The following is a 142443-nucleotide window of genomic DNA, read 5'->3' as shown; positions in this document are numbered from 1 at the left end:
AATACATATTTTGATTACACAATGTACATCTCTCTATTCACACCCATCTATTTCTAGAGAGAGAGAGAGAGATTTTTAGAGAGAGAAAGGGTGAAACCACACAGTATTCCCCCTCTCTAGATCTCGATTTATTTTAGAGATATGAGTCGTGGTAAGAAAATCTAGGTTTGAAGTTTGGAAGAACTTGACGAGGAAGAACATCTAGATATGAGTATCGATGGAGTAAATTAATGAGATTCAGGAAGAAGAAAGAGAGTGTCCAAATAAAAAAACTGTTTGTCCATCTATTGCCCACCTAAGATTTAAGTAAATTGTCAAAAATAGCAACTATTGATATTTTCTCAATTCCCTAAGGAGATGACGTCCAAACCTAGCCAAAATTGGCATATTTAATGTTCATAACATAAGGAAACGCCCCTTTAAAGATCAGCCCAATCCGAGCCCTAAAAGTGCCCGAATCGGCCTTGGCCCAAAAACCCTGTTTTTGGCTCTTTTGTACTATCTTTGCCTAATTCCTTTTTAGGCCTATGAGATATGTTTATGGGACATTCCCGTTGTTATATCTCACTCCCACTATTCATATCCTAGATAAATTTAACACTCTTATGTGTAACCCGTTGTAGGATCCGATCGAAGTTAGCCGCGAATTACTTCGTAAATCGATGATCGTAGTTGGTCTCTAGCTACAACTCTACGATCCCTAAATCAATCGGACTTGATAATCTTCCACATCAATTTTCCTATCCGATAAATTTTTCGAATTGTCACCTTGGTCGAAGGACATCTCCTTCAACTCCTTCAGACTCCCACTTGGACTTAGAACAAGTACAATGCTCGACTCCCATGTCACTTAGTATCTCATCTGATACGTCACGTCATTCAGACTTTCTTGATCTCGAGTACAACTGTCAAAACAAATGATTAACTTTTAATCCATTTGAGCACGACCATGCATTTTCAGTTGTTGCTCGTCAAGTGGCCCGAGGACACTGTATCCTAACATAGTTAGGAGGACATAATCCATTATTGCGCTCCCACTCAACTTCATGTCTATCCCGTCCTTCCTAGTATCCGTTTTTAAAACCTCCTTTTATGGCGCGGCGTTTAACGGAACTAAAGTCGGACATTCCTTACATTAGATGAGCTGAGCACTCATGTTTTAAGGAATCTCTCCAATCTTGTGTTTTGAGAAGTATTTGACGTTCATCAAGAGTGATGTAACTCTCATTAGAGGGTTATCCAGTGTGTAAACCTTTTACACACCCACGTAGTCGAATCGAATACACTATTCCTATTCACTTAATAGGGTTTCATTCATCAGATCACTTTTCTGACAAACCTATTCGGAATGTTTTATTGTCTATGGACTGTCGTTTAAATACTAAACCAAATTTAGACGATTTGCGAAATAACTCTATTATTTCTGATAACGAGAGTTATAAATCTGAGCCTCTTCCGTAAAACTCTTTTACCCACTCAGTTTTACTTGTCGAGGTTTATTCCAAATTTTCCTCATGCCTTAGACTGTGTATGAATCTCATACTATGTCTTAGGTGACAGTTTAGTTTGACTAACGTGGTAGTCGGTTTTTAAACTTTGATTATTATCAATTAATTTGAAGATTGCTATCTTCAACCTTGATAATTTCTAGTAATCTTTACTATGATGACTTGTTCAACTATTTGTACTACTTTCATCCTTCAGCCTTTTAGGATGTTTGAGTAGTGTCTCGGGTTTTCAAACCGAATTGGATGTCTAAATGCTAATCATGTTCGAAATGATTGACTTTATGTTTACTAACATAGATGTCTCTCTCACGCGTGCTTGCTCATCGATGTCTTTTAGACTCCGAGTGTTGCAACGCTCTTGGTCATGAGTTTTTGGGTCGAAATTCTTTTAGACTTTTCTGAGTCTTAGATTTTCGGTTTCGGATCTCAATCATCTCAACGTACTGAGTCTCTCTATTCCTATCATCTTTTTTATCTATGCTTATAGATCTTCAGATGCCCGAAATGACATTTTATCCTTGTGTGTGGTCCTTTTATTGAGTAAGTTTGTTACTGTTATACAACATCTTATGTCGCACTCAATGTTTTGTATGTACTCTGCATATGGACCCGGAAGGTTTGTTTCTCCCACTTACCTTCTTGAAACTCGTGATTCAAGATTTTTCTTCATTCCTCAGGAATCAAACTTCCATAATTGCCTTTATGAATCGAAGGTTCTAACTCTTGCTTGCTTTTAATCCGTCGATGGATTTCTGAAGCATGCTAATGGACACAACTGGACTAGAGGAATCTTATTCGTCTTGTCTGGTTTCGGGAAACATGAATGTTTCCATCCTTCTCAGTTTTCAATTCCGGAAAACTAATTTAGGTCTTCCGTTGACTTAAATTATCAAGCTACATCTCTTGATGAGATATGGATTCCATGATGATTTTTGGGTTCTAGCCAAAATCTAGAGTCAGTTTCCGTCTCTGCGCAGGTCTTTTATCTCTTCAGAAATAACCTTTATCTTCTGAATCTTTGAGATTTTTCTTTTGATCTTAAGGGCTTAATGAACAACAATTTGGAATGTTCTCAACAGCTTTGAGATATTCCGTTAGAGAAACTTTCAACTACTTTGACAGTTCTCCTGCGAATTATATTCGCTTTTGTGCGGTAGGTTTTTAAGATCCAATCTTTACCTTTTCCTTTTCCGAGGAACCGCGGTTTTACTGTCTTTCAACAGTTTTGTGGCTCTTGGTCGAACTTAATCGGCCTGTACATTTTTCATGATTGTTCTTCATGACCCTTCATGATTTTTCTCATGGTCGAATTAATTCGATTGTACTTTTCTCCCACTTATTCTTGTAATAATTAGTACTTTTCTCCCAGATTACTAGGTGTGCTAATTACTATAAGAATACTATCATGAGCAACAAACACTTTGTTCTCTTGATTGCTTGTGGAAAAAGCCCAAATTTCTTCTAAAGAAATTGCGTCAGACTTTTAAGCTAATTTTGTATCCCTGTAGATGTTTTTACACGAGATTTTAGCTTTCAGACGGATGTTGGTAAATGTGTGAAACAATCGTTTCTAGACTATGTCCCAAAATATTCGGAAGACTGGCTTAAACCCATCATGAATCATGCATAGCAGTGTTCGATTTCTCCCACTGAATCCACCATCCCTCAGATGTGTTCCATGGAGTGAGTTGGGAAACGGTTTCTCAACTCCTTTGATGGTTATCAAGTGTTTGACTCAAGTTTTCACCACTCTAATCTATTCGGATGGCTTAAACTCTCTTGTCAAAGTGATTGTTTACTTCGGTTTGTACTTTGTTTGAACCTTTCAAACATTCCGACTTCACACTTGATGACTTGCACGTTTCCGTACTTCATTTAAGTTTGCCAGTGTACATATTGAAGTTTCTCTCGTTAGCTTCTGCAAGTAAACTTATAGGTCTGTATAGTACCGTATGAGCCCTAATAGATTACTAGTCTCCATGCCCTTTTAAAAGGGGTGACTTTGTCAATTAGTCCTTAAGACTTAATCGACAATGTTGAAGTTAATGAGTTTGAATCTCTTGATATCAGCCATTATCAATGTTAACCTTTAGTTAATTTACCACTGGTATAAAATATCAAATGTTTCTAGAAGAACAAAATAATTACTATTAAGTTCTAAGCTAGATCAGTGTCTAAAAGAAGACTTTGATCCCTTTCAGCATCCCTAGCATTACTGTTTCTGCTCCCTCTTGGATCTTTACTTCTTTTAGTCAAGTATGTGATTTCCTTGAGCTTTACCGAGCCGCACATCCGGTTTAAAATACCTGATGAAGGAATTTTACGATACTTGTTTTTAACTTTGTTAACAAGGATACGGAACCGGAATTCATAATTCCATTCCATTTGTCTTCCAGGTGCTAAAGGTAGTTTCATTTTAAATGGTCTAGCATTGTTTGGAAACATTCACAGTAATGAGGAATACTCTTGATCATGTACTCGGCAACTGCTTTCCTTTGATCAAATGTTTGTCTCACTTGACTGATCCTTTGCCCTTTTGAATCTCAAGAACTCTTTCTTAAACTGGATATTCCCATAAATTTTCCGACGATCTTAGCCTTTGATCAAATGGTGGTCGCTATGGGGAACCCAGAAATTTGCTAAGGGGAGATCGGCTGCACTTAAACTACTCATATTTTCCGACGATCTTAGCCTCGAACCACATCGAAAAAGGGGGATTCTCTCATCATTTTCTTTCCATTTCTTATTCAATCACCATGTTTAGCTAGCTTTAGTGTATCGATTATATGAGATGAAATGTGATGAATTCGTGATTATGTTTAATATGATTTGATGTTGATTATGAATTGATGTTCATTTAATTCGATTATCGTTTTGATCGTATTTTCATGTGTCTTGTCAAGCACTTCGCATAGTTAATAGACGAAACGAAGTATTCGATATCGATCGTAGTCTAAGTCATATTTTCATGTGTCTTGTCATGCACTTCACATAGTTAGGCGACTAGACAACACTTTCGACGACTCGGGATTAACCGATTTAGGACGTTTGTTTGACTAAGTATGATCTCCGGATATACGTAGTGCTTATAGACACCACCTTAGGAGTCGAACATCGGTTATACTTTGAACATTAGATCGGACCATACATAGTTGTAGGTTTATCATCATCGGATTCTCGGTTCGACACCTCTCTCACTTATTTATCTTCCGACTCTTGTTGCCCCCCCGACTCTTGTTCCTTCGATTCTTCTCTCGAATCTCTCTCGCCCGTTTTACTTTGATTGTTTAGTAGTTTTATTTGTTTTCTTTATTTCTTATTAACCAATCTTTAAACCCCCCATTTATCTTTGTTCATTTCCTTTTTAGCCTAAGTTAGTATTTGACATCTAAACCGAGGGATAAGACCCTTCGTTATCCAAACTACCAACCTATCGTTGGATCGACTCCGGGTTTTTACCGGTTACTACTTGATACCTCCGCTTGGGTGTGCAACCTTTTCGGGTGCATCAAGTTTTTGGCGCCGCTGCCGGGGATAGGTTTAGTAGTTTAGATATCGTTTACGTGTTTTGTTCATTAGTTTAGTGTTATTTGCTTACTTGGACGTTTATTTTCTTTGTTTTTTTAGTTTCTTTTTAATTCTTGTTTTCTTTGAGGTACTCATCCAAGGAGCTTTAAAGGACGAAAGCAAACAAGTTTGGGGATAAAAAGGTAGAGACAAGAAAAGGGAAGAGGATCCAATTGTGGTAACAAACGCCACCTCTAGTATCGTTCCTTAACCTTTACCTATTTGAGCAGCGTAAGTGCATTTGCATCTTGTCTTTTATTGATAGTTGTAGTCGAATTGAACACTTGTGATTGCTTGCATTTTTTTAATTGTGCTTCAATGGATGTTAATGGGAATGATAGTTGGAATGATGGGTATGAGGTTCATCGACCGCTTAGAAGTCTTAGGGACTACCTTGAACCTAATATGGCTAGCATACCTTCATGCATCATATTTCCGAGTAATGTGTGTAATTTAGACATAGACCCTGAGATTATTCCATTACTTCCTATATTTCGAGGCTTAGAGAATGAAGATCCATATTTTCATTTGAGAGAGTTCGATGAGATTTGCTCGATACTCCCAATCAATGGAGAACTTGAGGGAATCGCTAAGCTCAAATTATTTCCGTTTTCATTAAAAGAAAAGTCGAAGATATGGTTTCATTCTTTAAGGCCTAGGACTATAAGAAGTTGGGATGAGATGACTAGGGTGTTTTTGAAAAAGTTCTTTCCCGCTCATCGAACCACCACCTTAAGAAGAGAAATTATGAACTTTGAGCAAGACAAAGAGGAGACCTTCTTTAGGTGTTGGGAGAGATTTAAAAACCTCCTTCTCGCATGTCCACATCATAACTACGAAACATGGAGGGTCATCGGATTCTTTTACGATGGCTTGACTTCCAAAATGAAATACTTCGTGGAAGTTATGTGCAACGGAGAGTTTATGAGTAAAAGTCCTAATGAGGCTTGGGAGTATCTCGACCTCTTAGCGGACGAGGCCCAAGATTGGGACACACCCGTTAAGAGTGACGAAGATATAGCCGAAGGAGACCATTACTCAAAAGGAGGCATATGCTTTTTCAAGGAAAATGGGGAAGTACATGATAAAATTTTCAACGTGCCTCGGAAAGAATTTACAGATATGCATGATGGTGATTTAGTGATTGATAGTGTTTGTAGCATTTGTGCAAGTCGAGAACACCTAACGGGTGAATGCCCTCCTATTTCTCTTTGTCGAGATGTCTCATTAGGATGCACAAATGTTGTAGACACGTATATGAAGCCCGTAGGTTCAAGGAGTGATGCCTTTACAAATGATTATGAAAATCTTCAAGAGCCCTTAGTTGGTTTCACTAATGCATCTCATCATGAGAGGACTCTTGAAGATGTTTCAAAATCATTTTATGAGGTAGAAACTCAGATTAGCCAAAACACCTTGCACGCCCTTAAAGAGATGGAAGCAAAATTGAAAGACATCGAGAAAGGGGTTTCACAACCCCAAACTCCAACAAATCCTAAGGGTACAGGTGAGGGTAATACACCTAGTGCTAATGTTAAGTCCAACTCCATTCTCGAAAGTGATGAAATGATTAACTTAGAGACTCCCATGACGGTGGACATACCTGAGGATCGTACGATTTTTGAGAATGGTGGTGGGCATAACGAGGTTTTTCAGTCGAAATCTGAGTCTAAACCAGTTGATAGACCTAAACCCTCATTCTCTCAACAATTATTGCCTACCTGTGATATATATATGCTTGCACCGGTAGTTCAAAGGGACAATACTATTAATGCTCAGGAGGACCATAACAACATGACTAGTTTGATTCCTGAGACCTTTGTAGATCATTTTGGTGAAATGCATGCCCCCTCTGTTATTTTATCAAACTTTGTTGCCTTGTCATCATCCAAGTTTGGGGATTACCTCTTATTTTTTGCCGTCTCACGTATAAACCCATACCATTACATTGTTGTGAGACGATTTTTACCAGTTAAAACTTTCGCATGGGTAGACCCCCAAATATTTCGTCTTTTGTTATATGATTGGTTGGTCTATTGAGATGGGTTTGATGTTTGTGGGTATCATCTCTGAAAACCCTCCACGAGACCTAACTCGTGCTCTTGTGAAAGCAAGAGAATCAATGACTAATTGCATGGTTCGATGCAATCGAGTGATCCTGCGTGAGTGGTCATTTTTATGTTGTCATGCTTATGCTTCATTCTTATGTTTTATATTGATGTGTTAGGAGTGTTTCTCACTTTGTATACTTTTGGGATGTGGTTCGTTCCAAGTTTGGGAATGGCGATGGGCTTATCATCAACTTGGAACTCGAATACACAAGTCTTGGTAGTATAAATTTCTATCTTCGCCGGCTATGGTAATATCCTTCCACTCTTCTCTTTAACTTATTGTACCTCTTATCTTTTAGTGAGTATATGCTTAGAACATTGAGGACAATGTTGTTTTAAGTTTGGGGATGGGGATACGACTTTTTGGTCGCATGACATCATGACCTTAGATTTCAAAAGACAAGAGCGTTTAACAAATTGACCAAATTTAAAAAAAAAATTGGGTAGATTTGGTATGATTCTAGTGGTATTCTTAAGTATGTTGATGCATGTGTGTCTTTCTCGATAAATCTTATGCATGCTCTTAGTCTTTTCATGAATGTTGAGTCCTTTGGTGTTGGTGTTTTATCATATGAGTATCATCTTAAGGAAGAAGGAACACTTCTAAGTGACCTAAAATAGTCATTAGTGGAGACTTAACCCATGTGAGATATCTGAGCCTTTTTATTGCCTTTGAGTGTACTCTTCCGCGCTAACTCCGAGTAGAATGAAGAGCTACTCCACTTCGCAACTTTCAATAGAGCTTAGACGATCTCATGAGCTCAACTTCCTTAGCCACTAGGAGTGACATCAGGATAGCGAATAAACCTTACTCTTGTAGTCCATGAAACCCGATAATGGTGTAAACTTTAGGGAAACGGATACTCCACCATCCATTCATCATACTACTCTCGAGAATGAAGGCATGAAAAGTAAAGAAGAAAGAATGCGAAAGCAAAATGTGAAAGTAAAGGTGATCTGTTGAGAATACTAGTTGTATTTTTACTTTGGTGTTTGGATATGTGTGCAAAAAAATAAAAGAAAAAGTGAAAAAGTGAAAAAGAAAGAAAAAAAAAAAAGAGAAAAGAAAGGAGAAAAAGAAAAAAAAAAAGTTTGGTTATATGTGTTATTTTGTGTTTGTGTAAGTGTTATGAAAATAAAGTATTCAAGGCAAAAAAGTCAAGTTTAAAGGTTGTTTGAGTATTCTTTTATCATTGAAGGCGTCGACATTCTCGGGATTCCATCATCTTCCATTCCATCACTTGTATCCGTTGACCTTTAGGAAACATTATTAGAGGGTAGAGTGGGTGAGAAGGGTGAGTGAGCTTCCCCATTCCGTTAGTGGTTGTTTCTATTCCTAAGAGATCATTTCGTTTTAGAACTTGATATCCTCATTCAATTTTGTATGTGTTGAGTTTACTTTATTCCATGCTCACACATGAGAGTGAACCATTACAATTCGATTTTGAGTGATTTCATGTTTAAGAGCGTATGACCGTGAGGCTAAAGTCGAGGCGAAATGTGCTATGATAGGAAACAAGGTTTTGTAACTTTAGCCTTGGATGATACTCATGACGATGGGATACTTACATTTGAGTATAAAACTATTAGTGAGGAGATTCTTAGCATGCGTTTGTATTTATTGGTTTGATTCATATGTTTGACATACTTTAGTCTCTCACTTGTTGATCATCACCTTATTTGCATCGATAGTTGAACTCTTTTGTCCCTTGGAATCTAGAACTTTGTGGGTGTATTCACTGGAAACCCTCACGAGACAAAACTCGTCCTTTAGGGGTAACCTAAGGGTTTAAAGGCTTGTTGCATACGCTAAATGCAACCGGGATGCCTCCGAAAGTGAGTTAGGCTTTTATTTTGTTTTATTTGCTCGAGGACTAGCAAAGTTTAAGTTTGGGGATCTTGATGTGACACTAAAATGTCACATTTGGAGAGCCTAACTTAGACTAATTATTCCTTTTCGAGTGTTATCAATAATATTTTATGTGTTTTCATGTTAGGTACCTATTTTGGAGATAGACATGAAAATCGGAATAAAGGGAACGAATTGTCACTATCATTTCATGTGCCGAAAATGAGAGAAAATGACTTCAAGCAAATCAAATTACAAATGGAGGCAATGATGAGTCCGACGGTGAAAACGGAAGTCAACTCCGAGTTCGGACGGAAAAGATATGAAAGAAAGAAGCCAAGGTCTTTATTTGAAGGCACTCTCCTTTGTTTCCAATTTGAAGTCAAGTCAAGCCCAAAGACAAGCCAAAAGCCCACAAAGAAAAAGAAGAAGAAAGAAAGATGTAGAGATTTTATGGGCACCCTTCTTTATGGTCCAAGTCAAAATAGCCTTATGGGTTTGACTAAGTCAAGGGACCCTAGGGTTTGAGTAGTAAACACAAGTTGGGAGTTTACTATTCATCATCTTCAACCTTGGAACCAAGAAAGGAAAGGAAAGAGGGAAAGGAGGCTAGGAACTTGAGGGTTTTTGGTTCAAGAGCTTGAAGGGTTGAGAGTGAGAAAGAGAGAAGGAAGAAGGAGGAGGGCCGGCCTAGCTTGGCCGGCCGAGCAGTAGCCCGAGCTGCAATACGAGCAGCAGCTCGGGACTGCTGCGATACGAGGGGACGGGAGCTGCAGCACAGCCAAACCAGACCGGAACAGCAGCTGCTCCGAGTACGAGCAGCAGCTCGGGCTGCAAGGAAGGGCAGCAGATCAGACGCCAAGAGGAGCAGCTCGGGCTGCAAGCTTTCTAGCTCGGGCTGCAGCTGCTAGCACAAGGGACAGCACCGGACGCGCGCCTCCATGCTCGGGAAAAGCTTCCTTTGGCTCGGATCCAAGCTTTTGGCCGGAACTTCATCTTTTTGGCCGGATCTTGAAGCTTCTTTGCCCGGAATTTTCTAGGCTTTCCGGCCACTATCTTGGTCCGAAATCTTAGGGCTTTTACTTCTCATGTCCTTGGCTAGCTTCCCATGTGATTTGATTTGATTTTGGACAAGAAATTTCTAGAGGGAGAAAGCTAGGGTTAGCTTTAATGGAGGTTGTGTTCTAAATGGAGAAGATGATGGTGGTCGCTATGGGGAACCCAGAAATTTGCTAAGGGGAGATCGGCTGCACTTAAACTACTCATATTTTCCGACGATCTTAGCCTCGAACCACATCGAAAAAGGGGGACTCTCTCATCATTTTCTTTCCATTTCTTATTCAATCACCATGTTTAGCTAGCTTTAGTGTATCGATTATATGAGATGAAATGTGATGAATTCGTGATTATGTTTAATATGATTTGATGTTGATTATGAATTGATGTTCATTTAATTCGATTATCGTTTTGATCGTATTTTCATGTGTCTTGTCAAGCACTTCGCATAGTTAATAGACGAAACGAAGTATTCGATATCGATCGTAGTCTAAGTCATATTTTCATGTGTCTTGTCATGCACTTCACATAGTTAGGCGACTAGACAACACTTTCGACGACTCGGGATTAACCGATTTAGGACGTTTGTTTGACTAAGTATGATCTCCGGATATACGTAGTGCTTATAGACACCACCTTAGGAGTCGAACATCGGTTATACTTTGAACATTAGATCGGACCATACATAGTTGTAGGTTTATCATCATCGGATTCTCGGTTCGACACCTCTCTCACTTATTTATCTTCCGACTCTTGTTGCCCCCCCGACTCTTGTTCCTTCGACTCTTCTCTCGAATCTATCTCGCCCGTTTTACTTTGATTGTTTAGTAGTTTTATTTGTTTTCTTTATTTCTTATTAACCAATCTTTAAACCCCCCATTTATCTTTGTTCATTTCCTTTTTAGCCTAAGTTAGTATTTGACATCTAAACCGAGGGATAAGACCCTTCGTTATCCAAACTACCAACCTATCCTTGGATCGACTCCGGGTTTTTACCGGTTACTACTTGATACCTCCGCTTGGGTGTGCAACCTTTTCGGGTGCATTAGTAAGCGGACGAAGGCCCTACCCTTTGACTCCGTCGTTCCGGGTGAGTGAACTACTTCACTGATCATACCTTATGACTCTTGGTTGATAGATTTCATTAATAAATGACTCAGCTATCCTTTTGCCTCGAGTATCCAAGACTCTCTTGCTATAGACCTACCCGCATTGCCCCGAGGTAGAGGAGGTACTCTGCGAAGGCGGACCCACCTTCCTCGAACAAGGGAGCAACGAATGTCTTAATCTGGATAGGCGATTACTCAAGATTACGTCTTGGGGACTTTTACGCTAGTCTGGCGTTTCTTATAGTGAACTATTTAGCCTAACTAACATCCACCACATAAAGTGTAAATAAGTAAGTAAATGCGCGCGAGAAAGTAAATCAAGCAGACATGGATCCTAATATGGCCCCTAACCTAGAAGATCTAATCTTCTTTGGTTTTCTTTTTGTTTCGCCTTTTGGTTCGTCTTAGATCGTCATCTTTGAACCTCCATTGAATTCTCCCACTCGCCTTTGGATTTCATCCTTGAGCTTTTCAATGGAGTCATAGACCCTAAACTCTAATTACAAGACTCTAACGATTAGCAGATCGTATAAACTTGAAATTAAAATTAATTACAAAGCATGCACCCATCCGTGCTTAAAACAAGAATAAAGAAATAAATCTATGGCCATACTAGTTTCCCGCATTCACATCACATGCAATCATATAATATATCAAGGCTAAGAATTATATATGCACGTTAATCCGGGAGATACTTTTGTCGACATCCCATGTCATATTACGGACCTTAAGTCTAAATTCGAAGAATTCGACTAATGGTGCATTCTCGTTTTATCTCTTATGATTTCTAAAATCAACTTTAAGAAAAACTCCGTTTTGGGCTCGAGAAAGCCCGGGTCAATATAGGAAAAAACTTGGTTCGATTCTTAATGATTTCATAAATCAATTTAAAGAGAAATCCGTTTTGGCGTTCCGGATGGCCCGGATTAACTTTGGAATTATTTGGTTGGAAATGGAAGAAAATTTTGCAAAAACTCTCACTCGAATGATGGTCCCCTTTCGTGGTCCGAAAAGCCTCGAAAAAGCCCGGGACAAGTCCTAGACAAGTCACGGCCCAAGCCCACAAAAGGGCTCCGACAAGGTCCGGACATGGCACGACCCATAGGCCCGGCATGTCCTGGCCGAGGCGTACCAAGGCCTGGTCTCGTCCTTGGTCGGAGCCAAGACGCTAGTTCATGCACCGGACGCGTCCTAGACGCATCTGGTGCTGGACCGGACCAGCACTAGGTGTCTCGGACCTAGTCTGAGACACCCAGAACCTCCCAGACGCGTCTCCAAGACGCATCTGGTCGAGTGCTGTGGACGCGTCTCAGACGCGTCCAGGAAGCTCCCTTGCAGCTGCTGGTCGCGTCGTCCAGAAGCTTCTGTTGCAGCTGCTGGTCGCGTCCAGGACACCAGGGTTTTCCAAAAACCCTAGTTTCCAATTTTTTTTTCTTTTGCAACTCTAAGTTGCTAAATTTCCAATTTTAAAACTCTTTCTAAATTTTTGAAATCTTTTTAGAACACTTCTAAAATTTTTCAAAACTTTTAGAAACTTAAAAAATTTTCCAAATTTTGTTTTTGGGAGTTTCCTAAACTCAAAAAAACTCCTTTTAGAATACTTCTAAATTTTCAAATTTTGTTTTTCAAAACTTTCCAAAAACTTAAAAACAACTCTTTTAATCAAACCAATTTGGATCAAAATTTTGTGAAACTCTTTTCAAGAACAAATTTTGAAATCTTTTGACAAATACTTGAATCCTATTCAAAATTAATCAAAATTTTGTATTCAAAACACTTTTAAACACAATAATCTATCTAGAAAAACATGAAATTGGTCCAAAACTTAGATAAGATAGATTAATTGCAAGAGGCTCTGACGCCACTGTTGGGTTTTACACCCTTCTACTAGTGTTTATAGCGGAAATAAGACATCTAATTTCTACACTAGTATTCCCAGGATCACATGCATAAGCCCATAATAATACTACGTAAAACTAGAAAGATAAATACCTTATTCGCTAGTTTTCCCTCGAACCTTTCCAATTGCTTATGAGAAGACCAAGAGCTTCAAGCGTAGCTCTTCTACTTCGGACACGAGCAATCAACTTGATCTCCCACCTTGTTGTTTAGCTAGCACACCAATGGTGGTTGGAAGAAGAACACCTTTCTTCTTGACTAGATAGATAGTTAATGGGAATTAGCTCACTTTCTCCTCTCTACTTGATATGGTAGAGTAAGAAAGCTTAGAGAGAAATTCCACACCTTATTCTCTGCCCGTGTTTATATAGAACCCTAATAAGAATCCACCTCCTTTTAGGTTTCCCAAAACACCCTTTAGAAAAAGATTTAAGGAAATTGTCGAAAATAACAACTATTGATATTTTCTTAATTCCCTAAAGAGATGACGTCCAAACCCAGTCAAAATTGGTAGATTTAATGTTCATAACATAAGAAACGTCCCTCCAAAAATCAGCCCAATCCGAGCCCTAAAAGTGCCCGGATCGGCCTAGGTCCAAAAACCCATTTTTTGGCCGTTTTGTACTATCTTTGCCTTTTTCCTTTTTAAGCCTATGAGATATGTTTATGGGACATTCCCATTGTTATATCTCACTCCCACTAGTCATATCCTAGATAAATTTGACACTCTTATGTGTAACCCGTTGTAGGATCCGATCGAAGTTAGGCGCGAATTACTTCGTAATTCGACGATCGTAGTTGGTCTCTAGCTACAACTCTACGATCCCTAAATCAATCGGACTTGATGATCTTCCACATCAATTGTCCTATCCGACAAATTGTTTGCATTGTCACCTTGGTCGAAGGACATCTCCTTCAACTCCTTCACACATATCTAAAGGAGGAAACTTCTCTTTTAGAGTCCATCACACCGGCAAGATATCTACGGAGAATCCTTGAACTTAGGACCTTCCACTTATCAAAGATCCGGGATAGACTTTGAGAGAAACCCTAGATACTCAAGAGAGAAAACTTTCTCTTCGGTTTGACGGCAACCGCCTCACCACCGCCCTAATCACAGTCGGCCTAACATCGCCTATAAAAGACCCCCCACATCGTCCTTCACAGGGGACGATCTCTTTACCCCAAAAAGATCACAAGAAACTCAAAGTTCCCATAACTCGCCCCCAAAAAGGATCAATCAATATTCATTCTTTGACCGCAAAGAGCACCCTGACTGGCTTGAGCGTCGGAGCGGTTTCGAAACCTTTGCAAGTTTTCCCCCCTCGGGAAGAGACGAACAGGAGTAAGGAGCAAGGAGCTAGGGCAAAGAGCAAGGAGCAAGGAGCTGTAATAAAGAGAAGTATAGCAGGAAGCAGAGCAAGAAGCAGAGCTGGAAGCAGGAACGCCGAGCTAACAAACCCCAAACATAACGGAGTATTCATACATAATGGATGTTGTCTTGCATCAACTCCTTTTTCATGTTGATCTAACGGAAGTCCAATTTTCGACATTAGCAATAGGGGGTCCACGTAAGCTAGGCCGATGCCTTACACCCTGAACATGGGAAGGCAGAAGCGCACCGCACGCTTACCGACTTAATCCTGAATCTTTCTAAAGATCTCAGCCGGCTAAAGATCTTAAGTGTTTAAGTAACTTGGATTTCAAGAGTCTCAAAGGAGGAAATATCTCTTTGAAAATTTATCAACTCGGCAGGATATCTACGAAGTATCCTTGAACATAAGAATTTCTTATTATCCTAGATACGAGATAAACTTAAAAGGGAAACCCTAACTATGAATATGAGTTGAATTACCTAACGGTGGATTACAACCGCCTCATCTACACCGTCCATCACAGTCGGTCTAATTCGGCGTATAAAAGGAAATCACATCACTTTCATCAAGGTAAGCTGAATAAACTTAATCGTTCCACAAGGATAACTCAATACTCAATCTTGTAACTGCAAAGAGCAATCTGACTATCTTCAGTGTCGGAGAGGTTTCCGAACCCTTTGTCGGTTTTCCCCTGGTTTCTAGGACCAAAGAGCAGGAATCGAAGGAAGCAGTATCGATCACCCAGATTGAATATCCATCATATATAATAGACGTTTCATGAATCAAGTCTCGATTCTCTGACAGATAAACGGAAAACTATTTTTTGACATCAGCAATTAGCGCTAAAGGAGGGGTTCAACTCCATCAATATCATCAATTCGGTAACCCGAATCTTCACTCTATTCTCTACTAAATCATGTTTACTATTTTCCAAGCAACAATGTCTTCGCAAGAACACTCCCCCAGTGAACATCGGGCTAGATACCTCTCTTTAGAAGCACTAATGGTTGAAGTGGAGCAGCTCAAGGCTAACAAGCTACATAGGGACGCAGAAACGCGAGATTTCCAGGAAAGCCTCCTCACAGTTGAGGAAGAAGCAGAGTTGGTTCGAAAGGATCAAGCGACAAGTGAAAAAAAGGAGAGAATAAGGAGTTTCTCCCGGAAGTTTTTTTCCACGCCGGCCAGCGCTTTCTCAATTCGACGGGACGCGGATCAAACGAAAGCTCTGAAATAGCTATACGTAGAGAGAGAGAGTTGGATCAAGCAGGCGTGTTGGACCCGCACCGGCCATACATCCCGAGACATACAGGGGATAGGCCAGAAGTCGGATACGACCCGATCATGAACGACGTACTTCTACACCAAGTGGCAGAGCTAACCAGACTCCAAGAAGAAAAAGATACTGCGGTAAAAGAAACAATAAATCTTCCACCACCGAGTGTTGAAATATTGGAGACCCTGAAGCCAAAAAACTTCAAGTGCCCTATTCTCGAACAATTACGTCTCGCTGATGAGTTTAAGCACGACCGACCAGAACATAAGGTGTTTGGTCTTTGCTATGGTCCTGGAAGGGCCAACACATGCCTGGTATCAAGCCTTGGGAGCCAGGTCGATAAGCTCCTTCAAAGAACTGGCGGAGGCCTTCTGCGACGCCTTTAAAAGGAGTTATTCGGTAAAAATGTTAACCGAAGATCTGTTCAATGTTGTCCAAGGAAAGGGAGAATCCCTAGCTGAGAATCCAACACTTCATAAAGAAAGAAAAAAACTACAAAAGGGTGAAAGAAGTCGTCAGGATACCTTACAAAACTGACCTACCCAGGAAGAAAGAGCGAGAAGAAACCAGACCTGTCAAGGAACGGGACCGAAGCAAACAAGGAAGCCCGAATATGCTTCTTACACCCTTTGACCCGAAAGAGGGAGGAAATATTGCAGATCCTCGTCAAGAGAGATAAGGTACAACTGCCTAAGCCCAACGACGACAAAGAGGGTTTCGGGCCTAGAGACATGACAGCGTGGTGCGCTTTCCATGGAGGATACGATCGTAAAACTGACAGTTTTCAACATCTTAATGGAAGAGCCGTAATAAAGGGAGAACTTGACAAATATATAAAGCGGGAACATCAATCCTACGAATATAAAAATAAAAAATCCTCTAGAAAAGGAGGAATTGGATCCGGACTTGACACCAACACTCACTCCACCTCGTCAAGAAGAATCGAGAAGGAAAAAAGAGCCACGGAAAACACGGGAACAATAGGAAACATCAATACCGTAGCTGGAGGTCCGACCCTCAGGTGGAAATACAATAGGCGCTCAAGCAGGTACATGCCAATGAGGCAAAAACACCAATAGTGTTCACAGATGACGACCTGATAGGAGTAATCACGCTGCACACCGACCAGCTAGTGATAACAACTGTGATAGCCAACTGGAATGTCGAGGGGATTCTGGTCGACACAGGTAGCTCACCCGAAGTCCTGAGCCGAACCTCCTTCTAAAAACTTGGGGTAACTTTTCAATACTTAAAACCTTACAACTCTTACCTGACAGGCTTTGGAACACAATCAAGTCGAAATTGAAGACATCATATCACTGCCTATGATTGTTGGCGATAGCACGACGAACAACGTGATAATGCTAAATTTCAACTTAGTCGAAAAGTTAAACACCTACAACGTCATCTTGGGAAGAAACTTCCTAAGAGAATCAGGAGTTGTCCTCTCAGTATGAGGATCAGGGGAAACCAAGAATGAATTCTATAAGGACAATCAGGGGAAACCAGGAAATAGCCCGAGAGTGCTACCTAGTTTTGATCTGAAACTGCAAGAAGGAAAAGCTAATGCCTGTGGAGGCTCTAGAAAATCGACCTCATCAGTATGAGGATCCCACGGTGGACATGCAAAAGTAACAACCATCGTTCAGGTACGACGAATAACTATATAACTATTTTGTTTACAATAAAGCCGCTGGCTGTAATGTACCATATAAGCTACTGTAACTACCAATCGAAAATACTTCTAAAAAATAAGTATTGTTAAGCAGAAGTCCTCGTCGAAACTAGTTATGCTCAAGCGAACGAATCAACCTTGGTAGCCCAAGCTAGGACCAGGGTTAAGGAGAAGTTTAACTCAAAAGTAGTTGTGCTCAAGCCAACGAATCAGTCCTAGTACCAAAGCTAGGACCAGGGGTTAAGGAGAAGTCTTAGTCGAAACTAGTTGTGCACAAGCCAACGAATCAGCCCTAGTAACCCCAAGCTATGACCATGGCTTACTGAGAAGTCGTAGTAGAATCTAGTTGTGCTGAAGCTAACGAAATAACCCTGGTAGCCCAAGCTACGACCAGAGGACCAAGGGGGAGCTCTAGCCTAACCTCAAAACGAAAAAGAAAAATAATTAAGGGGGGAACCCTAGCCGAAGCTCAAACCAAGGGGGAGCTCCAGTTTAAACTCAACACAAAATTAAGGGGGAACACTAGTCGAAACTCAAATTCAAGGGAAAGCCCTGACCAAGCCTTAAAAATGGCTCTGACCACACTATCAACAAACGACGCAGAAATCACATCAAAATTATTAACAAGTGTAACTAAGCTCCTATTTTTCCGATAACCGGCGATCATATAGAAGATAGTGAGTTAGATCATTAGCATCAGTAAGAATTGGTCTAACTATAATTTTCTAAATGCAGGAGGAGACATTCGCACCAGACATTGTAGAATAAGGAAAATACATTAGTAAGTTTAGGATTATGCTAACGGATAAATTTCCTTTCTGTGTTTTAGATGAGTACGGAGGAATAAACCACTACAAAAAAACAGCCTATTTGGGACGGTCAAAAGTCGTCCCTAAAGGATTAAAATCCGTCCCTAATATTCATCAGGGACGGTTTTGTGTATGTAGTTACTACTGGCGTCACAGATAATATTAGGGACGAATCAAGGGACGGTTTTTGTCCGTCCCAATTAATTTTTAGGGTCGGTTTTAAGGCGTCCCAATTGTTTATTAGGGACATCTCTTAGGGATAGATTTGGATGTCACTAAATTTATTGGGACAAACGTGGCTCGTCGCTATAGGACAAAGAATATTTGGGACGGTTGGAAAACCGTCACTAATATTTTTTGAAAAATTGAAACCAGCTACGCATTTTTTATTGGTCCAGCCAGTTCTGCCTATTACTATTCCCTCTACGTGGACACAAATCACTTCATACTTCATCCATTCGACATAAATTCTAAAATAGAATAAAAAAACCTGCATTTTATTGAAATAAAATCAATCAAACATCGAACAGTGTTCGAACTAACATTTAACTTCCTAATACACTAAAGAGAATAGTTCTTTCAATACTCAAGTTTTCATTTGTCTAATGATAATACTACTTAGCAAACTATATAGCTATATACCAAAACTAGATCCATAGTCGTCTCCCCCTTAAAATCTTCGTATCCAAATGACATTCTCTGACATTCTCTTTACAAAGCAGCTTCATTCACGCACTGAAACAAAACACATAGTAACTAAAAATCAATGAAAGATTATCATGAACATTTGTGTAACATACTACTAATACATTCAACATCAAAGTCAAACAAGTAATTAGAGTCTCAAAGAATATAATAGAACCTAACATGTAAGCACCTGACCAACACAAGTATATATTACAAGAATTCAAACAACAATAATGGAAATCGATGAAGTACTAGTTATCAGGTCTAAGTCAACAAGAAACCAATACATTATAGAGAAGAATGTGCAATAACTCTCTAATGAGCATTCGATGTATAAGATAACAAACATTTGGTAACTCAACTTTACTACAATGATAAACTATACGAAATAGTAAGAGGTTTTGGTGAATAAGGTAAAAAAGTACAACATAAGAAAGAAAAGAGAAATATGTCGTCTTTATCATTCTAGCTCTAAGTTCAACTTCTTATTCAGTGACACTTGTGGACAATCATACACAATGATGTAGAAATCAGCTATAAATACATTCATTAAACTTGTTCAAGATCATACGCAATAACACTAAAGAGATACACAACTAATATGTCTCTTACAACTCTAATTTGCTAGATGGGGCTTACTATTTTCTTCTCGTTACATACTTCATCGAACACAATGAAGTACTAGTTCATCAAGTCTAACTCAACAAGAAATCAATACGTTATGGGAACGAAGATCACCTCATATCAATCGCATTGGGTGGTGGAATTTGGACTAGTAGGAGAACTTCCAAATGAAATGTTAGGTGAAGAAGTGTGCACCTGCGAAAGACATGAAATTTTACTATGGCATCTTGTAACACTAAATTCAATGAAATTAATTTTTTTAAGATAATACCTCTTGGTTGGCAAATCGCTTGAAATAAGCTTTCATCTCTGCAACTTCATTATCCATTTGCTCGACTTTCCTCTTCAAATTCAAAACCTCTTCGCTGTTCTCATGGGATTTAGTTTTTGGAGATTCTCCCCAAATTGTTTTAGGAGTTCCTTTTCTATAACAACGAACAAAGCCTCTTCTTTCAGGTCCCATGACCTTAGCAAATATGGAATCTGGTCCATCATTGTGTATTTGTGTATAGGTAATCCGTCTTGCTCAGCTTTATTGACCAAGTCCTTTATTTCGTCCTTAAAATATTTGAAGTTTAAATTAGTGTGAAAAGATGTTTGCATGCAAAAGAAATAACATTACTTAACATCATGATTACCATCTTCTGAGCTGCTTCAGGTGTCTTGTCTTTCTTTGGGCGAGTCTTGAAGAACATTCCACCTGTGATGCAGGTGCACCTACGGGGGCATCTCTTTCGGGATCTTGTTCAATCTAAAACAAAAAAACATGAGAATCACTAGATTTATTGGTGAAGAAACAAAAGAACTACAAAATTAACAGAACTAAAATAAATATTACAACACGAATCAATAATCAGAAACTATTAACAGCTAATAAAGTTGTTAATGTTGAATCTTAACGAAGTAACAAATCCCAACAGAATTTTTACGATGATAAAACCTTTCCGATCCATATACCAACTAAAAACCAAGACTCCTTTATTAGGCGTGGATATTATGGAGGTCATGCTGATATCTATAAGCCTTATGGTGAGAATCTTTACTATTATGATGTGAACTCATTATATCCTTATATTATGAAATCCTATCCTATGCCATGTAGAATCCCAGTCTGGAAGAATAATTAGGAGAGCGTTGAATTGGATAGTTTGTTTGGCTTTATTGAGGCTTATGTAGTATGTCCTACCAATATATCACATCCATTCTTGCTTATAAGCAAAAAATGGTACTTTAGTCTTTCCTACTGGTAATTTCATAGGTGTCTTTTATAGCGAAGAGTTGAAGTTTGCACGTTCTTTAGGTTACCAGATAATTCCTCTTAGGGGTTATTTGTTTGAGAAAAAATCCAGTTCTTTCGAAAGCTTTATCTCAAACCTCTATGAAAGCAAACTAGAAGCTAGGAAAGAAGGTGATGATGCTATGATATTTATATATAAAATTCTCATGAATTTACTCTACGGTCGATTTGGAATGAATCCTGAAAGTATATTAACAGAAATCTGCAATCAAGAGAGATATAATGAATTGGTTATGATGGTCAATATAAAAGAAACGAGTCAGGTTTTCCAAGATTACTTTATGATCAGTTACATTACCAATACTAGCCATGTTGACACCACAGACTGGAAAGCTCCTAGAATGTCGGCAGTTCAATTGGCTGCAACTATAACAGCTTGTGCACGTATTCATATCTATCCATACATTTTCATCCCAGACTGTTACTACACTGATACTGGCTGGGTAGTTCTGGGAAGTCCTCTACATGACAATCTAATCTCTTCCATTGAATTAGGTAAGTTTAAACTCGAATGCCATGTACAAAAAGGAATCTTCTTAGCACCTAAGAGTTATATCTTGGAAACACAAAATGAAGGAAATATTATTAAATACAAAGGTCCAGCTAAAGATTAAATCACAAAAGAATGATTTCCAAAGATATTGGCAGATCTATCTATCACTAATACGAAACCCACTAATGCTAACTTCAGAATCGATTGGAAAAAACTCAATATTGTGAATAAGGAATATATCCTCAAACTTAGATTACCACGGAGTCTTAAAAGAGAGAATGTCTATGACTCAAATAATACCTGGATAGAAACACGACCAATAGATGTAATAGATTTAAGAACTCAAGATGCAACTAGGGGTGTACTCGAGTCGAGCCGAGCCGAGTAGTAAGATGTTCAAGCTCGGTTCGTGTATTTGACTGTCAAGCTCAAGCTCGAGCTCGGGCTCGTTCGAGTAATTGTCCACTTGTTCAAGCTCGGTTCGTATAAGTTTGAAAGAGCTCGAGCTCGAACTCAAGCTCGCATTGTTTTAAGCTCGTTTATCAAAATACTTCAAATTAAAACTTTCTAAATCATCAAAATACTTCAATGATCATTTGTCACATACAATAATAATGATTAATTATTCATATTCCGATAATTTTTTAATGGTTGATATTTCATGTACAAGTTTCAATACTAATATGTAATTATGTATTATACTATTATAAGAGTATGTTAAACGAGCTGTTCACGAGTAGCTCGTGATACACTAAAGAATGTTCAAGCTCGGCTCGTTTATGTAAACGAGCTTGATTTTGAGCTCGTATTAAGCTCGGGCTCGTTAATATTCGAGTGGAGCACGAGCACGAGCAATAGTCGAGCCGAGCTCGAACAGCTCGTTAAGAGCTCGGCTCGTGTACACCCCTAGATGCAACCACTATTTTTAAATATGAACTAATGAAAGATAAAAATAATATTATTTCTTCAAAAATTGGAAGAAGAAGGAAGTCCGTCAACTACAGAAGGTCAGCCAACTAATGATGGTAAAAAAACTACTACTCAGCAACCAACTCTTTACAATAACAAACCTAAGAAGAAGAAGAGGAAGAAGAAGAAGAAGAAAAAGAAAAAGGCTAAGGATAAAAAGAAGAAGCCAAACGATAATTACACTAGACCTAAACCTGATGAATAAGAACAAGATAAGGTGGAGAGGTCCCTGCCTTTTCTCCAATCCATTTATAGACTAATAGAACAAAGGTTGAAGAACAAATATCTAATGTATCTTTGGAAAACCCTAAAGAAATAAGGTTTTCAATTTTTTATACACGGCCAAGTTAGTTAGCGCCTATTCGACTCGGGTCCAGCCAGCAAATAGAAGGTCCGACCTTTAATCGATCGGCTTGATTCGGCCTAGTGAGTAATCGGCACCTAGAAGCTGTCCAACCATTGATATTTAAAGCTAAGGTTCAAATTGTAGATTAACCTTTCTAGTAAATCCCAAACATTCAAATATTTGCACCATTCTACCGCTTAGGATGGTCGAAAGAATATTCAAACCACGTTAAGTTTTACGGATAATAATCCTAGTAAATTCTACTCTATTTTCTTCCAGAAATTCAAAAACTTGTAGACTTAAAACTGCTTTTAGTTCACAAAGTGGCAAATCAGAAAATCTCAGATCCTCATTCTAATGAGGGAAGTTAACAGGGAGCAAAAAGAATTAAATGTAGGAAATTAAGAGCATATAAAGACCTAAAATCACTATATAACTACTAAATTCATCAATGCAAAACCATAATCCCCAAATCAAAGATAACAAGAACACCAATAAGTGAAACAATAAATCAAATGATTATTTGTGTGAAATTATCTAAACCACATCACAAAATTCATCAATTTCAATCCCAAATCTAAATTTCATCACTGTTCTTTGAAACCCACATGAAAATCGAAAAAAAAGAATAGTAGAGAGAGAAACCCACTAACCTTTCACCAATCTGAGCAGAAGAAGGATATGCTGCTATCCTTCACTCTCATTCTCTCTCTCTTACACTCCCGTTCTCTATCTTTCACTCTATTTCTATCTCTTTCGCTCTATTTCTATCTCTTTCTTTCACCCTCTTTCACTCTCGTTCTCTGTCTTCCACCCTCGTTCTCTCTCCCTGTCTTGCTTTCCCTCTCTAACTGGTGTTAGGGTTTTGGACGTGGGAAAGAGTGTGGGTCACAATCTTACTTTTGGCGAAAAATTTGGCGCAAAATTAAGTTCCCGCGTTGTCTAGCGTGATTAATCCATTTTTTCCTTAATATACAATACATATTAGGGACTAACAATCCTAAAAAGTCCCTATTGCAGGCTTACTAGGGACATACGTAAGAAAACACGTGTCCCTGATAGACCTTTTTTTTGTAGTGAACAGGAGGAAGAATTCATTGATTTAATAGGGAGAAGTACAAAAAACAAGAAGACTCTTTGAAACTATGAAAGCCTCACAAGTCCTCTTCAGGGGAGAAGGGTTGTGAGGACCACCAAAATGACGCTGATGAACAGAGAAAGTAGGAACCCTCGTTGGAGTCATCATATACCTGGACCACTGAATCAACACATCATCCCATTCATCGTCACTAAGGGGAAGACTCTATTTCGACCCCCTTTCAGCAACAAAGGCAGAAACAATTTCACCCACTTTGTCCTTATTTAGCCGACGAAGGGAAAGAGATCCACCAGGGCCATAGAAACGGCGAGCACATTCCCAAGAAGGCTTGAAATCCAATTTGCGCCGCTTCTTTATAAATCGAGAGAATTCGTCCCCACGTTAAAGTCCAAAATCGCCTTCTCTTGATTAGTGGCGGTCAGTTCGAAAAGATTGCGCTGGGAAGTTTAAAGGGAAAGCTTATCCTTCTCTCTCTGAGCAAGAAGACTCATCCCTCTTTCTTTCAAATCCTCGAACTACTACTCAAAAATTAAAAGACGAGACCTTAGTTGTTCGGCTTAAAGTTTCCAAGAATCCCTCTCGGCAGAGACGACCTTAAAATCAGAGCTTAGAACTTCAGTATCAGCCTTGTAAGACTGAACATCTAGCTCAAATTGCTTCTTATCTTTCTCCAAATCTTCAAGTCGAGTCAGATAAGAAGCAACATCTCGGCTAGTCTGGGAACCCTGCAGAAAAAAATAAAACTCAGCAAAAACGAAAGTAGTTTTAGCAGATAAATCGGAAAGACGAATATAAAGAAAATTACCTTGCCATTGAGGTGGTGATTAATGCCATCCACAATGATGGACAATAAGCGATAGAGATCCCTGCGCCAACCAACAATACGAGATTTTGCTTCAGGAACAAGGGGAACTTTTCCCTTACCAGCCCAACGGGTCAACCCGTCTCAAAGTAACAAGACCGCTAGGCCAGAAGAGATCCGCCACCTAAGCCCAAAACTGGGAGGGCGGTCGAATCTCGTAAAGAGCTTAAGCCCTGTTTTACCTTAAGCACTACTAGGTATGCGCTAGGATTCTCAAGAAGTATATGGGGTCCACGTACGCTAGGCCGATACCTTACACCCTGAACATGAGAAGGCAGAAGCACACCGCACGCTTACCGACTTAATCCGAAACTTCCTACAGATCTCAATCGGCTAAAGATCTTAAGTGTTTAAGTAACTTGGGGTTCAAGAGTCTCAAAGGAAGAAACATCTCCTAAAAGATCTATTAACGCGGCAGGATATCTACGAAGTATCCTTGAACATACTAATTATCCTAGATCCGAAATAAACTCAATAGAGAAACCCTAACTACCAATAGTAATTTAATTCCCTAACTGCTGATATCGAAATTTGGCTCTCGGTTAAATCAGGATGAAAAAGGGAGTTGATGCATGATAGCCTCCGTTATGATGGTATATTCTCTGATCGCGTGTTTCCGGCGCTGATCTTTTAGGTTACTGCGCACGAGTACTTGTTCCATCATGCACAAACGCGTGGAGCGTCGTGGCTGGCGGATGAAACACCTCTCCTCGAGACCCGCTGAAATTTCATTGGTAACCGCTGCCCTTGAGCCACTTACCTTTCTCAGTCATTATTCCGCTTAATGTTTCCAAGGCACGTCTCGTCTCCTCCTTTAATGCTCTTTATCTGTTTCTCGAGAGGTCTCTTGGTTATCTTCTCCTGTTATAAATAGCCTGCTTTGGCCTTCCAACTCTCCATCACCAAAAGTTTTAAAGACGATTTTAGGGGAGAAACCTTCTTCTGACGTTGTCTTCTGATTTCCTTCTTCCTGCTTTCATCAAGGATTTCGAGATGAGGCCTTTGTTCGAGTTTATACCAGCCGCCTACTTTGAGGAATGTTTCTTCATAATGACCGTGATAAAGGATGAGTTCCTTCATAATGGCGGTGATAACCTCACGCGTCGTTATGTCTGAGCTCGAAGGAGGGTAAGAGCCACAGTAGTTCCTCCCGCTTAGGTGCTCGGGACAAGGTAATGAGGCCCAGAGGGCTTCTTCGTCCTTGGTCGTCTTCTGGCCTTGACTGCGCCTCTGGAAAGGAGTACCTGGTAGCCTTTCATCTTTTCTTTTCTCAAACTTCGTGACAACTCTTTTGCAGCCGCTCATGTTTTTTGATCTGTTTTCCTTTCCCCTAACAATTGGGGCTTTTTGTAATTTCTTCTGTAATATACCTAAGCGCCAGATGTGGTTTTGTTGTCCTTTTTTGTAATTTCTTCTGTAATAGATCCTTCTTATGAATTAATAAAGAGTTACCTTTTTCCTTTATACTTTTGTGCTGCGAATTATTTCCCGCGTTCAAGCCTGTTTTATTTTTTGAACGCGACTGTTCGCCACGACTCTTCGTTGATCACGCCCCATTATCTCGACTCCTCTGGCCTATAAAGAAGCGCAGAGGTATGACTGACTCCCCCATATCTCACCATGGCTCTTCTAATGGTTAGCGGAACTCTCCCAGGCTGCGATGTCAGGGTCGCTTTCTACATGGTCCTAAACAACGAAGATTCTTCTATTGAACATTTTTGCATTGAGGTGGTTGGCGAAGGTTGTAGGGTTACGGATCTGTCTAACACACCTTTTCTAGTGTTTATTGCGGAATCTCAAACATCTAATGTTAACACTAGACTCCCAGAATCTAATTATACATGAACTAATCAATGAACTAGATATGGAAAGATGATTATCTTTAATCGCTTTCGCACGAACAAAATTCTGACAAGATTCGGAAGATAAAGAACTCCAATTGTAGTTCCTCTACTCGAGACACCGAGTGTATGCCTTGAACTCCCTCCTTCGAGTTAGCTAGAATTCTCTCGAAGGTTGAGATGAAGAACACCTTCTTCTAAACTAGATAATCGAGAAAACTCATTTTCTCTCTTTTAGCTTTTCTCTCTAAAAGCTCTGTTAAATTGTCTCTTGATTTCCGTCCATAATTATGTCATAAGGAGGTCTATTTATAGGGACCATAGAGAAGGTATTTGACCCAAACTAGGATTCCTAAAATATTTCCTTCAAAACATATCTTTTTGTGTCTCATATGAAACCCTAGAAGGGTTTATGTGTGGCGGGCTGATGCACCCGAAAAGGTTGCAAACCCCAAGCGGAGGTATCAAGTAGTACCCGGTAAAATCGGGGTCGATCCACGAGACGGCAAGTGTAACTAAAATACAAGCTAAAGAGGATTAAAGTGACTAAAACCTAAATCGGAACAAGTAATAGGAATTTTTGTATGAAAGGATGACTAACAAAATAAACAGAAACAAATAAAGTAAAGAGGGGAGTTTTAATTAGGTATTGACCAAGAAGAAATATAAGAGAAATACGTAAACTTGAACTATTAACTAAAGATTCTTGGGAGACTAGGGTTTTATTCTAAATATGAGAGAGGTTAAGGATTCGGGAATCCATCGAGATATATTTGCGTCGATGCTTGTTTGGGTCGATTATCAAGTTTGAGTCTTCTCGACTCTAAATTAGATGCTCTAAGTGCTAGATATACCTAATGGTCATAACTAGTCAAAGGGTCATCATATTCCATTAATATCGAGTCTAGATCGGAAAGATCGATTAACAAGTAACTATATGACATATGCTTGACATAAGACATGAAACAAGTTTAACCGATTAACCTAACATGATAGAGATATCAAACATGCTAATCTAATCAAACAAACACATACATAAACATATCAAGATTTCATCCCTAGACCTCAACAAATTGATTAGCTACTCATGTTCAAGCAAATATCGAGATTCAAAGTTAAAGAAGAAACCACACACATGATTTTATAATTTTGGAACACTAAAGATCTCAATTAAATTAATAGGAGTAACTTAACACAAACTAATATGCTCTTGGAGTGATTGGATAAGATAAAGAACAAGTAAAAATGGAAGAACACAAGAGAAGGTGAGAGAAAATGGAGGTTTTCCGGCTGAGGTTCGGTCTCCACTGTGTAGCCAAACAGTCCCTTAAGTAGAAGAATTTTCCAGCCAAGAACTCACCAAACAGCACCCTAGTCACCCCCACTAGCTCCCTGGTTTTTCCTCCTTGAAAACCGCCATTTAAATCCACCAAAACCACCTGCTCCTTTCTCACCAAATACTGCCTACAAATCCCTTAAACCACAAACCACCGTTCCAAGTGCCTCTTTAAACTACTTATTAAAACCCATCCAAACCACCTATCTCATTAGCACAAACCGCCATTTAAATCCACCCAAAACAACCCGTGAAAACCAAGAAACCACTCACCTACCACCTTCTCCCACTAAACCCATGAAAACTCAGTGCAATCCCGCATACAACCCATCAATTTTCTCTCTCTCCCGGCTTACTCTTAGAATCGCCTCCCTGGTTTCTCTCTCTCCCTTGATCCCGAGAATAGCCCCTGTAGCCCTCCTTCTTTCTTTTGTTCTTTTTCCTAAAACCCTAGTCAAGCTTGACTTGGTCATACTCTTTGACTTAGGCTAAACTCTTCATGGGGGTGTTCATAAAATCTCTAATTGCTCATCTTCTTTACACAAGTGGGTTTGGGTTTGGGTTGTTGCTTCTCATTAAGAAATCAAATTGGGTGCCCTCATCATTCTCTACATCTAGCTTTTAGCAAAGACCGAAATATCCATCGACTTCTTATGATCACCATTTCTTCATCCGAACTCCGATTCGATTCTCGTCTTCACCGTTGGGTTCATCATTGACTCTACTTTCCATTGGTCCAAATGACCAATTTGCCCTTCAAGCGCCTTTCTTCCATTTTTATCCGTTTTTCTTGTTCAACTCCATAGATAGTACCTAATCAAAAGAATTTTATAACTAATCAAAATAAAAGTAGAAAATGGACTAAATCATTTAAATTAAGTGACATAAATGTGGTGAATTCACACCACATCAACATCCCCAAACTTAAAATTTGCTAGTCCTCGAGCAAATGAACAAAACAAAACAATAAAGTAAAATCCTAACTCACTTCCGGAGGAATCCCGGTTGCATTTAGCGTATGCAACAAGCCGTTAAACCCCTAGGTTACCCCTAGTGGACGAGTGTCGTCTCGTGAGGGTTTCCAGTGAATACACCCACAAAGTTCTAGATTTCCAAAAGACATAAGAGTCCAACTATCGATGCAAATAAGGTGATGCTCAACAAGTGAGAGACTTAAGTATGTCAAACATATGAATCAAACCAATAAACACAAAAACATGCTAAGAGTCTCCTCACTACTAGTTTCATACTCAAGTGCAAGTGTCCCATCATCATGAGCATCATCCAAGTCTAAAGTAACAAAACCTTGTTTCCTATCATAGCACATTTCGCCTCGACTTTGGCCTCGCGGTCATACGCTCTTAAACATGAAATCACTCAAAAAACGAATTATAATGGTTTACTCTCATATGTGAGCATGGAATAAAGTAAACTGAACATACACAAAACTTAAATGAGGATATCAAGTTCTAAAACGAAATGATCTCTAAGGAATGGAAATAACCACTAACGGAATGGGGAAGCTCACTCACCCTTCTCACCCACTCTACCCTCTAACAATGCCTCCTAAAGGTAAACGGATACAAGTGATGGAATGGAAGATGATGAAATCCCGAGAATGTCGACGCCTTCAATGATAAAAGAACACTCAAACAACCTTTAACTTGACTTTTTGCTTTGAATACTTTATTTATTCCAAATACTTACATAAACACTCAAAAGTTCACATGAACTTTTACACAAAAACAACTTTCTTTCTTTTTAATTTTCTTTTCTTTTCTTTTTTCTTTTTTTTTTTTTTTTTTTTTTTTCTCTTTTTTACACACATAACCAAAAACCAAACACAAAAGTACAAACTAGTATTCTCAACAAATCACCTTTACTTTCACACTTTGCTTTCACATTCTTTCTTCTTTACTTTTCATGCCTTCATTCTCGGGAGTAGTATGATGAATGGATGGTGGAGTATCCGTTTCCCTAAAGTTGACACTATTATCGGGTTTCATGGACTACAAGAGTAAGGTTTATTCGCTATCCTGATGTCACTCCTAGTGGCTAAGGAAGTTGAGCTCATGAGATCGTCTAAGCTCTTTTGAAAGTTGCGAAGTTGAGTAGCTCTTCATTCTACTCGGAGTTAGCGCGGAAGAGTACACTCAAAAGCAATAGAAAGGCTCAGATAACTCACATGGGTTGAAGTCTCCACTAATGACTATTTTAGGTCCCTTAGAAGTGTTCCTTCTTCCTTAAGATGCTACTCACATGATAAGACACCAACACCAAAGGACTTAACATTCATGAAAAGACTAAGAGCATGCATAAGATTTATCAAGAAAGAACCACATGTATCAACATACTTAAAAATACCACTAGAGTCATACCAAATCTACCCAAAAATTTTCAAATTTGGTCAATTTGTTGAACCCTCGTGTCTTTTGAAATCTAAGGTCATGATGTCATGCGACTAAAGGTCGTATCCCCATCCCCAAACTTAAAACTAACATTGTCCTCAATGTTCTAAGCATATGTTCACTAAAATATAAGAGGTACAATAAGTTAAAGAGAAGAGTGGAAGGATATTACCATAGCCGAAGGAGATAAAAGATAATACTACCAAGACTTGTGTATTCGAGTTCCAAGTTGATTATGAGCCCAACGCCATCCCCAAACTTGGAACGAACCACGTCCCAAAAGTATACAAATTGAGAAACGCTCCTAACACATCAATAATAGAATAAGAATGAAGCATAAGCATGACCATATAAAAATGACCACTCACGCGGGATCACTCGATTGCATCAAGCTATGCAACTAACCTTTGAGTCTCTCGTGAGCACGAGAGCACGAGTTTTGTCTCGTGGAGGGTTTCCAGAGATGATACCCACAAACATCGACTCCGAGAGGTCTGACTATGAGAGGGGGGTCAACCCTGATGTACAAGGTTGACCAACATGAGAGGGAGATTGATCCTGGTAAACCGGATCAACCAATGGGGTAGTCTCAACCTCCGGGTCTTCAAGGTCCAAAAATGGCTTCAACCGTTGGCCATTCACTTTAAAAGAATTGCCATCTTTGGGATCCTCGATCTCAACGGTACCGTAAGGGAACACGGTCTTCACAATATATGGGCCAGTCCAACGAGACTTGAGTTTACCGGGAAATAAATGGAGCCTAGAGTTATAGAGAAGAACTTTGTCTAAAGGTTCAAACGTCTTCCGAAGAATTCGTTTATCATGAAAGGCCTTCATTCTACTCTTATAAATCTTGGCACTCGTGTAAGCCTCATTCCTAATCTCTTCAAGCTCATTAAGATCAAGCTTCCTCCTTGCACCTGCTTTGTCTAAGTCAAAGTTGAGCCGTTTTATGGCCCAATATGCCTTATGTTCCAACTCTACTGGTAGATGACATGCCTTGCCATACACAAGGCGGAAAGGGGACATTCCTAAAGGGGTCTTAAAAGCTGTCCTATATGCCCACAAAGCATCAACTAGTCTTAAGGACCAATCTTTGCGATTCGGGTTAACCGTCTTATGCAAAATACGCTTTATCTCCCTATTAGACACTTCCACTTGCCCGCTTGTCTGAGGGTGATAGGGGGTAGCCACTTTATGCGTTATTCCATATGTCCGCATCAAGCTTTCAAATGGTTTATTGCAAAAGTGACTACCTCCATCACTAATAATAGCCCTAGGGGTGCCAAATCGAGCAAAAATGTGTTCTTTCAAGAACTTTATGACCACCCTATGGCTATTATCCTTGCATGGGGCTGCTTCTATCCATTTAGATACATAATCAACTGCAACTAAGATATACACATAACCAAAAGAAGAAGGGAAAGGGCCCATAAAGTCAATACCCCAAACATCAAATAACTCAACAATCAATATAGGGTTAAGGGGCATCATGTCTCTACGGGTCATGCATCCTACTCTTTGGCATCTATCACATGCTTTGCAAAATTGATATGCATCCTTAAAAATTGAAGGCCAATAGAAACCACATTGCAAGATCTTAAAGGCAGTCTTCTTACCAGAGAAGTGACCTCCACATGCTTCAGAATGACAAAAATTAAGTATACCATTTTGTTCCCATTCTGGGACACATCGTCTGATAATCTGATCAGGGCAATACTTAAACAATAATGGGTCATCCCAAATGAAGTTCCGCACCTCGACAAAGAATTTCTTCTTGTCTTGAGCACTCCACTGAGAAGGCACATGTCCTACAGCAAAGTAGTTAGCAATATCTGCATACCAAGGACACTGTGAAGCTAAAGAGACCTCAAACAACTGCTCATCGGGAAATGTCTCGGTCACTGGTATAGCCTCTATAGTGCTATGGGTAACAAGCCTAGACAAATGATCAGCTACCACATTTTCAGACCCCTTCTTATCTTTTATCTCTAAATCGAACTCTTGCAAAAGAAGAATCCATCTAATCAATCGTGGCTTAGCATCTTTCTTGGATAAAAGATATTTCAGGGCTGCATGGTCTGTGTATACAACAACCTTAGATCCTACTAAGTATGACCTAAACTTGTCTAATGCGAAAACAACTGATAACAACTCTTTCTCCGTGGTGGAGTAGTTGAGTTGTGCCTCATTAAGAGTTTTACTCGCATAATAAATGACACATGGTAGTTTGTCTTTTCTTTGGCCTAACACCGCACCAAGGGCATAGTCGCTGGCATCACACATCACCTCGAATGGTATAGACCAATCGGGTGGCTGAATAATCGGTGCCGTGGTCAACAAGGTCTTAAGAGTATCAAAGGCCTTCATACATTCATCACCAAATACAAAATCTTTCTCTTTAGACAAAAGAGCACATAAAGGCCTAGATATCTTGCTAAAGTCCTTGATGAATCGTCTATAGAACCCTGCATGTCCTAGAAAAGACCTAATGTCTTTCACACTCTTAGGTATAGGCAAGTGCGAAATCAATTCTATTTTGGCACGGTCAACTTCTAGTCCACTAGATGACACCACATGACCTAACACAATTCCCTTTGAGACCATAAAATGACATTTCTCCCAATTCAATACAAGATTCATTTCAATGCAACGATTCAACACACATTTCAAATTATGCAAACACACATCGAAAGAATCACCAAACAGAGAAAAGTCATCCATAAATACCTCTAGGTACTGGCCCACCATATCAGAAAAGATACTCAACATGAGTCTTTGAAACGTCGCAGGGGCATTACATAACCCAAATGGCATACGACGATATGCAAACGTTCCAAAGGGACATGTAAAAGTAGTCTTTTCTTGATCTCGCTCATCAATCTCAATCTGGTTGTACCCCGAATATCCATCTAGAAAGCAGTAATAAGGATGACCGGCAAGTTTCTCAAGGATCTGGTCGATGAACGGTAAGGGGAAATGGTCCTTCCTCGTCATCGAATTCAACTTCCGATAGTCGATACACACTCTCCATCCCGTGACTTTCCTAGTCGGGATTAGTTCATTGGCCTCGTTTTCGACTACGGTAATTCCAGACTTTTTAGGCACAACTTGAGTCGGACTCACCCATTTGCTATCAGAGATGGGATAGATGATCCCGACCTCTAATAGCTTGAGGACTTCTGCCTTCACAACCTCTTTCATGTGGGGGTTCAACCTTCGTTGACCCTCACGTGAAGGTTTGGCATCATCCTCAAGATGGATTCTATGGGTACACACAGTGGGGCTAATCCCTTTTAGGTCGGCAATAGTCCAACCTAGGGCCCCTTTGTGGTCTCTCAAGACCTCCAATAGACTACATTCTTGTGAATTGGTTAGTTGTGATGAGATAATAACCGGAAATGATGGCTCTTGGCCCAAATATGAATATTTCAATTCACTCGGTAAGGGCTTCAAATCAAGTTTCGGAAACTCTATTGAAGACGGTTGTGGTTTAGGCTCATTGATTGGAAGTGACTCAAATCTAACCTTCCACATCTCCGTGTCCAATAAAGGTGCCGAATCCATGATAGAGTTCATTTCCGATATAGTTGTCTCATCATCAAACGTAAAGCAATTCATAAGACTAGTCTCTAATGGGTCTTGGGTACCTAAAGCAAGGCCTCCCTGAACAAAAGACTCAATCATGTGCAACTCCTGAACATCAGACTCATCATAATCAACATCAAACTCATCATAATCAGAAATAGGATGCTTGCAAGAATTGAAAATGTTAACCATAAGAGTCATATTACCAAATGAGAGTTTCATAGCACCACTCCTACAATCAATTAAAGCCCGTGATGTTGCAAGGAAAGGTCTACCTAAAATGACTGGAATTTGAGATTCACCATTCATCACTGGTTTTGTGTCCAAGATAAAGAAGTCTACTGGAAAATAAAACTTATCTACTTGGACCAAAACATCCTCAACCACCCCTCTCGGTATCTTAATCGAGCGATCGGCAAGTTGTAAAACTACTTTGGTGGGTTTTATTTCACCTAAGCCCAATTGCTCATAGACCGAATAAGGTAGAAGATTAACACTCGCACCTAAATCAAGGAGTGCCTGCTTAATGTGAGTCGCCCCTATAGTGCATGAAATGGTGGGGGATCCAGGGTCCTTATATTTAGGTGGGAGGTTCTCCTTAATGATGGCACTCACATTCTTAGCCAAGAAAGCTCTAGACTTCACATGATGTTTCCTCTTCATAGTGCAAAGATCCTTCAAGAATTTTGCATAAGTAGGAATTTGCTTAATAGCATCCAAGAGAGGAATGTTGATCTTAACTTGCTTAAAGATCTCAAGGATATCACTATTATCTCTCATTGGTTGAGTAGAGACCAATCTCTCAGGGAAAGGCACACTAGGCTTAGGAATGTGGTTAGGCTTTGAGGTTTTGTCGGATGCCTTGTTATGACCACTACTACCCTCAGATTGGTTAGGCTCCTCAGGTTCAATGACCCTCATAGGATCATCTTGTCCAATCGTTTTGCCATTTCTGAGAGTAGTAACTGCCTTAACATGTGCAACCCTAGGGTCAGATGTATTACCCTCACCGTTTCCCCTAGGGTTTTCTTGAGTTTGAGAAGGTAGTTTGCCTTTCTCATCCACACTTAACCTTGCCTCAATTCTAACCATACTCTCTCGAAGGCCTTGCAACATTTGCTCATGATTCTGAAGCATTACATGGATTGGATCCTCAAGGTTCCTCCGTGGAGGTGGCACATAAGCATTGCTTGATGAGGGACCTTGATGATTATGCACATCATTTGCAGTAGGACCATTCTTCCAACTCAAGTTGGGATGGTTCTTCCAACCCGGGTTATAAGTGTCAGAATAAGGTGAGCTAAATGGCCTTTTGTAGTTGTTCATGGCATTTGCGTGTTCATGGACCAATAAAGGACAATCTCTAGTGGAGTGGTCCATGCTATCACAAACATCACAAACAACTATACGAGCTTCCGGTGCTCTCACAACATTAACCTTTTGCACCTTTAAGGCCTCCACCTGTTTAGTCAAATTGGCTAACTTTGCATGCACATCATCACTTTCATTTAAAAGGTACATCCCTCCCCTTGAGCTCGTTTGAGCCTTGGATTTACTTCGATCATTTGTATCGGATATGTCCCAACTTTGGGCATTTTCCGCCAAGTGGTCGAAATAGTCCCAAGCATCCTCGGGATCTTTACTCATAAATTCCCCATTACACATCATTTCTACAAGTTGTCTTTGGGTGGAGGATAGACCATCATAAAAGAAATTGATAACCCTCCACACCTCATAACCATGATGTGGGCAAGAATTTATGAGCTCTTTGAATCTTTCCCAACACTCATAAAACGACTCATGTTCCTTTTGTGAAAAGTTCATGATGCTCCGTCTCAATGTGTTCGTTTTATGAGTGGGAAAAAATCTCTTTAGAAAGTGTGTGGTCATCTCTTTCCAACTCCCTATTGATCTAGGGCGTAGAGAATGAAGCCATTGCTTAGCTCTTTCCTTTAATGAAAAAGGAAATAACTTAAGCTTAACGATGTCCTCCGGCACTCCATCGAGTCGGAGTGTCGAGCAGACCTCGTCATATTCCTTCAGATGAAGGTAAGGGCTTTCAGACTCTAAGCCATGGAACTTAGGGAGTAAGTTAATGACACCATGCTTAATCTCAAAGTTGCCAACATGCATAGGAAGAACAATGCAAGATGGTTGACTAGTTCGGTCGGGTTGCAAGTAATCTCTCAAGCTCCTCATAGGAGGGTTCATCTCATGACCCTCACTACCATGTGTGCTCTCTTGGTCCTCCATAGTGTCTGACCGATGATAGTTGTGGTCAGACTCAGACGTGCTACCAAGCTCTATGTTCCTCTCTAAACGGTTGTGACTATTCCTAATCCAACAATTCATGCACAGAAAGAGAACACAAAATGCACACACAATAGTCAGGCAATATGAAAGATAGAACTTCGTTACCCCCCTTTGTTGTTTGATTTTGAAGTCGGGTTTCCACTTTCCTCCGAAATCCCCAAACTTCTTCCTTTCGATCTCTTTTTGTTATTTTTGTTTTTCTGAAAAACACAAAGCAAACAAAACTAATTAGAATCTAGGGTAAAAGAAAATAATACTTATATCTAAGCTACACGTCGCTATCCCCGGCAGCGGCGCCAAAAACTTGATGCACCCGAAAAGGTTGCAAACCCCAAGCGGAGGTATCAAGTAGTACCCGGTAAAATCGGGGTCGATCCACGAGACGGCAAGTGTAACTAAAATACAAGCTAAAGAGGATTAAAGTGACTAAAACCTAAATCGGAACAAGTAATAGGAATTTTTGTATGAAAGGATGACTAACAAAATAAACAGAAACAAATAAAGTAAAGAGGGGAGTTTTAATTAGGTATTGACCAAGAAGAAATATAAGAGAAATACGTAAACTTGAACTATTAACTAAAGATTCTTGGGAGACTAGGGTTTTATTCTAAATATGAGAGAGGTTAAGGATTCGGGAATCCATCGAGATATATTTGCGTCGATGCTTGTTTGGGTCGATTATCAAGTTTGAGTCTTCTCGACTCTAAATTAGATGCTCTAAGTGCTAGATATACCTAATGGTCATAACTAGTCAAAGGGTCATCATATTCCATTAATATCGAGTCTAGATCGGAAAGATCGATTAACAAGTAACTATATGACATATGCTTGACATAAGACATGAAACAAGTTTAACCGATTAACCTAACATGATAGAGATATCAAACATGCTAATCTAATCAAACAAACACATACATAAACATATCAAGATTTCATCCCTAGACCTCAACAAATTGATTAGCTACTCATGTTCAAGCAAATATCGAGATTCAAAGTTAAAGAAGAAACCACACACATGATTTTATAATTTTGGAACACTAAAGATCTCAATTAAATTAATAGGAGTAACTTAACACAAACTAATATGCTCTTGGAGTGATTGGATAAGATAAAGAACAAGTAAAAATGGAAGAACACAAGAGAAGGTGAGAGAAAATGGAGGTTTTCCGGCTGAGGTTCGGTCTCCACTGTGTAGCCAAACAGTCCCTTAAGTAGAAGAATTTTCCAGCCAAGAACTCACCAAACAGCACCCTAGTCACCCCCACTAGCTCCCTGGTTTTTCCTCCTTGAAAACCGCCATTTAAATCCACCAAAACCACCTGCTCCTTTCTCACCAAATACTGCCTACAAATCCCTTAAACCACAAACCACCGTTCCAAGTGCCTCTTTAAACTACTTATTAAAACCCATCCAAACCACCTATCTCATTAGCACAAACCGCCATTTAAATCCACCCAAAACAACCCGTGAAAACCAAGAAACCACTCACCTACCACCTTCTCCCACTAAACCCATGAAAACTCAGTGCAATCCCGCATACAACCCATCAATTTTCTCTCTCTCCCGGCTTACTCTTAGAATCGCCTCCCTGGTTTCTCTCTCTCCCTTGATCCCGAGAATAGCCCCTGTAGCCCTCCTTCTTTCTTTTGTTCTTTTTCCTAAAACCCTAGTCAAGCTTGACTTGGTCATACTCTTTGACTTAGGCTAAACTCTTCATGGGGGTGTTCATAAAATCTCTAATTGCTCATCTTCTTTACACAAGTGGGTTTGGGTTTGGGTTGTTGCTTCTCATTAAGAAATCAAATTGGGTGCCCTCATCATTCTCTACATCTAGCTTTTAGCAAAGACCGAAATATCCATCGACTTCTTATGATCACCATTTCTTCATCCGAACTCCGATTCGATTCTCGTCTTCACCGTTGGGTTCATCATTGACTCTACTTTCCATTGGTCCAAATGACCAATTTGCCCTTCAAGCGCCTTTCTTCCATTTTTATCCGTTTTTCTTGTTCAACTCCATAGATAGTACCTAATCAAAAGAATTTTATAACTAATCAAAATAAAAGTAGAAAATGGACTAAATCATTTAAATTAAGTGACATAAATGTGGTGAATTCACACCACATCACGGGCCAATATAAGCCTCTATGGGCTTTATGGCCAGCCCACACAAGGGGTCTAACCGGTCATGTGCTGGCCGGCCCTTTATGGGCACCCCCGGGCTCCCTTTTTAGCCCGGGGTTATGTACACTTGTCCGGACTCTTTCGAACTCCTTTTGTCCTCAAATAATGGATCCAATCCACTTATTTGCCACTTTGTATCTAGTTAATATCTCTTCGTTCAAACCATCACTCTTATGTGTAACCCTTGTAGGATCCGGTCTATGTTAGCCGCGGTTTACCGAAGTTATCCGACGATCGTAGTTGGCTTCTAACTAAGCATTACGACCCCTATTTCGACCAGACTAATGAATTTTAAAATAAGGTCATTATGATCCTATTCGCCAAATCATACGCATTGTCATCTTGATCGAAGGACATCCCTTAGAAGGATACCATTCCTTCGGACCGAGGGAATATATCCTTTAGTCTCCCACTTGTACTTAGAACAAGTGCAATGCTCGATTCCCATGTCTTTTCATATCTCATTTGATATGTCATACTTATCAGACTTTCTTGATCCTGAAAACAAATTGTCAAATCAAATGATTAACACTTAATCGATTTCAGCATGGCCATGCATTTTCCAGTTGTTTCTCATCAAGTGACCCGGAGATATTTTATCTTGATTTTACTCAGAAGACATATTCCATTCTTGTACTCCCAATCAATTTCATGTTTATCCTGTCTCCTCCGTCTCCCCCAACAATCCGCCTTTATAACCTCCTTTTACGGCGCGACGTTTAACGGTGCCAAAGTTCGACATTCCTTACACAAACTGAGTGAGTACTCATGTTTTGAGGAATCTCTCCGATTTGCTAAATGAGAGTTATGACATCTCATGACTTCTTCTTTCGAAGTACTCTCACTTGGCGGGTTTCCAGTGTATCAACTTATACACCCATGAAGTTGACTTTGAATACTCCTATTCCCATAGCCCACACAACAGCGCTATCTCGTCAATCACTCATGCTAGTCTTCTTAAGTCATTGTTGTCCAACCAATGACCTGGACTAGGGATTCTTATAATGGTGTCCTTCCATGTTCACTTAGTAGGGTTTCTTTCATTAGATCACGTATCTAATAAACCTACCTAGAACACTCCATTATTTTGGACTGTCATCTAAATTCTAAACCATGATTTAGACGACGAAATAAACTGAGTTTATTTCGGATAACAAGAGTTTGTAAATATTGAGCACCACGTAAACTCTTTTACGTTTCTCAATTTTACAAGTCTTTTTAGGATTTTCTTCCTTAATCCTAATTCCTTAGATCCGTTCATCTTCTATGTCTGTTCTAAGGTGACAGTTTAGTTTATGTTTTTTACTTTGCTTATTATTATCATGCTTCAGAATTCCTTCGTAAGCTATTATGATAATGTCAGTTTCTTGAACTGAAATCAGCACTTCCCAAGTTCTAATTCTGGTTTCTTATCTAGTAGAGTTAGCAACGACTCCCAGCATGAAAACTCCTTTTCATCTGTTCGCCCTTCCTAAAAGATTCTTATCTTTATTTTTGGAAGATTGCTTTTATGACTTTCTTCAACTTCTGTTTTCAGAGACATAATTTTGAATGCTCTCAGCACTCTTGGTCCTTTCTCTAACTTTCATTGGTGACGACATCTTTTGTACTTTAAGTACATTTTAGATGTGCGGGTAAACATCAATCGTCTCCCTGATCGAACTTATGTTTTCCTGACATAAGTATTTCTCTCATGTTCTGCTTTCGCTTGTCAGGATTTCCAAATTCTAAGTTTCGCTAGGCAGGTCTCAAGTGAGATGGGTGGAAACTCTTCTCCAAGAGTTCTTGATCTCTTTCAAAACTTCTTTTGAAATGAGTCTCTTCATCACTTTAATCTATTGACATATATTGTGATGCCCTAATAAACTTCTTTTGCAATTATCGAGATACCTTCTTAGTTTCTTTAAGAGGTTTCATCGTGAGTACTTTCTTACTCTCGTTATGGCAAGTAACTCCTTACTTCCATTATAGCGAGTAACTCTTTACTCCTATTTGTTGCTCTTTTTATTCGAATTTCTTTCGAATGTTTTATTTCCTCCCACTTGTACGATTATCAAAGAACGCTTTCTTTTCAATAGGACACCATCGAGAGCAACAATCTAATTGTGTTTCGATGATTTGTGGAAAAACTCCGTTATTCTTCGCTTGAAGAATCTATGTCTTAAAAGTCTTTAGACTTGGAATAAAAGATCATTTTAGAACTCTATTAAAATCCATATTCGTATGTAATCCTTTTATTCACTATAGCTTTCTAGGTCTTAGTGGTAGGCTATTGTGCATTTAGACTTTTCTTTCGGAAGACTTTATGACTTTTAGACTTATGATCTTATCATAATCTTTTAGTCAGATTTGATCCTTACTTGATTCAGGTTTAGTCTCAAAGACTTCCTTAAATCTAGTATTTAATATATTCCAGTCACATTAATCACTTTCTTATGTCTCACATAAGCTTTTAGTGAGTAATTGACATTTGAGATCTTGTCAAGTACATTTGTTTGAACCATGATTAACTTTTGAGGGATACGTCATCACTCAACTTTTAGCTTCATCCATGTTCTTTCAAATTTGTTTGACTAGATTAGAATACTTAAATTGGATTCTTCGGTATAATTCTTTAAAAGTTGAGTAGGCATCTTTTAAGAACATCATAAAATACTGAATATTTTATTTATCTTCATAATCTCAATACAGAGTCAATGTTCGAAAAAGAAAAAGGAAAACCAAAACTAATTTAGAGTTATCCCTATGGAGTCCATGATCCTTTTCTAGCTTTATGCAGTAACTATTCTCCTTTTAGCTTTTGACAGGTTCATCTCCTTACTCATTAAATACTCAGCTTCCACTTGTTCCTGTCATTCATAATGAAAAAAACAATTTCAGGTATCCAATACCTTTTGCGGAATTGTATTTAATTGAATCAACTATCAATATATTTGACCTTATTCGGAGTTTCCGTCTCCGTTATTTAGCTCTTCTTGGTAGCGTGCACAATCTCTTAACCATATATGAGATCTGCTACCACATAATATACAACTGTTGTTAGGAAGGATTGTCCTAGGTCTTCGGACTCTCCCGCCCCTTCTTGTTCTAGGGCGTCTCCTTCTCCTAACTTCTTCCGTTCCCAAGTTGGTACCTTCTTGAACAATAAGAACTTCTTCAGTATTTTCAGGTACAATGAATCTGCTTTCAGCCACTTCCAGAATGGCGGGCAATCTTTACAGTGACACTAATCCAAATTTTCTTTCAAAATCGTTTCTTACTTTCTCAAATCCATCATGTAAGGATAGGAAGATTGTGTCAGTTGCCATACGAACATCCAAAGGAGATCCCTACCACTTCAAATAAGATGGTCCATCATACTTAGGACATGAAGTCAGACTAGTTCCCCTTTATCAAGCAAACATGAGAAGATCTTAACTTCAACCTGACATTGTGTTCTAAACACATTTCTTAGCTGTTAAATAATGTTGTGTGCATCAATGTCAATGAAAGCATCAAGATACTTTGTTTTTATGGATACCAACATTAATCTTGTCACTGGTACTGACCTTTTCTTGATGATGTCAGCTTGCGCACGCTCCTCTTTAGAAGAGGTTTCTGTAAGTGTCGGGATAGGTGTGTCCAATACTACTGCCACCTTTCCGAGAACCTTTCTCAGAGTTCTTTCCCATTGAACGTAGTTCGTATCGTTCAATTTTTCTATCATGGTGCGTAGGTCGAAGATTCGTCGAACGTCATAATTAAACTATATGTAAGAAACGCGAAGTGATTTAAACTTGTTATCCTGGCATAATTCCTGTATGCCTATATTATTCCATATTTGTTCTCCCCTAAGAATAATATAATTCCAAGATCCCATTCCTCCGGAATTAAGCGTACTAAGGCACTTCCTTTAATCCATCGTCTTGGGTGAGTAACTCCTTACTGATCATACTCCTATGATTCTTGGTTGACAAATTTCACACTTGTGTGTCAAATTGCCCTTTTGCCTCGAAATCCAAAACCGTTTTGCTGACTCGCTGGGAATAACCATTTAGACATGTAGATCTCTGCTATAGATCTACCCGTATTGTCCCGAGGTAAAAGATGGCACTGCGAATGGCCGACCCACCATCGATGAACAAGGGACACAGGTGTCTTAATCTGGGTAGGCATTTACTCAAAAAAAAATTTGGGACTTTTTACGTAATTTATCAAGTTGCGTTACTGTGAACTCTGCCATAACCAATTATGATTTATTACGTAAAGTTTATGTGGGTTTGCGTAAAGATTTCTTACTTCTTTTAGTATTACCCCTAAAAGATCTCATCTTTTAGGTTATTTCTTGTTCGCCTACGGTTCGTACGGATTCTTATCCTTGAACAACGATTGAATACTCCCACTCGAATCATGATCTCGTCATTCGATTCGTCAATGGCTACTTAAGACCCTATACTCTAAGTATTATTCGAGCACTTTCACTTGTGCTTAGGAACAAGAAACGTTAACCTAATTAAAGGTATATGAAGCTACGCAATCACATAAAATATACATACATCCAGAAATATGACAATCATATAAGATAAAGTATGTATCCTAGATTCGTTTCGAGGTTCGCTATGTCTCGTATAGCTAATTGTGGGAAATTGTGACATTCCTATGTCTAACGTGAGTTCTAAGTCTATTTTCGTAAAATACGGACTTATAACATGTTATGTTTCTTCCTTAATGATTTCCAAAATCGATTCTAGGAAAACCTCTGTTTGGGTCATCCGATGGCCCGGGTCAATTTCGGAAAAATAAGTTTGGAATTCCGAGAAAAAGTTTGAAAAACTCCCACTCGGGTCAAGATCCAAAATCTTCGAGTCAAACTCAAAAATGGACCCAAGTCAACTTTGGTAAAACCCTGGACAGACCCTGGTCAAACCCTGGTCAAATCCTTGGTCAAAGTCTTGGTCAAACCCTGGTCAAACCCTAGTCAAACTCGGTCAAGGGACCTTGGACCAGTCAAGGATGAACCACAGTCGGTCAAAGTCAAGGTCCGGATCTGGCTCGGCACGTTCCGAGCCGTGCCGTGTCCCTTGGCTGTACGTGTCTTGGCCCTAGGCCAGACGCGTCCTTTGGTCCCAGACGCGTCTGGACAAGTTCGTATCATCTCGGATCGCATCCGAGATTATAAGGATGCGTCAGACGCGTCTCTAGGACGCTTCCTGGCCTGTCTCAGACTTATCCAGACACGTCTTCTAGACGCTACTGGAGTCGGCCAAGAAAATCGCGTCTCGGACTAATCTGAGACGCGTCCGAAGATATCCCAGGTCGCGTCTGGAATACGCGACCTTTCTGAGATATACTCGGATATCCCAGTCCGTGTGGGACTGGGATGCGTCCGAGACGGACTGGGACGTGTCCTGGCGCACGCGACTGGCCATATTTTCATGGGACGCGGGACGGACTTCATCGTCCTCCTATTTTCTTGCTGTCCCTCGATTTTTTTGTTGTTCCTTCATGGTTCAGCTGCTGTTTTTCACTGTTTTTGATGATTTTCATCATCAAAACAGTGGGTTTTGACCCCTTTTTTTACTAAATTTCAAAACCCTAAAACTAGTTTTCGAAAACCTTTTTCAAAACAATAAAGTTTTAGTGCATTGGGCTATTGAATTTACATCAAAACCCCTGATTTTCATGTTCAAATATTTATTTAAACAATGGTGTTTTCTAGTCATTCAAGCTCGAATCTTATTCGTCTAGTCAAAGATAGTTTCATGTAACCGGGTCGTGATGCCACTATAGGGTTACAGATGTGTCTAACACCTTTTCTAATGTTTATTGTGGAATCTAAAAAATCTAATGTTAACACTAGACTCCCAAGATCTAATTATACATGAACTAATCAATGAACTAGATATGGAAAGATGATTACCTTTAATCTCTTTCCACGAACAAAATTCTGACAAGATTCGGAAGATCAAGAACTCCAATTGTGGTTCCTCTACTCGAGACACCGAGTGTATGACTTAAACTCCCTCCTTCGAGTTAGCTAGAACTCTGTTGAAGGTTGAGATGAAGAACACCTTCTTCTAGACTAGATAATCGAGAAAACTCCTTTTCTCTCTTTTGGCTTTTCTCTCTAAAAGCTCTCTTGAATTGTATCTTGATTTCCGTCCATAATTATGTCTTAAGGAGGTCTATTTATAGGGACCATAAAGAAGGTATTTGACCCAAACTAGGATTCCTAAAATATCTCCTTCAAGACATATCTTTTTGTGTCCCATATGAAACCCTAAAAGGGTTTATGTGTGGCCGGCCAATATAAGCCTCTATGGGGTTTATGGTCGGCCCACACAAGGGGTCTAACCGGCCATGTGCTGGCCGGCCCCTTCCTAAGGTCGGCCATCACATGGGCGGCCCCTTTATGGGCACCCTCGGGCTCCCTTTTTAGCCCGGGGTTATGTACACTTGTCCGGGATCTTCCAAAATCCTTTTGGCCTCAAATAATGGATCCAATCCACTTATTTGCCACTTTATATCTTGTTAATATCTCTCCGTTCAAACCATCACTCTTATGTGTAATCCTTGTAGGATCCGGGATATGTTAGCCGCGGAGAACCGAAGTTATCCGACGATCGAAGTTGGCTTCTAGCTAAGCATTACGACCCCTGATTCGACCGGACTAATGATCTTCTAAATAAGGTCATTATGATCCTATTCGCCAAATCGTATGCATTGTCATCTTGATCGAAGGATATCCCAAAGAAGGATACCATTCCTTCGGACCGAGGGAATATATCCTTCAAAGGTTTCGTCGATGTTCTTCGTCCACATGATCTACTGAACAATGATCACCTTTCTACCTTAAGCACATCCAAGCCTCTTTATCCATTGGTCTACTCCTTGACGGGTACCACAATTATCTCTGAACTAGCTCTCTTTTTCGCCGTAGGGTTCCCGGTTCGTCGTCGTGGGGGTGGCCGTCTTCTGGCTGTGATGATAAGGGTTTTGGTGGACATTGGCGATCCTTAAGCACATCCAAGCCTCTTATATATGTATGTAATCAACACAAATAATTAGTGTAATTAATCCTATACTTACTAATGCAACTAACTAATCTTACTACGCATGCTCCGAATGATCGCACCTGCAAAAGCACAATTTCAGACCTAATCTAGTTTGTCTTAAGCTTACTATTCCCTTCTGCAAAACAGAACCCGAGTTAGCGTGGCTCTGTAAATCATAGTAATTTTCGAGCCTAACTTATGCCCCTAATCATGCTATTGCTCCCAAGGCTGTTTGTTAGCTTGGTCTTAACATTTTTTCTTTTATCTCTAATTGTAGCTTGAACTACCAGCGCTGGTCGTATTGACTCGAGCATAATTAGTTTAGCTAGGACTTCTCCTTGGTCCTCCGGTCGTGGCTCTCGCTACAAGAGCTGGTTGCGTCGGCTTGAGCTCAACTAGTTTCACTAGGATTTCTCCTTAAACCTCTGGTCGTGACTTTCGCTACCAGAGCTGGCTGCGTCGGCTTGAGCTCGACTAGTTTCACTAGGACTTCTCCTTAGACCTCTGGTCGTGGCTTTCGCTACCAAAGCTAGTTGCGTCGACTTGAGCCCGACTAGTTTTACTAGGACTTCTCCTTAGGCCTCTGGTCGTGGCTTTCGCTACTAGAGCTGGTTGCGTCGGCTTGAGCTCGACTAGTTTCACTAGGACTTCTACTTAGACCTTTGGTCGTGGCTTTCGCTACCAGAGTTGGTTTTAATTGGCTTGAGCACAACTAGTTTTTGCTGGGACTCCTCCCGTGTCCCTGATCATTGCCTTAGCTACCAGGGATGTCTTCCTCATTTTAAGCATGAATAGTTTCGCAAGTACTTCCCCTTATACCCCCGGTCACCTTCGTCAAGGCTATAGTTTAACTAGGACTTCTTCTTGGGGATCCTGAGGGACCACGTTTTACTCGAGTAAAGAGTCTAGGTTCAACTAGGACTTCTCCTTGCGAGGTCTCGGGTCGCAGCCGCAGCTACCAGAGCTATCTCTTTTGCCGGCTTGAGCCGATCAGTATGACTAGTACTTCTCCTTAGGACCTGGTGAAGGGTCGGTTTTACTTGATTAAAGTTCAGTTTAACTAGGACTGCTCCTTAGGGCCCTCGGTCGTCGCCGTAGCTATAGAGGCTGTTATGTCCCTGATCGTGGCTTTCGCTGTCAGGGCTACCTGCTCGATTCAGAGCGAGATGAGTTTAACCAGGACTCCTCCTTTTATAGCTTTTTTTTGTTTAAAAATATTTTTTTTGTTAGATAAAATATGTAGCTAGTAATGCTACTTCTTTTGCCTAATGGCTTTATTTAAAAAGGAAATAGACTAGGGGTAGAGATGACCTGATCTTCTCAGCTCTGCATGTCTATTGTGGGGTCTCCATAGGACACTTTGTCTCCCCCAACGGTGATCGGATTAATCACTTCTTCCTCGCAGCTCTGGGCGGAGATGAGGTAACATTCCCGGGCTACCTTCTGATCTCCTCTGACCATTCCTATGAGATTCGTTCCTGGAATTGCGAATTTCATCATGAGGTGGTTTATAGAAACTATTGCTCCTGACTCCCTTAGGAAGTTCGTGGCCAATATGATGTTGTAGGCGTACATCTTATCGACAATGGCGAAGTTTAGCATTATCACTTTCGCTGATTCTCCTTCACCGATCAGTACCGGCAGGGTTGCTATTCCATCTGTTTCGACCTGGTTGTCGGCGAACCCTGTCAAGCAAGATTTATAAGATTTGAGGTGATGCTGGCTTACCCCAAGTTTTTGGAAGCACGTCCGACTCATGACTTCTGTCGAGCTTCCCGTATCGACCAGGATGCATCCTGCCCTCTAATTGGCCACTACAACCGTTATTACTAATGGATCTGCGTGTGGAGTTATTATTCCCACCAAATCGTCATCAGTGAAGACGATGGAAGGAGTTTCCACGGCTGGTTTGATTAGTAGGACTGACGGGTTTTTTGCCTCGTTGGCGTATCTTCGCTGCTCCCTTTTGTTTGCTCCGCCGAGGGTTGGTCCTCCTGCTATGGTGTTGATGTTTCCCATTACTCCGGTTGATTCCTCCAAACCTTTGTTTGCTTTTTTGAAAGTCAGACCCTGCTCGTTGGCTTCTGATCCAATTCCTGCCCTATTTACCGGTATTTTGTTCCGGTATTCATAGGGTCGCTGCTCCTTCTGGATATACTTATCCAGTTCTCCCTTCCTTACCATCTCTTCAATAAGATTCTTGAGGTGCCGACAGTCGTCGGTGTTGTGGCCGTAGCCTCTGTGGAAGGCACACCGCGCAGTCATGTCCCTAGACCCGAACTCTTCTCGGTCGTCATTGGGTTTAGGCAGTTTGGCCTTTCCTTTTGCTATCAATACTTGTAAGATTTCCTCCTTCCCTTTCATCAATGGGGTATAGGTTGTGAAGTCAGCCCTGGGTCTCCTGCCTCGTTCTCGGTCCCTGGGTGGCCTGAGTTCGTCTCGTTTCTTCTTTCGGGGACATTCGCTTTCGTATGGGATGTTAGCCACGTTCTTCATCCGCAGATAGTTTTCCCCGGTTTTGATAAACTGTTGCAGCCTTTCTATCAGTTCTGGGAGGGTGCCTGGCTTTTTCCCCGAGATGTCTATAATTATGTCGTCCTGCCTAAGGCCTCTCTGTAAGGCGACAAAAGCGACGTTTGATTCTAGGTCGGGGACCTGTACCATGAGATTGCGAAATCTCTGCCACTAACTTGCTAGAGTCTCGCTTTTTCCTTGTACCACATTGAACAGCTTGTCGGTTCCTCTTTTGATGCTAGTGCTTACTCGGAAAGCTTCGCAGAAGACTTGGGCGAGCTAATCAAAGGACTTGATTGACCCTGGAGCCAGTGCTTGGTACCATGCCTGAGCTGGTCCTTTAAGGATGGTGGCGAAGACTACACACCATATGTTTCGGTTAGTTGTGAATAGGTTCATTCTCGAAACATAGTTGTTGATGAACACTCCCGGGTTTTCCACACAGTGATAATGTTCAAGCGTGGGGCACATGAAGTTTGCCGGTTTTTCGGACTCCAGTATCTCCCGACAGAGGGGGGACTGCAGAATTACCGTCCTTCCCCAGAGTTTATCCTTTTCTTTTTCTCTCGTTAGATCCGCCACTTGATGTATGAGTATATCACAAATGGTGGGGTCGTCCACGCACCCCTCACCTATTCCTGCTTTCTTGGGGTCATAAGGCTGGTCCAGATTCAGCACGCCTTGTTCATTCAAGATGCTCTCCGGGCGCATCTGGTCGCTTGTTTGCAAAGTTAGGGTCTCAGGAGCGTAGGCGTCGCCGGGTGAGAAGAGCCTTCTCGCGAACGTCCTGAGTACTTCCTTTCTTTCCTCGGGCGCGGCAGTCTACCTGGATGTTTCGGCTTTGCAGAGGCTTTCCTCTAGTCGTTTTTCCTCCTCGTCTCTCCGGTAGTAATCGGCTCTGACTTGTTCTTGTTCAACAAGGAGTTCGTCTGAGTTGGGGAGCCTGCGAGGCATCTTGTGTGGAGTGCGTTCGCCCGAGGACATGTTGTCCTGAAGATCTTTAGGAAAAGTAGTTAGTTCTGGAAAAGTATTGAGTGAGGTTCGAGTTACCGAATCTGATGATTTGCTGGAGAGAGGCCCCCCTCCTTCTAACGCCAAATGCTGATGTCGAAAATTGGCTCTCTGTTAAATCAGCATGAAAAAGGGAGTTGATGCATGACAGCCTCCGTTATGATGGTATATTCTGTTTGGAGAGGAAAGGTTCCTCTGTTCAGCTCTGCTTTGCTCCACAACTCCAACTCCTTGCTCCTTGCTCCTTGTTCCTGTTCGTCTGTTCCCGAGGGGGGAAACCTGCATATGATTCAAAAACTTCTCCGACGCTCAAGATAGTCAGGGTGCTCTTTGCGGTAATAGAGTGAATATTGATCGATCCTTTTGGGGGGCGAGTTGTGAGAACTCTGAGTTTGAGATGATCTTTTCTGGAGTGAAGAGATCGTTTCCTGTGAAGGACGAAGTGGGGGGACTTTTATAGGCAAAGTTAGACCGACTGTGATTAGTGGAGGTGGTGAGGCGGTGGCCGTCAAGCCGTAAGGGAAGTTACCTCTTTTACATATCTAGGGTTTCTCTTCGAGTCTATCCCGGATCTTTGATAAGTGAAAGTTCCTAAGTTCAAGGATACTTTTTATATATCTTGTCGGGGTGATAGACTTTAGAGGAGAAGTTTCCTCTTATAGATACGTGGAGTCCAATCGGGCTTAAACACTTCAAGATGTGAGGCCGACTGAGATCTTTCTAGAAAGTCCAGGATTAAGTCATTAGGTCGCACATCGCTGATATCTCCCAAGCTCTAGGCGTAAGATATGGGTCGAACCTGTGGAGATCCCCCTAATTCCTTTTAAGATCCCAGGGCTGATCTATCCATGCCAGGGGCGTCTAGTGCAGAGCTGATTTCTTCCCGCCGACCTCCCAGCTAGGGGAACGTATGGTGGATCGTCAGGTGTTTAACTGTCCTGCTGCCTTAAGCCGAATCGTTCCAAGAGACTTAAGGTCTGATCTTGACTCTTCAGTCGTTAGTCAACGTATGAACATTTTATGCATCATCACTAACGATAGATTATAGTCGCCTCATCTACACCGTCCAGCACAGTCGGTCTAATTCGGCCTATAAAAGAGCATCACATAACCTTCATCAAGGTTAGCTGAGAAAGTTGAATAAATTTAATCGTTTCGCAAGGATCACTCAATACTCAATCTTTTAACTACAAAGAGAAATCTGACTGTGTTGAGCGTCGGAGAGGTTTCCGAACTCGTTACAGGGTTCCCCCCATGTTTCCAGGAGCAAGGTGCAAGAATCGAAGGAAGGAATATTGATCACCCAGACGGAATATCCATCACAGTAGACGTTGTCATGCATCAAGTCTCGATTATCTCACTAATAAACGGAAAGCCTTTTTTTGACATCAGCACCACCATTGGATGAATCAACTTCCGGAAAACTATTTAACAAATCTAAAAAGCTTTTGTTATTATAGTTTGGGTTAGGACTAGTTAGTGAAGTGAATAGAGATGAAGAGAGAAGATGGATATATAGGGGTTTGGACTAGCCATTGAAGTGAGTAAAGATGAAGAAAGAACATGGATTGGTAGACAGAAGATAGATTGATAGAAAGATAAAAGTATAGTTGATGAAGAGAGAGAGGGATGGAAGAAGATTGGGGTGGATCCCCTTAAATAGGGGATCCACCCCAATAGTGTCGTTGGGAGCTCCAAACGACCGTATTTTGGGGTTGGGAGCCCCCCAACACCATTGGGAGACCCCGATTGGAGAAAGCCCCTCGGGAATAGGTCTAGATGGTTTGTAGTCCCTCACCCAGTTTTTCACTCATACGTAGACCCTTTTGATCAGGTCTATACACTTTAGCGTGTAGTGCCAAACTTAACGACCTTATTGTGGTCTAAGTTTGGGATTGCATTTCTTCCGTGATAGTCTCACATGCACTATCATTGAATTACACAAATGTGAAACTATCGTTCACTGAAAACCTTGTGTTTTGGGTGGACTCTCAGATGTTTCGCTTGCTGGGTTACAGAAAGTCATGAAGGCTATTATACCCTTATACTAGTGTTTATAGCGGATAACGACATCTAATGTCTAACACTAGTATCCCCAAGATCATCATGCAAAACTAGTAATTAACTAATAGGAAGATAGTAGCTAGTTTACCTTAATCGCTATTTCCCTCGAGCTAGTTGAATAGATTAAAGACGACCAAGAGCTTCAAAAGTAGCTCCTATACTTGGGACACCGAACGGTGTATTTAATCTCCCTCCTTGAAAGCTCGCTAGCACTCTAATGGTGGTTTGATAATAAGAAGACCTTCTTCTTGCTTGACTAGAAGATAGCTTGGGAATTAGCTCACTTTCTCCTCTCTACTTGATGTGGTAGAGTAAGAAAGCTTAGAGAGAAGTTCCACACCTTATTCTTTGCCCTAAGAGAATTTATATATAACCCTAACGAGAATACACCTCCTCAAAGGTTTCCTAAAACACCCTTTAGAATAAGATTTAGGGAAATAGTCGAAAATAGCAATTAATGATATTTTCTGAATTCCCTAAGGAGGAGGTGTCCAAACACTACGAATTTTTCGTGCATACTACTGAGTATGTCATAAACTCACCCTCCAAAATTCAGCCCAATCCAGTCCCGGAAGTACCCTAACCGGTCTAGGCCCAAAACCCTTATTTCGGGCCTTTTTGCTATCTTTTGCCCAAATTCTATTTAGGCCTGTGAGATATGTTTATGGGACATTACCAATGTTATATCACACTCCCACTAGTCATATCATCCGATTAAATACCCATTCTTGATAATATCTAGTAATCTTTACTAGAGTTAAGGCTTTTAATTTCTTATGTAGAATTTGCAACGGGTACGGCTTAAACACTTTTAATCCTAATTTCCTTCCATGTCTGGAAGTTTGCTACGATGACTATTTTTACTACTTTCATCCTTTAGCCTTCTAGGATGTTTCAGTAGTGTTTCGGGTTTCAAATCCGAATTGGATGTCTAAATGCGTTCAACATGACTTGACTTTATATTTTCAAACATAAACGTCTCTCTCATGCGTGCTTGCTCATCGGTGTCTTTTCAAACTCTGATTTGGCAACGCTCTTTGTCATGAGTTTTGGGTCGAAATTCTTTTAGACTTTTCCGAGTCTTAGATTTTCTATTTCGGATCTCAAGCATCTCAGTGTACTGAGTCTCTCTAATCCTATCATCTTTTTTGATCTATGTTTATAGATCTTCAGATGCCGAAAATGGCATTTCATCCTTGTGTGTGGTCCTTTTATTGAGTCAGTGTGTTCACTGTTACACAACATCTTATGTCGTATTCAATCTTTTGTATGTACTCCGCATACGAACCCGGAAGGTTTGTTTCTCCCACTTACCTTCTTGAAACTCGTGATTTAAGATTTTTCTTCATTCCTCAAGAATCAAACTTCTTTGATTGCCTCTTTGAATCGAAGATTCTAACTCTTGCGTTCTTTTAATCCGTTGATGGATTTCTTAAGCATGCCTACGGACATAACTTGATTAGAAGAATCTTATTCTTTTTGTCTAGTTTCGGGAAACATGAATGTTTTCATCCTTCTCAGTCACCTACTTTGAAAAACCAATTTATGTCTTCTGTTGACTTAAATTATCAAGCTTCATGTCTTGACGAGATATGGATTCCATGATGATTTTGGCTTCTAGCCAAAATCTAGAGTCAGTTTCCGTTTCTGCGCGGGTCTTTTATTTCTTCAGAAATAACCTTTATTTTTTGAGTCTTTGAGATTTTACTTTTGACCTTTTAGGGCTTTTGAACAACAATTTGGAATTTTCTCAACTACTTTGAGGTATTCCTTTAGAGACACTTTCACTTGCTTTGAGAGTTCTCCTGCGAATGACATTCGCTTTTGTGCGGTGGGTTTATAAGATCATATCTTTAATCTTTCCTTTTTTGAGGAGCCACAGTTTGTTGCTCTTGGTCGAATTTAATCGTCTTGTACAAGTTTCATGATTGTTCTTCATGACTCTTCATGATTTTTCTCATGATCGAATTAAATCAACTTCTATTTTTCTCCCACTTATTCTTATAATAATTATTACTTTTCTCCCGGACTACTAGGTGTGCTAATTACTAGAAGAATACTATCATGAGCAACAAACACTTTGTTCTCTTGATTGGTTGTGGAAGAAACCCAAATTTCTTTCAAAAAGAAATTGCGTCAGATATTAGCTAGTTTTGTAACGCTTTTTACAAGTTTTCGCTTTAGACGGAATTTTGGTAGTTTTGTGGGAAGCTATGTCTAGACTAGTGGATTTTGGAGGATAGAGTTTGATTCGTGTTCTTCATCTTAATCCTTTTCGACACTCCAAATATGAATAGGTTAGAAGTACGTTTGAAGATCAATCTCTGTTTCTGACTCAAGACTTTCTTTCTTGTCAGTTGATTCATGTTTTGGTTATTTGAACCTATCTTGTAGGTGTTTAACCAAGTTTAGAATCCTTAGGTATAGATTGTTTAATTTAGCACTTTTAATAACATCTCAATTTAGAAATAAAGTTCTTTATTGATTCTCCATAATACTTAGTACGGAGATGATGTTAAAAACTAGAAAAACGCTTAATCTAGATTAGTGCATAAAGTAGACTTCGATCCCTTTCAGCATCCTTAGCAGTCGAGGCTTCTGCTCCCGCTTGGATCTTGTCTTCCTTAGCCAAATACTCAGTTCCCAGCTGCACCTGTACATTCACAATGATAGGGCAATTTTAAGTATCATATACCAAAGTTTGGGAATTTTATAGTATTTGAAAAGTTAACTGTTTATACCTAAATTGGAAGCCACTGTTCCATTCTTCTTTTCCTCCAAGAACTTAGGGCAGTTTCTTTTCCAGTGGCCCTTGCCATCACAATAGAAACATTTGGTGTCAAGAGGAGGACTTTTGTCTTTAGGTTTGGCAACCCGTTTGCCTTTTCCTTTTGACGCGGTTTTCTTCTTCTGTTTTCCACCTTTCTTGAACCCTTTGTCCTTTTGTACCATAAGAACGTCCTTCTTAGTCTCCACTATAGCGACGTCTTTTTCGGCTGTTAGAAGCATAGAATGAAGTTCCTCCAACGTTTTATCCCATCCATTCATGTTGTAGTTCATCTTAAACTGATTAAAACCACTATGGAGGGAGTGAAGGATAGTGTCGGTAGCCGTTTGTTGGCTATAAGGGAAACCTAGTTTAGCCAGCTTTCCCATGTGCCTGATCATTTGACGAACATGAGGCCCAACTGGTTTTCCCTTTTCAAGGTGCATGTCCATAATTGCTTTAGAGGTTTCAAACCTCTCCAATCTCGACTATTTCTGGAACATTTCCCGAAGTTGTTGCATCATGGAGTAAACATCCATGTCTATGAACTGCTTTTGTAGAGTCGGTTCCATGGTTGCTAGCATTAAGCAAGTTACAGGCTCTGCCTTTTTCCGCACACTCCTTTCTTCATCTATCTCTTCTTTAGTCGAAGTATCATCCAATACAGGAATTGGAGTTTCTAGTACATGTTGTTTGCCTTCCATCCTGAGAACTATTCCCTGGTTCATCTCCCAGTCGAGCAAGTTGTGCTCATTCAGCTTCTCCTTGTCGAGAAGTGAGCGGAAGTTGAAAATATCTTTTGTCATCTTTAAACTACATAAAAGAAATGGCAAAGTTTTAAAGTTATTGTTTTGAAAAACTTAGTTTTCCCACATTATTCAATAAAAATCGTCCTCGATTGAATAAGTGATTCCAAAACCCCAGTTCTTCGGAGTAAAGCGGACGAAGGCCCTACCCTTTGACTCCGTCGTTCCGGGTGAGTGAACTACTTCACTTATCATACCTTTTGACTCTTGGTTGATAGATTTCATTAATAAAAGACAAATCTATCCTTTTGCCTCGAGTATCCAAGACTCTCTTGCTGGTCTCGTTGAGTAGAACCATTTAGACGTGTAGGCCTCTTCTAGAGACCTACCCGCATTGTCCCAAGGTAGAGGAGGTACTCTGCGAAGGCCGACCTACCTTCCTCGAATAAGGGCGCAACGAGTGTCTTAATCTGGATAGGCGATTACTTAAGATTATAGTGAACTATTTAGCCTAACTAACATCCACGACATAAAGCATAAATAAGTAAGTAAATGCGCGCGAGAAAATAAATCAATTAGACGTGGATCCTAGTATGGCCCCTAACCTAGAAGATCTAATCTCCTTTGGTTTGCTTCTTGTTTCGCCTTTTGGTTCGTCTAGATTTCCATCTTTGAACCTCCATTGATTTCTCCCACTCGCCTTTGGATTCCTTCCTTGAGTTTCTTCAATAGACTCATAGACCCTAAACTCTAATTACAAGACTTTAACGATTCGTAGATCGTATAAACTTGAAATTGAAATTAATTACAAATATGCACCCATCCGTTCTTAAAACAAGAATATAAAAACAAATCTATGGCCATACTAGTTTCCCGCATTCACATCACATGCATTCATATAATATATTAAGGATAACAATTATATATGCATGATTATCTTGGGAGAAACTTTTGTCGACATCACATGTCACATTACGGACCTTAAGTCTAAATTCGAAGAATTGGACTAATGGTGCGTTCCGGTTTTATCTTTTATGATTTCTAAAATCAACTTCAAGAAAAACTCCGTTTCGGGTTTTGAAAGCCCGGGGTCAGTTTCGGAAAAAATATTGGTTCGATTCTTAATGATTTCTTAAATCAATTTAAAGAAAAACCGTTTTGGCCTTCTGGATGGCCAGGATTAATTTTGGAATTATTTGGTTGGAATCGGAAGAAAATTTGGCAAAAACTCCCACTCGAATGATGGTCCATTTTCGTGGTCCGAAAAGCCTCGAAAAAGCTCGGGACAACCCCTAGACAAGTCCCGGCCGAAGCCCATCAAAGGCCTCGGACAAGGTCCGGAGATAGCACGGCCCATAGGGCCGGCATGTCCTGGTCGAGGCTTATCAAGGCCTGGTCTCGTCCTGCCCGGAGCCAGGACGCTAGTCCATGTACCAGACGCGTCTGGTGCTGGACCGGACCAGCACTAGTTGTCTCGGACCTAGTCCGAGACACCCAGAACCTCCCAGACGCGTCTGGTCGAGAGTTCTGGACACGTCCTAGACGCGTCTAGTAGCAATCTGGTTTCAGCTGCTTTGGACGCGTCCAACAGCTTCTGTCCGGCCAGGGAGCTTCTTGGCCGGACACTAGGGTTTCCAAAACCCTAGTTTCCAAATTTTTTTTTTTTTTTTTTTTTTTTTTTTTGCAAATCTCTATTTGCTATTTTCCAAATTTTAAACTCTTTCTAAATTTTGAAATCCTTTTTAGAACACTTCTAAAATTTCTCAAAACTTTTAGAAACTTTTAAAATTTCCAAACTTTGTTTTTGGGAGTTTCTTAAAACTCAAAAACAATTCTTTTTAAAATACTTCTAAAATTCCAAATTTTTGTTTTTTGGGAGTTTCCTAAAACTCAAAAACAATTCTTTTAATCAACCAATTTTGGATCAAAATTCTAGGTTTTTAAAACCTTTTCAAGAACAATTTTGAAAACCAATACAAAATCAATTGAAATTCAATGTTTTGAAACACTTTCAATCATCAATTTTGATTTTTAATTTGAAAAACTAGTTGGATCATATTCATTGTAATCAAATTATGAGTTTGAAGTACTTTTAAAACACTTTTAAAATACTTTTATAAACTCAATCTACCAAGCATGTCAAATATCAATTAGTTCGATTCTTAGCAAAAACTAGTTAATTGCAAGAGGCTCTGATACCACTGAAGGGTATTATACCCTTATACTAGTGTTTACAGCGGATAAAGACATCTTATGTCTAACACTAGTATCCCTAAGATCACTATGCAAAACTAGTAATTAACTAATAGAAGATAGTAAATTACCTTAATCGCTATTTCCCTCGAGCTAGTTGAATAGATTAAAGAAGACCAAGAGCTTCAAACATAGCTCCTCTACTTCGGACTCCGAACGGTGTATTTAATCTCCCTCCTTGAAAGCTCGCTAGCACTCCAGTGGTGGTTTGATAATAAGAAGTTCTTCTTCTTGCTTGACAAGAAGATAGCTTGGGAATTAGCTCACTTTCTCCTCTCTACTTGATGTGGTAGAGTAAGAAAGCTTAGAGAGAAATTCCACACCTTATGCTCTGCCCTAAGAGTGTTTATATAGAAACCTAATGAGAAAATATCCCCCTCAAAGGTTTCCTAAAACACCCTTTAGAATAAGATTTAGGGAAATAGTCGAAAATAGTAATTAATGATATTTTCTCAATTCCCTAAGGAGGAGGTGTCCAAACACCACGAAATTTTGTGTGCCTATTACTGGGTTTGTCAGCAACTTACCCTCCAAAATTCAGCCCACTTTGAGTCCCGGAAGTACCCGAACCGGCCTAGTGTCACAGCCTTTTTCTCTCGATAGGCGTCGTGCGGCACTTGTGCGCGCTCTCGGTACAAGTCAGCCAACAAAGTAATATTCTAAACAACCAACGATACCTACAAAGGAAGGCAACAAGATTATATTGATGGATAATGAGAGCTTACAATGAAAGACAAGCATATGATTAAAGAAGCTTCCTAAAGGCTAGGGAAGCTTATGGCTCTTCGGTTGCCCACTATTTGGAAGGTAGGGGTCTGATGTGACACGAAAATGTCACATTTAAGGAGCCTAACATAGACTAATTAGTCCTTTTCGAGTGTTATCAATAACATTTTATGTGTTTTTCTTGTTTAGGTACCATATTTGGAATAAAAAACTTAATTCGGATAAAGGGAGCGAATTATCACTATCATTTCATGTACCCAAAACGAGAGAAAAAGACTTCAAACAAATCAAATGAGAAGAGGAATCAAAGACGTGTCCAACGGTGAAAACGGAAGTCCATTCCGAGTTCGGACGGGGAAGTTGTGAAAGAAAGAAGTCGAGGTTCGGTCTTAAAACAAAGATTCTATGAAGGCACCCCCCCTTGATTTCCAAGTGAAGATTAAAGCCTAAGTCTAAAACCCAAGAGCCTAGATACGAAGGAATAAAACCCAAGCGCAAAGAAGATGAAAGAAGGAAGAGATTTTGGAGGCACCCAATGGACTCAAGTTTGAGTCAAAGTCAAGGTTGACTAAGTCTAGGGTTTGAGTCAAATACACTATTCATCTTCTTCCTGATTCATCATAGAAGAGAGGAGAGAATACAAAACTTTTGGGGGGAGAGAGAAAAAAAGATTGGTGGCTAGGGTTTGAGTTCATCAAAGTTCTTGAGTTTTTAAAGCTTGAAGGTTTTGAGAGAGTTGAAAGAGAGAAGGAGGGGTGCCGGCCAACTTGGTCTGTTTTCAAGGAGTCTTTTGGCTATTCTTTTCTAGTATAAATAGCCTGCTTTTGATTTCATATTAGTTGCCTGCTCAAAGTATGTTTCTCCATAATGTCTGTGGTAAAGGGTGGACTTCTCCATAATGGTCGTGGTAACCCCATGTCCCATTTGGGTAGATTTCACAAGGAAGTAGGGTTACCAGTGTTGTCTTCAATTGGGTGGCTCAGGGCAAGGTGATGACAACAAGGGGGTTATTTTTCCCTTGGTTGTTGTCTTTGTCTTGGCTACTCTTCTGGAAAGGGGTGCTTGGTAACTTCTCAGTTTTCCTCCAACAGAATCGCGTTACTGCTCTTCAAGTCTTTCGCGTTCTTTGGTATTTTCCTTGCCCTGTCTATTCTTTTTGTGGATTTTTTTATCTCTTTTGTAATTTCGTCTATAATAGACTTAACTGAGCGATGAATAATATTATCTGTTATGGCTCTCCCCTTATCGTTTTGTTGTTTTCTAGATGTTAACCGCCTATTCGCGAAGAAGTGATGATTCGTCTTTAACACTTATTGCTCCGTTAATACTTTTCCGACCGAACCATCTGTTCGTTCCGTCTTTCCATGGCCTAGGCCTATAAATATGACCTGGATGGGCGAAAAATTTCACCTGTTTCCCTCATGGCCAGTTTGTCTATCTAGAGGCTTCTTGCTCGTGATAATCTTCGAATTAGTTTTCGCCTCACGCTTTTTACTGATGAATTGTACGTCCGTCAATATCATATTGTTGTCGAAGGCGAAGGTCCGATCAGGGTTTTTCGCTTCATCGGCCTGTCTGTCTTTGAGAATTTAGAGACAATTCTGTTTGGTGAGTGCATGTACTTAAACAAGGAACAGTTACTTGTCAAAGCCCTAATCTTACTAATGCAATACCCCGAACTTACTACCCATGCTCCATATGATCGCTTCCGCAAAAATAAAGAAGATTAGACTTATTATATCATACCCTAATCTTACTATTTCCCCCTGCAAAATAAAACCCAAATTAATGTAACTGCGTAAATCATAATGATTTTCGAGTCTAGATTCTACCCCTGATCATGGTTGTCGCTCTTAGGGTCGTTTTTCGTTGGTTTGACCTTAACTAATTTAGCTAAGACTTCTCCTGGTACCCCTGGTCGTTGCTTTCGCTACCAGGGCTGGTTTCGTTGTCTTTAGCACAACTAGTTTAGCTAGGACTTCTCCTTGGACCCTGGTCGTAGCTTAGTCTACTAGAGCTGGTTTCGTCGGCTTAAGCACGACTAGTTTAGCTAGGACTTCTCTTTGGACCTCTGGTCGTAGCTTGAGCTACCAGAGCTGGTTTGGTCCGCTTGAGCGCGACTAGTTTAGCTAGGACTTCTCCTTGGACCCCTGGTCGTCGCTACCAGGGCTAGTTTCGTCTGCTTCAGCATAGACTATTTTTCGTCGGGACTCCTCCCGTATCCCTGGTCGTAGTTTGGGCTACCAGGGCCGTTTTGTCTACTTTTGCATGACTAGTTTCGCAAGGACTTCTCCTTGTACCCCCGGCCACCTTTGCCAGCGTTGTAGGTTAACTAGGACTTCTCCTTACGTTCCTCAGTGGGGACCGCGTTTTACTCGAGTAAAGTTTCAGTTTAACTAGGGCTCCTCCTTTGGACCTTGGTGAAGGGTCAGTTTTACTCGAGTAAAGTACAGTTTAACTAGGACTCCTCCTGTTATAGTGTCGCCTTTTTGTTAAAATATTTTGTTTATTAATAAAATATGTAGCTTGTAGCGTTACTTCTCCTGCCTAACGACTTTATTCGCAAAATTAAAGTAAGCAAATCGATGGTAACTGTAAGAATTACTCAATCTCCAATTTTATTTCCAATACTTGTGATTTGATTACAAATGTGTATTTATACACTTTAGAGAGAGAAAGATAGAATTCTGTTATTATAACAGATTTGTAACAACCTAACTAGAATTAGTTATTAACTAACAATCTTCTTTAATCCTATTTCAGAATTGTGGCTGCCTTCAGACTTCATCAGATGGCTGCCTCCAGGATACATTGGGTGCCTTTAGTCTGCACAAGACTTTATTTATTTGGGTCTTCTCTTATTGACTTTGACCAGACAACTAGGGTTGAAGTATAAGGTTTTCTTAAAAACCTAATCTCATTTTCCCTTCTCTGCTTCTCTGAGAAACCCTAGCCGTACTTCATCTCTTCTTCATTTCTCTTATTGTTAACAACCCCCCTCAAACCGATGGTGAAGAGGAACAATGAACCATCAGTTTGTCCCTCAAACCAGAGAAAACCTCAAGAGATAAACCCTTAGTGAATATGTCGGCGATTTGGTCCTTGGTAGGAATGTATTGAATCGAAATCGAACCATCGGAGACAAGATCTCTGACATAGTGGTAATCGACTTCTATATGCTTCGTCCGAGCATGAAAAATGGGGTTCGAGGCTAGATGTTTCGCACTTATATTGTCACAGTGAAGCAGATAGGGTTTCTTCAAAGAGAATCGAAGCTCATCCATGAGGTAAGAAATCCATACTAGTTCTATTGCTGTAGTTGATAGCGATTTATATTCTGCTTCAGTCGATGATTTCGCAACCGTAGCCTGTTTCTTAGAACTCCATGAGATAAGACTAGATCCGAGAAATACACAAAACCCTCCTGTTGACTTTCTCGAATCTGGACATCCAGCCCAATCTGAGTCAGAATATGCAGAAAGCATGGATAAATCTCCTGATGATATCCTAATACCTGATCCTACAGAACCCTTTAAGTATCTTAATATTTTCTTGACAATAACCAAGTGTTTTTCTGTTAGTTTATGCATGAATTGGGCTGTGTAATTCACTGCAAATGAGATGTCTGGCCGAGTTAAGGTGAGGTACTGAAGAGCACCAACTAAGCTTCTGTATTCAGTAGGACTTGAAAGTTCAACACCATCTGAAATGGAGACTCTTTGGCCACTTGGGACAGGTAACTTTGATGGCTTGGAATCCAGTAAAGAGGCTTTCTGTAGTAGTTGCAGTGTATACTTCTTTTGAGTTAATATCATGCTTTTGTTGTTGTAATCAGAGGAGACCTCTATACCCAAAAAATAAGATAAAGACCCTAAGTCTTTCATTTTGAAAGCAACACTAAGATCAGTAATAAGTTGTGTGATCATAGAACTAGAGCTCCCTGTGAGGATTATATCATCTACATATAGTAGAAGAACTAACATGTTCATATTCGAATGAAACACAAACATGGAGTGATCTGTTTTGCTCTTCTTAAATCCATACTGAAAGAGAAAGGTAGCAAACCTATTGAACCAAGCCCTAGGAGCTTGTTTAAGACCATAGAGAGCCTTGTGTAAATGGCAGACATAATCCTCCTTTTCTTTGTCAATAAACCCTGGTGGTTGGATCATATAAAAATTTTCCTCTAAAACTCCATGAAGAAAGGCATTTGATACATCTAACTGCTTGATGTACCAAGATTTAGTGACTGCTATAGTAAGAATAAGCCTAATAGTACTTGCCTTCACTACAGGGTTGAAAGTTTCTGCAAAATCAACACCCTCTTGTTGATGAAAACCTTTGGCCACCAATCTTGCCTTGTACCTTTCAATGGTACCATCACTCTTTTGCTTTAACTTGTAGACCCACTTGCAACCCAACACATTCATCTTACTGTCATAGGGAACAAGAGACCAAGTCTTGTTCTGTTGTAGGGCTAAAAACTCATCATTCATAGCTTTGCACCACTCAATATTCTTTGCTGCCTCTTTATAAGTGTTTGGTTCAGTGGGTAAGTGCAAGATTGACAGATAGGCTACATTTAATGTGTGAGGTGAGGAAAAATGAGCCACAAAATCAGAGGGTAATTGTTTTGATTTGATTATACCATTCCTGCCTCTAGTGATGATTTGTTCAGTATGTAGTTGCCCTTGTGAGATAGTTGGTGTACTAGCTGAAGAGTTAGGTGTCCCTATCTCATGGGTAGGTAGCTCGCTAGAACCAGAATTAGCTGGTGGGCTAGGTACTATACTAGATGAACCTAATTCTTGGTTTGAGGGCTGTTCAGTAGTCAGAGGTGGTAATGGTAGTGAAATAAATGGCTCAATATTCTGATCACACCTAGATTGTTGCTTAGAGATGTTGGTAAATGGAAAATGACCTTCATCAAAAGTAACATGTCTGGAAATATATAGCCTTTTTGTGATAAAGTCATAGCACCTATAACCCTGGTGCTCATTACTATATCCCAAAAAGATACATTGAACACTCTTGGGACTAAGTTTATCCTTTCTAAGATCACCTAGATGAGGATAGCAAGCATACCCAAATATTCTAAGACTTGAATAATCAGGTGTCATATGAAAAAATGCTTCAAAAGGTGATAAACCATGAAATGTGGTTGTGGGTAGTCTGTTAATGATATAAACAGCAGTGTTGAAAGCATCAAACCACAAATATTTTGGTAAAGAACAATGGAAGGAGTGAGTATTACCCAATTCTGTGATATGTCTGTGTTTTCTTTCTGCTTTCCCATTTTGCTGTGGGGTATAAGGACATGAACTCCTGAAAATAATACCATTGGAGTCCAAAAAGGACCTGAATTCTCCCTTTTGTAGTTCAAGAGCACCATCAGATTAGAAATAGACAATCTTTACCTTGAGAAGGTTTTCATTTGTGGATTTGAAGTGTTGAAAACATTTTACACTATTAGATCTGACTTTCATAGCATAAATCCAGCTATATCTACTGAAATCATCTAAAAATAGGATGTAATACTTGGCACCATTTGGAGTGGTGGTAGGGGCTGGTCCCCAAATATCACAATGCACCAAATGTAAAGGAGTATTTGTGGTGCTGCTGGAGGTAGAGAAAGGTAAACATTTGCTTTTTCCTAATTCACATGACTTGCAAAAATTCTTAGTACTTGTTGTGGATAGCACTATTTTATGTTCCTTGCTTAATTGACTTAGAACACCATGATGAGAATGACCTAGCCTAGCATGCCAGGTATCATATGACAGTGCAGTCTGAGTTAGATGAGCTGACTCAGACTTATCTGAATAGAAGTTTTGTTGCACTTCAATAGGATAGAGATTGTTTTTTACTGGTCCCTCAGCTAAAATCCTTTTAGACCATATGTCTTTTATACTATATCCCCATGGCATAAACTCAACAGAGAGAGTTATCTTTTGTCAATTTTGAAATAGAAAGTAAGTTTCTTTTCAAATTTGGAACACATAGAACCTTATTTAAGTCAAAAACACATGTGGAAGTGGAGAGCTTAGAAGTACCTGTGCTCTCAATTGGTAGAAATTTACCACTTCCAACCATAACAGCCTCTGACCCTTTATAATTTTGAGGAGAAATAAGGTTCTGAGCAGCATAAGTCATATGACTACTTGCTCCTGTGTAAGCCAACCAAGCTTTGTCCTTAGAAATTGACAGATCTGACTGAGAATTTGCTACATAGCATGTATCTGAATGAGAGTCTAAGTCTAGATCAAAATTCTCACAATCTACAAAAATTTCTTCAGAGTTAGCACATTCTATTGCTGTGTGACACTCTTGGAATACATCTTCATCATCACTATGTCCATAATTGAACACCATAGCATTGTTGCATTCAAGAAGAGGTTCCTCCTCATAAGGAAAAGACATGGAATCTTTGAAATTTGGATCAATAAAATGATCTTGTGATGATAATTGCTCTTCAGTGTGATACCCAGTTTGAGATTTGTTTGGTTTGTATCTAAAGTAGCAGACCCCTGCTGAATGATCCCATCTCTTGCAAATGCCACAAGGAACAGAGGTAAAATCAAAGTCTTCGGCCCTATTATTCCTGTTTTGATTACTTTGTGACACAGTAGCAGAAGTATCCTTCTTATAGACCTGATTTCTATAAAATGTTGGTGAAGGCTTGCCCTTTGTGACCTGTTTCTGATTTACTTTGTTTATATAATAAACTTCATGAATAGAATCCTTAGTTGATAGCCATTGCTCATGTTGTATGAGTCTTGATTTCAATTGAGCTAGAGACAAGAGCTCATTATTAGCTCTTAAAGCAATAGTAAATTGATCATACTCAGATGGAAGTCCATGAATAGCTATTCTAACTAGTTCTGAATCAGAAACTTTATCCTGTACTGTCATTAAAGAATCTGAAATCTGTTTGATTTCTCTCAAATATTCAGTTATTGATGCATCTCCCTTCCTTAAATTTTGCAACTTTCTTCTTAATTGATCTTTCTTTGATTCTAATCCTTCATTATTAGTTAGATGAAGATACTCCCATATGGCTTTTGCAGATTGTAGACCATAAATGTCATAATAAATTGACTTAGAAAGAGTACTTTTAAGATAGGACATAACAAAACTTTCCCTTGATCTCCATTGTTGGAAATCAGGGTTTACCTGTTCAATTCCTTGTATGAATTTCAATTGAGGTGGTTCTTCAATTGAACCATTAACAAAACCTATGAGTTCATAAGTTTTTAACATTGTTTCCACTTGATCACGCCACATTAGATAGTTAGAATCATCTAACTTTTCAAAGATGAAGTTAGTAACAACAGAGATTGGTTGAAGAATATCTTGAATCGCGGAAGCCATTGATAAAAGCTAGTGATCTTTGACGAAAAAACAGTAAGTAACCTTTGATTTTGATATCTTGTTAACTATTTTGTAAATCAATCTTCTTCTTTATGAACTTTTGATTGATTTGTTCTTCATTTTGTTGATGTTTGATCTTGCGAGATGTTAAATTTTGTGATTGTTCTTTGAGATTGAGCAAAAAAAACCCTAAATGAGGATCCTAACACTAGACTGATACCATGTAAGAATTACTCAATCTCCAATTTTATTTCCAATACTTGTGATTTGATTACAAATGTGTATTTATACACTTTAGAGAGAGAAAGATAGAATTCTGTTATTATAACAGATTTGTAACAACCTAACTAGAATTAGTAATTAACAAACAATCTTCTTTAATCCTATTTCAGAATTGTGGCTGCCTTCAGACTTCATCAGATGGCTGCCTCCAAGATACATTGGGTGCCTTTAGTCTGCACAAGACATTATTTATTTGGGTCTTCTCTTATTGACTTTGACCAGACAACTAGGGTTGAAGTATATAAGGTTTTCTTAAAAACCTAATCTCATTTTCCCTTCTCTGCTTCTCTGAGAAACCCTAGCCGTACTTCATCTCTTCTTCATCTCTTCTTTATCTCTCTTATTGTTAACAGTAACCTACGTGGTCGTCGATTTTCAGTCCTGCATGTCTGTCGTAGGGTCTCCATAGAAAACTTTATCTCCTCCGACGGTGGCCGTGTTGCTGGTTTCTTTTTCGCAACCCTGAGCAGAGATCAGGTAGCACTCCCTGGCTATTTTTTTATTCCCTCTGACCGTTCCTTTGAGATTTGTTCCCGAGATTGGGAATTTCATCATGACGTGGTTTATAGAGATTATCGCCCCTGACTCTCTCAGGAAGTTCCTGCCCAGTATAATGTTGTAGGCGTGCATCTTGTCGACTATAGCGAAATTTAACATTATCGCTTTCTTTGTTTTTCCTTCTCCTATCAGTACATGTAGCTGATGATGCATAAAAATGTCCAGACGTTGACTAACGTCTGAAAAGCTAAGACCAGACCTGAAGTCTACTGGGTCAACCCGGCATAAAGCAGCAGGACCGGTGAGCCCCTGATGGTCCACCAAACATTCCCCTAACTGGGAGGTCGGCCAGAAGAAACCAGCTCTGCAAACGCCCTTGGCATGAACAGATCAGACCTGGGGTCTTCAAAGGAGTAAGGGGGGTCCACACTGATCCGGCCGATGTCTTATGCCCAGAATTGGGAAGGCAGCAGCGCTCGACGATCTACCAACATAATCCCGAATCTTCCAGAAGGATCTCAGACGGCTACGCATCTCGAAGTGTTTAAGCCCGCTTTGACTCCAAGTAACTGAAGGAGGAAAAATCTCCTCTAGGATCTATCACATCGGCAAGATATGTACGAAGGATCCTTGAACTTAGGAACTTCCACTTATCAAAGATCTGAGATAGACTCTAAGGGAAACCCTAGATACTCAAGAGAGGAAACTTTCTTATTGGTTTGACGGCAACCGCCTCACCACCGCCACTGATCATAGTCGGCCTAACATCGCCTTTAAAAGGCCCCCACATCGTCCTTCTCAAGACTAGATCTCTTTACCCAAAAAGATCACCCAAAACTCAGAGTTCCCATAACTCGCCCCCCAAAAGGATCAATCAATATTCATTCTTTTACTACAAAGAGCACTCTGACTGGCTTGAGCGTAGGAACGGTTTTCGAACCCTTTGCAGGTTTTCCCCCCTTGGGAGCATACGAACATGAACAAGAGCTAGGAACAAGGAACAAGAGCAGGGAGCAAGGTGTAGGAACATAGAGCAAGGAACAGAACAGGAAGCGGAGCAGTAAGCAGAGCAGGAAGCAGAACAGGAAGAGGAGGCCTTAAGCAGAACAACACTCAACTTAACAGAACAATCACACATAACAGAGGTTGTCATGCATCAACTCTCTATTTCATGCTGATCTAACAGAAATCCATTTTTTGACATCAGCAGTAGCGATGTTGTCCCATTGGTTTCGACCTGATTATCGCCAACCCCTGTTAAGCAAGACTTATATGATTTGAGATGATGAAGACTTACCCCGAGTTTTTGGAAACATGTTCGACTCATGACTTCAGTCAAGCTTCCTGTGTCGACTAGGATGCGCCCTACCCTCCAATTGGGTACTACCGCCGTTATCACCAGCGGGTCCGCGTGTGGGTTCATCACCCCCACTAGGTCATTGTCAGTGAAGACGATGGGCGGCGTCGCTATGCTGGGTTTGATAAACAGATGTGGTGCGTTTTTGGCTTCGTTGACATATCTACGTTGTTCTCCTTTGGTAGCTCCGCCGAGAGTCGACCCTCCTGAGATAGTATTGATGTTTCCCATGACCTCAGTTGGCTCATCAGAGCCTTTGGTGGCTTTCTTGATGGTCGGGCTTTGCTCGTTGGGATCAAACCCAATTTTTGCTCTGTTTAACAACGTTTTATTCTTCTATTCGTAAGGTCGTTGCTCCTTCCGAATGTATTTGTCTAGTTCACCTTTCCTTACCATTTCTTTGATGAGGTTCTTGAGATGTCGGCAATTGTCGGTTTTGTGACCGTAGCCTCGGTGAAAGGCGCACCACGCGGTCATGCTGAACCCGAACTCGTCTTGGTCGTCGTTGGGTCTGGGAAGTTCTGCATTTCCTTTCGCTACGAGTATCTGCAAGATTTCCTCCTTACCTTTTATCAACGGGGTATAGGTGGCAAAGTCAGATCTAAGTCTTCTGTTTCGTTCTCGTTCCCTGTGAGGCCTAACTTCCTCTCGTTCTTTCCTTCGGATTGTTTCGCTTTCTTACGGGATATTTGCCACCTCCTTCATCCGCTGGTAGTTTTCTTCTTTCTTGATGAGTTGTTGCACCCTCTTTATTAGATCTGCCAGGGTGTCTGGCTCTTTGCTAGAGATGTCCTTGATAACATCATCCTGCGGGAGGCCTCTCAATAGGGCGGCGAAAGCGACCTTGGGTTCCAGGTCGGGGACCTGCACCATGAGGTTGCGGAATCTCTGCCAATAAGTTGACAAGGTCTCTTTCTTTCCTTGGACTATGTTGAACAACTCGTCGGTCTTTCTTTTGATGGTGGTGCTTCCTCGAAAGGTGTCGTAGAAGACCAGGGCGAGTTGTCCGAAAGATTTGATTGGACCCGGGGCTAGTGCTTGATACCATGCTTGGGCTGGCCACTTTTGGATTGTAGCGAATACTGCGCACCATACGTTTTGATTGGTCGTGTACAGGTTCATTACTAAGGTGTAATTGTTGACAAACACCACCGGATCCTCCAAGCCGTGGTAATGATCTAGTGTTGGACACTTGAAGCTCTTTGGCTTCTCGGATTCCAGAATTTAAGGATGTATGGTCGGTGGAGATTTAATGGTCTAAGATGTTCTCCAGACGCATCTGGTCACTCGGTTGTAAAGTCAGATCTCCGAAAGAGAATGCGTTGCCTGGTGAGAAAAGTCTCAGTGCGTATTTATGATTGCTTCTTCTCTCTCTTCTGGTGCTGTAGCTTTGCTAGCCATCTCTAAAGGATATATCCGTTCGGTCTGAAGGAGATGTCCTTCCGAAGGAGTGTCCTTCGACCAAGATGGCAATGCGATCAATTTGTCAGTTAGGATAACGACGAATCACCGAATTGATCCGACGATCGTAGTTGACTTCTAGCAAAACTATACAGTAAAGATCATCCAGTCCGGTCTAATTAGGGGTCGTAATGTCTTGCTAGAAGTCAACTACGATCGTCGGATCAATTCGGTGATTCGCGGCTAACATAGACCAGATCCTACAACGAGTTACACATAAGAGTGGTAACTTGATCGGAGATACTTGACTAGACGGGAACTGGCTAAGGATGGATTGGATCCAACTGGAAAGGCCGAAAAGGTTCGAATGGAGATTCAGAATAAGATAGAAAGTACGGGGCAAAAAGAGGGGTGCCCGGAGGAAGGCTTATTAGGGCCGCCCATGTAATGGCCGACCTAGATGAGTGGGCCGGCCATAGAAAGCCCATAGTGGGCTGCCCAGGCCGGCCACACTTAAAGAGTTAGCCAAAATACCCCAAAAGGGTATTTTGGTAATTATCTTTTCTAGACCCGAAAATAGAAAGACCTAATCTGAATGAGATTCTAATTAGGGTTTCTCTATATATAGGGTCATTATAGAATAGAAAAGGTGTGGATTTTTCTCTGGAAGAAAAATATACAGCTCTCTCTCTCTCTCAATATACAGCTAGTGGAGAGAGAGGAATATAGAGAAAAAACTCCCGTTCTATCAATTCAGTCAAGAAGAAGAGTTCTTCTCAACCTTCTAGTAAGTCCTAGTAGTCTGAAAGGAAGGGAGATCAAATCTATACACCCGGTGTCTCAAGTAGAGGAGCTACAATTGGAGCTCTCGATCTTTCACACGCGATTGGAAAGGTTCGAGGGAAAAACGCGATAAAGGTATTTATCCCTCTTCTAGTTCATTGATTAGTTCATGCATATGATTCTGGGTAATCTAGTGTTAACATATGATGTTTGAGATTCCGCTTGGAACACTAGATAGTGTATTAGATACACACAAAATCCTACAATCTCTGCCTTGCGAAGGCTTTCCTCTAGTTGTTTTGCCTCCTCATCCCTTCGGAGGTAGTCAGCTTTGACTTGAGCTAGCTCGGTCATGAGCTCGATTGTGCTAAGGAGTCTATGTGGTGATCCGCGCGGGGTGGCTCCTCTGAGGACATGTTTGCCTGAGGGGCTCAGGGAAATAGTTAGTCTGAAAAGTTTTAAATTGGATTCGGGTTACCGAGTTGATAATTTTGCTGGAGAGAACCCTCCTTCTAGCACCAAAATGCTGCAGTCAAAAAATGGTCTTCTGTTATATCAGCATGAAAAAGGGAGTTGATGCATGACAGCCTTCGTTATGTATGATTGTTCTGTTAGATTGAGTCTTGCTCAGCCTGATGGTCCCACTTCCAGCTTTGCTTCCTGCTCTGCTTCTCCTTATATCAGCTCCTCGTCCTTACTCCATGCTCATGCTCCTTACTCCTGTTCGTCTATTCTCGAGGAGGGAAAACCTGCAAAGGGTTCGAAAACCGCTCCGACGCTCAAGCCACTCATGGTGCTCTTTGCAATAAAAGAATGAATATTGAGTGATCCTTTTGGGGGGGGCGAGTTATGGGAACTCTGAGTTTCTTGTGATCTTTTTAGGGTAAAGAGATCGTGTCCTGTGTAGGACGATGAGGGAGGTCTTTTATAGGCGATGTTAGGCCGACTGTGATTAGCGGCGATGATGAGGCGGTTGCCGTTAATCCGAAGGAAAAGTTTCCTTCCTTGAGTATCTAGGGTTTTCCTTACAGTCTATCTCGGATCTTGTATAAGTGGAAGTTCCTAAGTTTAAGGATCCTTCGTATATATCTTGCGGATGTGATAGATTCTAGAAGAGAAGTTTCCTTCTTTAGTTACGTGGAGTTCAAGCTGGCTTAAACACTTCGAGATGTGTAGCCGACTGAGATCTTTCTGGAAGATTCAGGATTAAGCCGGTAAGTCGCTTAGCGCTACTACCTTCACAGTTCTGGGCGTAAGACATTGGAAGGACCTGTTTGGACCACCCTTACTCCTCTGAAGACCCCTGGGTTGATCTGTCGGTACCAAAGGCACTTTGCAGGGCTGGTTTCTTCTGGCCGACCTCCCAGTTAGGGGGATATTTGGTGGACCGTCAGGGGCTCAGCTGTCCTGCAGCCTTAAGCGGGCTGACCCAGTAGACTTCAGGTCTGATCTTGACTCTTCAAACATTAGTCAACGTCTGGTCATTTTATGCATCATCAGAAGTATTTTATTTTTATAAGGTTGGCTTTCTTATCTCGATTGGCAATACGGCTTACATATGGTACATCATTCTGAAGGGTGTTTCCAATGTGGCCCTTCATGGTGTGGTGTGTATGCCAAAAACACGTTAGTAAGCTTGTCTACCCAGTTTTTATTATTGTCGCATTTAGTCTTAATGCATTTTACGAGAGTTTTGTTAGTTACCATGACTTGGTCGTCCCTTCAGACCCTTTCGAGAAGGGGTCTACCAAGTCGATTCCCCATTATGCAAAAGAAAAAGGGCTCACGATTGGTGTTAGCTCGTTTGGATGATTTCTGTAATCGTTAGCGTGCTTTTGACAGGGTTCGCAGTACTTTGTGTATTTTATGCAATCTGTTAGCATCTTCGGCCAATAGTATCCAACGGGGAATAGCTATCTGTCGCAGAGGAAAATTCGACACACCACTGTCACTTATTACTCGTGCAACACTTATGCTCAAGACCAGCAAAAGTCAGCATTTCCTCAAGTTTGCCAAGTAACCTTGACTATTGGCAAACAATGTCTCTTGGTGGCGGAATCACACAAGATATCTAAGCTACTCAAGTACTTTAGAGAACTAGCAAGAAAGCTCTACTAGACCACACAAGCACTTTAGTGGAAGGAACTCTTCTATTGCCTTATGAACTCTCAAGTACAAGATTACAAGCACAGTTCCCAAGTCACTCATGAAAAAGCCACATTTAGGTCATTTAACTTTGATTAGTTAGTTCTTTTCGAGTTGTATTTCTAATTATTTATGTGTTTTTATTGCTAGGTAGTTTATTTGGGGTTTGGCGTGTAATTCGGAATAAAGAGAGCGAATTATCACATTTTCATCTTATGCGGCAAAAGGGAAGAAAAGAGCAACAGGGGTATTTTGGTCATTTTGGTCAATATCAGAAGTCAAACAACAAGTTAAGTCAATGACGAGTCCGACGGTGAAAACGGAAGTCGATTCGGAGTTCAGACGGAGAAGTTGTGAAGGAAAGAAGCCGAGGTTCGGTCTTGAAACAAGGATCCTATGAAGGCACTCCCTTGCTTTAGAAAGAAGCCCAACCCAAGAGCCCAAAGAGGAAGAGAATAATAGAGATTCTATGGGCACCTTTTTGGTCCAAGTGAAAATGGCCTAAGACTTAGTCAAGTTTGACTAAGTCTAGGGTTGTGTATACACAAGTGAGAAAAAGAAGTCTAAAGGGGTCTTGGTCATCATCTTCTACAACACCAAACAAGTTAGTGAGGGAGAGAGAGCCTAGGGTTTGAAGTTTTTCTTTGTTCTTAATCAAGAAAGTTAGAGAGAAGAAGCTTGAAAGAGAGGGAAAGAGAAGGGGTGTCGGTTCTAGCTTAGTCGGCAAGGTAGCTTGCCGGCCAAAGCTAGAACCGACCGGAGCAACAAGAAGAAGGCCGGGACAGCAGCAGCTCCGGCAAGGGATGTGCATGAAACTTCATGCTAGCAGCTCGGAAAGCTTAGCCGGAAGCTAGGGAAGCTTGGCCGGAACTTGGTGAAGAAAATCGAGTGGTTTTGAGGTTGGTTTTGAAGCATTTTTGGCCGGATCTTGTTTTTGGCCGGATTTTCACCATCTTTGGCCGGATTTTTCTAAGGTTTCCGGCCATTATTTTGGCCGGAAAACTTAGGGCTTTTACTCCCCTTCCTCTTGGCTAGCTACCCATGTTGTTTGATTTGGTTTTTGATTAAAAGTGATTAGAGAGAGAAAGCTTGGTGAAGCTTTAATGGTGGTGGGTTTTAAATGAAGAAGATGAGTCTGGTTGCTAAGGGGAGATCTGATTTTTACTCGGGGACACCCAAAGTTCACTATTAAAGGGAAATCCAGAAAATTGCTACGGGGAGATCGACTACACTTAGAGACTCAATTTTCTCGACGAACCTAGCCTCGAACCACATCGAAAAAGGGGGATTTCTCATTACCTTCTTTTCATTTATTAATTATTCACCATGTTAGCTAAATCAAGTATGTCGATTATATGAGATGAAATGTGATGAATTTGTGATTATGTTTAATGTGATTTGATGTTTTGATTATAAATTGATGTTCATTTATTTCGATTATCGTTTCGATCGTATTTTCATGTGTCTTGTCAAGCACTTCGCATAGTTAATAAACGAAACGAAGTATTCGATATCGATCGTAGTCTAAGTTATAATTTCATGTGTCTTGTCATGCACTTCACATAGTTAGGCGACTAGACGACACTTTCGATGACTCGGGATTAACCGAATTAGGCGTTTGTTTGACTAAGTATGATCTCCGGATATACGTAGTACTTAGAAACATCTACTTTATGAATCGAACATCGATTATACTTCGACACATTAGATTGGATCATACGTAGTCGTAGGTTTATCATTATGGATTCCCGGACTTCGACACCTCTCTCGCTTATTTGTTGCCCGAATCGAGTCTTACCGTCTCCCGACTCTTGTTCCTCCGACACTTCTCTCGAATCTCTCTCGCCCATTTTACTTTGATTGTTTAGTGTAGTTTTGATTGTTTTCTTCTTTATTGCTTATTCATCAAAAACCTCCCACTTTTATCTTGTTTCTTTCCTTTTTAGTCTAAGTTAGCTAGTGATACCTAGGCCGGCGAACGAAACTCCTTCGTTATCCGAATCACCTTCCTACCCTTGGATCGACTCCGGCTTTGCCGGATTACTACTTGATACCTCCGCTTGGGTGTGTAACCTTTTCGGGTGCATCAAGTTTTTGGCGCCGCTGCCGGGGATAGGTTTAGTAGTTTGGATATAGGTTGTTTCTTTTGTTCATTAGTTTAGGGTTATTTGCTTACTTAGGCGTTTTTGTTTTCTTTTATTTTCTTAGTTTCTTACTTTTTCTTGTTTTTTTTAGGTACCTGTTCTTCGAAAAGAGCTAAAAAGAGACATTGGAGTGGAGGAAAAGAAAGGAATCAAGAAGGATAGAAAAGTAAGAAGCGGAACAAAGCAAGAGGCTTTCACTAGTATCGTATTATATTCTCTTTTTCTTACTTGTGTGTGATTAGTTGGAAAAGTGTTAGTTTCCATTCATAGCTTGTGTGTTATCATCATTGAACATAGTTGCATAGTATCGTCTCATTGGTACAAATGGCACATTATTGTAATGATTGGCCTTACGATGAGGATGGTGACTACATCAGTGTTCCCCATGCCATTAATACTAGTCGACCACCTAGAAGTCTCCAAGACAATAGACATGCATATAGGCACGACCCGACTAGTAATGGGAATATGCGATTTGAACCTGACCGACCTCGGATGACCATGGGTGAGTACCGACAGATGTATAGAGACGGTCAGACTAGAGATGGATATGGTCTTAGGGATTATGAGCATGAGGGTAACCAATCCCGTAGGAGTCTTCGAGACTATCAACAAACATTTGGGTTGACCGCACCTTCATGTATGAATTTGTCATTTGATGATGCCCATAGTTCTATTACCAGTGATCGACCATGTCGAAGTCTTCGTGACTATCGACGAGCATATATGAATGGCTCATTTAGTGATGAAAATGAAAATACCCAACTCGATGATTCCACTCAAAGAGTCGAGCCTATGTATCTACATGAAGGTAGTGAGGAAAGGACCATGGAGACCATTAACCCGGTTTGTGCTATTTGTGGGAGCTTAAGCCATTTGACCGAGTATTGTCCCATGCCCCGTGTTCCGCGAGAGTCTTCATCTAGTTATACTCATATGCCTTATTACGAGGAGACTTCTCAAGATAGTCTCCAAGCATTTTTAGAGTACCAGACTAGATTTAATCGAGATGTAACTGAGATCACGGAATGGATGCTCAAAATTGTTGATAGAATTGAGTCGGAGCTTATCGTCGACGAGGAAGGGGTTAACCCACCCCAAACTCAAGAGGAGACTAGGAATGATGGTGAGGGTAATACACCTAACCCTAGTCTTAATTTAAATGTCGAAGATGCTCCTGGCAGACCTTTTGAGCATGAATTGATCGATGACCCTTATTGCTCGCTACCTGGACCATTATCGTCTCACCATGATAGGATTACACTAGACTTCGATGTTCAAAATGATGGCTATATGAGCAAGTTTGGGAATGACACTATTCTGAACTTTCCGAGTTTTGACACTTGTAAGGAGTCAGTCTTAGATGCCATGTTAGGAAGGCCTGATATTATAACTGACTGCGAGGCTCTAGATGCCTTTGAGGATATTGATGACGTAGTAGTTAGAGACATGTTGGATAGTTTTTCAGACCATTTACCTAAGGAAATCATGGACCTTAACTTGGTCCCCGAGCTTACTGCATTATCCTTAGAGCCTCGTCTGACCTTCCATACAATCTCAGACTCGATTATTGATCCCTTTTGGGACATTTCAGACGTCTTCCCGAAGACATCTATAGACATAGTGGATGTTTTATCCACTAAGCTTGCAGATGATTTTATGCCTTTGACTGACCTCTTGACCCTACACTTGTATGTTGATTCTTTTGATGACTTCTTAGTCTTCACTCCTTGTATGTATGCCTACTTAGTGGATTGTGCACCCACTAAGTTTGGGGATGGCTTCTTTTCTTTTGTCGTCTCACGTGCACTTCTTTACGTTGATATTACTGTGAGACAATTAACACCTGTATATATTTTTATTTGGGTTGATCTCCAAATCTTTCGTCTTTTGCTTTATGATCGTTGAACCGATTAAGATAGGTTTTGATGTTTGTGGGTATCATCTCTGGAAACCCTCCACGAGACAAAACTCGTGCTCTCGTTCATACAAGAGACTCAAAGGCTAGTTGCATAGCTTGATGCAATCGAGTGATCCCGCGTGAGTGGTCATTTTTATATGGTCATGCTTATGTTTCATTCTTATTCTATTTATTGATGTGTTAGGAGCGTTTCTCAATTTGTATACTTTTGGGACGTGGTTCGTTCCAAGTTTGGGGATGGCGATGGACTTATCATCAACTTGGAACTCGAATACTTAAGTCTTGGTAGTATCACTTTTTATCTCCTTCGGCTATGGTAATATCCTTCCACTATTCTCTTTAACTTATTGTACCTCTTATCTTTTGGTGAGTATATGCTTAGTACATTGAGGACAATGTTAGTTTTAAGTTTGGGGATGGGGATACGACCATTTAGTCGCATGACATCATGACCTTAGATTTCAAAAGACAAGAGGGTTCAACAAATTGACCAAATTTGAAATTTTTTAGGTAGATTTGGTATGATTCTAGTGGTATTCTTAAGTATGTTGATGCATATGGCTCTTTCTCGATAAATCTTATGCATGCTCTTAGTCCCTTCATGAATGTTAAGTCCTTTAGTGTTCGTGTGCTATCATGTGAGTATCATCTTAAGGAAGAAGGAACATTTCTAAGTGACCTAAAATAGTCATTAGTGGAGACTTAAACCCATGTGAGATATCTGAGCCTTTCTATTGCTTTTGAGTGTACTCTTCCACGCTAACTCTGAGTAGAATGAAGAGCTACTCAACTTCGCAACTTTCAAAAGAGCTTAGACGATCTCATGAGCTCAACTTCCTTAGCCACTAGGAGTGACATCATGATAGCGAATAAACCTTACTCTTGTAGTCCATGAAACTCGATAGTGGTGTCAACTTTAGGGAAACGGATACTCCACCATCCATTCATCATAGTACTCTCGAGAATGAAGGCATGAAAAGTAAAGAAGAAAGGATGTGAAAGCAAATGTGAAAGTAAAGGTGATTTGTTGAGAATACTAGTTGTATTTTTGTTTTGGTGTTTGAGTATGTGTGTAAAAAAGAAAAGAAAAAGAAAAAGAGAAAAGTGAAAAGAAGAGAAAAGAAAGAAAAGAAAGAAAAAAAAACAGTGTTTATATGTGTTATTTTGTGTTTGTGTAAGTGTTGTGGAAAATAAAGTATTCAAGGCAAAAAGTCAAGTTTAAAGGTTGTTTGAGTATTCTTTTATCATTGAAGGCGTCGACATTCTCGGGATTTCATCATCTTCCATTCCATCACTTGTATCCGTTTACCTTTAGGAGACATTATTTGAGGGTAGAGTGGGTGAGAAGGGTGAGTGAGCTTCCACATTCCGTTAGTGGTTGTTTCCATTCCTAAGAGATCATTTCATTTTAGAACTTGATATCCTCATTTAATTTTTGTATGTGTTGAGTTTACTTTATTCCATGCTCACACATGAGAGTGAACCATTAGATTCCATTTTGAGTGATTTCATGTTTAAGAGCGTATGACCATGAGGCCAAAGTCGAGGCGAAATGTGCTATGATAGGAAACAAAATTTTGTTACTTTAGACTTGGATGATGCTCATGATGATGGGACACTTGCACTTAAGTATGAAACTATTAGTGAGGAGACTCTTAGCATGCTTTTGTGTTTATTGGTTTGATTCATATGTTTGACACACTTAAGTCTCTCACTTGTTGATCGTTACCTTATTTGCATCGATAGTTCAACTCTTTTATCTCTTGGAATCTTGAACTTTGTGGGTGTATTCACTGGAAACCCTCACGAGACAAAACTCGTCCTTTAGGGGTAACCTAAGGGTTTAAAGGCTTGTTGCATACGCTAAATGCAACCGGGATGCCTCCGAAAGTGAGTTAGGTTTACTTTATTGTCTTGTTTTCTTTGTTTGCTCGAGGACTAGCAAATTCCCCGGCAGCGGCGCCAAAAAACTTGATGCACCCGAAAAGGTTACACACCCAAGCGGAGGTATCAAGTAGTATCCGGCAAAGCCGGAATCGATCCAAGGATAGGAAGGTGATTCGGATAACGAAGGAGTCTCGTTCGCCGGCCTAGGTATCACTAGCTAACTTAGACTAAAAAGGAAAGAAACAAGATAAAAGTGGGAGGTTTTTGATGAATAAGCAATAAAGAAGAAAACAATCAAAACTACACTAAACAATCAAAGTAAAATGGGCGAGAGAGATTCGAGAGAAGTGTCGGAGGAACAAGAGTCGGGAGACGGTAAGACTCGATTCGGGCAACAAATAAGCGAGAGAGGTGTCGAAGTCCGGGAATCCATAATGATAAACCTACGACTACGTATGATCCAATCTAATGTGTCGAAGTATAATCGATGTTCGACTCCTAAAGTAGATGTTTCTAAGTACTACGTATATCCGGAGATCATACTTAGTCAAACAAACGCCTAATTCGGTTAATCCCGAGTCATCGAAAGTGTCGTCTAGTCGCCTAATTATGTGAAGTGCATGACAAGACACATGAAATTATAACTTAGACTACGATCGATATCGAATACTTCGTTTCGTTTATTAACTATGCGAAGTGCTTGACAAGACACATGAAAATACGATCGAAACGATAATCGAAATAAATGAACATCAATTTATAATCAAAACATCAAATCACATTAAACATAATCACAAATTCATCACATTTCATCTCATATAATCGACATACTTGATTTAGCTAACATGGTGAATAAGTAATAAATGAAAAGAAGGTAATGAGAAATCCCCCTTTTTCGATGTGGTTCGAGGCTAGGTTCGTCGAGAAAATTGAGTCTCTAAGTGTAGTCGATTTCCCCGTAGCAATTTTCTGGATTTCCCTTTAATAGTGAACTTTGGGTGTCCCCGAGCAAAAATCAGATCTCCCCTTAGCAACCAGACTCATCTTCTTCATTTAAAACCCACCACCATTAAAGCTTCACCAAGCTTTCTCTCTCTAATCACTTTTAATCAAAAACCAAATCAAACAACATGGGTAGCTAGCCAAGAGGATGGGGAGTAAAAGCCCTAAGTTTTCCGGCCAAAATAATGGCCGGAAACCTTAGAAAAATCCGGCCAAAGATGGTGAAAATCCGGCCAAAAACAAGATCCGGCCAAAAATGCTTCAAAACCAACCTCAAAACCACTCGATTTTCTTCACCAAGTTCCGGCCAAGCTTCCCAAGCTTCCGGCTAAGCTTTCCGAGCTGCTAGCATGAAGTTTCATGCACATCTCTTGCCGGAGCTGCTGCTGTCCCGGCCTTCTTCTTGTTGCTCCGGTCGGTTCTAGCTTTGGCCGGCAAGCTACCTTGCCGACTAAGCTAGAACCGACACCCCTTCTCTTTCTCTCTCTTTCAAGCTTCTTCTCTCTAACTTTCTTGATTAAGAACAAAGAAAAACTTCAAACCCTAGGCTCTCTCTCCCTCACTAACTTGTTGGGTGTTGTAGAAGATGATGACCAAGACCCCTTTAGACTTCTTTTTCTCACTTGTGTATACACAACCCTAGACTTAGTCAAACTTGACTAAGTCTTAGGCCATTTTCACTTGGACCAAAAAGGTGCCCATAGAATCTCTATTATTCTCTTCCTCTTTGGGCTCTTGGGTTGGGCTTCTTTCTAAAGCAAGGGAGTGCCTTCATAGAATCCTTGTTTCAAGACCGAACCTCGGCTTCTTTCCTTCACAACTTCTCCGTCCGAACTCCGAATCGACTTCCGTTTTCACCGTCGGACTCGTCATTGACTTAACTTGTTGTTTGACTTCTGATATTGACCAAAATGACCAAAATACCCCTGTTGCTCTTTTCTTCCCTTTTGCCGCATAAGATGAAAATGTGATAATTCGCTCTCTTTATTCCGAATTACACGCCAAACCCCAAATAAACTACCTAGCAATAAAAACACATAAATAATTAGAAATACAACTCGAACAGAACTAACTAATCAAAGTTAAATGACCTAAATGTGGCTTCTTCACGCCACATCAACTCACACTTTGGACTCACTTTCTGGGATCACTTCTTGGATGATTTACGAATGAGGGTGTTAACCCTCTTTTTATACTACTAGACCCTTAAAATGGACAGTTAAGATTAAAACACAGGTCTAAGATCTAAGGGTCCGGAAGTGTGTAGAAACATTCTAGAGTCCTCCTCAATGCCCATATATCTCTAGATAATTCCTCCCTTGATAGCCCATAAATGTGTCAAACATAGCCCAAGTCCACTTGTTAGGACCAATATGATGTCTTGTTGAGTTCTATAGCCAATTTTAAAGGCTCCCACCAAGGAAAGGGATGTCAAATAAGCCTATAGACCGGCCCATTACTTAGCCAAAATATTATGGGCGTGACGTACTCCCCCACCTAACTCGCAAACGTCCTCGTTGCGAGATTTATCCGTGGCACCCTTTATTCTATGGCGGATCGACTCCTCTGTGGCTCTCCTTGAATCACTTTCCTATTCTCCATGTTTGCCATAGTGGTCGCCACTTCGTCCTGCGCCAGCTGCATTTTTGCCGTCTCACACAGGCTTGCTCCTTAGGATATGGCTTGACTTCCTTTTGTCTACCCACCATCCTTAACCTCAACTTGAGCATGATTCATACCTGGAACCAATCTCGTCACGCTCCGACATGCGCCCTTGCTTTTCATTGCCTTGGTCCCACGCATTTTTGCCTTGCGTCGCTTTACAGTTACCCTTGTCCTTTGCACCTTACTTGGCTTGAAGAGATTTTTTCTTGTCCTAACACGGGAGAACTCAAACTTTTCCTTGGCTTGGCGCAGCACCCGCACTTTTTTCCTTTTCTTTGTCGCCGGCGCTGCTCCCTGTGACACTTTCTCGGACACTCGACTCCTTCTTTGCCTTAGGCTTCTCCAACTTTGTCAACCGCGACTACCCCGGACTTCCCTTCGTCCTTGTAGTCTTCCTCATCAGCGTCATGCACTCCAGCAAACTCATGTTGCCTTCCCTCTGAGTCATGATCTTGAACCGAGCTCCCACGTATTCACTTGGTAGCCACCTCTTGGCCATCCTCTAGAGCCATCTCGTTTGGTGCACGGCTTGACCTTGTGTACTTGGCTTCTCTAGCCTTGCATATTGCCTCTTGTACGGATTCCCACTTGGCCTTCACAAGTTTGTTATATCTCATGGCTTCCTCGAATATGAGAAATCCTTGACCATACACGTATTTCCCCGAGGCGTCCACGATATTTTTGGTTAGTTTTTCAATCCTGGCATGTTTCTCAGCCCTCTGCCTTTCACGTCATTCCAAGAACTCCTAATATATCTCATGTGCATCAAGGTTCCTCTTGACGCCTTCTTCCATCTCCACCAGCATCGTTTTGAGCTGCTATGATACCAACTGTCATAGAGTAAAATTCGACGCACCACTGTCGCTTATTACGATTCCAATAACCATCTAAATTTTGAATTTCATAAGGGCTCGATGAATAAGACCTAACATTCACAAAAGAACAACAACTGAGGCGTTTTGATCCATAATTCCAAATCAAGCTATTCCGCAATGAATCCACCGTAACAATCATATGTCTGCCTATCAAACTCTGATTACGAACCCCATATTTGGAAAATGTAGAAGTATTATTACGAAAAGAAATTAAGGTGTTTGCATCCACCACAGTGTGAAATTTGGTCATGGTTATTTTGGTCATGGTCATTTGTTTTTTTTTATTATTCCTCGTTGGTGGAGTCTTATACAAAGTACATTTATCATTGAATAGACTCCATTTTTGTCTGTCCGTCCTCCTCTGTCTTTCTCTATCTCTTCTAATGGGATCACATGGGTGTATTTTTTACACCGTCAGCACTTATGCTCAAGACGGCCTAAGTCAAGCACAATTCAACATTTCCTTGCCAAGTAACTTTGATTATTGGCAAGCAATGTCTCTTGGTGGAGGAATCACAGAAGAGATATAAGCTAGTCAAGAACTTAAGAGAACTAGCAAGCACTTTGGTGGAAGGAACTCTTCTATTGCCTTAAGAACTCTCAAGTACAAGATTACAAGCACGCTTTCGAAGTCACTCACACTTTCGACTCACTTGCTTGGATCACTTCTTAGATGATTTACAAATGAGGGGGTTAACCCTATTTATATTACTGACCCTTACAATGGACGGTTAAGATTAAAACACATGTTTACGATCTAAGGGGTTGGAAGTGTGTAGAGATTTCTATCGAAATCTCTAGAAACCTTCCAAAGTACTCCTCAATGCTCCATATATCCCTAGATAATTCCTCCCTTGATAGCCCATAAATGTGTCAAACTAAGCTCAAGTCCACTTATTAGGCCCAATGTGATGTCTTGTTCAGTTTTATAGCCAATTTTAAAATCTCCCATGAAGGAAAAGGGTGTCAAATAAGGCCATAAACCGACCAATTACTAAGCCAAAATTTTATGGGCGTGACATGTCGCTTTAGCATTATGGGGCCGACGTGATTTCTTACGGGGCCTTCATGCATTTCGGTTCAATTAGGACCGGTCTATGTTAGCCGCAGATAACCAAAGTGATCCGACAATCGTAAACGGTTTCTAGCTAAGCATTACGACTCCTAATTGAACCGGATTGATTGATCTTCCAAATAAGGTCATCGTTATACTAAAAGCCAAATCTTACGCATTGCCATCTTGGTCGAAGGAGACTCCTTCGGAAGGTTATACGTTCAGACCTTTAGGATATATTTCTATCAGGAAGGTCATACCTTTAGACTCAGAATATATCTCCTTCAGTCTCCCACTTGTACTTAGAACAAGTGCAATGCTCGATTCCCATGTTTGTTCATATCTCATCTTACACGTCACACTTTATCAGACTTTCTTGATCGAGAGGACAGACTATTAAATCAAATGATTAACTATTTAATCCATTTGAGCACGGGCATACATTTTAAGTTGTCACTCCTCAAGTGGCTTAGAGAAACTTTATCCTAACTATCGTTAGGAAGACATATTTCATTCTTGTACTCCCACTCAGCTTAATGTCTATCTTGTCTTACCTGGCATGCATCTTTATAACCTCCTTTTACGGCGCGGCGTTTGACGGGACCAAAGCTCGAAATTCCTTACATAAGATGAGCGAGTACTGATGTTTCTCCAATCTACTAAATGAGAGTCATGACGTTCATATCTTCAACTCTTGAAGCACTCTCACTTGTGGGTTTCCAGTGTATCTTTATACACCAATGAAGTTGACTTGAATACCCTTATTTCTATAGGCCAAGAAACATCGCTATCTTGTCAATCACTCATGCTAGTCTTCTTAAGTCATTGTTGTCCAACCAATGACCTGGACAAGGGATATAATATATATAACGGAACACTTCCATCTTCACTTAGTAGGATTTCTTTCATTAGATCACGTATCTAATAAATCTGCATGGTCTTTCCACTATTTTGGACTGTCGTCTAAATTCTAAACCACAATTCAGATGACAAAATAAACTAATTTATTTCGGATAACAAGAGTTTGTAAAAGTGAGTTCCCCACGTAAACTCCTTTACGTGCTTAATTTTACAAGTCTTTATGGGCAGTCATTCATGACCCTATTTCCTTAGATTCGTACGTCTCCCATGTTTGATCTAAGGTGACAGTTTAGTTTTGTGGATTTAATCCACTTTGGTTTCCAGTTTACTTATCATTATCATGGTGAAGAACGCCTTCATCAGCTTTTACGATAATGTCAGTTTTCTTAAACTGAAACTAACACTTCCTAAGTCCTAATTGTATTTTCTTTCACTAGTAGAGTTTGCAACGACTCCCACTGTGAAAAACCCTTTTCTCTTGGTTGTCCTTCTTAAAAGATTCTTATCTTTATATTCGGAAGATTGCTTTTATGACTTTCTTCAACTATTTACTTTCAGAGACTTTCTCCTAGATGCTCTAAATTTCTTAGGAATTTCTCTATTGTGTATGGGTGACGACATCAAATACTTGTGTATTTCTAGATGTGCGGGTAAATGTCAATCATCTTTATGATCCTATGTCTCGTGACATCTGTGTTACCCTCATGTGTGTTTTTGCTCATCAGAACTTCCAAATTCTGATTGCTTGGCAGTGATCCATGAGAGATGGGTAGAATTTCTCTCTAAGAGTATTTCTAATTAGACCTCTTCAAAATTTCTTTTGAACGAGTCTTATCATCTGTTAATCTATAACTGTATAGATTTCGATGCCCATTTAATTTATTTACCCTCGTCTGTTGTCTTATTGAATCAGTTACGTAACCGTTTCTCAATTCTAGTATGTCTCACATATAGGACGTAAAACTGTCTTGTTTTACTCCCACTTACCCTCTTCTCGAACAACATGCTAACTATTCTTATCCAAAAATCAACCCTTGAACTTCTTTACGAATGTTTAGGCACCAACTCTTACTTTTGATCCTTTTAACTCTTAGCCAATTTTCAGAGTCTGGTTCTGCTATAGTTTTTGTGGGTCTTCTGAACATTCACTGGGGTTTCGGACAATATCGTAGAACCTTCTTAATTCTTTTAAGAAGTTACTTGGCGAGTTTCTCGTACTTCCATTGTGTTCTTTTGTTGCTCGGTTCGAATCTGATTCGAAATATTTCTCCCACTTGTCTTCTTGAATGACTCCTGTCAAGGAAGACACCATCGAGAGCAACAAACAATTTTGTTTTGATGTTTGTGAGGGAAAACCCCATATTTCTTCTTTTGAAGAAGAAACTAAGTCTGAAGTTGTCAGACTTAAATAAAAGACCTTTTAGAATTTCTTCTAAAATCCATACACGTATGGAAATCTTTTATTTTCTATAGCAGTTTTAGGTTTAGTGGGTATCCAGCTTATATTGGACATTTTCGTTTCGGAAGACTTGTTATGACTAAGATTATTGATCACATAAAGATCTTCAGTCATTTGATTCACTACTCGATTCAGTTCAAGTTTCTAAAACTTTTCTAAATTCGAGTACTTAGTTGATTCTAGTCACATTAACCATAATCTTATGTCTAACATAAGTATTAGTGATTAATTGACCTTTGTTTTGTCATAAGAAATCTTGTCAGACCAGATAGTTTGAACCATGTTTTATTCTTTTAAATCTCATGTTCATCCTAGTTGTCTGACTAGATTAGAATAACTGATTGAATCGATAGGTCTTAATGTTTGTAAGTTGAAATAGGCACCTTTCTGAGAACATCATAAAACATTAAAACTAAATACTTTATTTCTTATAATCCAATTCTAGAGAAGATGTTCAAAGAAAAAGAAAATACTAAAATCTTATAAAAGTAATGCCTATAGAAGACTCAAATCCTTCTTGAGCCTTTTCAGCTACCATTGCTTCTTCTGCTCTTTGACAGGTTCATCTCCTATCAGTTAAATACTCAGCTCCCACTTGCTCCTGTCATTCATAATGAAATGAGCACTAGGTATCCAATAACTTTTAACATTTTTACCTTTTGCGGAAACTACCATTCCATTTTTCTTGTCTTCTAGGAATTTGGGACAGTTTCTCTTCTAATGGCCTATGCCATCACAGTAGAAACATTTGGAGTCAGAAGAGGAGTTTGTGGTTTTGGGAACTTGTTTGCCTTTTGCTTTGCCAAATTTCCTTTGGTTCTTCTGTTTCCCTTCCCTTTTAAATCCTTTGTCTTTCTGAATCATTAGAACTTCTTTCTTTGGTTCAGCTACTACGATATTCTCCTCGGCTGTCTGAATCATTAAGTGTAGTTCCTCCAAAGACTTATCCCATTCATTCATATTGTAGTGCATTCTGAATTGATTGAACCCATTATGAAGTGAATGCAAGATGATATCAATGGCGAAATCCCGGCCATGATCGACTCGAAGTCGTGCTAGTTTCTCAAAAAGACTGATTATTTTTAAACATGTGGCCCTACAAGCTTACCATTATTAAGGAGGCAATCTAGTATTGCCATTGACGTCTCGTACATTCCTTTTCTGGACTTCTTTTGGAACAATTCCCTAAGTTGTCCTATCATGGTGTAAGTATCCATGTGTATGAACTTATCCTGAAGATTGGGTTCCATGGTGGCTAACATTAAGCACGATACAGACTCCGATTTCCTCTAAAATCTCTTTTCTTGCTCCTTTTCCTCATTAGTGGAGTCTTCCGTGATTATCGAAATAGGAGTGTCTAAGACAGCTGCATTATTTTCGGATCTGAGGACGAGCCCCAAGTTTCGTTCCCATACCTAAAAGTTATCTCCGTTCAGCTTTTCTTTCTCTATGAGCCAACGGATGTTGAGGGTTTCTTTGTTTGTCATAATTAAACTACATGTAAAGAATGCAAAGTGACTTTAAACTTGTTATCCTATCAAAATCCTAATTTTTCCATATTATTCAAGAATCTTGTCCCTTATTTGAATAATACGATTCCAAGATCCTAATTCTTCAAAGTTAAACGTACTAGGGCACTACCCTTAACACCGTCGTCCTGGGTGAGTAACATCTTTACTGATCATACTCCTATGATTCTTGGTTAATTAGTTTCACACTTAAGTGTCAAACTAATCCTTTGCCTCGAAATCCAAAACCCTTTTGCTGACTCGTCGAGTAAAACCAGTTTAGACCCGTAGACCTCTTCATAGATCTACCCATATTGTCCCGAGGTAAAAGATGGCACCCTGCGGAGGCAGATCCACCATCGATGAACAAGGGCTCAACAAGTGTCTTATTTCTAGGTAGGCTTATACTTAAAATTTCTTTTAAGGGATTATTACGTATTTTATCAAGTTTCCGTTACTGTGAACTCCATCATAACCATTCGTGACGTATACGTAGGTTTTTTATGTGATTTTTCGTAAGGTATTATCTTAAAACCCCTAGTATAGCCTCCTAAAAGATCTTTATGTTTTAGTTTATTTCTTGTTTGCCTAATGGTTTGTTTGGATTTTCATCCTTGAACCACCATTGATTACTCCCCCATCGAATCATGATCTCATCATTCGATTCATCAATAGCTTTTTTTAGACCTTATACTCTAAGTATTATTCGGGCAAATACTCGTTTGTGCTTAGAAACAAGAATCGTTAACTTAACTAAAGGCAATACTACACTACACATTCACATATATATATACATACAAATATATGACATTCATAAAACAAAGTATGTATCCTAGATTCGTCTCTAGGTTTTGCTATGTTTCGTACAGCTAATTGTGGGATATTGTGACATTCCTAGGTCTAATGGGCCTCTAAGTCAATTTTCATAAAATTCGAACTAATGACCCACTTGGTTTCTTCCTTAATGATTTCCAAAATCAAACTTGAAAATTTCCGTTTTGAGCTCTCGGATGGCCTGGGTCAATGCCCGAAAAATTATGTTTTGGAATCGGAAGAAAAAGTAAGAAAATCTCTTACTCGAGTCAAGACCCAATGGGCCCAAGTCAAACTTGGTCAAAAAGCCCTTTGACTAGTCTCAGTCAATGCTAGTCAATGGACCGGACTTATAGGGATGGATGCCAAGACTGTCTCGGTTGGGGCATGCTGGACGCGTCCTAGCATAGCACTTGGCCATCTCGGAATCCAAGTCTGAGACGCCATGGGCGCGTCCTAGACGCGTCCAGTGCTTTGGACGGTAGGTCGTCTCGAACTCCAAGTCCAAGATGTGCTTGGACGTACCAGACGCTTCCTAGACGTGTCTGGAAGCTTCTAGACGCATCCTAGATGCATCAGGTCGCTCCAGACGCATCTAGATGTATCTCAACGTGCCTCCCTGGTCTCGGTCCTAGACCGAGACCTACTGGGAATCCCAGCGTCCGAAGCGCGAACGTCTCAGACCCTCCTAGTCAGTCTCGGACTGGGGCTTTCCAGACGCATCTGAGATATCCGAGATTCGATAATCTCGGACTCCCAGTCCTGTTGGGACTAGGAATCCCGGTCCTATTCGGACCGGGACTTCCAGTCCCGTGTTTCTCGGTCTCGGGACGCTGTCCCGGACGCTTCCTGGCTGGTACGGCCTCTAGGTTTTTGAAAATTTTCAAAAAACCTCCAACCGACCTGGTCTTCTTCCTTCTTATTCCTACAGTTTTTCATGGAAAAACTGCTATTTTTTCATTATTCAACACCAAAACTTCATGATTTGGAAACCCATTTTTCAAAATTTATAATCCGTTAGATCCGTTTTCGAAAACTCTTTTCAAAAATATCAAAATCTAATGATTCTATGCATTAAAGCTCTTTCAAATACATGTTTGATTATGTTTAAATCTAATTCAAAATCTTTTTCAGTCTAAATTTGACCACACAAACATAGCAAAGTCAAACCCGTCCTCCCTAATAAGATTACGGAAGTATAAGGTTAACAACTTAAGAAGTTAGTGAAACACGCATGCTTCGAGAATCCGTCGAGGGATTGAAGCAAGCAAGAGTTGGAATCTTTGATTCAACGAGGTAATCAAAGATGTTTGATTCCTGAAGAATGAAGAAAATCTTGAAACTTCGTTGTTTCAAGAAGGTAAGTGGGAGTAACAGGCTTTCTAGGTCCGGTATGCAGAGTACATACTAGAAATTGAGAACAGCGTAAGGATTTTGAAATCAGTTAAGAACTGACTCAATGAATGACCACAAAGGATGAAATTCTTTTGGACATCAAAGGTCTATGAGTAGATCAAAAGATGATTGGACTAAGATAAGAAACTTGGGATTCTTAAAAGTCCAAATGCGAAAGACTCCAAAAGAGATATTCGACCCAAATCTCATGACGCATAGCTCGGCAAGACTCAGAGTCTGAGAGATCCTGATGAACAAGCACACATGAGGAAGATGGCTATGCTATAGGCATAAGATCGGTCATGTGGGACATGATTAAGCATTTGCCCAAGACATCTCGAATACTGGTGTATTAAGAGACGTTAACATCTGAATTCAGATAAGACAATCTGAACCACAACTAACATCCTAAAAGGCTTATAAAAATACTATGATGAGTTAGAGTGGAAAAAAGTTGAACATGTCATTGCAAACTTGCAGACATGGAAGGAAAGTAGGCTGAAAGCGTTTCAAGTGGGAACTGTGCAGACTCTACAAACGAAAGAATGGAAGCCTTAATTCTAGTAAAGGGTTACTAGAAATTATTAAAAGAAAATCGAAGGAAGCTACCTTCGATAATAGGCAAAGTTTTATCGGACTACATCCTTAGTGAAAACTAAACTGTCACCTAAGACAATGTATGAGAGTCATAGATAAGTCTACGACATAAGGTATATTTTGAGAATAACCTTGACTAGTAAATTGAGAGGGTAGAAGGGGTTTTACGTAAGAGGCTCAAATTTACAAACTCTTGTTATCAGAAATAAATTAGTTATTTCGTCGTCGTCGTCTAAATTTGGTTTAGTATTTAGACGCCAGTCCATGGATAACAAAACATTCCAAATAGGTTTGTCAGATATGTGATCTGATGAATGAAACCCTATTAAGTGAACTTGGAATATTTCATTATCATCTCCCTAGTCCAGGTCATTGCATGGACAACAATGACTCATGAAGACTAACACGCGAGGTCGACGAGATAGCGCGTTTCATGGGCTATAGGAATAGAGTATTCAACTCGACTACGTGGATGTTTTATTAAGAATATACACTGGATAACCCACAAATGAGAAGTACATCAATCGTGATGGACGTCAAACGCTTCTCATTGACAAGATTGGAGAGATTCCTCAAAACATAAGTGCTTTACTCATCTTATGTAAAGAATGTCTAACTTTGGTTCCGCCAAATGCCACGCCGTAAAAGGAGGTTATAAAAGTGAATACTGGGAAAGACATGATAGACATGAAGCTGAGTGGGGGTACAAGAATGGATTGTGTGGTCCTAATCAAATTAGGAAAAGTATCTCAGGGCCACTTGATGAGTAGCAACTAAAAATGCGTGGCCGCGCTCAAATGGATAAAAAGTTAATCATTTTTTTTGACAATTGTACTCGGGATCAAGAAAGTTTGAAAGATGCGACGTATCAGATGAGATACAAATTGACACGGGGAATCAAGCATTTTACTTGTTCTAAGTACAAGTGGGAGTCTAAAGGGGATGTCCTTCGACCAAAGATGCAATTCGAGAAATTTTCCGATAGGACATTGATGAAGAAGATTATCAAGTTCGAATGATTTAAGAGTTGTAGTGTTTAGCTAGAAATCAACTACGATCGTCGAATCGCAAAGCTATTCGCGGCTAACTTCGTCCGGATCCTACAACGGGTTACACAACGAGTGTCAACTTGATCGGAAGATATGACTAGAGGGATGAGACATATATGCATGGGTAAGACCCATAAATATGTCCATAGGGCTTAAAGGAAGTTTGGGCAAAGATAATATAAAAGGGTCGAATAAGAGTTAGTTTGGTCGAGCACCTAAAAGGGGATTTTGGTCCCATTATAGGGGTAGGCCTTGCTTGGCCGACCAGCCTAAGGGACCAGCCAGATCTCCCCTTTTAGGGCATATCTTGGCCGGCCCAAAGCAAGTGAATTAGGAAATAGAAAGTAGTTTCTATTTCCGACTATTTCTTTAACCTTATTCAAAAGGGACTTTTTGGGAAAGCTAATTAGTTTTATATAATGTCTCTTAAGACTTGAATAAGCTGTGGAGAACTCTCAAGGACCTTCTTATTCTACAACATCAAGTAGAGTAAGAAAAGGATAAGAATCCCAACTAGATCTAGTCAAGGAAGAAGGTGTTCTTCATCTAACCACCATTAGTGTTTAGCTAGCAACAAGGTGAGAGATCAAGGTGATTGCTCAATATCCCAAGTAGAGGAGCAATAATTGGAGCTCTTGGTTTTTTTAAAAGCGATTGGAAAGGTTCGAGGAAAAACTAGTGATTAAGGTAATCTCTAACTCTTAGTTCACTATTAGCTTATGCATGAGATTCTGCAGATACTAGTGTTAGACATGAGATGTTTGAGATTCCGCTACCAACACTAGGAGACACCATAACCCTACACAACTATGATAGACAGTGAGATTGAGGAAGTTCAGATCCACCGTGTTGTATTGAAACTACTATTTCATAGTTAGAGTTTCCTTTTAAGTCTATCTCGTATCTTGCACAATTAGAAGTTCCTTTGTTCAAGGATCGTTGTTGGATTTCATGCCGAGTTGATAGATTTTCTAGGAAATATTTCCTCATTTGAGACTCCTGTAGTCTAAGTTAATCAAACACTCAAGATCGTAGCTGATTGAGATCTTTAGGAAGATTCGGGATTAAGTCGGTAAGCGCATGGTACGCTTCTGCCTTCCCATGTTCAGGGTGTAAGGCATCGGTCTGGCTTACGTGGACCCTCCTATACTCCTTGCAAATCCTAGGACATACCTGGTTGTGTTTGAGACAGGACAGGACTGGAGCTCTTTAGATAATCTGGCAAACCTCCCGATTCCGGGCTTAGGTGGCAGACCTCTTTGGGCTCAACGGTCCTGCTGCCTTAAGACGGGTTGATCCGTTTGGGTTTCGGTCTCTTCTTGACTTCTTGACGTCAGTCAATGGTTGACCATTTTATTTATCATCAATCTTCTGTTCAAGCTTGCCCATAACTTTTAACAAAAATTTCTCGAATAGATATGTCCCCCCTTTTTTTATCTCTTTCCAAGTGCTTCGTCTTTGATTGTTGCTTTTTCTTCATGACTTCGCATTGTGTAGAATTTGTTGGGTTTTATGTGTATCTAATACACTAACTAGTGTTGGTAGCGGAATCTCAAACATCTAATGTTTAACACTAAGTTGTCCGGGATCTATACATGAACTAAGAAGAACTAGAATCGGAAAAACTAACCTTTTCCGCAATTTTTCCCTCGAACCTTTCCAATCGCGTGAGTGATGTGACACGAAAATGTCACATTTGGAGAGTCTAACTTAGACTAATTAGTCCCTTTTCGAGTGTTATCAATAATATTTTATGTGTTTTTCATGTTAGGTACCTATTTTGGAGTTAAACATGTAAATCGGAATAAAGGGAACGAATTGTCACTATCATTTCATGTGCCTAAAACGAGAGAAAAAGACTTCAAGCAAATCAAATGACAAGAGGAGTTAATGACGAGTCCGACGGTAAAAACGGAGTTCAATTCGGAGTTCGGACGGGGAAGATGTGAAAGATAGAAGCTAAGGTCTTTTCTTGAAGGAGCTAAGGTCTTTTCTTGAAGGCACCCTCCCTTTGGTTCTAAATGTAGAGACAAGATGAAGGCACTCGCTTGGTTTCTAAACCAAGCCCAAAGAAGATGACAAGGAAAAATCTTGGAGGCACCCTCTTTATGGTTCAAAGTAAAGTCTGAGTCAAAGTCAAACATTGACTAGGGTTTTGAGTCACAAAGAAAGGATCACAAGTAGTAAAGAAAAGGACTATTCATCATCATCTTGAACCTTGGAAAAGAGTTAGGGAGAGAAAGAGGCAAGAGGGTTAGGGTTCTTCATCATTTAGTAGAACTTGAGAGAGAGAAAAAGAGAAGAAGGAGAAGGAGGAGTGCCGGCCAAGGCAAGGCCGGCCTAGCCTTGGCCGGCAGCAGCTCGAGCTGCTCGGGAGAAGCTGCTAAGCAGCACGGACAGGACAGCTTCTCGGGATGGCCATGGAGCACGGGACGCGACCAGCGCACAGCAGCAGCGACGAGCAGCAACGGGACGCGCACAGGGCCGGTACACAGCTCCATAGCTGCTGGCCGGGATCTTCAAGTAGCTCGAGACGCATCCTCATGCGCGGGACAGCAGCTACCAGCTCGGGACGGCAGGAACGTGCAAGGGAGCTGCTGGCCGGACCTCCTTGGTTCTTGGCCGGAATTTCAAGCTTTGTTTGGCTGGATTTTTCTATATGTTCAGGCCATCATCTAGATTCGAAACCTTAGGGCTTTTGCTCCCCATCATCTTGGCTAGCTTCCCATGTAGTTTGATTTGATTTTGGACAAGAAATTTCTAGAGAGAGAAAGCTAGGGTTAGCTTTAATGGAGGTTGTGTTCTAAATGGAGAAGATGATGGTGGTCGCTATGGGGAACCCAGAAAATTGCTAAGGGGAGATCGGCTGCAACTAAAAACTCATATTTTCCGACGATCTTAGCCTCGAACCACATCGAAAAAGGAGGATTCTCTCACCATTTTCTTTCCATTTCTTATTTAACCACCATGTTTAGCTAACTTTAGTTTGTCGATTATATGAGATGAAATGTGATGAATTGGTGATTATGTTTAATATGATTTGATGTTTTGATTATAAATTGATGTTCATTTATTTCGATTATCGTTTTGATCGTATTTTCATTGTCTTGTCAAGCACTTCGCATAGTTAATAGACGAAACGAAGTATTCGATATCAATCGTAGTCTAAGTCATAATTTCATGTGTCTTGTCATGCACTTCACATAGTTAGGCGACTAGACGACACTTTCGATGACTCGGGATTAACCGATTTAGACGTTTGTTTGACTAAGTATGATCTCCGGATATACGTAGTACTTAGAGACATCTACTTTAGGAATCGAACATCGATTGTACTTCGACACATTAAATCAGACTACACATAGTCGTAGGTTTATCATTATGGATTCCCGGACTTCGACACCTCTCTCACTTATTTGTTGCCCGAATCGAGTCTTACCGTCTCTCGACTCTTGTTCCTCCGAACTCTTCTCTCGAATCTCTCTCACCCGTTTACTTTTATTATTTAGTTTAGTTTTCTTGTTTTGTTTCTCATTCAATCCAAAACCCCACGTTTACCTGTATTATTTTCGTTTTTAGTCTAAGTTAGTTAGTGATATCTAGACCGGCGAACGAGACCCTTTCGATATCCAAACTACCTTCCTGTCCTTGGATCGATCCCGGCTTTGCCGGATTACTACATGACACCTCTGCTTGGGTGTGCAACCTTTTCGGGTGCATCAAGTTTTTGGCGCCGCTGCCGGGGATGGGTTTAGTAGTTAGGATATCGTTTGTTGTTTTGTTCAGTAGTTTAGTGTTGTTTGCTTACTTAGACGTTTTTTTTTTTTATTTGTTTTTGTAGTTTCTTATCTTTAATCTTTTTAGGTACCAATTTTAAAAAAAGAGCCAAAAGTGACATAAAGGCGAAGGAAAAGGAAGGATTCGAGAAGCTTAAGAAGAAAGACGAACGAAACAAGAGGAGCACTCGAGAGTATTGCATTCTATCTCATCCTTTTTACTTGTGTGTGATTGTTTAGCTCTATAAGTGTTTGTTCCCATTTTTGCGATTGTGTGTTAGTATCCCTGAATATTGTGAGATCATGGCAAGTTGGTCATTTGATGAGAATGACCTTATGCGAACTCTTTCCAACACTAGTCGACCATCTACAAGTCATCAGGACTACTCAAATTTATATAGGAATGATACGACTAGTGATAGGAATAGGCGAGTTGAGTCTGACCGACCTAGGATGACCATGGGTGAATATCGACAAATGTATGGAGTCGGTCAGACTCATGATAGATATGGTGTGAGGGATTGCGAGCATGAGGGTAATCAACCCCGTAAGAGTCTTCGAGACTATCGACAAGAATTTGGGATGACCACACCTTCATATATGAATTTGTCATTTGATGAGGACCGTAGTTCTATTAGTATTGATCGACCACATCGAAGGCTTCGTGACTATCGACAAGCATATATGAACGGTTCACTCAGTGATGATAATTCTCGACTCGATGATTCCACTCAAAGAGTCGAGGCTAGGTATCTACTTGAAGGTAGTGGAGAAAGGACCATGGAGACCATTTGCCCGGTTTGTGCTATTTGTGCGAGCTTAGACCACTTGACCGAGTATTGTCCCATGATCGATATTTCACGGGAGTCTTCGTCTAGTTATACTCATGTGCCTTATTACGAGGTGATGTCTGAAGATACTCTCCATGCAATTTTAGAGTACCAAACTAGATTTAATCGAGATATAACGGAGATCACGGAATGGATTCTCAAAATTGTTGATAGACTTGAGTCTGAGCCTATCGTCGACGAGGAAGGGGTTTGCGCACCCCAAACTCAAGAAGAGACTATGAATGATGGTGATGGTAATACACCTAACTCTAGTCTTAAGTTAAATGTCGAAGAAGCTCTTGATAGACCCTTAGAGCATGAATTGACCGATAACCCTTATTGCGCATTCCCTCGACCATTGTTATCTCACCATGATTCGACTACATTAGATTTTGATGTTGAGGATGATAGCTCTACGAGCAAACATGGGAATCACACAATGTTGAACTTTCCAATCTTTAGCACTTGTGATTATTTGGATGGGTTATGTAGAATGGAAGGTGTTATGCCTGACTTTGAGGCTCCAGTTGCCTTTAAGGACGTCGATGTCATAGTAGTTAGAGAGATAGCGGATAGCTTGTTGGATTATTTGCCTAAGGAAATTATGGACCTTGACTTGGCCCCCGAGCCTATTGCCTTACCCTTAGAGTCTAGTTCGACCTTCCACATGATCTCTGACTCGGTTGTTGACCCCTTCTGGGACACTTCGGACGTCTTCCCTAACATGTCTAGGGACTTAGTGGATATTCTATCCACTAAGCTTGAGGATGACTTCTTGCCTTCGACTGACCTCCTCCCACTTCACTTATATGTCGACCCTTTTGACGACTTTTTAGTCGTCGCCCCTAGCATTTATGCGTACTTAGTAGACCGTGCATCCACTAAGTTTGGGGATGGCTTCTTTTCGCTATTAGTCTCACTTGCACTTCTTTCGTTTAATATTCTTGTGAGACTTTTAGCTTTTGTATATAGCTTTCTTTGGGTTGACCCCCAAATCTTCCGTCTTTTGCTTTATGATCGTTAGGCCGATTAAGGTGGCGTTTGATGTTTGTGGGTAGCATCTCTGGAAACCCTCCACGAGACATAACTCGTGCTCTTGTGTGACAACAAGAGAATCAAAGGCTAATTGCATAGCTCAATGCAATCGTGTATACCCCCGTTAGTGGTAGACTTCTATATGGTCATGCTTTTTATGTGCTTCATTCTCATTATATTATTGGATATTTTAGGAGCATCTCTTATATGTTTTACTTTTAAGGGGTGGTTTGTTCCAAGTTTGGGGATGGCGCGAGCTTAACATCAACTTGGAACCTCTTTATACATGAGCCTTGGTAGTATCATCTTTATTTCCCTCGGTTATGGTAATATCTCTCCACTCTTCTCTTTAAATTGATGTGCCTCTTTATCTTTTGGTGAGTGTATGCTTGAACATTGAGGACAATGTTAGTTTTAAGTTTGGGGATGCGGGATATGACCATAACCAATGCATGACCATGGGTTTTAAAGACAAAAGGGTTCAAATTAGTTAAAATTTGAAAATTTTGAACATTTTGAGTAGATTTGCATGTGATTGTAGTGATGGTTTTAAGAATGTTGATGCATATGTGTCGAGTTGATGAGTTTTGTGATTGCTAATGGTCTTTGCATGAAAGTCGAGTCTTTGAGTGTTTGTGTTATACTATGGGAGTAACATCTTAGTGAAGAAGAAACATCTCTAAGAGACCTAGAGTAGTCATTAGTGGAGACTTAACCCATGTGAGAGCTCAAAGCCTAAATTGTCCTTCGAGTGTACTCTTCCGCGCTAACTCCGAGTAGAATGAAGAGCTACTCAACCTCGTAACTTATAAAAGAGCTCATTTGATCTCGTGTGCTCAACTTTCTTAGCCACTAAGAGTGACATTAGGATAACGAATTAACCTTGCCCTTGTAGTCCATGAAATTCAATGAGAGTGTCAACTAAAGGAAGGCGGATACTCCATCACCATCCATCATCTTACATCCCGAGAATGAAGACATGAGAAGAAAGAATGAAGAATGTCAAAAGCAAGTATGAAATGAAAAGTTGATTGCAAGAATAGACTTGTGTGTGTTGTATTTTGTTTTGGTTGATTGTATTTGGGTTTTGAAAAAAAAAACAAGAAAAAAGCAAAAAGCGACATGAAAAAAAAAAAAAGAGAAAAAGAAAAGAAAAGAAAAGAAAGAAGGAAGTAATAAGAATAAAGTTGTTTATGTAATGTTTGAGCATGTTAGCTCTTTTGTGTGAGCGATGTGATTGTATATATGTGTGTTTGTGTGTATGTTCATGAATAAGTGTTCGAAGCAAGAAACGAATGTGGAAGTGCTTAAGAGGTTCTATCATGAAGAGTTCGACATTCTCGGGAATCCTCCATCGTCATCCACCTCTAGTATCCGTTAACCTTTGGAAGACATTCTTAGAGGGTAGAATGGGTGAGAAGGGTGAGTGAGCTTCCCCACTCTATATAGTGGCTAATTCCTTTTTAAAGATCATTCGTTCCAAAATGTTGTCCTCACCCCTTTTTATGTGTTGAGTCCATGTTAGTGATCACACTCACACATACGAGCGAACCATTCTTGAGTGATTTCATATTTGGAGTGTATGTCCGTGAGGCCGAAGTCGAGGCGAAATGTACTAACTTAGGAATCAAGGTTTTGTGACTTCGGAACATAGATGTTGCTCAATATGGTATGACACTAGCACTTTAGGGTAAGATCATTAGTGAAGGGGCCTTTAGCTTTTACAAGAGCTTATTTACTTGATTCATTATGCATTGACATGCTTAAACCCTTTACTATATGAACCATGTTTATCTATGATTTGGATTTTGGACCCTTGTGTTTTTGAAACCACGATGTTTGTGGGTGTCATCTATGGAAACCCTCACGAGACGACACTCGTCCTTTAGGGGCAACCTAGGGGTTTAAAGGCTTGTTGCATACGCTAAATGTAACCGGGATGCCTCCGAAAGTGAGTTAGGCTTTTATTTTGTTTTATTTGCTCGAGGACTAGCAATGTTTAAGTTTGGGGATCTTGATGTGACACGAAAATGTCAAATTTCGAGAGTCTAACTTAGACTAATTAGTCCCTTTTCGAGTGTTATCAATAATATTTTATGTGTTTTTCATGTTAGGTACCTATTTTGGAGTTAAACATGTAAATCGGAATAAAGGGAACGAATTGTCACTATCATTTCATGTGCCTAAAACGAGAGAAAAAGACTTCAAGCAAATCAAATGACAAGAGGAGTTAATAACGAGTCCGACGGTAAAAACGGAGTTCAATTCGGAGTTCGGACGGGGAAGATGTGAAAGATAGAAGCTAAGGTCTTTTCTTGAAGGCACCCTCCCTTTGGTTCTAAATGTAGAGACAAGATAAAGGCACTCGCTTGGTTTCTAAACCAAGCCCAAAGCCCACACAAGCCCAAAGAAGATGACAAGGAAAAATCTTGGAGGCACCCTCTTTATGGTTCAAAGTAAAGTCTGAGTCAAAGTCAAACATTGACTAGGGTTTTGAGTCACAAAGAAAGGATCACAAGTAGTAAAGAAAAGGACTATTCATCATCATCTTGAACCTTGGAAAAGAGTTAGGGAGAGAAAGAGGCAAGAGGGTTAGGGTTCTTCATCATTTAGTAGAACTTGAGAGAGAGAAAAAGAGAAGAAGGAGAAGGAAGAGTGCCGGCCAAGGCAAGGCCGGCCTAGCCTTGGCCGGCAGCAGCTCGAGCTGCTCGGGAGAAGCTGCTAAGCAGCACGGACGGGACAGCTTCTCGGGATGGCCATGGAGCACGGGACGCGACCAGCGCACAGCAGCAGCGACGAGCAGCAACGGGACGCGCACAGGGCCGGTACACAGCTCCATAGCTGCTGGCCGGATCTTCAAGTAGCTCGGGACGCATCCTCATGCGCGGGACAGCAGCTACCAGCTCGGGACGGCAGGAACGTGCACGGGAGCTGCTGGCCGGACCTCCTTGGTTCTTGGCCGGAATTTCAAGCTTTCTTTGGCCGGATTTTTCTATATGTTCCGGCCATCATCTTGATTCGAAACCTTAGGGCTTTTGCTCCCCATCATCTTGGCTAGCTTCCCATGTAGTTTGATTTGATTTTGGACAAGAAATTTCTAGAGAGAGAAAGCTAAGGTTAGCTTTAATGGAGGTTGTGTTCTAAATGGAAAAGATGATGGTGGTCACTATGGGGAACCCAGAAAATTGCTAAGGGGAGATCGGCTGCAACTAAAAACTCATATTTTCCGACGATCTTAGCCTCGAACCACATCGAAAAAGGGGGATTCTCTCACCATTTTCTTTCCATTTCTTATTTAACCACCATGTTTAGCTAACTTTAGTGTGTCGATTATATGAGATGAAATGTGATGAATTCGTGATTATGTTTAATATGATTTGATGTTTTGATTATAAATTGATGTTCATTTATTTCGATTATCGTTTTGATCGTATTTTCATGTGTCTTGTCAAGCACTTCGCATAGTTAATAGACGAAACGAAGTATTTGATATCGATCGTAGTCAAAGTCATAATTTCATGTGTCTTGTCATGCACTTCACATAGTTAGGCGACTAGACGACACTTTCGATGACTCGGGATTAACCGATTTAGACGTTTGTTTGACTAAGTATGATCTCCGGATATATGTAGTACTTAGAGACATCTACTTTAGGAGTCGAACATCGATTGTACTTCGACACATTAAATCGGACTACACATAGTCGTAGGTTTATCATTATGGATTCCCGGACTTCGACACCTCTCTCATTTATTTGTTGCCCGAATCGAGTCTTACCGTCTCTCGACTCTTGTTCCTCCGAACTCTTCTCTCGAATCTCTCTCACCCGTTTACTTTTATTATTTAGTTTAGTTTTCTTGTTTTGTTTCTCATTCAATCCAAAACCCCTCGTTTACCTGTATTATTTTCGTTTTTAGTCTAAGTTAGTTAGTGATATCTAGACCGGCGAACGAGACCCTTTCGATATCCAAACTACCTTCCTGTCCTTGGATCGATCCCGGCTTTGCTGGATTACTACATGACACCTCTGCTTGGGTGTGCAACCTTTTCGGGTGCATCAGTGAGAAGATCTAGAGCTCCAATTGTCACTCCTCTACTTGAGACACCGAGTAGTATAACTTGATCTCCCTTCCTTAATGTCTATTAGAACTTTAAAGGAAGGTTGAGAAGAACCTTTCTTCTTGACTAGAAAGATAGAATGGGAGCTTTTTCTCTTTTATCTTTTATCTCTTTTATGTGTGAGAGAATTGATTATCTCAGAGAAAATTCCACACCTTTTCTGAACTCATAATGGGGCTTTATATAGGCATTACTTTAGTAGAGTCCCGCTCAAATAAGGAATCCTAAAAGAACCTTCAGAAAAGATAAGCACAAGTTAGTGTTCAAACTAACTTGGACTCTTAATATGGGAAAACCCTAACTAGGGTTTCCCCATGGTATGTTCGGCCAGAGCAGCCTTTAATGGGCTTGCTCTGTCCGGCCCACCCCTTTAATTAGGCCGGCCAGGGATATCCCCTTAAGGGAATGGCCTGGTTGTCCCTTCAAAGTGAGTTTTTACCTTTTCAGACTTCTCTTTCAAGCCCGATTCTTTTTATCTTTTGAACATCTTTAGACTGGATCATATCCATCTATAACTCATCTCCCATTAGTCAAATCTATCCGATCAAGTTACCTCTCCTATGTGTAACCCGTTGTAAGATCCGGTCTATTTTAGCTGTGAATTACCGAAGTGATTCGACGATCGTAAGCGGCTTCTAGTAAAGCATTATGACCCCTAATTGGACCGGATTGGATGATCTTCATGATTAGTTCATCATTATCCTAGCTGAATAATTGATCGCATTGTTACATTGTTCGAAGGACACTCCTTTAGAAGGACATCTCCTTCAGAACGAACGGATATATCCTTCAGGTTCCCACTTGTCCTTAGAACAAGTGCAATGCTTGATTCCCATGTCTCGTTGTATCTCATCTGATATGTCATACCATTCAGACTTTCTTGATCTGGAGAACAAATGACCTAGCGAATGATTGTTTTAATCCATTCGAGTGTGGCCACACATTTTCAGTTGCTTCTCCTCAAGTGGCCCGGAGATACTAATTCTAACCTTGTTAGGAGGACATAGTACAGTCTCGTACTCCCACTTAACTGTATGTTTATCATGTCATTCCCGGTAATTCCTCTTTTATAACCTCCTTTTACGGCGCGGCGTATGGCGGTACTAAAGTTTGACAATTCTTACATAAGATGGGTGGAGTACTCATGTTTGAAGGAATCTTCTCAATCTTCCTAAGAGAGTTCATGACATATTTCATTACTTATTGAACAACTCTCTTTGTTGGGTTTGTCCAGTGTATATTCCCAATCATACACCCATGTAATTGACTAGAACTCTCAGTTCTCATAACCAATGAAACTGCGCTATCGGTCAATCTCAATGCTAGTCTTCTTAAGTTGTTGTTGTCCATTTCAACGACCTAGACTAGGGATCTTTCTTGACGAGTCTATTCTAAATTCACTTAGTAGGGTTTCATTCATCAGATCACGTATCTGACAAGCCTTACTTAGAATGCCTCATCATTTTTGGGTTGTCGTTTTAAATACTAAACCTTTATTTAAACGACGAAATAATTAATTTATTTCATATATTTAATGTAGGTAATTAATTACATAAAACTTTTTTATTAATCTAATTACACACTAAAGCCATTTTCCAATGCGTTAATGTAGGTAATTAATTACATAAAACTCTTTTATTAATCTAATTACACACTAAAGCCATTTTCCAATGCGCTTTATCCCAATGCGCTTCATATGACTCTCATGTTTGGGCTGAGGTAGTGGTTTAGTTAGAAGATCTGCTACGTTTGATCCATGTGAACTTTGCAAAAGACCACATCTTTGCTCTCTGTGATTTTCCTTATCACGTGGTACTTCCTTTGGATGTGGTTGGACTTTTGGTGTGACCTTGGTTCCTTAGCTTGGGCGATAGCTCCATTGTTGTCACAATATAGAGTTATTCCGTTTTGAACGCTAGGAACGACACCAAGTTCCATGATGAACTTCTTTTTCCAAACTACTTCTTTGGCTGCTTTAGAGTCTGCTACAGTGCTCTGTTTCGAGCTCTTCCAGCTCACCGCTCCTCCATTTAGACAATAGACATAACCGGATTGTGATCAGTAATCATCTATGTCTGTCTGGAAGCTTGCATCCACATGGCCTTCAACGATTAGTTCTTCCTTTCCGCCATACACCAAGAAGTGATCCTTCGTTCTTCTCAAGTATTTCAGGATATTCCTGGCTGCGATCCAGTGTGCTTCACCTGGATTAGATTGGTAACGACTATACAAGCTTAAGGCATATGAGACGTCCGGTCGAGTGCAGATCATGGCGTACATGATAGATCCTACAGTCGAGGCACAAGGTACCTTATTCATGTGTGCTTGCTCATCCAAGTTTTGAGGACTTTGAGTCTTGCTAAGCACTGTACCATGTGTCATGGGTAGAAAGTCTCTCTTAGAGCCTTTCATTTGGAATCTTCCAAGAATCTTATCTATATAAGTTTCTTGACTGAGTCCAATCATCTTTCTCGATCTATCTCTATAAATCTTGATGCCCAATATATATTCTGCATCTCCAAGGTCTTTCATTGAGAAACACTTCCTTAGCCATTCCTTAACGGATTCTAGCATAAAAATGTTATTTCCAATGAGCAGTATGTCATCTATATACAGGACCAAGAAAACTATGTCGCTCCCACAAAGCTTCTTGTATACACAAGATTCTTTTTCGTTCTTCAGAAAGCCAAACTCTTTGATTCTCTCATCGAACTGAAGATTTCAGCTCTTACTTGCCTGCTTCAGCCCATAAATGGATCTTTGAAACTTGCAAACCTTTCCAACATTTTTGGTGTCTTCAAACCCTTCAGGTTGTGTCATGTACACATCCTCTTCCAAGTTTCCATTTAGGAAGTCGGTTTTGACATCCATTTCCCAAATCTCATAATCATAATGAGCGGCAATTGCTAGAATAATCCTTATGGATTTAAGCATTACGATACGGGAAAAGGTTTCATCATAGTCTATACCATGAACTTGTTTGTAACGTTTTGCCACAAGTCTAGCTTTGAAAACGCTAATGTTTCCATCCTTGTCTGTTTTCATTTTGGAAATCCATTTGCATTCTATGGGTGTTACTCCATCGGGCAAATCCACCAAGTTCCAAACTTGATTCTCGGACATGGATTCCATTTCGGATTTCATGGCTCCTAGCCATTTTTCGGAGTCTGGGCTCGTCATAGCTTCTTTGTAGGTGCTAGGTTCATTATCTTTAATTAACAGCATGTCTGTTCTTTGAGATAATTCAATTAGCCTTTGTGACCTACGCGGGGCTTGAACAACGGGTGAGACTTTCTCAACTTCTTGAGGGTCCTCCTACGAATCTAATTCACTTTGCGCGGGAGGCTCAGTGAGATCTACCATCTCTTCCTCTGCTTCCCTTACTATTAGCTTAGAATAATTAGGAATCGCGACTATTGGCGTTGGTGTTGTACCATTGTCAGTTTGTTGCTCTGATCAAATTTCTTCGATTTCTATATTTCTCCCACTTGTCTTCTTGGAAAGGAACTCTTTTTCAAGGAAGACACCATCACGAGCAACAAACACTTTGTTCTCTGATGGGTTGTAGAAGTAATATCCCCTTGTCTCTTTTGGATATCCCATAAAGAGACATTTGTCTGATTTCAGTGCTAGTTATCTCCTTGTAAACGTCTTACATAAACATCGCAACCCCACACTTTAAGAAAAGATAGCTTTGGAGGTTTTCCACACCAAAACTCATATGGAGTCTTTTCCACAGCTTTTAACGGAGCTCGGTTTAGTGTGAAAGCAGCCGTTTCGAGAGCCGATAGTTGTTAGAAGACCGGCTAAGTTCATCATTGATCGGACCATGTCTAACAAGGTTCGATTTCTCCTTTCAGATACACCGTTCATCTGAGGTGTTCCTGGCGGAGTGAGTTGGGACACTATTCCACAACTTCTAAGATGATCCTCAAACTTTTGACTCAAATATTCACCACCTCGATCTGATCGAATGGCTTTTATTTTCTTGTCAAGTTGATTCTCTACTTCATTTTGAAATTGTTTGAACAATTCAAACGATTCTGACTTATGCTTCATTAGATATATGTAACCATATCTAGTGAAGTCGTCAGTGAACTTGATGAAGTATCCAAAATTACCTCTTGCTAGTGAACTCATAGGTCCGCATACATCTGTGTGTATCAGTCCTAGCGATTCACTAACCCAATCACCTATCCCTTTGAAGGGTGAACGTGTCATTTTACCCATTAAACATGACTAGCTGGATCTAAATCACATGAACCAAGAAGTCCATTTGCATGAAGCTTCTGCATACGTTTCAAATTAATGTGGCCTAAACGACAATGCCAGAGATATCTTTGGTTCGAATCATGAGTACGAAGCCGTTTTGTGTCTATGTTCAGGATTTCGTCTTCTATGTTCATAACATAAAGACCATCACAAAGTTTAGCACTAGTACAAAGCATCTCACCTTTGTATAGTGAACAACGTTTGTTCTTTATTACTAGATGATATCCCTCTTTGTCCAGTACAGACACAAAGATGATGATCCTTCAAATAGTTGCTACATAATAGCAATTATGTAACACTAATATCCATCCAGTGTCTAAACTTAGATTATAGGTTCCTACGGCTACAGCAGCAACTCTTGCCTTGATAGCAACTCGTAGAACCATTTCGCTCTTTGTCAGATACCGTATTCCCTTTATCCCATCTAAATTTGTTATTATGTGGGATCCACATCCGGTATCAAATACCCATGAGGGGGATCAACCATATCTGCCAAACTTACCTCTTTAACATAGGCACTTATTTCCTGGTCACTTACTGGTTTCTCTTCTACGCTTTCTTCCTTCGAAGTTTTGAGACCACATCTCAAGTCCTTCTCCCAATCTAGAAAGTTATTTTGATCCATTTCTTTCGTTGGAAAAGATGAATCTAAATCTAAACTAATATTACTTGCCATCTCTATACACTATGAAATAGAAAAATGATTTTGCTAAGTACTACATTCAATATTTCTAAAACATTTTTACCATATTATCCATTGAAAACCATCTCCGTTTGAATAATATGATTCCAAGATCCCATTCCTTCGAATTTAAGCGTAATAGGGCACTGCCCTCAACTTCGTCGTCCTGGATGAGTAAACTCTTACTAATCATACTCTTATGACTCTTGGTTGATAAATCTCACACTTAGGTGTCAAGATCATCCTTTGCCTCGAAATCTAAAACTCTTTTGCTGACTCGTTGACAATAACCATTTAGACGCATAGGTCTTTTCATAGATCTACCCGTACTGTCCGGATGTAAAAGATGGCACCCTGCGGAGGCAGACCCACCATCGATGAACAAGGGCTCATTAGGTGTTTTAGTTTGGGTAGGCTTTACTCAAAATTCTTTTTGGGGACTTTTACGTAATTTATCAAGTTTGCATTATTGTGAATTCTGTCATAACCTTTCATGAGTTATTACGTAAAGTTTATGTGTTATTGCGTAAGGAACTAATTAGTGCCCAGTATACCCCTTAAAAGACCAAATCTTTTAGGTTATCTCTTGTTCTCTTATGGTTCGTTTGGATTTACGTCGATGAACCTCCATTGATTACTCCCACTTGAACCATGATTTCATCGTTCGGTTCATCAATGGATTCTATGACCCTATACTCTAAGTATTATTCGGGCACATACTCCTATGTGCTTAGAAACAAGAGTAGATTATTTATCTAAAGGTAATACTATTCTACGCATTCACACGCATATATATACATACAGAATATAAAATAAAGTATGTGTCCTAGATTTGTTTCTAGGTTTTCTACTTGTGGGAAATACTGACATTTCTATGTCTAACATGCTTCTAAGTTAATTTTCGTATAATGTTAACTAATGGCATGTTATGTTTCTTTCTCAATGATTTCTAAAATCGATTCAAGCAAAAACTCCGATCGAGAACTCGGATGGTCCGGGTCCTAATCGGAAAAATTGCTAAAATCGGAAGAACAAAAGTCACGACCTTTTACTCGAATTAAGTCCTGAGTCATACTCGAAAGACCCAAGTCAAACTTGGTCAATGTCCTTTTGACTAGCCCGGGTTGCCCCGTGAAGTCTAGGGTATAGCCCTAGCACTTGGTCGGACTAGTCTGACACGTTCCAAACGTGTCGGACCCATTGGTCTAGACGCGTCTGGGCTAGAGCCCAGACGCGTCCTTGATGCGTCTTGGTGCTCCAGACGCCACCTGGATGCGTCTTGGTGCTCCAGACGCGTCCAAGACGTGTCTGGTCCGAGCCTAATCCTTCTCGGACTTGAAGTCCGGCTTATCCTCAGACGCGTCCAGGACGCGTCTGATGGATTGGGTCGGTTTATCACCAGACGCGCGTCTGGGAGGCCTAGACGGTCGCGTCAAAAACGCGACCGGATGAGGCTCGGACGCGGATCTTACGGGATCCTCGTCCGAGCCCCATACAGACAGGAAGTCCTAAAGGACAGGATGCGACTTAGTCGCGCTAGGAGCACGTCCTGGTCGCGCGTCCTGCGCCAGCGACTGCTTCCTTGTCCAGACAGGAGTTTATAAAATTCTAAACTCTTGTCTTCTTCTTTCTATACGATTAGGTTCAAATCTAATTTAAACTAATCATAAACATCTAATCATTCAAGTTCGAATCTAATTCGTCCAATCAAATTCGTTCATGCAATCGGCTCGTGATGCCACTGTTGGGTTTTATGTGTATCTAATACACTAACTAGTGTTGCTAACGGAATCTCAAACATCTAATGTTTAACACTAAGTTGTCCGGGATCTATACATGAACTAATAAGAACTAGAATCGGAAAAACTAACCTTTATCGTAATTTTCCCTCGAACCTTTCCAATCGCGTGAGAAGATAAAGAGCTCCAATTGTTGCTCCTGTACTTGAGACACCGTGTAGTATAATTTGATTTCCCTTCCTTAATGTCTACTAGAAATTTAATGGAAGGTTGAGAAGAACCTTTCTTCTTGACTAGAAAGATAGAATGAGAGCTTTTTCTCTTTTATGTGTGAGAGAATTAATTATCTCAGAGAAAATTCCACACCTCTTTTGAACTCATAATGGGGTTTTATATAGGCATTACTTTAGTAGAGTCCCACTCAAATAAAGAATCCTAAAAGTCCCTTCAGAAAAGATAAACACAAGTTAGTGTTTAAACTAACTTGGACTCTTAATATGGGAAAACCCTAATTAGGGTTTCCCCATGGTATGTTCGGCCAGAGCAGCCCTTAATGGGCTTGCTCTGTCCGGCCCACCCCTTTAATTAGGCCGGCCAGGGATCTCCCCTTAAGGGAATCCCTGGTTGCCCCTTTAAAGTGGGACTTTACCTTTTCGGACTTCTCTTTCAAGCCCGATTCTTTCTATCTTTTGAGCATCTTTAGACTGGATCATATCCATCTATAACTCAGCTCCCTCTAGTCAAATCTCTCCGATCAAGTTACCTCTCTTATGTGTAACCCGTTGTAGGATCAGGTCTATTTTAGCTGCGAATTACTGAAGTGATTCGACGATCGTAAGCGGCTTCTAGTAAAGCATTACGACCCTAATTGGACAGGATTGGATGATCCTCATGATTAGTTCAACGTTATCCTAGCTGACAAATTGATCGCAATGTTACCTTGGCCGAAGGACACTCCTTCAGAAGGACATCTCCTTCAGACCGAACGGATATATCCTTCAGAATTCTCGACAATTTTATTTCAGAGCTTGTAAAGAATATGTGAGTTAGAAGAAAAGGAGATATATTCTAAGTCTGAAGGTATGACCTCCTAATAGAAATATATCCAAAAGGTCTGAAGGTATAACCTTCCGAAGAGTGTCCTTCGACCAAGTTGACAATGCGTACAACTTGGCTCATAGGATAACGATGACCTTATTTGGAAGATCAATCAATCCGGTTCAATTAGGAATCATAATGCTTAGCTAGAAGCCGCTTACGATTGTCGGATCACTTCGGTTATCCGCAGCTAACATAGACCGGATCCTACAACGGGTTACACGTAAGAGTGTTAACTTGAACAATGAGAACAGACCGATGTGAACTAGTATATAGATGGATATGATCCAGTCTAATAATAATTTAAAGATAGAAAAGAATCGGGCTCGAAAGGGAAGCTCGAAAAGGGCAAAAACCCACTTTTTGGGCCAACAAGGGACTCCCTTATTGGGAGGGCCCTAGCCGGCCATATGTGTGGTGTGGGTCGGCAAAAAAAAAAACCCATTAGGGGTTGTTGTGACCGGCCACATTATGGGGAAACCCTAATTAGGGTTTAGTCCTAATTAGGGTATCCCAGTTAGATTTAAACTCCAACTTATGCTTATCTTTTCTGAGGGACTTTTAGGATTCCTTATTTGAGTAGAACTCTACTAAGGTAATGCCTATATAAGGACCAGTTATGAATTTAGAAAAGGTGTGGAAATTTCTCAGAAAGAAATCCTTCCCTTCACACTGAAGGATATATTCCATCGGTCTACAGGAGATGTCCTTCTGAAGGAGTGTCCTTCGACCAAGGTGGCAATGCGTACAATTTTTCAGTTAGGATGACGATGACTTTATCCAGAGGATCATCTAGTCTGGTCCAATTAGGGGTCGTAATGCTTCGCTAGAAGCCGCTTACGATCGTCGGGTTATTTCGGTAATCTGCGGCTAACATAGACCGGATCCTACAACGGGTTACTCCAAAGAGTGGTAGCTTGATCAGAGAGAGTTAACTCATGGGAGCTTGCCTATAGATGGATATGATCCAGTCTGATAGTGCTTAAAAGATAGAAAAGAATCGGGCTCGAAAGAGAAGTCTGAAAAGGGCAAAAAACACACTTTTGGGCCGGGAAGGGAATCCTTTAAAAGAATTCCCCTGGCCGGCCATATAAGAGAAGTGGGCCGGCCAAAACAAGGCCATAAGGGGCTGTTATGGCCGCCACACTAAAGGGGAAACCCTAATTAGGGTTTATCCTAATTAGGGAATCCTAGAAGAATAAAAACTCTTCTTGTGCTTATCTTTTCTGAGGGATTTTTTTAGGATTCCTTATTTGAGTAAGACTCTACTAAGGTAATGCCTATATGAGGACCAGTTCTAAGTTCGGAAAACGTGTGGATTTTTCTCAGGAGAAAACTTCATCTCTCTCACAATATACAGCTAATTGGAGAGAGAGGGTTTTAGAGAAAAAGCTCCCAATCTATGCAGTCAAAAGAAGAATGGTTCTTCTTCTTAACCTTCAATGGAGTTCTAGCAGACAACAAAGAAGGGATATTAAGTTATTTACTCGGGTGTCTCAAGTAGAGGAGCTACATATGAAGCTCTCATCTACTTCGGGATAAAAGTTAATGGAATCTAGTTCGCGGGAAAGCGAATCCAGGTATTCTTCTTTCAGTTTCTAATTCATTATTAGTTCATGTATATGATCCTGGTTAATTAGTATTAAATATATGATGTTTGAGATTCCGCTTACAACACTATTTAGAAGATTAGTTTGTATTAGATACGTACAAAACCCAACACACACAACTATTGGAGAGAGAGAATTTTAGAGAAAAGTTCCCATTCTATCTATCGAAGTCTATAAGAAGGAGTTCTTCATCTCCACTTCAAGAACGTCCTAGCTGACAGAAAGGATGGAGTTCAAGTTATACATTCAGTGTCTCAAGTAGAGGAGCTACACTTGAAGCTCTTTATCTTCCGAAGACTGGTCGGAATTTAGTTCGTGGGAAAGCAAATAAAGGTATTCTTCTTCCTTCTAGTTCATAGATTAGTTCATCTATAGATCCTAGACAACATAGTGTTAATCATATAATGATTGAGATTCCTCTTACAACCCTAGTAACATGATTAGGATATGTATTAGATATATGTAATTCCTAACAGTGGTATCAGAGCCGTTTGCTTGAAACTATCTTTGGCTAGAATGAACTAGATTCAAACCTTAGATTGATAGATAGAATTGTTTGAATAGAGATTCGGACAAAACTTTGATTATTTTGAATTAGATTTAAACATAATCAAACATGTATTCGAAAGAGTTTCAATGCATAGAGTCATTAGATTTTGATGTTTTTGGAAAGAGTTTTCGAAAACAGATCTAACAATTTATAAATTTTGAAAAAAGGGTTTCAAAATCATGAAGTTTTGGTGTTGACTAATGGAAAAATAACAGCTTTTCATGAAGAATAGTGGGAAGAAGAAAGAAGAAGACCAGGTCGGTTGGAGGTTTTTGAAATTTTTCAACAACCTAAAGGCCAGACCGGCCAGCAGGTCTCAGGACAGCGTCCCGAGACTGAGAATCACGGGACAGGAAGTCCCGATCCGAGTAGGACCGGGATTCCTAATCCCAAACGGACTGGGATTCCCAGTTGGTCTCGGCCTAGGACTGAAACCAGAGATGTGCGACTGGAACGTCCAGACGCGTTTAGGACACGTCTGGTACGTCCAAGCACGTCTCGGACTAGGAGTCCGAGACGGCCTAACGTCCAACATGATCCAACCGAGATAGTCTTGACATCCGTTCCTATAAGTCCAGACCATTGACTAGCTAAGACCGAGACTAGTGAAAGGACTTTTGACCAAGTTTGACTTGAGTCTTTTCGAGTCTAACTTGGGCCCATTGAGCCTTAACTCGAGTGGGAGATTTTCTTACTTCTTCTGATTCCAAAACATAATTTTTTCAATATTGACCCAGGCCATCCTAGAGCCCAAAACGGAGTTTTTCCAAAATTGATTTTAGAAATCATTATGGAAGAAACTAAATGGGCCATTAGTTCGAATTTCCCGAAAATAGACTGAGAAAGCCCATTAGGCATAGGAATGTCACAATATCCCACAATTAGTTATACGGAACATAGCAAAACCTAGAAACAAATCTAGGGCACATACGTTATTTTATGAATGTCATATATTTGTATGTATATATATGTGAATGTGTAATGTAGTATTGCCTTTAGTTAAGTTAACGATTCTTGTTTCTAAGCAAAAACGAGTATGTGCCCGAATAACACTTAGAGTATAGGGTCTAGAAAAGCCATTGATAAATCGAATGATGAGATTATGATTCGAGTGGGAGTAATCAATGGTGGTTCAAGGACGAAAATCGAAACGAACCGTTAGGCGAACAAGAATTAAACTAAAAAATCAGATCTTTAGGAGGCTATATTATGGTTTTTAGATAAAACCTTACGAAAATTCACATAAAAACTTACGTATACGTCACTAATGGTTACGATAGAGTTCACAGTAACGCAAACTTGTTAAATACGTAATAATCCCTTCCAAGAAATTTTGAGTATAAGCCTACCGAAAAATAAGACACCTGTTGAGCCCTTGTTCATCGATGGGGGGTCTACCTCCATAAGGTGCCATCTTTTACCTCGGGACAATACGGGTAGATCTATGAAGAGGTCTATTCGTCTAAACTGATTTTACCCAACAAGTCGGCAAAAGGGTTTTGGATTTCGAGGCAAAAGATAAGTTTGACACTCAAGTGTGAAACTAACTAACCAAGAGTCATAGGAGTATGATCAGTAAAGATGTTACTCGCCCAAGACGACGGAGTTAAGGGCAGTGCCCTAGTACGCGTAACTTCGAGAAATGGGATCTTGGAATCGTATTATTCAAGCAAGGAAAAAGATTCTTGAATAATATGGCAAAATTAGGATTTTTATAGGATAACAAGTTTAAAGTCACTTTGCGTTCTTTACATGTAGTTTAATTATGACAAGCAAAGAAATTATCAGCGTCCGTTGGCTTATTGAGAAAGAAAAGCTGAACGGGGATAACTTTAAAGTATGCATGGGAACGGAAATTGGGGCTCGTCCTCAGATCTGAAAACAATGCAGCTGTCTTAGACACTCCTATTCGATAATCACGGAAGAATCCACTAATGAGGAAAGGGAGAAGAAAAGAGACTTCGGAGGAAATCGAAGCCCGTAACGTGCTTAATGTTAGCAAATACGGAACCCAATCTTCAGGATAAGTTCATACACATGGATGCTTATACCATGATAGGACAACTTAGGGACTTGTTCCAAAAGAAGTCCAGAATGGAGAAGTACGAGACGTCAAAGGCAATACTAGATTGCCGCCTTGAAAAGGGTAAGCCTGTATGGCCACATGTTTTCAAAATGATAAGTCTTTTTGAGAAACTATTACGACTTGGAGTCAATCATGGTCAGAATTTCGCCACTGATATCATCCTACATTCACTTCATGATGGGTTCAATCAATTCAGAATGCACTACAATATGAATGGATGGGATAAATCTTTGGAAGAACTACACGCAATGCTCCAGACAGCCGATGAGAATATCGTAGTAGCTGAACCAAAGAAAGAAGTTTTAAAGGTTCAGAAGGACAAAAGATTTAAAAATGAAGGGAAACAGAAGAACAAAAGGAAATTTGGCAAAGCAAAGGGTAAACAAGTTGCCAAAACCAAAAACTCTTCTTCTGACTCCAAGTGTTTCTACTGTGATGGCATACGCCATTGGAAGATAAACTGTCCCAAATTCCTGGAAGACAAGAAACATGGAACGGTAGTTTCCGCAAAAGGTAAATATGTTAAAAGTTGACTCAATTAAATACATTTTCCCTAAAGGTATTAGATACCTAATGCTCATTTCATTATGAATGACAGGAGCAAATGGGAGTTGAGTAGTTAACTGATAGGAGACGAACCTGTCAAAGGGCAGAAGAAGAAATAGTTGCTGAGACAGCTCCAGAAGGATTTTAGTCTCCTATTGGCATTACTTTTATTAGATTTTAGTATTTTCTTTTTCTTTGAACATCTTCTCTAGAATTGGATTTATGAGAAATAAAGTATTCAGTTTTAATATTTTATGATGTCTCAGAAAGGTGCCTATTTCCACTCACAAACATTAGGACCTGTCGATTCAATTATTTATTCTAATCTAGTCAGACAACTAGGATGAACATGAAATTCAAAAGAGTAAACATGGTTCAAACTAACTAGTCTGACAAGATCTCTTATGACAAAATGGAGGTCAATTAAACACTAATACTTATGTCAGACAAAAGATTATGGTTAATGTGACTAGAATCAACTAAGTACTCGAATTAAGAAGAAGTTTTAGAAACTTGAACTGAATCAAGTAGTGAATCAAAATTATTTAAGATCTTGATAGGATCGATAGTCTTAGTCATAACAAGTCTTCCGAAACAAAAGTGTCTAATACAAGTTGCATACCCACTAAGCCTTAAACTGTTATAGAAAATAAAAAGAATACCATACGTGTATGGATTTTAGAATAAGTTCTAGAAGTCTTTTATTTAAGTCTGAGAACTTCAGACATAGTTTTTTCTTCAAAGAGAAGAAACAATGGGGTTTTCCCCTCAGAAAACATCGGAACAAAATTGGATTGTTGCTCTCGATGGTGTCTTCCTTGAAAGGAGAAATTCAAGAAGATAAGTGGGAGAAATATTCGAATTAGATTCGAACTGAGCAACAAAAGAACACTAAATGGGAGTACGAGAAACTCGCCAAGTAACTTCTTTGAAAAGTTAAGAAGATTCTACGATATTGTTCAAAAATCCCAGTGAGTCTTCAGAAGACCCACAAAAACTATAGCAGAACCGGACTCTGAAAATTGGCTAAAAGCCAAAAATAAACAAAAGTAAGAGTTGGTATTTGACATTCGTAAAGAAACTCAAGGGTTGATTTCCTGATAAGAATAGTTAGAATCTTGTTGAGACAAGAGGGTAAGTGGGAGTAAAACAAGACAATTTTACGTCCTGTATGTGAGACATACTAGTATTGGGAAAAGTTAAGGAACTAGCTTAATAAGACACCAGACGAGGGTAAACAAAATTAAATGGGCATTGAAATCTATACAGTTATAGATTAACAAATGATAAGACTCGTTTAGGTGTAACTAGAAATACTCTTAGAAAAAGATTCTACCCATCTCTCATGGAACACTGCTTAGCAAGAAATCAGAATTTGGAAGTTCCAATGAGCGAAGGCACACATGAGGGAAACACAGATGTCACGAGACATAAGATCATAGAGATGATCTATATTTACCCGCACATCTAGAAATACACAAGTATATGATGTCGTCACCCATACACAACAGAGAAATTCCTAAGATATTTAGAGCATCTAGGAGAAAGTCTCTGAAAGTAAGTAGTTGAAGGAAGTCATGAAAGCAATCTTCCGAATACAAAGACAAGAATCTTTTAGGAAGGACAACTAGGTGGAAAAGAGTTTTTCACAGTGGGAGTCGTTGCAAACTCTATTAGTGAAAGAAAATACAATTAAGACTTAAGCAGTGTTAGTTTCAGTTTAAGAAAACTAACATTATCGTAAAAGCTGATGAGGGCGTTCTTCAGCACGATAATAATAAGCAAAGTGGAAACCAAAAGTGGTTTGAATCCACAAAACGAAATTGTCACCTTAAATCAAACATGGGAGATGTACGAATCTAAGGAATGAGGGTCACGAAAGACTGCCCTAAAAGACTTGTAAAGTTGGGCATGTAAAGGAGTTTACGCGGGAACTCACTTTTACAAACTCTTGTTATCTGATTTATTTCGTCATCTAAATTGTGGTTTAGAATTTAGACGACAGTCCACAATAGTGGAAAGTTTCATGCAGGTTTATTAGATACGTCATCTAATGAAAGAAACCCTGCTAAGTGAACATGGAAGCGTTCCATTATATTATATCCCTAGTCCAGGTCAATGGTTGGACAACAATGACTTAAGACGGCTGGCATGAGTGATTGACAAGATAGCGCTGTTTCTTGGGCTACAGGAATAAGGGTATTCAAGTCAACTTCATGGGTGTATAAAGATACACCAGAAACCCACCAAGTGAGAGTGCTTCAAAAGTTGAAGATACGAACGTCATGACTCTCATTTAGCGAATTGAAGAGATTCCTCAAAACATGATTATTCGCTCATCTTATGAAAGAAATGTCAAGCTTTGGTCCCGTCAAACGCCGCTCCGTAAAAGGAGGTTATAAAGATGCAGGCCAGGTAAGACAGGATAGACATTAAGCTGAGGGGGGGTACAAGAATAGAATATGTCTTCCTAACGAGAGTTAGGATAAACTATCTCTAAGCCACTTGAGGAGTGACAACTGGAAATGCATGGGCGTGCTCAAATGGATTAAATTATTAATCATTTGATTTGACAGTCTGTCCTCCCGATCAAAAAAGTCTGATAAAGTGTGACGTATCAGATGAGATATGTAAAGACATGGGAATCGAGCATTGCGCTTGTTCTAAGTACAAGTGGGAGAGTGAAGGAGATATATTCTAAGTTTGAAGGTATGACCTTCCTAATAGAAATATATCCTAAAGGTCTGAAGATATAACCTTCCGAAGGGGAGTCCTTCGACCAAGATGGCAATGCGTACGATTTGGCTTATAGGATAATGATGACCTTATTTGGAAGATCAATCAATCCGGTTTAATTAGGAATCGTAATGCTTAGCTAGAAGCCGCTTACGATTGTCGGATCAATTCGGTTATCCGCGGCTAACATAGACCGAATCCTACAACGGGTTACGCATAAGAGTGTTAACTTGAACAGTGAGAATAGACTGATGTGAACTAGTATATAGATGGATATGATCCAGTCTAATAATACTTAAAAGATAGAAAAGAATCGGACTCGAAAGAGAAGCCCGAAAAGGGCAAAAACCCACTTTTTGGGCCAACAAGAGACTCCCTTATTGGGAGAGCCCTAGCCGGCCATATGTGGGGTGTGGGCCTGCCAAAACAAGCCCATTAGGGGCTGTTGTGGCGGCCACACTAAGGGGAAATCCTAATTAGGGTTTAGTCCTAATTAGGGAATCCTAGATAGATTTAAACTCGAACTTATGCTTATCTTTTCTAAGGGACTTTTAGGGTTCCTTATTTGAGTAGAACTCTAATAAGGTAATGCCTATATAAGTACCAGTTATGAGTTCAGAAAAGGTGCAGAAATTTTTCACAAAGAAATCATTCTCTTCACATAACTATTGGAGAGAGAGAATTTTAGGGAAAAGTTCCCATTCTATCTATCAAAGTCTAGAAGAAGGAGTTCTTCATCTCTACCTTCAAGAAGGTCCTAGCTGACTGAAAGGAGGGAGTTCAAGTTATACATTCGGTGTCTCAAGTAGAGGAGCTACACTTGAAGCTCTTTATCTTCCGAATACTGGTCGAAATTTAGTTCGTGGGAAAGCAAATAAAGGTATTCTTCTTCCATATAGTTCATAGATTAGTTCATGTATAGATCCTGGACAATATAGTGTTAATCATAAGATGATTAAGATTCTGCTTACAACAGTAGTAACATGATTAGGATATGTATTAGATACATGTAATTCCCAACAAGAAGTTCAGTCCCTCGAGCGGGATTTACAAGCTTCTAGTTCGGACCTTGAGGTTCTTCGTGCTGGTAAGGCCTCTGTGGAACTTCAATTTATTTACCATGAATCTAGATTGGCTTCTTTCGCAGAAGAGGTCGGTACTCTTAAGGCCAGAGAGCTTAAACATGTTGAACGCCTGGAAAAGGATAAAGCTAGTTTTGCCTCTATAAAGCGCAGTTGTGAGCAAATGGAGATGATTTCCAGAAAAAGGGTAATAATTTCCTTTCAAGCATGGGAAGTGTATGCATGTCTTATGAGGAAGCAACATAAACTGGGATTCAAATTGTTGTGACATAATCGAGTAAACCAAGAAAAGCCATAGGAAATAAACAATCACGCAAATGGAGATGATTTTTAGAAAAAGGTAATAATTCCCTAGGGTTTTAGTTTATATAGCCACTAAAACCCTAATCCCACCGACACACCGCCTTACTTACTCTATATTACTAAATCTGAAATTCACATGAAATTGCTAACACTATTAACTACCATAACATGAGCCATGCCCTGCATACTAGCTCTGCCCTTGAGCCCTGCTTCGCATACTAGCTCTGCCTCGGAGATAATTTTTGCTAATTGGTCCAAAATTCCGCTTTATAATCTTTTAGTGGAAAAAATCTTTTCCTTGGCGTTGTTTAAATATTTCTCTTGCATTTTATTTCATGCACACCCTTTATACTCGAACAAAAAGCATTAGCAGGTTAGTACAACAATGCATGACCTAGACTTACTAAGATGTATGCCACAACTAACTAAGGTGTGGAGAAATCTCCTTTATATATTCATGCAAAAACAAAGAATGTTAGTTTTTCTAATGGTACAACCTGTAATTTTTCCATGATATTTCATAGTAGTTCCGCCGAAGCAAGGCTTGTTTTTACTTGCACGTCCTGGTTCTAGGTTGGGCTACCTGGGATTTATTGATTGTTTACTTAGGGGCTTGAGTAACAGAACTTTGTTGGTGTCGTCTAGCGAGGCTTTAATTTTTGAGAGGCCTTTGCGTTATATATTTGTTTTTGCACGGTGCCTGACGAGCAGGGCTTAAGACCCTTTGTTGCTTTCACGTCTATGTCGGTTTCAAGATTTGTTAAGTTTCAAATAGGTTTTCTCCTTGTTTCAGTTTCGACTAGAATTCTTCCTTGTTTGAGTTTTGAGTAGGACTCCTCCTTGTTTGAGTTTCAAATAGGACTCATCCTTATGCACGGTTTTAGCTTGGGCTATAAGGACTGGTAGGTGCCTGCGAAGCAGGGCTTAGTTAGTTGCATGTGTTGTTCCGTGCTTAGTTTAATTTTAGTTATCGGGTTATTGCTTAGGGCTATCCGGGCTTACAATTTTTTGCGTTGTTGGGTTATCGCTTGGGCTATCCAGGCTAAGGGTGGGAATCGGGTCGGGCTCGGGCGCCTGTGGGTACCTCCTTTCCGGGTTCGGGAATTTCGGGTAGCCAATGTCTAAGACCAATGGATTTAAGGGATGAGCTCGAGTTGGGTAAAACAAAATTTTCTTGCCCAAAGCCCGCCATGGACCCATGGGTACTAGCCCGCAACGGGTAGAACGGGCTTTGGGCGGGTCGAGCTTCGGGTACATTCATAAAAACTATAAGAAAAATAAATTAGTAAAAAAGCAGCAATCAAACTATCATCACAAGCCCTAAAAAAAAGTTAAGGCCAGCGCTTTGGGGAAAGCAAAATAGTTTCCGGAGTGTGAAGACTTGGTCAAAAATTGGTCAATTTTGTTTGACAATTTTATTTTGTAAATTGTTATAGGGAAATAAAACCTCCACCTCACCTCCCTCCATCTCACCTCATTCTCTCTCCACCTCACCTCTCTCTCTCCACCTCACTTCTCTCTCTGCCACCTCATGTACTCACCACCTCATCGTCAAACATAAAAACAAAATTCCTCTCTCCTCAAAAAAAGGTAATTTTTTTTCTTCTCCTCTCTCTCTAGATCAGATCTAGAGAGAGAGTGAAGACCCCATTAAAGGTCCGAGCAGACCTTCAATGGGTCTGTTCCAGACCTCCATTGGTCTGTTCGGACCTCCAATTGAGGTCTGCGAACAGACCCAATGAAGGTGTGCTCGGACCTTTAATGGGGTCTCCAATCTCTCTCTAGATCTGATCTAGAGAGAGAGAGGAGAAGAAAAAAAAATTACTTTTTTTTAGAGAGAGGAAAAAAAACAATTTTTTTTTTTAATGTTTGAAGGTTGCCGGCCGGAAATTGGCCGGCCGGCGATCTTTGCCGGTGAAGACGATGAGGTGGCCAATACATGAGTGGTAGAAGTTAGAAAATATTCCCCATAAAATATGTTTTCCCGGAAAATTTACAAAATTTTACATATTCCCTTTAAAATTTCACACTCCGGAAACTATTTAGCTTTCCCCAAAGCGCTGGCCAAAGTTAAATATTCACGAATCTTCATCTTCACCACATTGATAGATCTTATTAGTTAAAATAATCAATAATCATAAGATAATTCACATCAAACTATCATAAATTATTCACATTAAATTAAAAAATTGAATATTGACGAATCTTCATCTCGGCTGCTCGATCTGTATCTTATTCAACGGATTAATCATGTCTTAAAGCTTTGTTTAGGATTTTTTTAACAATGTCTAGTATACTTCAAGTAATCTCAAATGCCTCTACCAAAACAAGAAAATTGTGAATATTCATTTGTGTTTGATTTAGAGTTCATTGAGAAGTTAATTGCCAAAAACTATTCCGGGTAGTGACAACCTTATAATACAAACAATTTGATTAATTTAGGGTTTTTACATCACGGTTAATGGATATTTTTGCGTTTGTTGAGAGAGATATAAAAAGAGAGTTGAAGATGACGGTAGTGGTAGAGGGAGAAAGGAAGAAAATACGAGTTCTTTTTATTTAATTTAAGATGAATACCTTCGTTAGAGGGGCGCAGAAGTACTGGTGGAAGGAGAAAGGAAGCAAAATTGAATTTTTATTTATTTCCTACAAACATCGCCAAAGAAAGCGAGTCAGAGACCTTCTGCCAATCATGACAAACTTGGAGAAAAAGTAGATGAAATGGAGGACGAAACAAAATAAGAGAGAAAAAACTAATAAAAGACAATAATTACATATAATATTAAAGTAGAATTCGGAAAATAATAAAACTAAGAAAAAATATACAAAATTGAGGATCAAGATACCCCGTTAGTCACAAATTAGGGTCCAAAGAAAATTTCAGAAAAATGTGCCTCTTTAATGCCCTTCAGATCAATCCTAATTTTTTTGTTTTGGTTCTTGGATTTATTTTAGGACAATACTTTTTTTTTCATTTTTTAGTCAGTGTCAGTAGCACAATCACCATTACAGAGGACCCATACTGCCTAACACTACCCCACTGACTTATCCTAATTGTATCTCAAAATGAGAGTTTATTTTTTTACTTTTTTTTTTTTTTTTCTTGAATTTTCCCTCTGCAATATGATATCTAATATCTTGTTCAGGGGTGCCCCTGGGCCAAAGCAAACAAAGCGTCGCTTCGGACCACCAAAACATTAATTTCTTTAAGAAATATAAAAGAAGTCCAACTCTTTGAGAAATTTATAAGGGCCCCATTTAACAAATATTAAGTAAAAAGGGCCACCAAATTTGATGATCTTTAAATGAATGTTGGGCCCAACAGTTTCTTTGACTTATGAAACAAAAATGTTTTTTAAATATCCAAATCATGAAATCCAATATCATTTCCTTTCTTCAAGTCAAAGTGTCAAACCGGACTGTTTATTCAATTTCTATAAACAAAGTCTGTTGTTTTTTGTTGTAAGTTGTTCAATTTCAGAAGTACAAAGAAATATTTTGTTTCCTGTTTGAGTTAAAAAAGTTAAACTCTCAAGATGATGGTGATTTGAGAGATTCATGTGGTCGCCTTGAAACCTTTTTCAACCTAAGGGGTCATATGACATAGACGGACTAGACTTATTTTCTGAACTGAAAGTGTTGAAGCGTTTTTTACCAAATGAGCTCAAACGACCAATTGAAGTGCTAGATTTTTTGAAAGATATGAAAGGTTGTTACCCGAACACATGGGTTTCTTATAGAATTATGTTAACGATACCAGTTACTGTTGCCTCTGCAGAAAGAAGTTTTCTAAATTGAAGTTGATTAAGTCTTATATTCGATCTACTATGTCACAAGAAAGGTTAATCAGGTTAGCTATATTATCTATTGAGAAGGATATGGCTGACAGTCTTTGATTATTCGACGATTATTAGTAACTTTGCTGATATGGCTGACAGTCTTTGATTATTCGACGATTATTAGTAACTTTGCTTCGAAAAATTTAAGAAGAACAAAATTTCAGTAATTTTTTTTTTGAATTATTTAGCGTGTGCCTCGAACCCTTGACCTTTAGGTGGAAGATTAAACCTCTTACCACTCCAACCAAGGGTTGTTGGCAAAATTTCAGTAATTGTAATTATCAAAAACACTATTTTGTTATATAAATATGATGAAAATATTTTGTGGTACTTACGATTTTCATGTAATACATTTATACGTTTTACAATTTAATAGAAGGGGCCACATTTTCAGACCTCGCTTCGGGCCACCAAAAAGTCAGGGTCGGCCCTGATCTTGTTGTTTCTTTTCTACTCCTTTTTCTTTCTTTAAATAACATTATTTTTCTTTTGTGATATAAATGTTGTTCCTCTGGTTATCAGTCGATAAGTTGATTTGTCTCTGTCTTGTCTTGGTTAAGACAAAGTTTCCTTTCTCTAATTTGTAGAGAGCTAGACTGTAAGCGAATAATGATTTATCAGTATTCCTTCTTTCGGATTAACCGAGTTAGACAAACGTTAATGTAGTCGAGGCGAGAATAAATTCTCTTTCCTTAAGACATTTTACACCCCCGTAACAGCACCAGACGTTAGGGTGTATGCCTTCGGGATACAACGACTTTCCTTTCAGAATTTTAAGATGGTACTTCTATATTCTGAAAGCGGACGAACCATCGTAAGTATTATGAGCTCTTGGATTTATGCGAATGACCTTCTATACGCTTTAAAATTCACTAGAAACTTCTTTCTTCCTTTCTCTTCTAGATATTCTAGGCAAACCAGAACCTCTAGAATTACTTCTTAATCAGATATTCTAGGCAAACCAGAACCTCTAATTGTTGGAAGAGAAGAGAAGAAGATAATGAATTTGATGTTCTAGACGACCTATGATTATCACTTCACTTAAAAAAAATTTCTTCCTTATCTAGATATTTGATGAGACATGAAAATGTCCCATCTTAGTCTCTTAAATTGGATAAGTTAGTCTATCTAGGCAAGTTACTCTCATGAATTACCTCTTTTTCTACTCAGGTACCTTTTTCGGAGTTATGTGTGCAAAACGGATAAAAGTCGGAGAAATGCAGACTGAGGGTATTTTGGTCATTTGTTGATTCTGATTTCAAGGTCAAGATTAGTGTTCGATGGAAAGTAGAGTCCAATACGAACCCGTAGGCGAAAACGGAAGTCAAATCGGAGTTCGGATGAGTAAAATATAGCGAATCAAAGTTCGGGTCAAATCCAAAGGACCAAGAGTCAAGTGGGCCACATTCTGTCACGGGCGGGAGTACACCCAGCTTTACCCGACTGTCTTCTTCTTCAATTTCCAGTTTCTAAACACTTAACAGAGACCGTCTTCCTCTTTATTTCTTAAAACCGAGATCTTCTAAAATCAAAACCGAGACCGACTCATCAACCGACTCGAATCAAAAGAAGAAAGGAAAGATTAAAGGGAAGAACCGACTCAAAGAACTTATAAAAGGAAGAGGAACCATGAGAAGAAAAATCATCTCTCCAAGGCTCCATTAACGATCAAACCCGAGCTAGAGAGAGAGAGAAAGTTTGAAAGTTCGAGTTTCTGTTCTGCTTCTTCTTCTTCTTCTAAATTATTCTCTTTGTGAGAGAGAGAAAGTTAGATAGAAAGAGTTGAGAGAGAGAAAGATATTGTAGAGAGAGAGAGAAAGATTGAATCAAAATAATAAACTCCATTATCATCTTCTTCTTCTTCTTTCTTCATATACTCGGTTATAAAGATAAAGAGAGAGTTCCTGTATTGTTTAGAGAGAGAAAGAAACAGTATAGAAAGAGAAAGAAAGAGGAAACAGAGAAGGAAAGAGAAAAACCAGGGAAGGAAAATTATTTTCTCACCTGGAAATCGTTTCCGGGAAGACGAGAAAATAATTTTCCCTAAGGTTCTGTTTGGCTGCGCAGAAGGAAAAAAAAGGCGAAAAAAGGTGTTTTCTATCCGATTCTTTTTCTCTTATCATTAATCCAACCATGTCTTTGATATTCATGGGTTTCTAACTCTCCCACTAGGATAACGGATGAAACCCTAACATGAGTATTTAAATTTTAATATCGTATTTATTTTATTATCTCTTCTCATGTGCTTTAATGTTTTGAATTAGCCGTACTTCGGTTAGCCTAAGAAACTAACAACTTGGTTCCTAATTGCATGATATTTTAAGTGAAGTGGGTTATGGGTTTAGTTAATTACAAAAGGTTCTTTATTGTTTTATCTTCCGAAAATTGAAGATTGAGTTCTAGCAATTTTTGAGTTATAAAAGAGAGGTAATAATTTGAATTAGATATTAGATTTGAATATAATTGTTAGTGGTGAATTCCAATATCCTAGATTACCAACTCATAGTTTTTCATCATAAATTTATTTTGTTTTCTAAATTTCAATTCTTAGTTTCTAAAATTATCCTAAAAATCAATTATCTACTTTCCTAGTTTATTAGTTAATCTTAGGTTTAGATTTAATTCCAAACAAATCTTCGTGGGATCGACCTCGTAATTCTTGCCATATTTACATACGGTTCGTACACTTGCGAGTTTTAATTTGATCTAATTAGCCTAGTATTTAGGTTCACTAGATTTTTTCTCCCACTTATTCTTGTAATCGAGTTTTAATTTGATCTAATTAGCCTAGTATTTAGGTTCACTACATACGGTGAGGCAGCAGTTGAGGCGAAATGTATTAAGACGGTAATCGAGGTCGAATTAAATCGACTTGTACTTTTCTCCCACTTATTCTTGTAATAATTAGTGTTTTTCTCCCAGACGACCAGGTGTGCTAATTATTAGAAGAATACTATCATGAGCAACAAACACTTTGTTCTCTTGATTGGTTGTGGAAGAAGCCCAAATTTCTTTCAAAAGAAATTGCGTCAGATATTAGCTAGTTCTTGTAATGCTTTTACAAGCTTAGCTGTTAGACGAAATTTTGGTAGTTTTGTGAGAAGCTATGTCTAGACTAAATGGATTTTGGAGGATAGAGTTTGATTCGTGTTCTTCATCTTAATCCTTTTGGACACTCCAAATATGGATAGGTTAGAAGTACGTTTGAAGATCAATCTCTGTTTTTGACTCAAGGCTTTCTTTCTTGTCAGTTTGATTCATGTCTATGAACTGCTCTTGCAGAGTCGGTTCCATGGTTGCTAGCATTAAGCAAGTTACGGGCTCTGCCTTTTTCCGCACACTCCTTTCTTCATCTATCTCTTCTTTAGTCGAATTATCATCCAATACAGGAATTGGAGTTTCTAGTACATGTTGCTTTCCTTCCATCCTGAGAACTATTCCTAGGTTCCTTTCCCAGTCAAGGAAGTTGTGCTCATTCAGCTTCTCCTTGTCGAGAAGTGAGCGGAAGTAGAAAATATCTTTTGTCATCTTTGAACTACATAAAAGAAATGGCAAAGTTTTAAAACTCGTTATCGTTTTTGAAAAACATTAGTTTTCCCACATTATTCAATATAAAATTGTCCCCGATTGAATAAGTGATTCCAAGACCCCAGTTCTTCGAAGTAAAGCGGACGAAGGCCCTACCCTTTGACTCCGTCGTTCCGGGTGAGCGAACTACTTCACTGATCATACCTTATGACTCTTGGTTGATAGATTTCATTAATGAATGACTAATCTATCCTTTTGCCTCGAGTATCCAAGACTCTCTTGCTGATCTCGTTGAGTAGAACCATTTAGACGTGTAGGCCTCTTCTATAGACCTACCCGCATTGTCCTAAGGTAGAGGAGGTACTCTGCGAAGGCCGACCCACCTTCCTCGAACAAGGGCGCAACGAGTGTCTTAATCTGGATAGGCGATTACTCAAGATTACTTTTGGGGACTTTTACGCTAGTCTGGCGTTTGTTATAGTGAACTATTTAGCCTAACTAACATCCACGACATAAAGCGTAAATAAGTAAGTAAATGCGCGCGAGAAAGTCAATCAAGCAGACATGGATCCTAGTATGGCCCCTAACCTAGAAGATCTAATCACCCTTGGTTTTCTTCTTTTTTCGCCTTTTGGTTCGTCTTAGATCGCCATCTTTGAACCTCCATTGATTTCTCCCACTCGCCTTTGGATTTCATCCTTGAGTTTCTTCAATGGACTCATAGACCCTAAACTTTAATTACAAGACTCTAACGATTCGCAGATCGTATAAACTTGAAATTAAAATTAATTACAAAGCATGCACCCATCCATGCTTAAAACAAGAATAAAGAAATAAATCTATGGCCATACTAGTTTCCCGCATTCACATCACATGCAATCATATAATATATCAAGGCTAAGAATTATATATGCAAGATTATCTTGGGAGATACTTTTGTTGACATCACATGTCACATTACGGACCTTAAGTCTAAATTCGAAGAATTCTACTAATGGTGCTTTCCGGTTTTATCTTTTATGATTTCTAAACTCATCTTTAAGAAAAACTCCGTTTTGGGCTCGAGAAAGCCCGGGTCAATTTCGGAAAAAATATTGGTTCGATTCTTAATGATTTCATAAATCAATTTAAAGAGAAATCCGTTTTGGGCTATTGGATGGCCCGGATTGATTTTGGAATTATTTGGTTGGAATCGGAAAAATTTTTGGCAAAAACTCCCACTCGAATGATGGTCCCTTTTCGTGGTCCGAAAAGCCTCGAAAAAGCACGGGACAAGTCATAGACAAGTCCCGGCCCAAGCCCAAAAAGGGCTCAGACAAGGTCCGGACATAGCACGGCCCATAGGGCCGGCATGTCCTGGCCGAGGCCTATCAAGGCCTGGTCTCGTCCTGGCCGGAGCCAGGACGCTAGTCCATGTACCAGACGCGTCCTAGACGTGTCTGGTACTGGACCGGACCAGCACTAGGTGTCTCGGACTAGTCCGAGACACCCAGAACCTCCCAGACGCGTCTCCAAGACGCGACTGGTCGAGTGCTCTGGACGCGTCATAGACGCGTCCAGGAAGCTCCTTCGCAGCTGCTGGTCGCGTCTTAGACGCGACCTGGACGCGTCTTCAAGACGCGTCCTTAGTAGCTGCTCTGGACGCGTCTCAAAGACGCGTCTAGAAGCTTCTGTCGCAGCTGCTGGTCGCGTCTTCAAGACGCGTCTCAGCAGCTGCTCTGGACGCGTCCAGAGGACGCATCCAGGAGCTTCTGGTCCGGCCAGGAAGCTTCCTGGCCGGACACTAGGGTTTTTCAAAACCCTAGTTTCCAAAAAGAAAGAAAATTTTTTTTTTTTTTTTTTTCTTATGCAACTCTAAGTTGCTATTTTCCAATTTTTAAAACTTTTCTTAAATTTTTGAAATTCCTTTTAGAACACTTCTAAAATTTTTTTAAAACTTTTAGAAACTTTTAAATTTTTCCAAATTTGTTTTGAGAGCTTCCTAAAGTCAAAACTACTCCTTTTAGAACACTTCTAAAATTCCAAAATTTTGTTTTTTCAAAAGTTTCCAAAACTTAAAAACAACTCTTAATCATACCAATTTTGGATCAAAATCTAGGTTTTTGAAATTTTCAAAGAACAATTTTGAAATCAATTTTAAAAAATCTTTGAATCCAATTCAAAATTAATCAAATTTTATGTTTTAAAATCTTTTTAAACATAACTATCAATTTAATCAAGCATGGATTAGTTTGAAATTCAATCAAATTGAGACTTTTAAAACACTTTTAATCATCAATGTGATTCTCAATTTGAAAGTTTATTGAATCACATCAAATTATGAGTTAAAAATACCTTTTTAAAAACACCTTTTAAAATACTTTTATAAACTCAATTTTCAAACTATCAAGCATATAAATTAGTTCGATTCTTAACAAAAACTAGTTAATAGCAAGAGGCTCTGACGCCACTGTAAGGATTTACACCCTTCTACTAGTGTTTATAGCGGAAATATGACATCTAATGTCTACACTAGTATTCCCAGGATCACATGCAAAACTAGTAATTAATCTAATGGAGATAGTAGATTACCTTAATCGCTTTTCCCTCGAACTAGTTGAATTGATTGAAGAAGACCAAGAGCTTCAAGTGTAGCTCCTCTACTTGGGACACGAGCAATCAATTTGATCTCCCACCTTGTTGTATAGCTAGCACACCAATGGTGGTTGGAAAAGAAGAACACCTTCTTCTTTGACTAGATTGATAGTAATGGGAATTAGCTCACTTTCTCCTCTCTACTTGATGTGGTAGAGTAAGAAAGCTTAGAGAGAAATTCCACACCTTATTCTCTGCCCTAAGAGTGTTTATATAGAACCCTAATAAGAATCCACCTCCTTTTAGTTTTCCTAAAACACCCTTTAGAATAAGATTTAGGGAAATAGTCGAAAATAGCAACTATTGGTATTTTCTCAATTCCCTAAGGAGGAGGTGTCCAAACACCACGAAAATTGGCAGATATAATGTTTATTATATCAGCAACTAACCCTCCAAAATTCAGCCCAATCCGAGTCCTAGAAGTACCCGAACCGGTCTAGGCCCAAAAACCCTGTTTTTGGCCTTTTTGTACTATCTTTGCCTAATTCCTTTTTAGGCCTATGAGATATGTTTATGGGACACTCCCATGATTATATCCCACTCCCACTAGTCATATCCTAGATCAATTTGTCACTCTTATGTGTAACCCGTTGTAGGATCCGATCGAAGTTAGCCGCGAATTACTTCGTAATTCGACGATCGTAGTTGGTCTCTAGCTACAACTCTACGATCCCTAAATCAATCGGACTTGATGATCTTCCACATCAATTGTCCTATCCGACAAATTGTTCGCATTGTCACCTTGGTCGAAGGACATCTCCTTCAGACTCCCACTTGGACTTAGAACAAGTGCAATGCCTCGATTCCCGTGTCAATTTAGTATCCCATCTGATATGTCACATCATTCAGACTTTCTTGATATCCGAGTACAACTGTAAAAGACAAACGATTAACTTTTAATCCGTTTGAGCGCGGCCACGCATTTTCAGTTGCTACTCATCAAGTGGCCTTGAGACACTTTGTACCTAATGTGATTAGGGTGACACAATCCATTCTTGCGCTCCCACTTAACTTCATGTCTATCCTGTCCTTCCCAGTATCCGTCTTTATAACCTCCTTTTACGGCGCGGCGTTTAACGGAACCAAAGTCGGGCATTCCTTACATAAGATGAGTGGAGCACTCATGTTTTGAGGAATCTCTCCAATTGTCTTTATGAGAAGTATTGACGTTCATCACGAATGATGTACTTCTCATTTGAGGGTTATCCAGTGTATAAACCTTTTATACACCCACGTAGTCGAATAGAATATACTATTCCTATAGCCCATGAAACTGCGCTAACCCATCGACTCCCGTGCTAGTCTTCGTGAGTCATTGTTGTCCATGCAATGACCTGGACCAGGGATTTTTGATAATAAATATTCCAAGTTCACTTAATAGGGTTTCATTCATCAGATCACGTATCTGACAAACCTATTCGGAACGTTTTATTATCTATGGACTGTCGTTTAAACACTAAACCAAGTTTAGACGACTGGTGAAATAATTCTTATTATTTCTGATAACGAGAGTTGTAAATCTGAGCCTCTTCCGTAAAACTCCTTTTACCCACTCAGTTTTACTTGTCGAGGTTTAAAATTACACCTCATGCCTTAGACTGTGTATGAATCTCATACTATGTCTTAGGTGACAGTTTAGTTTGACTACCGTGGTAGTCGGTTTTAAACTTTGCTTATTATCAATTAATTTGAAGATTACTATCTTCAACCTTGATAATATCTAGTAATCTTTACTAGAGTTAAGGCCTTTAATTCTTTGTGTAGTATTTGCAACAGTTCCCGGCTTAAAACACTTTTAGCCTACTTTCCTTCCATGTCTGGAAGTTTGCTACGATAACATGTTCAACTTTGTACTACTTCATCCTTTAGCCTTCTAGGATGTACTAAGTAGTGTTTCGGTTTTCCAATCCGAATTCGGATGTTTAAATGCTAATCATGTCCAACATGATTGACTTTATGTTTTCGAACATAAATGTCTCTCTCATGCGTGCTAGCTCATCGGTGTCTTTTAGACTCCGAGTTTTGCAACGCCCTCTGTCATGAGTTTTTGGGTCGAAATTCTTTTAGACTTTCCGAGTCTTAGATTTTCTGTTTCGGATCTCAAGCATCTCATAAATTTAGGGTTTCATCCGTTATCCTAGTTGAATTCCAATATCCCCGAACAAAATAAATTTGTACTACTTCATCCTTTAGCCTTCTAGGATCAATTTTTGAGTTATAAAAGAGGGATAATAATTTGAATTAGATATTAGATTTGAATATGATTGTTAGTGGTGAATTCCAATATCCTAGATTTACCAACTCATAGTTTTCCATTACAACTTTATTTTGTTTTCTAAATTTCAATTCTTAGTTTCTAAAATTATCCTAAAAATCAATTATCTACTTTCCTAGTTTATTAGTTAATCTTAGGTTTAGATTTAATTCCAAACAAATCTTCGTGGGATCGACCTCGTAATTCTTGCCATATTTACATACGGTTCGTACACTTGCGAGTTTTAATTTGATCTAATTAGCCTAGTATTTAGGTTCACTAGATTTTACATCAAGTTTAGGTTCATCAGATCACGTATCTGACAAACCTATTCAGAACGTTTTATTATCTATGGACTGTCGTTTAAACACTAAACCAAGTTTAGACGACTGGTGAAATAATTCTTATTATTTCTGATAACGAGAGTTGTAAATCTGAGCCTCTTCCGTAAAACTCCTTTTACCCACTCAGTTTTACTTGTCGAGGTTTAAAATTACACCTCATGCCTTAGACTGTGTATGAATCTCATACTATGTCTTAGGTGACAGTTTAGTTTGACTACCGTGGTAGTCGGTTTTAAACTTTGCTTATTATCAATTAATTTGAAGATTACTATCTTCAACCTTGATAATATCTAGTAATCTTTACTAGAGTTAAGGCCTTTAATTCTTTGTGTAGTATTTGCAACAGTTCCCGGCTTAAAACACTTTTAGCCTACTTTCCTTCCATGTCTGGAAGTTTGCTACGATAACATGTTCAACTTTGTACTACTTCATCCTTTAGCCTTCTAGGATGTACTAAGTAGTGTTTCGGTTTTCCAATCCGAATTCGGATGTTTAAATGCTAATCATGTCCAACATGATTGACTTTATGTTTTCGAACATAAATGTCTCTCTCATGCGTGCTAGCTCATCGGTGTCTTTTAGACTCCGAGTTTTGCAACGCCCTCTGTCATGAGTTTTTGGGTCGAAATTCTTTTAGACTTTCCGAGTCTTAGATTTTCTGTTTCGGATCTCAAGCATCTCATAAATTTAGGGTTTCATCATAAATTTATTTTGTTTTCTAAATTTCAATTCTTAGTTTCTAAAATTATCCTAAAAATCAATTATCTACTTTCCTAGTTTATTAGTTAATCTTAGGTTTAGATTTAATTCCAAACAAATCTTCGTGGGATCGACCTCGTAATTCTTGCCATATTTACATACGGTTCGTACACTTGCGAGTTTTAATTTCATCTAATTAGCCTAGTATTTAGGTTCACTAGATTTCACATCAAGTTTTTGACGCCGCTGCCGGGGATTTGTTTTTAGGAATTGTTTCTAAATTTGGAATTGATTTTTAAACTAGTTAGTTTAGGAATTTATTTGCTTTCTAAAAAGAAAAAAAAATCACAAAAATATTTTATTTCTAAATTTTTTTTTTAGGAACTTTCTAAATTCTGCTTTTTTGTGATTGTTGGAAGAGAAGAGAAGAAGATAATGAATTTGATGTTCTAGACGACCTATGATTATCACTTCACTCAAAAAAATTTTCTTCCTTATCTAGATATTCTAGGCAAACTAGAACCTCTAGAATTACTTCTCAATCAGATATTCTAGGCAAACAAGAACCTCTAATTGTTAGAAGAGAAGAGAAGAGAAGAAGAGAATGAATTGATATGAAAGAGAAGTGGGTTTGGGTTGTTTATATAGGAAGTGAAAGGGTATAAGTTTCTGTTGGGGTTAAAGGGACATATCTTTTCAAAAGGAAGGGCTTAAGTTGAAATAACTGCCTCTGTATGAGTCGGTGCACTCTGGGACGTCGGATTAGGCTCAAAACCGCGGACCGAACGCCAGCCATTGGATGGAGATGAAATTTGCCCGAACTGTGCCCATCAAATGAAGAAAGCAACGACTAGATTACAAGATTAGGCGTAGCGCACCTTCTGCCCGACACGGAGTTAGCAGGGATCGTTGGATCTCTCGGATCCAACGAATCTGGTGGTGTCCCGACATTGTCCCAAGAAGATCATCGCGTAACCGTCAGATCTGGCGCAATCCCGCGGAAGGAACGTCCACCGTCCAGATCTGAACGCGTCTTCTTCGCTCAAAAGCCCCCCAATCTGACTCGTCCGGTTTGACGGTTTAGTCCCTACTTTGACCGATCTTCGCCCAAACTTTAAACTTGAATTTCTCATTCATCCAGAATCGGATTCGAGTGATTCTTGGCTCTAAACTTAAGAGATCGACGAGACGAACGCAATGGTGCATTCCGTTTCTGAGTTTAACGAGTCGGGTCGAGCAAAAAATGGCTCCGATTCCAACACTAAATCTAAACTGTTTTGTTGTTGTTCTTCTTCATCATCTTCATAATCTATTTCTTTTCTTTTTGTTCGTCAGATTTTGGCGGAGAAAAATCAAAAGAAAGAATCCCGTCTATAGACTTTCCAGGTCAACCCTCAATAACCATAATTTAATGTGTCGGGGACCGCTCAGAGAAAATGAGTGGCACGACTTATAGAACTTCTCTCGATGTTAATCCCCTACTGCGTTTTTTTTGTTGTGCAATTTTTCTTGATTTTTACCGAACTCAAGAGAAAATGGGGTGCCACTATTGATTTGGATTTGTCGACTGTATCCCTTTTTAATAATCTGACCATAAGACATGTGTAATTTTAGTTTTTTTTTTTTTTGTTGAAAATGTGTAATTTTAGTTGTTTCACATACTTTTAAGTTTTATCCTTCTAATGAATTTTAATCTTAAAACTACTCTTGGTCTTGGGGTTGAGCCTTAGATTAGCCCCAAGAAGCCTCGGTTAGATGGAGTGGCAGAGGTCCAAAATTTAAATTTTGGGCTTCCACCCCTTAGAGCATCTCCAATGGGACACTTAACAAACACTCTAAAAATCCTAAGTGTCAAGAGTCAAAAGAGATTCTCTTTCAATATAGAGACACTCCAATTTTTGTTGGTCTCCAATGGAGATCTCTAAAGTCTCTATATTTAATACACATGTCCCTCCTCAATCCAATAGATAAAAAGTAGTTGAAAAACAAGGTTTTCTATTGGTTGGAATGATAAAGTAACACTTAGAGAGTCTCAAGTAGACACTCTCATTTTAGAGATTCTCTCTCTAGACACTCTATAATATAATAAATATGTCCATCTCATATTAGAGTGTCTAACAAAGTGTTCCATTGGAGATGGTTTTTTAACAAAAACTCCAAAAAGTTATATGTGGCACTCTAAGTGTTAAAGATTGAGTGTCCCATTGGAGATGCTCTTAGTCTAAAAAATTGAGAGTCGAACTTTAGACCTTCAATATATAGAGAGAGAGAGAGAGAGAGAGAGAGAGAGCGAGAGCGAGAAATGTTCAGCAGAAGAAAGTTTCTATCCCTACCGATGGTAGTAGTAGCAGCTCTGTGAGTTCTTTTCATCTTCACTCTCCGTCATATCTTTGTTTTATATTTTACACAGGATACTCATTTGGGGAGCTTAAGATTGTTATCTATCGATCATATTTACTGATATTTTGTTTGATTGCAAGAATCAAAGATAGGATTTTTGCTTGTACTGAGATAGTTCTTTTTTTCCTTCTTTATACTACTGCTGTAAGCAAATTTAGGTTTTGAACTATTAGGGAGATTATGAGAAGTCAAAGGAAAAGAAAAATTAGGTTTACAATTACCCGAGATAGAATAACAATTTATGTATCTAGGGTTATATGTATATCCGGGACATGGAAAAATAATCCAAGAAGTCTAGATTTGGAGTGTTAGAGGATGTGCTTATATGATTTTAAGATTATGCAGTGCATTTATATATGTTCATAGAAATTGAGAAATTAGGTTAAATTCTGATTATGCATCCTCTCAACATTGTTTTATGGAGGAGAATTTGTTAGATAATGTCCTTGATTTGACATTAAGCTTCTTACTCTTCTTCATCTTCTTTTTTCTTTTTTCTTTATAAACCTTAACAATATAGAGAAGTTGTAAGAATAAAAGTAAAGGGTTGAGCTCGAATCGAATCACGAGTCTCTGTCCGTGTTTTACTTATTAACAGTTCGAGTTACTCGTAAGTTAGTTGGGAGTCAGACTACTGTAAGATACATTGAGCCATCTCAATCTGTCTTTTAACCTTAGATCTCAAGTTTCATTATGAACCTGAAACCGAGTTTAATTATTTGTCATATACTTGTAATCTTTTGGGGTTTGCATTCATTTATCTCTAAAGTAAAATCAGATCTTACAAGAAGTCCTCTTCTCAATTCAGACTTGTTTTTTGCTAAAAACAAATGCATCTTATATGAAGAGTGATTTAATTTCATTACAAGGATAAAATTATGTGAAACTACTAAAATTACACATGTATTATGTTGAGATTATTAAAAAGGGAACGTCACCTAATACTGGCCTTAACTGTTCAAGAACTAGTCACAAGTGGTTGAGAAATGACATTAATATTTGTAATAGTTATATATATAAAGATATGTGTGCTATAATCATATAAACGACATAAAGCGACTTGTGTTTATTATATTAAATGAAATGACATTAATAATTGTATATGGGATATTTGTCACATCGGATGTCACACACCCAATTCCGATAAGGATTGTATTCATTAACAGTATCCTAATCGGAACTTATATCCAAACATTTCGGACAATTTTCTACTAACCGAGTACACATTCAAATCGAATTTCAGATTGATTCACAAGCCTAATATGTAGGTATCCTTGAGCTTGATACGGGTCTTAACTTTCATGTTGGAAGATTTAATTGTTTCAATATTTACAATATTGTGTTACGCAGCCTACGCTGCATATCCGTTAGACGAAATAAATTGTGGATTAGCTCACATGGCAAACACCTCAGTTGACATGGCCTAGACATGCCCTTTTTTGTTGAGATTGGGATTCGAAACTAAAAAGTGAATGCATCTTCGGTTATGATGTGGAGTGTTGGTGATCCCTTAAGTCTAAGTATCTGAGCCTGGAGTTTTACGAGTTGGTTTTGGACAGCATTCTCTACTCGGTATTTATCCGACTCAAGGGGTTCTGACCTAAAATTATATTCCGTTTAAAAGCGATACTATGTCCTATTATAGAGTATGCTAACATGAATCTTGTATTGAACCTATGTGGAAACAATTGTAAATCTTGGATTGCAAGAGTTCTTTTGTTTTTCTTCCCGAGTAAACCTACTACAGAATAACCCGGGAGCTTGAGTCGTCCAAATTATGATATCATATGGCCGAAGTTTCTAAATGACTTTGTCAAATGTGTAGGATAGGAGTTGTTTCGGGCAAAGCAATTTTCGGACCTCCGTTAGAGGAATACTGGACAAAGAAGCATCAGGAAGACGCAGCATCAAAGGAGAGCGGTTCGGGCTCAAGTTAGCAGGAAGCACCATTTCTATGAGTCCTTGAGGTTGACTTGAAGGTATCTACTTTACTCATGTGATGCCTCTACCATGGAAGCCTTCATTGCACTTTCATATTTTTCAGAAACCTCAATAGGGGTTCAGCAGACTTTTTCCAACTGACTAGCATTGAATCTGCCCTTTACTTGCATTGGATGGCAATTTGTTACTGATGTTCAAGTTGGGTTTTTGTAACGAGAATTTATGTAGTGAATTCCCTTCAAGTGGTTTGGTTTATAAATATTAATAAAACAACAGAAGTCATAGTTATCTCCTAATATTTTATTAAATTTAGGTCGAATATTTGTTTAAAGAAAAAAAAACACAAAAAATTTGAGGTTTCTGTGGTTGTTTAGCATATTACTATATAGTTGTGATTTGCTCGTTTAGCCCTAGTCAAATATCACCAGTGAGTTCTATTTGCCTGAATCTTTAGAATATGTGATTCTATGAGTTCATATGCAATCTGAGGGCCCAAATCCAGTGTTAGAAATTTGGACCTGTGTTGATAGTCTGAGAAGGGATTCTATAGGTGCCCGCTATAATATCGTTTGGGCCCCCCATTACACACAAATGGCCCTTAAATTTTGCTTTGAATGGGTGCCAAAAGCAACAATCACATAGGACCTCGGACTCCCCATGGGCCTCGGACTGATCAGGCCCACGGATCAAGCCAAAAATAAAAGTCAACCGGTTTTCTTATATGGACAACTATTTTATGTAGACAATTAGAAAAATTAAAAAATTTATATGGACATCAGTTTTTTTTTAGGGTACAACACTATTATTTTTCGCTCAAATTCTTCAAGAATCAAAACTTTATTTTAACTCCTCCCTGTTCAACAAAAAAAAAAAAAACTCCTCCCTCTTTTTCCATAAACCCTAACTTCAGTCTTCTACTACTTCGTCTTCATCACTAACAAATTTCTAGAGAGAGAAAATCTTTTGAGAGACATTGTTGATTATGGCATAACTTTAGTCTTCCATAAACCCTAACTTTCAAACTCAAACATAGGTTACCCATTATATAAGAGGAATCATCGCCTTAATCTCTAGGGTTTCCGATGTAATGAAAGCCGATCACTTATTACAAATACCAACTGATTTCAAAATCTACAAGAAAGCTTCCAGTTATACACAACTCAATGAATTTCAGCAACTAGGTCAAGTCTGACATCATCTCAAATTCCTCCCAATTCGAACTCCCTAAACCCTAAATTCACAAAAATCAACTACTATCACTTAGAAATTTCCCCCAATTAGTCACCTTGAAATTGTCTTTTGAACTTCTAATAATCATAAAATCTCTCCAAATATATTAGGGTTATTTTCCAAATGACCCCTAGTTTATGTCCAGCTTCCCGCCTAGTCCCCTGGTTTATGGAAAATAGTCAGATGGTCCCTTCTTTATCGTTACCGTCCGTTGACTACTAATGGAAATACCTAGGACTGAGTCGACTAGTTGGGATTATTTAGCTGACCTTTTTTTCTTCAAATCCACAAATGTGGGTTTTGGGTTTGCTTATTCGGCTTCTTCACACTTCCTCTTCCCTCCAAACATCTATAATTAGATTGAAGTAAGTTTTGACGTTTTCTTCCTGTCTAAACAAGATTTCAAGTTTCTTTTTGTATCTTCTCAATTTCTTTTTACTACCCTTTCTGTCTTTAAGACCCAAATTTTACTGTTTTTTATGTGCCCAAAAAGGGTACACCCGCAAGTATATGGACGTTAAGTAATAAACCCGGTATGACTGGGGTCGATCAACGGAGATAGGAAGGTAATTCAGAGATAAGGAGAGTCTAGTCCACCAATTTAGGTGTCACTATCTAACTTAGCCTAAAACGAAAACAAACAAGGTGAAAGGGGGTTTTATTTATGATAAGGTGATGAACGAAAAGAAAGAAACAAATAACCGGAAAAATGATAAACTAAACTATCTAAGATGCAAACAAGGATGAAGAATTTAGGTCTTTCACGTATAAAAAGGGTCGAGGGTTTAGGGAATCCATCTTGAAGTGAGCATGTGTATGTTTACTTTGGTCCGAATTCGGATCCGAGTTATTCTCGACTGTAAGGTAGGAAACCTAAACACTAGCGTATATCTCGTGATGATACCTAGTTAGAGGATGATATGTTCAAGTGACATCGAGTCTTCGTCGAGAATAATGCCTAACGAATACCTATGATGGATGGAAGTACAACATGAAATTGGTTTAGACATTTAATCGAACATGAGATGTGCATCGAATTCAAGAATCATAGCAAAACAAACACACACAATAGCATATCAAAACTTCATCCCTAGACCTCAACAAAGTGATTAGTTACTCATGTTCAAGTAAATATTGAGTTTCAAAGTTAATGAAGAAATCACACACATGGTTTTATAAATCGGAACACTAAAAATCTCAATTAAATTGATAGGAGTAACTTAACACAAACTAATATGCTCTTGGACTACTTGAATAAGATGAAAAACTAGTAAATATGAAAAAACAAGAGAAAAACTAGAAAAATATAGGGGTTCTCCAAGCTGGAAACCGTTTCTCTGTCCTTGTCAAACGCACCCTTGCTCAAGTTGATTTTCTAGCCACTTCCACTGTCCACACGAACTCCAATCCTCAGGCAACAACTACTCCCTATTTCAAATATTAGATTAGAAACTTTCCTTGGGATTGGGTTCTTAACATTATCATCCTTTAATTTGAAGCATACATCACCTTTCTCCAGACCTAGTCATATTCTCCTTGGGCAATCTGAAGTATTATATTTGAACCACAGAACAAGGAGAGAGTTTCTGCTGTGGTGAAATTTGTACCCAAACAAGTAAACATTATACCTTTATTACCGTTCTCTTAATGTTGGCTTTTTTGGTTCATAAATCGTGGGAGGAAGGAATCAAGCCAAGATCAAGTTTTATTCATCGAGTTCAGCCTTCTACTGCCAGCAACATCATCCCTGAGCTAACAAACTTACATAGCTCTTTCTTCTATCACCCGATGTTCATTGCATGCCTATTACATATTCATACCTTGTTACTCTTTCTCTCTGATTTTGTAATGAGTTTATTTTTTTGTATTATCGATGATTATGAGTAGCTAACTCTCCTTCTAGGGTTTTATGAAGACACCCATAATTGATCACTTAGAGACTCATTTGTAGTTAATCAAATCACTCGATGTGCCTTAAGGTTTAAGTTGTTGTAGTTTGTTAAACTTATTTTGTTTTCATTGTCTATGTTTTTAATTTGATACGTCATACTTAGATTAGGCCACTGTTTTGGGGAAAGCAAAAATGTTTCCAGGGAAGACGGTGCAAACCCAAAAAAACTCAAACCAAACACTCCCTCCCCCTCAAGTCGCCGGAATAAAGTTAGACGGCCGGAATTTCTCTCTGTCCATCTTCTCCTTTCTCTCTCTCTCTTCTCCTTTCTCTCCCTCTTCTCCTTTATTTCTTCTTCCCATCTCCTTTTTTTTTTTTTTTTTTTTTTTTTGTAGTTCCGGCGAAGGAAACCCCTTCGCCGGAAACCTTCGTCTGGTTTCCAGACGAAGGTGGGCTTCCTTCGTCTGGAAACCAGACGAAGGTGTCTGGATCTGGATCTTCCATATCCAGATGATGCCGCCTCGTCTAGATCTGGATGGGCTTCCTTCGTCTGGATCAGGCTCTTCCAGATCCAGATGATGGCGTCTCGTCTAGATCTGGAAGAACCAGATCCAGACGAGTTTCCGACGAAGAGAGATCCCCTTTGCCGGAATTTTCGTGAGAGGGAGAGAGCATAAGAGAGAAGAAAAGAGAGAGAAGAAAGAAGAGAGAACAAGTTCAGGTGGCCGGTATTAATGGTGGAAGTTGCCGGAATTTGGTGAAGGTCGCCGGAATATTACTTAAGGTGAGAGGAGAAGAAGAAAGAAAAAAAGAATTAAAAGGGTGATGTTTGGAAGAAACAAAAATAAATTGTTTCCACCCAAAACTTATTGCCCCGGAAACTTTGCTTATTTCCCCGAAACACTGACCTTAGATTAAGTTATTTGATGGTGTATGCTTATCGGTTAATAGAAAATAGTTTAGAGATTCGTTTTTCAAAATAAAATGATTACAAATTTATGATTATCAAACGGGTTTAAATGAAAACATCTTCCAGAATCCGGGTAGTTCATTATATTGAATTCTGAGTTATAAAATGAGTTATTTAATTTGTCTAATTATTCGTTCGTAAAAGTGATTTTATGCGTGGATTCTAAAATCCTAGGTCTTCTCCCCACTAATTCCCTTCTATTGTTACTTAATTCCGTTATTTGTTTTAGCCTTTTATTATTTCATCACCAAAACCAATTTCAAAGAAAACCGTGCTAGTATTATGTTTTAGAATAAATTTGACTTAGTCTATACGGACCGACCCCGGTCTTACCGGGTTTTTACTACTTCACGCCCGTATACTTGCGGGTGGTGACCTTTTAGGGTAATCTTTTAGGCCCATCAAGTTATTCATGCTTGATGAACCTAAAAGGTTACCCTAAAAGGTCTCCACCCGCAAGTATACGGGCGTCAAGTAATAATCCCAGTAAGACCGGGTCGATCCTCAGGGACTAAGTCAAACCTATTCTTAAACTTAGAACTAGCACGGTTGTTTTCTTCGAAAGTGGTTTTTTGATGATAAAATATCAAAATACTTTACCAAATAACGGAGATAAATACTAAGGGGTAAAAGAATCAATGGGAAGAAGTCCAGGATTTAGGAATTCATCACATAAAATCACCTACAGAACAAATACTTAGCCAATAAATTTTTTTTTTATAACTCAGAATTTCAGATAATGAACTATCTTAATTCCGGGAGATATTTTCGTCTAAAATCGATAAACCATAATAATGTAATTCTTTTGTTTCGAAAGATAAATATCTTAACTGTTATTATCTATCAACTAATAAGTATATGCCATCAAAGAATTTAACCTAAGTATGATGCATCAAATCCAAAGGCATAGACAATTAAAAAAATCGATTTAACTAATTAAAACAACTTAAACTTTTAAGTACAACCAAGAGAATTAATCAAATAAGAATGTGTCTCTAGAAGCTCAAAATTAAGTTCATCTAAACCCTAGATAGGAGTTCTAGTTACTCATGGCCATTAAACAAATCAGCAAAAAGAATTTCATTGAATTAAGATCAAAAGAAGAGTAAGAGAAATATCACCAAATGATGATGCTCCCAGTGGCTCCTTAATGATGATGTATGTGGTGGAGGGTGATGAGTTTGTATCAAGTCTCTCTCACAAAGACTCCAAGAAACAGACACTCTTTTTTTCTCTCTCTCTCCCACACATACACATTTAACTTCCTTTAACAGAAAAATAATAGGAAAGAACACATTGAGTAACTAACAAGATGATAGAAAATGATGAAACCAAGATGATGAACCTTTTTCTCTCTCTCTCTCTCTCTCTCTCTCTCTCTCTCTCTCTCTCTCTCTCTCTCTACTGTAAACTAGTTTCCAACCGAGAAGCTCCCTCTGTTCTTCTCCTTCATTCTCTCTATAATATTTCGTTGAAGCCTGCGAGTGGATTCCCCCAAAGATAAGATGATGAAGAAATTGATGAAGCTCTATTTTTATATTACAATGGTTGGATTTTCTCTCTATTGTGTCAGCAAGAAATCTCTCTCTCTAAAGAAATCAATTATCTTCAGCTCTCTCTTCAAAATCTTGAGCCAATCGAATACAATCTTCTTTCTATCTCTAATTTTCAAATCAATATATCCAGCTCTCACTCTATGTCATTACTCAACCGAATCTCCTTTTTCCAGTAGGTATCCAACAAGTTATCTCCTTCTCTCTTATTCAGTTTACATTTCCAGCTCATCTCTCTCTGTTATCTATCTATTTCTTTCCATTTCTATTTTTTCTCTCTCTCTACTGTCTATTCTCTCTCTCTCTCTCTCTCTCTGTTATCTAACAAATTGCAGCTTCAATTCTCTATAATCTATTTATAGCAAGAATCAGCATCACACGATTCGATTTCTTTATTAAAAGTTAAATCAAATAAGAAAGACGTAATTAGAGATGAGAAAGTGTAATGATATTAGTTCAGATGTTGGGCATACTTTATATATCATTCCATTTGGAGTAGGAGCAACAATTCAAGTAGAAGATGATGGGAAGTTGAAGAAAATGGCGGTGTTTTTAGATCTGAGAAAGAGATATTGGGAAAAAGTTTTTAGAGAGAGAAAAAGTGAGTTGATGTGAAAGAAGAGTTTTTAGATTTGACAAAAGTTAAAAATAAAATACATCAAACAAGGGTATCTTTGGAAATGACCAAAAATTTAACTGTCAATTGTTAGTCAATGGAAGGTGGTTAAAAATAAGGGCCATCTTGGTATTTCGGTAAACGAGGAAGCTAGGCGGGAAGCTAGCCATAAACTAGGGGCCATTTGGGAAAGAACCCTTTTTTTTATGAAGGAAAATAACATTACTGAACAAGCGAATACATAGTATTACATTCCATACTTTCCTTTGACCATTTCTTCTGCCCCATTTAGCTAGAGCATCAGCCTGAGTGTTGCATTCCCTAGGAACGAATGTGAATATCGTACCGTCAAATTTGTCTGTAAGTTCTTTAACTTGTTGCATGATCTCTTTGGATTGCCAGTGAAGGCCAACATTTTGACCGTTGATGAATAAGATGAGAGCTTGGTTATCACTTTCGATGTGCACATGGGAAATATTCAACTCTAAGGCCCATTTAACGCTGAGTAGTATGGCGAAGCTTTCACATTCTTCCGCATTCTGACATCGAACTGAGTCTGCCGCTGCGATGATAAAAGCAGAGTGTTCATCTCTGATGATACAACCTATGCCTGCTGGTTCTGTGCTCTTAGAAAAAGATGCGTCGACATTAAGTTTTATGACTGGTGTCGATGGAGGTCTCCATGTTTGTTGCTTAGTTTTCTTCTTGCATTTGTTAGTGATAATAGATTCAATCTTAATTGGCGTAATAGAGGTGGTATTACTCCTGTCAATCATTTGTCTCGGATTTTGTTTCTTTGTGGTGAAGCAATTTACACAACGTGCTTTCCCTATAAACTACAGAATTTTGGCATATAGTAGGGTCAGTTCTTCATCTAGATTTTTCCATTGATGGATCCATTGATTTGTAGATTCTATTTGATCTGTTCTTACCTAGAAGTGAAACCATATCGCTTTCGTGAAGTTGCAGTGAAGCATAACATGATCTAATGTTTCGTTTTCGATACAATATTAATACAAGAGAATTGGTTTCCAATGTATTTACCTATTTTTTCCTTTACTGGTAGCCCATTGGTACAACATTTCCACAGAAATAGTTTAACGCGTGGAATAGTATTCATATTCCATATAAAAAACCAGTCGGTTTGATCCTGCATAAGATTTGTACTGCCTATTCTCAGAAAATTATACATAGATTTAATCGAAAAAGTACCTGATCTTGTGAACATCCATATGGGTTTATCCTCTTGGTTGCTTTGGATATTTATGCTTAGGATTGAGCTGCAGATATCACTGTTAAAACAACTTTGTAGAACATTAGTATTCCAAGTATTATTATCCATAGGTTGCGCTATCCATTCAAGGTTAGACTCATTATGGTTAGTTATAGGAGGAGGGTGATTTGGGATCCAGTTGTCCTGCCAAATGTTAATTTTCTCTCCTTTGTTGACGTCCCAGAGTATCAGGCTCTGCATCTGATTGAACTGTTTATTGATGGATTTCCTGGGCCAAGAGTGGTTAGCTTTGGAAGGTGTGGGTTTATGAGACGTAGGAAAATATTTACCCTTACGAATTTTAACCCATACAGCGTTGGGATTATTGATAAGACGCCAGTTGATCTTGTTAAGGAAGGCCTGGTTATCGAGATGAGGGAGGCGAATACCAAGTCCTCCAAATTTGCGGGGCTTGCAAATGGTGGACCAGTTGAGAGTAATAAAGTTTAGAGAATGATGGGAAGATTAAAAAACATAAAATGAGTTGGAGGCCCAAATTTTGGGTGGTAAATTCGAACCCAACCCAACAATAAAACAACTCAAAACAAGTCCAATGCTAGAGAAAGTACACTACTCCCTTTTTTTCTTCCTATGTTGCCCTTAGACGGGACATCCACATTAAATTCTTCCATTTTCTGACTTAAGACACCATGACACTAAATTCATGTCCAATCATGGAACCAAATCTTCCTTATTTGATCTCCCTCCCAATTTTGCCACTAACATTTATGATATTTTGGGTTTCTTCTTTCTCTAAAAGAAGTAGAACTTCCTCTCTCTCAAAATCACGTTCTGGTGCCATTTTTAGCGAAGATCAATGATTGATATTTTTGGTTTCTTTCTCTCTCTAAAAGAAGATCAAAGATCAACTTCATATGGTTCAGAAGATCAAGGATCATTGTTGACTTATGATCGGTTTCGTTTGGTCTACTATTTGTGATCAAACTTGGGTTTATTTGTAGGAGGTTTTGTAAGATCTGTTACTTTTTGGGTTCTAATTAAGTTTGTGTGAATGAAATCTACAATTTTTAGATCCCTGAAATTGTGAATGAAATCAGATTTATTTCACTATGTTTTATGAAATTTTTTAAATCTGGTTTATCATATTTAGTTTCGCTGAATTTGTTAATGAATTTTTTTCTTGAAATGTAATGTTTAGTACTGGACATTGGGTTATGTAATGTACATAACAAATTTTCCTATACGTTCTATTAAAAAAGTGTCTAGTATATAAAAAATTACCCCGTACATAAAAAAATGTCCAATACATAACAAAATGTTCTGTGATTTTTCAATGAAATAGTTTATATTTCGGAAAAAATGTAAAGAAATCTTATTATGTACCC

The 142443-nt window shown here is 39.4% G+C and overlaps 3 protein-coding genes and 1 long non-coding RNA gene across 5 annotated transcripts; 1 reads left to right on the top strand and 3 right to left on the bottom strand.

The window, feature by feature from the left end:
- Nucleotides 1-27589: 27589 nt before the first annotated feature.
- On the bottom strand, nt 27590-136192 carry LOC147538095 (uncharacterized). Of its 2 annotated transcripts, none has more exons than XM_086639342.1 (2): nt 136151-136192; nt 27590-36295 (listed from the first exon to the last, which is right to left on the bottom strand). In XM_086639342.1, exon 2 carries the CDS (start codon nt 36132-36134, stop codon nt 30693-30695), a length of 5442 nt encoding a protein of 1813 aa, XP_086495468.1. In that variant the 5' UTR covers nt 36135-36295; nt 136151-136192; the 3' UTR covers nt 27590-30692. The 2 variants fall into 2 exon arrangements, with proteins under 2 accessions (XP_086495468.1, XP_086495466.1); XM_086639340.1 differs by lacking the exon at nt 136151-136192 and adding an exon at nt 37336-37715.
- LOC147538097 (uncharacterized) lies at nt 47117-47977 on the bottom strand. The gene has a single exon (XM_086642952.1). The coding sequence runs from the start codon at nt 47975-47977 to the stop codon at nt 47117-47119; it is 861 nt and encodes a 286-aa protein (XP_086499078.1).
- Nucleotides 131434-133860, top strand: LOC147538096 (uncharacterized). The gene is made up of 2 exons (XR_015226090.1): nt 131434-131578; nt 133449-133860. It is a non-coding gene; the product is annotated as an uncharacterized LOC147538096 (long non-coding RNA).
- A 3805-nt stretch (nt 136193-139997) lies between the features above and the next one.
- Nucleotides 139998-140600, bottom strand: LOC147538094 (uncharacterized). Its single transcript, XM_086642951.1, has one exon. It carries the CDS (start codon nt 140598-140600, stop codon nt 139998-140000), a length of 603 nt encoding a protein of 200 aa, XP_086499077.1.
- Between the last annotated feature and the right edge of the window lie 1843 nt (nt 140601-142443).

This window comes from Eschscholzia californica, unplaced genomic scaffold (genome assembly GCF_041429995.1).
Source record: "Eschscholzia californica isolate CP2 unplaced genomic scaffold, dmEscCali1.0.p SCAF_5, whole genome shotgun sequence".
Lineage (NCBI taxonomy): Eukaryota > Viridiplantae > Streptophyta > Magnoliopsida > Ranunculales > Papaveraceae > Eschscholzia > Eschscholzia californica.
This window is presented reverse-complemented; position numbering and strand designations above follow the sequence as displayed.

Bases quoted from the DNA above. Each gene is read 5' to 3' on its own strand.
- LOC147538095 (XM_086639342.1), bottom strand. From the start codon at position 36,134: ATGAATTGTTGGATTAGGAATAGTCACAACCGTTTAGAGAGGAACATA.
- LOC147538094 (XM_086642951.1), bottom strand. From the start codon at position 140,600: ATGATTGACAGGAGTAATACCACCTCTATTACGCCAATTAAGATTGAA.
- LOC147538097 (XM_086642952.1), bottom strand. From the start codon at position 47,977: ATGGTACAGGTCCCCGACCTAGAATCAAACGTCGCTTTTGTCGCCTTA.